This window comes from Hibiscus syriacus, unplaced genomic scaffold (genome assembly GCF_006381635.1).
Source record: "Hibiscus syriacus cultivar Baekdansim isolate YM2019G1 unplaced genomic scaffold, ASM638163v2 tig00110384_pilon, whole genome shotgun sequence".
Classification (NCBI taxonomy): domain Eukaryota; kingdom Viridiplantae; phylum Streptophyta; class Magnoliopsida; order Malvales; family Malvaceae; genus Hibiscus; species Hibiscus syriacus.
This window is the reverse complement of record NW_024062715.1, coordinates 2,930,532-3,061,903: the sequence shown is the minus strand read 5'-3', so window position 1 is coordinate 3,061,903 and position 131,372 is coordinate 2,930,532. Positions and strand designations below refer to the sequence as shown.

Here is a 131,372-nt window from a genome sequence, read left to right as displayed (position 1 = left end):
TACTTACACTCAGCATAAACATAACCATCGGCAGATTTGATGAAGGTGTAGTGCTCCCAAACTCAGATGAACATGTGGCATTCCTCTTAGAGGATTTATTGACATCAACTGCTTTAGACAATTGATCATTTACATCCCCTTAAAAAAACTTAGGGTTAGTATACCACACACATATAAAAATTAAAAAAAATATTCAAGGAATCAAATAGAAAGCTAATGATGCAATTTACCTCTTTCAGAATGTTCTTCATTATGATCTATTGGTGTTTCTCCTACAAAAAAAAAGAATTTATTAATTCAAATATTAAAATTAAAAATATGAAAATAAAAAAGGAATGAAAAAAAATACCTGGAAAGTTGAACTCATAAGATGAACTATCCATGAAACCGTAAAAAATAAAGGTTTCAAATAGAGAGGGGTAATAGTCTTGGTTAGATAAGATGAACAGAGATAGAAGTAGATAAATAGTCTCGATTCAAAATAGGGTTACAGAAAATGAACAAAGACAGAAGAAAAAGATGATAAACAGTATCGAATAGGATTATAGAATATGAACAGAATAAAGAGAAGAAGAAGAGGCTTGGTTAGGGTTTAAGGTTAGAGAAGATGAAGAAAGATAAAAGATGAAGAGTCTTAGTTAGGGTTTAGTGTTAGAGAAAATAAATAGATACAAAAGATAAAAAGGCTTAGTTAGGGTTTAGGCTTAGAAAATATGAACATATGAAGAATAAGAAGAAGATGCTTGATTAGGGTTTGGGGTTAGATAAGAAGAAGTTGAAATATGAACAGTATTGGGTTTGATCTAAAAAATAGTTTTGGTTTTGGGTGTTTGTAAGGATCAAACAAGGGATTGAGGGTGAATATAGATGAATAAGTATTGAGGGTTTGGGGCTTTATCAAAAAAAATATGTTGGACTTTGGTTTTGGGTGTTTGTAAGGATCAAAGAAGGGTTTGAGGATGAACACGAATGAACAAGAGATGAATTTGGGGTGTTTGATCGAAAAATAAGATAGGGTTTGGTTTTAGTGTTTGTGAAAATCAAAGGACGGTTTTTGGGATGAACATGGATGAATAAGGTATGGATTTAGGGTGTTGGATCGAAAAAAATCAAAAGATTTCTAGGTTTAAGGTGTTTTTCGATAAGTTTCTAGAGAGAAGTCAAAGAGTTTTGAGAGAATCGGAGTGTTAGAGAGAGAGAGAACAAAATCACAAAATGAGAAAAACACGAAAAATGATCGAAATTAGAAAATTTTGGTTTATATATTAGTCCAAATTTGGGTCTCTTGGCCCGCGTGTTTTTGAAGTTCAATTGACATTGTACATCGTCCCCATATTTTAAAATTTATTCAATTTAGTCCAAATTTAATGATAAAATTTAAGTTTTATATTTTTAATTCTTTCAATTTATCCCTATATATTTTTCAATTCTTTCAATTACTATTATATGTATAAACTATATACTTTATCTCAATAAACTATAAAATTAATATTAATAAACTATTGTTCATATAGTTTATACTAATGAACTATATAATATATATAGTTTATATTAATAAATTAATACATTTTTTATATTAATGAACTATATAATATATAGTTTATATAGTATATATATATATATATAGTTCATAAAGTTTATATTAATGAACATATATATAGTTTATATATATGGTTTATATAGAGTTTATATATGGTTCATATGTAAACTATATAGTATATATAGTTTATATATATAGATTATATATACAATTTACACATATAGTATATATATAGTTTATACACATATTTTATAATTTATATAGTATATATATTACATATAGTTTATATATAGAGTTTATATAAACTATATAGTTTAAATATGTAATTTATAAATATATAGTTTATATATATACATATAGTTTATACATATATAGTTATAGTGTATATAGTTTATACATATAGTTTATAGTAATAAACTATATAGTTTATATATTGTTCATATATACACTATATAGTTTATATATAGTATATAAATATAAAGTATATAGGTTATATGTATATCATATATACTTTATATATAGTTTATATATAAACTATAAAGTTTATATATATTATATTATTATATACTTTATATATATTATAATTGTTTTAATTTTTTTCAACTTTTAAAATGAATGCAATTTACTATATTTTCCATTTTTTCACATTTTACAATTATTTTGATTTCATCTTTTTATGTTCTTTAATTTATTTAAATTTTAATAAGCTCACTTTCATATTTATTCAATTTAATCCTTAAATTTATATTTGCATATGAATTTGACCCATTCTTATTTTTATTTATATTTTTGTAATTGACCCTTAACCTTTTAAATGGGCATAATTTAGTCATTTTTAATATTAATTTCAACCTCACATTTTAAAATTATTTCGATTTGGTCCCTCATCAATGTGTGTTGTTTAATTTGTTTAATTTTTTTATTTTAATTTTATATTTGTTCAATTTAGTCTTTAAATTTAAAAATAGATCTATGATTATTTATATTTTTAGTAATTTAATCTAAATCATATACAATTACAAATTGTAATTCAACGTTTACGGAATGAGAAAAATAATTAATCCAAAAATAAAAAATGACCCCACCTGAATTCAATCCGTATTCGGTCAAGATCCAACCTAAATTTTATTTGTCAATGATATATCCTGATCTGAACGAGATCCGACTAAAGTCCATCCGATCCGAACTGAAATTACTCGACCTGAATCTGGTGTCAAATCAACCTGAAATGCCCTGAACTTATTTGAACTGGACCCGACCTGATTCTGAACGAGATCCGACTAAAGTCCATCCTAACCTGAATTAACCCGGTGTTTAACTGCTACAGTCTTGAACTGTTTTGACCTGAACTGACATCGATCCGAACTGAAATTACTCGACCTGAATCTGGTGTCAAATCAACCTGAAAATGCCCTGAACTTATTTGAACTGGACCCGACCTGATCCGAGTCGAACTGTAACACCCATGGCTCGTATATTTCTCAAAATACGAGCTAAAGATGTCACACCAACTTAACAAACATTAGTTGAACATAAATACTTAAAAATATGTTCCTTTTTGAACATTTTCTATTTTAACTTTAAGCTTTTACCTTAACCGTATAAAATCATAAAATAACATTTAATCATTGAAACCAAATATGATTTCAAGCAGCGATTAGGCAGTTTGGTGTTGTTCATAAATTATATGAAAATGTCTAAACACTGCTTGATTTTGAAAACCGTTTAAACATAGTATTATATATAAACCATTTATTCATACATACGAACATAAATAAACAACCAAAAATAAAATGTCCTAGTTTACTATTACAAACTTTTTAAAAATAAATTCGATAAAGTAAACCAATTATATAATGAACATGCCACTAATAAGTCAAAGATATGATATCTTACTTATACTGTCGGTAGGTTTGATTTCCAAAAGATGCTCAGAAAGCTCCCCACTTCATTTCATTTTTCCTTATTTGAACATACACATGAAAATCATCACACGCTAAGTAAAACTTAGTGAAGCAACAACATAACTAAAGTGATATAAAACATAAATTTCGCAAAGTATTATAACATAAAACTGTAATTTTAATAAAAACTTTAAAACTTTAAAACCGAGCTATTCAAGCTGATTTCCCCTTGAAAACCTGAAAAATCATCCTCTCGTTATTTTATCAAAAATCATGTAAACCAACATCAAATATCATAAACAACTCATATTTATTTCATTCGTACATATTTCAGAACTTTCATTTCAGTTTCATGTTCTTTTCTTTCATATTCCTCTAATAACTTTCATATTTATTTGTTTATCCCAATGTATATGTAAGAGAATAAAATGTACGTGAGTAGAACATTAGGTGCGCATTGGGCACATCACGGTGTCAATCATAGCTGAAACATATAATGCTCTTTAAGTGCAATCATAAAATGAGCACCAACGATGCATATAACTGGAAACTGATAACTGGAAAGTACTAAACTTAATGGCATGCCAAATGTACCTATGACTCTCAAAACAACATTCAATGGGCTTATATTTCATAATATAATCATTTATTAGTCAACGTCTGAAAATCATAAATATTTAAAATTCTTTCTCGTAAAATCCGTACTTGGGCAATTTATACCCTAAATTATACATAAAACATTCATGCAAACATTATATAAATAATTCATATTTAAAATAGAAAACATACTTTTTACCGTAGTAACTCCGTCATTGGCTCATCGCAAGCCAATGTTTGTGTGATGACATAAATATAAATTAAATGTACTCATCTTTGCCTCCATATCGAACCTTCTCCCGATAATCTTCTCAATTCCACACTTTTTCCTTCAATTTCGATTTACTTGGATCACTAGATTTATCGTAGTCTGACAACATCGTATAATACATAAATTTTTTAAATTATATGTTAGTATAGAACTAACATAATTTAATCTTAAATATAAAGTTTGATAGAAATAAAATTGATACTTAAATCGATATAAAACCCATTCATACTTCCATTGTAATTTCAACCTTCTCAAAATATTCCTTAAATTCCATAAATATTTATTTCACATCAACCCTTCAGCTTTTGCTAAATACATAATTAAACCATTAATTTTGAATTCTTTCTAGAATTCACCTTAACTTTTCCATTAACTTTATAATAACCCTTCACTATTATGATCATGTCACATTAATTACATAAAATTTCCAGTACCTTAATAAAATATTCATCAACACTTAAACATTTAAAAACATACAATTTTATACTAAACGTTCTTAGACTTTTCAATTTCAACCTTTCACCTTACCAAACTTGCAAATCAATCCCAAAAATAATATTTAATTAAAAATCAACATACTAATAAAATTTCCAGCATTACACTATTTTACTCAAATGGTACTTTCATATTTAATAAAATTAAAATCAAGTCCCTATAATATTGAGTCTTCTCGAATTCCAGCCTCAACTTTACCAAACTTGCAATTTGATTCCAATCAACTTTCTATCATAAATTTCCAGCATTTAATCATTGTTATTCAACATTTAGTACCTCAAATTTCACATTTATACATTAATGTCCCAACATTCTCAAAACTAGTAAATTATTCCTTTTTCTAATTTAAGCTTCCAAATTGATCTCCATTTCACATAGAACACTTCTAATATCAATTCTAAACCATAGGAAAATTTTCGATATTTCCCCCCCCCCCAAATTTTCCCCATGGCCGAATACTAGAAGTTAAGGATTCCATGATTTCCTACTTTATTCAAGGATCAATTCAACCTCTAAACAACATTTCTAAACTTATAAAATCAAACCCCTAACATAATTAATCCAAATCAAATTTTATTCAAAACCCTAGGTCATGGTTGAATAGTCTTATACCCAATTTCAAGTGGTTTTAATCATCACACATGCCTTAGAATTATTCTCCAACATAAAAAACATAATAATCTTTCATCAATCTTTCAAAATCCCTAAACCCTACATAAACCCTAATTTCCAATTTCATGAAAGATACATGTTCACCACATAATTTTTATGCCAAATGAGAGAGAATTTCTTGTAGATTAATTCTATTTTTTATAACTTAGTCCAAAAAGCAATCATATGAGCTTAGAAATCAAAACAAAAATTCTTACCTTGTAGCTATGAAACTCACGACCAAGAGAGCTTGAAGATGAGAAACTCTTGATTTTTTCTACACTTAATTATCATAATACACATGGCTTAATAATATAAATGAATTTAAAATTCATTTAATTCTAGTTTACAATTTTGCCATTAATGAATTATGATAATTACCAAATGTCATTGCATTATCTTCCATTAAAATATTCCTTAGTTAAAGATGAACCAATTTGACTTTGACTTTCTACTTTGACCATACAATTTTCAAAAATTGTAATTTAGTCACTAAATTTTCCACTGTTTAGTCAAATTTGAAAAATTACACCGATCTGTGCTAAATTTATTTGATCTAAAATATTAAAATAATATTTCCAGCACTTATCTAGCATCCTTCAAATTTTTGTAAAATTTTGGTTTGATCCGATTATTCGATTTTGATATCAAACTTAATCGCTCTATAGCTTTTAACACAAATCTCATACCAAAAATATGATTTCCACGAAAATCATTGTTTTAGGCTAAACTTTTTATTACAGACTAATATATATACCTTTTCCAAAATTACATTTTTGGTCCTTGAAATTTTACAAAGTTTATACTTTAGTATCAAACTTTCAAAACTAAACAAAGTTTGGGGTATTATAATTCCTCCCCATTAAAGAAAATTCATCCTCAAATTTTCCATTCATATCTACATACCTGGAGCAAGAAGATGAGGAAACTATTTTTTCAAGTCTTCTTCTCATTCCTAAGTCACTTCCTCAACTTTATGGTTCCATCAAATAACTTTCACTAGTGGAATCGTCTTGTTCCTCAGTTCTTTAACTCCATGAGCTAAAATATTTATTGGATCTTCTTCGTACGATAAATCCTGTTGGATCTCAACTTCCTCTATTGTAATCACACGTGAAGGAGCCGATCGATATTTTCAAAGCATCGACACAGGGAACACATTATGAATCTTGTCCATTTCCAGAGATAATGCAAACTGATAATCCACTGGACCAACTCTCTTTATAATTTCATACGATTTAATGTATTTCGGACTTAACTTTTTCTTTCTACTCGAATCTCAGACTCTTTTATAATATGAAACTTTGAGAAATACTTTATCACCTCCTTAATATTCAAACCTTTTTTAATACTTTTAATTTTTCTTTAAATTCAATGCTTTATGAGTGTCAACACCGTTTTTCGTCCGGGCAGGGAAAATATCAATATCGACTCGGGGGTTTTCTTTTGAAAAGAATTTTGAAATGTGAGGAGTCGCCACCAATCATGTAAGGTGTGATTGAGACACCATAAAAACTTGGTGATTTTAATAAAACATTTTGTTTTTTTATATAAAAATACCAAGTTTTAATGTCTACAAAAATCCAGAAATCGGGTTCGGGAGTCAATTACGTGTAGGGAAGGATTAGCACCCCCACAAGTGCCCAACAATTGGTACCTAGTTGGTTACCCTATATTTAAAATAAAAAATTTTGAGTTCGATCTTTATTTAATTTGAAAATCATTACGGATGCAAAAAGTTGAAAAGGGTATTTGCTTATTAAAGTCGATAGCATTCGCCCTAGCATAAACGCGGGAGATCAACTATTGTGCTTGATAACTGAATATTGCCTTGATTTTAGAAAATCATGATGCGGTTTTGAAAAGGATGTCGATTTATTTCGGGAATCACCAGTAGCCACCCCCTGAGCATACTCGTGGGAGATATACTATTAATTCCCTAATAAGAGAACATTGCCTTAGGGTTAAAAATAAAATGCAATCAAACAAATTTTATTTATCCTAATTAAAATAAGAGTAAATTAAGGCTTTTTCTAGCTTAAAGTGTCAAAATTTGAAAATTAAAGGACCTAAAGGCACAAACCTAGAAGTGTAGGTTCTCATATTAACCCTATTTAATTTTTAAACCAATTAATGAATCGAATAACCGAGGTGGTCCCTTGAGCATTTACGTGAAGGCCGACTCAGATTATTCCCTAAATTAAGAGGACTACATTGAAATCTAGCTAAAAGTGGATGCTCTATTTAACCTATTTAATTATATCAACATTAAAGCTCTAATCAAAATTCAGGGACTAAAAAATCAAGATCTAAAAATATTGATTTCTAAATTATTAAAAAGTTTAAGGACCTAAATCTATAATTTCTAAAGTTGAGGACTAATAAACAACCAAAATTCTAAATATTATATAAATTATTAAACCTAAAGTATTTTTTTATAAAATACTAATTATTAATAAATTTTAAAAGCCGAGCAATTGATTTGAGTAATCGGGTATCTTATGTGAAAACTTGACTCGAATTGTTCCCCTATTAAACTAGAGTGTCGTCCTAATGTATAATCTTGATTTGAATGGTAACTTAATTTAAAGCTAAATTTAAGAATTTAAACTATGAAATATTGAAACATTAAATAAACCTAATTTAAAAATAAAATAACAAATAATAAAAAGTAAAAATTAAAAAATGTAAAACAATCAACATAGAATAAAAAAAACATAAAATGGGGACCTAATTGCATAAATGTGAAATTGATAAACTAAAAGGGGATAAATTAAACATAAAATAGGACTAAATTAAAACAAATTAAAATTCAAAGGCTAAATCGAACTAAAATAAAAATAACCAAATTAGTGACTAAAATACAAAACACGCGCGTGTTTAGGTTAGGTTACATAATCGATCCACATAGATTTCAAAAAATTAAATGGTTACTACACATGACTAAAATGAAAAACACGACTAACTTACAGGGACCAAACATAAATTTTGCCAAAATAAATAAAAATAGGCAAATAAAAGGGAAAATTATAGTTTTAAAGCGTATAGGACTAGAATGCAAAAAAAGCTCAAATAATAGGGACCAAAACATGAATAACCCAAAAAATAACGTATGCACAGAAAAGGTAAAATGGCAGTTTTGGCCATTGCAATGACCAAAAAAGCAAAAACACGCACACACTTCGGGGGTAAAATGGTGATTATGTGTAGTACCCATTTAATTTTTTAAAATCTATGTGGATCGATTATGTAATTTTCCCTTTTATTTAACCGGATTATTTTTTGGATCGATTTTTTACCAACTCTGGTTTTTTTAGTTGGGTTTTGGGGTTTTATTTGGGGTTAGGTTAGTTTGGGTTTTACTTGAGTTTTAGGCTTAGTTGAAAAATGGTGATTACAGCTGCCCCTCTTTGCTCATTGCTGTGAAATGAGAATGAAGCAAAGATAATAAAGCACCATTTTTCATCTTGGACTTTTCGTCAGGCTTTGAACTCTTTGCTGGGAATGTCAATTCATCTCTTTCTGTTAAATTGTCGAGTCCTTGCTGCAAATGATGTCATCTTTGCTTCGTTCTCTTAGTTGAGTCTTCATCTTCAATTATTCAAGCTACGAGTTCTTCTTATAATGATCTTTCCACTGGAAATGTTGATTCATCGATTGAGCGTTATTGATTTGAAGTGTTGTGAATCGAGCAAAGGAAATGTTAACCCCTATGGTGGAGCGTTACTGATTCAAAGTGTTGTAAATCAAGCAAAGGAAATGTTAACCCCTCTAGTGGGGCGTTGCTGATTTGAAGTGTTATGAATCGAGCAAAAGAAATGTTAACCCCTCTGGTGGTGTGTTACTGCTTCGAAGTGTTGTGAATCCAGCAAAGAAAATGTTAACCCTTCTGGTGGGGCGTTGTTGATTCGAAGTGTTGTGAATCAAGCAAAGGAAATGTTAATCCCTCTGATGGGGCATTGCTGATTCGAAGTATTGTGAATTGAGCAGAAGAAATATTAACCCCTTTGGTGGGGCATTATTGATTCGAAATGTTGTGAATCGAACATAAGAAATGTTAACCCCATTGGTGGTGCGTTGCTGATTCGAAGTGTTGTGAATCGAGCAAAAGAAATGTTAACCCCTCTGGTGGGGCGTAGTTTGTTTTAAGAAAAACAATCTCAAGTGAGATAAATCTTCTGTTTCGAGTGAAACTATCTCAAGCGAGATAAAATCTTTTTTTTCGAGAGAAACTATCTCAATCGAGATGAAATCTTCTATTTCGAGTGAAACTATCTCAAGAGAGATAAAATCTTCTGTTTCGAGTAAAACTATCTCAAGCGAGATAAATCTTCTGAGATGAAATTTGTTTTAAGAAAAAAGATCTCAAGTGAGATAAATCTTCTTATTAAATGAGATTGTCTCAAATGAAAATGTTGAATCTGAAGATGATTACTCCCTCTTACTGAGGACGTCTTGTTGTCTTTTAATCCTGAAAGATCTGTAAAATGTATCTGGATACAACTATCCTGAATGTCCTCATGAGAAGAGAAAATGTCCTTGAAAAAGACAGGATTTAAAGAGAAATTTTAATGGTACCCTCGTGAGAGGGGGAAATTAAAGTTTTTGTTGTACATGATGATAGATGTTTGATGCAAAGATGCAAAATCATGTATGTGTAATGCATGTTTTTTCTTTTTTTATTAATAGCAGTGAAGGGGTGCTCAAGAAATCTTGGTTCTCTTCTTGATCTGTTCGCCTTCATTCTCCTCCCACACCAAGGTGTGCCATCGCATTTCTTTTGAAAAAATATGCTTTCCTGGCTCCCTAATATTCCAATTCTTTTCCCTAATTTCTGATTCTGAGCTTCTAAGTCTGAGGGACCTTCGTCAATTTCCAATCTATCTCCAGAGAGATTGTCCTGTTTGGAAATGTTTACTTTCTTTTTATTTTCAAAATGTGGAAAGTTTGTTTATAAAAATGTCCTTATTTTAGACTTATAATTGGAGCAAATCATAGAAATGAGTTTACTAAATATCAAATGAATGAACAACTCTTTTAATCATTCAAAGTTATACCTCTTTGACAAGTTTCAAAATTGATGGGATGGTTTCAGGATAGCTCCTTAAAGTTTCTAAGCTTTCAGTCATCAAATATGTCATTTCGTTTTTGGTCCCTAGGTACCTTATGACATACCCCTCTTTTTTTGGCTTGGCATTTTAATCAGATGCGAACAAAATTACGCAACTAGCACAATCAATTACTAGACCTCTATAACACTTCTATTTTAGTTCTCTAAAATCTTTTATTTGTTCAAGCTTCATAGACTTCCTTTAAAAGAGGTAGTGCAGGGACATCAGTCTAAATATATGATTTCTGAGTGCTTGTGTGAAGTTTGTGTGAAGTTGACTATAACAGGTGTTCCTCAATTCCCTTAGTCCATTTTCATCGGAACTCATTATTGGATCAACTTGATTTAATTTTTCATTGTTTGGCTAGCTGAATTCAACTTTATTGTATATATCTTATAATCGCCTTCATTGGGCTAGCTGAAGTGTTCGTCTCATCACAAGATCTTTGACTTGACAATTGCAGTGGAGAAAACACTAAACTATCGAGTATCTGAGTAATATCATGGTTCGAATGAAATCTATTCATAAAGCCAGGGCTTTTGAGTTGCCTCTATAACTAATTGCTTTAGCGGAATAGCTCAGCTTTATTGTATAATCTATAGTAATAATTTATTAGCCTTTTGAGTATTCAGATTTAGAATTTCTTAAGCTCATCGAGAAGAACCTGTTATAGTCTGGGTGTCTTTGATGGTCAGGATATCCCACATTTAGAGTTTAGTTCCCAAACAACTTACCTAAATTAAATTCGTTTACTCCACCAATCCATTCATTGCGAAGATTAGAATTATCACTGAACGTCTTCAACAGAAGTGTAGTCTAGACAATTTTGCAATGTCATACACAAGATATGCCCCATGTTGTCCTCTTCTATTCATACCTTAATGCCAAGCCTATTGATCATTTCCTCATGATAGGAGAAGGCTATATTGGTCCCTGCAAGATAAGGGTATGGTGTTCGAGTGCGTCATCTATGGTAAGGTCAAGGGTCCTTGTTTTATCAATTTTCAATCTTGTCGTTTTGTTAAAGATCTATAACTCTTATTCTTAAAAGAGTTTTTAATTCAATTGATATTTAAAGAATTTCAAGTTTGAAAATAACTCATTGCTCTTAACCTCAGAAGGTATCATTTTATTTAAAATGTTCGATTTTCAAGTGGCTTACAAACCTTTTAACGAAAATATAAAGAAAATAAATTCAAACAAGACAATATGCGAGTGCATCAAAAGCTCCTAGTGACTGCAATGATTTTCTCAGTTTGCATCAGAATGCCCCGTCATTCATCGAATGTCCATGCCCCCGAATCAATTAAATTCTAGACCTTGCACTTCAATGCCCCATAATTCTTAGTGATGCGCTTTGAACTTCAGACGGTAATAACATCACGTCCATAGCTCTCAATCCCTTTTAGTACGAACGGGGTGACTTCATCTTACCTCAAAGCTTTTATCACAAAATTCTCCATGGGTTACTCTTGTGATCCATAATTAATGCACGTTGAGATGCAATGCATACCAGGTAATGTAATGTATATATACTAATGCAAAAATGCACATGCAAATGCGAAGATGCAAAAATGGGAGTACAAAATGCGAGATACAAATGAACCAAGGAATTGATCCCAAAAACAACTATTCCTTGAACAATTCTTGAAAAACTGACAATGTCTCGGTACACTGGGGAAGTGAAGATCTGGTCCATCTGTAAGTTGTGCAGCTCTTGCGAGCATCTGGGTACTACATCATCTTCAAAGCTTCTACTTCGCCTCCTACTTTCAGAAATCTTTCGAGCTGGTTTGTGATCTTCAACTGTTTAGCTTCAGCGTCAAATCGTCTCGAGTCCAACTTGTTACCTCAGTAGGCATTTGTCTGGCTTGTCTCCGTATTAGGTAGACTATCTCCTAATGCTACTCGATATAGGTAGAACATCTTCGAAATTCTTCCGATCCCAGAGAAAGGCATTGTTGTGGGCATTTTTTTTCAAGAACCTTCTAAATGATCAATTATTTAAGGGATCAATACCTTTGAATGATATGTCATGTTCATGAAAAAATACAATATGACCAAACAAAATGATATCAATGTTAGTAGAAACGAGACAAAAAGAATCAAGTTAGTTGAAATGTTTAGTCAAAGAAATGTAATCTTAGTAGAAATAATTAAATTCAGGTTATCCACATGGCTCTACGGGGTAGGTTTACTAAATTCTCTACATGAGGTTGGGTTCTAGCAAAGGGTTCCCAAATCATCTTCATAACCTGCTAAGGTTGACTCCAATTCTGGCCCATTACAGACTTACGAACCGGATTTGGCTCAGAGGATCACACCGCTAAAAGCGTGTCTCGGAACTGATATCCGGATAGGCAACTTAGGATGCTTTCCAGATATACTTTATCAGACCCACCCAAGAAAGCCCATGCTCCTCATGAGGTGTGATGTTTCTCCCTACTTAGGTAAATTGGGATTGAGATCGGGTTTAGAGCAATGATATGCAACAATCTTAAATAATTTCACGGAAGTGTAAGTAAAAAATCTTTTTTTATTTGAAATATCATAACAAACTGTAAATTTAACAAGATCGAACTTATAATTTCCAAAATTATAAATATAGGGTAACTAACTCGTGGCTCAACTCTCAAGTTGTTTTTAAAAAAAACTTCCCCAGCGGAGTCGCCAAGCCGTCGACACCGTTTTTCGCCCAAGCGTGGAAAAGATCGATACCGACTCGAGGATTTTCTTTTGAAAAGAATTTTGAAATGTGAGGAGTCGCCACCAATTATTTAAGGTGTGGTTGGGACACCATAAAAATCGGGTGATTTTAATAAAATATTTTGTTTTTATAAAAATACCAAGTTTTAAGGTATACAAAAATCCAGAAATTGGGTTCAGAAGTTAGTTACGCGTGAGGAAGGATTAGCACCCCCACAAGCGCTCAAAAATTGGTACCTAGTTGATTACCCTATATTTAAAATTAGAAATTTTGAGTTCGAACTTTATTTAATTTGAAAATCATTACGGATACAAAAAGTTGAAAAGGGTATTCGTTAATTAAAGCCGATAGCATTCGCCCCTAGCATAAACGCGGGAGATCAACTATTGTGCTTGATAATATTGCCTCGATCTTAGAAAATCATGATACGGTTTTGAATAGAATGTCAACTTATTTCGGGAATCACCAATAGTCACCCCCAGACCATACTTGCGGGAGATATACTATTAATTCACTAATAAGTGAACATTGCCTTAGGGTTAAAAATAAAATGCAATCAAACAAATTTTATTTATCCTAATTAAACTAAGAGTAAATTAAGGCTTTTTGTAGCTTAAATTGTCAAATTATGAAAACTAAAGGACCTAAAGGCACAAACCTAGAAGTGTAGGTTTTAATATTAAACCTATTTTATTTTTAAACCAATTATTGAATCGAATAACCAAGGTGGTCCCTTGAGCATTTACGCGAGGGTTGACTCGTATTATTCCCTAAATTAATAGGACTATATTGAAATCTAGCTAAAAGTGGAGGCTCTATTTAACATATTTAATTATGTCAATATTAAAGCTCTAATTGAAATTTGAGGACTAAAAAGTTAAGATCTAAAAATATCGATTTGTAAAAGATTGAAAAGTTTAAGGACCTAAATTGATAATTTCTAAAGTTGAGGACTAATTAATAGCCAAAATTCTAAATATTATCTAAATTATTAAACCTAAAGTATTTTTTATAAAATACTAATTATTAATAAAATTTAAAAGCTGAGCAATCTATTTGAGTAATCGGGCATCTTATGTTAAAACTGAACTCGAATTGCTCCCTATTAAACTAGAGTGTCGTCCTAATTTCTAAGCTTGATTCGAATGTTAACCTAATTTAAAGTTAAATTTAAGAATTTAAACTATGATATATTGAAACATTTAATAAACCTAATTTAAAACACAACTAAAAAATAAAAAAAGTAAAAAAAATAACATAAAATAAAAATAAAATAAACATAAAATAAGGACCTAATTGCATAAATGTGAAATTGCTATACTAAATGGGGATAAACTAAACATAAAATATGACTAAATTAAAACAAATTGAAATTCGAAGGTTGAATCTAAATAAAATAAAAATAAACAGATTAGTGACTAAAATACAAAACACGCACAATCTACAGGGACCTAAATATAATTATTCATTTTATTAAAGCCTAAAAATAATTTGGTTAGATAGAAGGGAAAATTACATATCGATCCACATAGATTTTAAACAAATTAAATGCTCAGTACACATGACTAAAATACAAAACACGACTAACTTACAAGGACCTAACATAAATTTTACCAAAATAATTAAAAATAGGCAAATAAAAGGGAAATTACAGTTTTAAGCCTACAGGACTAGAATGCAAAAACACGCTCAAATAACAGGGACCAAAATATGAATAACCCAAAAAATAATAACGTGTGCATAGAAAGGTAAAATGGCAGTTTTGGCTCTTTGAGGGACCAAACTGCAAAAACACTTGCAAACTTCGGGGGTTAAAAAAATTAAACTATACATTTTTCTTATATATACCAATCTTATTATTTTTTATTTCATTTTCAGCCAAACTTAGAAAAAAACAGGGAAAAAAACTTAGGCTCTCCCCTTCCCTCGACCGGCCGACCGGTAGATGTTTGGCCGCCGCAGCGACCGCTGTGTACGACGGTCAAAAACACCAAAACACACCCAAAATTTCACCGAACGTAGATCTAACTCCCTAAGACTATTTTAGGACTTAAAATTGCCGAAAACCCCCTAAAGTCACTAAAATATCGGCCAAAACCATTCGACTACCTCAGACTCTGGTGACCCTTTTCCGACTCAGGTAACAATTTGATTTACTCTCTTTTCATTTTTTTTGTTATTTACTGCAAAAATGGGTTCATTGGTATTATATTAGGTTATATTTGGGGAAAAAATAACTATTTTATTTTTATTCGAAACATGAAAAAGTTTTTTTTTAGAAAATCAGTGTAGATTTTTTCACGAAAATAGTAGATCATACAGGTTTTATTCGAACTGAAAAAAATTTACTACTGGTTTCGAAATGAGCAGAGCAAGAACACTAAAAAAGAGCTATTCGAATATAATAAAAACAAAAAAAAAAACAAAAAGGATGAATAACATTTAAAGTCGTTATTGCTTGAAAACATAGTATTATAGTAGTTTTTTGGGGAGGATTTCGAATCCTTTTTACAAATTTAATGTGTGGGTCTTATACCCATTTTTACAACTGAAAAATATCATTGCTATTTGTTTGCATGCGTTTTGTTTATGCAGGTTGCGTGGAGTGTTTGCTGCCGGCGTGCATGGATGATTGGGACAGAGCCAGGTGGTTGATGGTTGGAGCAGAGAAAGGTGCAAGTTGATTGGGGGAGTGGGCAGCTACCTAGCTAGGTTAGACCCGGGGCGGATCTGATTTTGGGCCCCGGGTATGGGTTTTTTTAGTTGGGTCTCGGTTGGGTTTTGGGGTTTTATTTGGGTTTAGGTTGGTTTGGGTTTTAATTGGGTTTTAGGCTTAGTTGAAAAATGGTGACTATAATGAGTTAACCGATACTCACTTTTTATAACTTATATAATATTGCTCATCATAAGCAGTGACACTAAATTTTGTTTTTAAAACAAGTACTATAGTTGCTAACTCCAAATCATATATCAGATAATTTCATTCGTGTGTCTTCAGCTGTCGTAAGGCATAAACTATCACTTTACCTTCTCGCATCAAAATACACCCCAAACCATTATGAGACACGTCACTGTAAATCATATAATCTTTACTTGATTTTGGTTGCACTAAAACTGATGCTTCTGTCAAAATATTTTTAAGCATATCGAAACTTTCTTGACACTTATCAGTCCAAATAAATGGCACATATTTTATGAGCAGCTTTGTAAAAGGAGAAGCAATCATCGAGAAATTTTTCACGAATATCTGGTAATAATCAGCTAGTCCCAAGAAGCTTCGAACTTCAGAAACATTCTTCGAAGTTTTCCACTCCACTATTGCTTGTACTTTCTTGGAATCTACACTGATTCCTTCTGCTGAAATCACGTGACCCAAAAAAGTGACCTCTGATAGCCAGAATTTCCATTTTGACATACAACTTTTATCCAGCAACATCAAAAGTACAGTGCAGAGATACACGTCATGTTCCTCTTTAGTCTTAGAGTATACTAAAATATCATCAATGAACACAACTAAAAACTTATCCAAGTACGGTTGAAACACCCGATTCATCAAATCCATTAAATTTTTTCATAGCATTGGTCAATCTAAATGGCATAAATACGAACTAATAGTGACCGTATGGGGTTCTAAAAGTCATTTCCGGAATATCTTACTCTTTAATCTTTTACTGGTGATACCCTGATCGAATATCAATCTTCGAAAACACTGAAGCACCTTTAAGCTGGTTAAACAAATCATCGATCCTTAGAAAAGTGTACTTATTCTTCACCATCACTTTATTCAGCTGAGACAAATTTATACATAATTGTATCAATCCATCTTTCTTTATAACAAATAGTATAGGTGCATCCCACAAAAATACACTTGGTCTAATGAAACTCAAATCAAGTAACTCATGTAATTATCCTTTTAGTTTTCTGAGTTTAGTCGGAGCCATTCGATACGGTGCCATTGAGATAGATACTATACCCAAAAATATCAATCTTTAATTCCACTTATCGATCAGGAGGTAATACGGTAACTCATCAGGAAAAACATCTGGGAATTCCCGAACTGTCAGAATATCCTCCAATCTAACTTCAGATGTTCGAGTATCAATTATATTTTCCAGGAAAGTTGTGCAACCTTTTTCCATCAATTTTGTTTCCTTTACTGTTGATATCTCATTGGAAAATGATTTTACTTTTTCTCCAATTACTACTATTTCAAAACCCTTCACATCTTTCAAAATAATCGTTTCCTGAGACAACCTACCCAATCATGATATAACCAATAAATTTCCATAATGATATCAAAATCATCAAATGATAATTCCATAAAATTCGATGGGAATATCATTCCTTAAATTTTATCAAGAAAATCCTACTTATTTGCTTTACTCTGACGCTAAGACTCAAAGGTTTCGTTACTATAAATAAGTTCTAAGAAAATGCTTGTTTAAGGCAATCTTTTATTAGCATAACTTATTCATAAATTCTATTCTCAATGGTAAATTACTACTCTATCACTTGAAGTCATTCTTCATATTGTTTCTCATTTCTATAATCTTACTCCAGTTACTATAATCTTGAAACTCTTCAAGTCCTTCATATAAACAACTATTCTTATTTTGAACTCATTTTAAATCCTTTTAAAAATAGCATAATTATCATTTGATTCACTAAAAAGTTAGCCTTTTTTAAACTTTTAGCAGATAATTTACTTAGATGTAAAAATCCCAGAATCATCATTAAATTCAGGAACCTCCGCGTCCTCTTAAAATCTCGATTTCTCTTGTATACTTTCTAAACTTTCTCATAGATTCCTCTAATTCAGTTACCTTATTAAACACTAGGGCATTTCTTCCATATAATAGAGGAAAATTCCTGACAACTCCAAACTTATTAAGGCAAGATACTAAAGTCTTCTTGGATCTGATTGATTTAATTTTAGTCTCGATTCTATTTCTAGTATTATCTATGTTCTTACCATGGTTCTGAAGTTTCGACGTCTAACACATATATTTCATGTTATGTTAGTAAGGAGAAACATCATCAATAAATCATAAAACCGTACCAGATCAGTTATTTTGACATCCTAGTGCCATGTACATATTTCTAACATAACAAAAGCTCATTTTAGGTCGAGAATCGACTAAACCTGCTACTATCATATCAATAAATGTAATACCCATTTCCCGTATATGTCTTAAAATACAAGCTAAAGATGTCACGTCAACTTAACAGAAATTTGTTGAACATAAATACTTAAAAATATGTTCATTTTTAAACATTTTATATTTCAACTTTAAACTTTTACCTTAATCTTATAAAATCATAAAAAAACATTTAAACATTGAAAACAAATATGATTTAAAACAACGATTAGGCACTTTGGTGTTGTTCATAAATTATATAAACTATTTAAACATTGCTTGATTTTGAAAAAGCATTTATAATATAGTATTATATATAAACTATTTAATAATAATTACGAACATAAATAAACTACCAAAAATAAAAAACATTCTTAGTTTACTATTATAGACCTTTTTAAAATAAATTCAATAAAGTAAACCAACTATATAATGTACATGCCACTAATAAGTCAAAGATAGAATATCTTACTGATAGTGTCAGTAGGTTTAATTTCCAAAAGATGCTCAAAAAGCCCCTCACGTCACGTCCTTTTTTTCTTTATTCAAACCTACGCATGTAAATCATCACGCTCTATGTAAAACTTTGTGAGGCAACAACATAACTAAAGTGATATAGAACATAAATTTTATAAAGTATTATAACATAAAACTGTAATTTTAATAAAAACTTTAAAACTGAGCTATTCAAGCTAATTTTCTTTTGAAAACCTGAAAATCATCCTCTCATGATTTTATCAAAAATCATGTAAATCAACATCAAATATCATAAGAAACTCATATTTCTTTCATTCATACATATTTCAGAACTTTGATTTCATTTTCATATTTTTTTTTTCATATTCTTGTCATAACTTTCATATTTATTTGTATAACCCAATGTATATGTAAAAGAATAAAAGGTGCGTGAGTAGAACATATAAGGTGCACATTGGGCACATCACGGTGCCAATCATAACTGAAACATATAATGCACTCCAAATGAAATCATAACATGAGCATCAACGGTGCATATAACATGAAACTGATAACTGATAACTAGAAAGTAATCAACTTAATGACATACCAAATGTACCTGCAACTCTCAATTCAACATGCAATGGGCTTATATTTCATAATATAATCATTTATTAGTTAACGTATGAAAATCATAAATATTTATAATTCTTTCTCATAAAATTCGTACTTGGTTAGTTCATACCCTAAATCATCCATAAAACATTTATGCAAACATTATATAAATAATTCATATTTAAAATAGAAAACATACTTTAAAAAAATACGATGTTGACTTATCACAAGTCGTCATCAATCAAATTAATTAAATAAACTAATTGTACATATTTTAAAACCTTGCTTATAAATCAAAATATAAGCCTCGCTAAGCTTTAGATTTAATCATTTGCTTTCAAATGCTTCAACTACGTAATTTATCGATATTTCATTTTCTGGCAGTTTGCACTACATTCAAAGAAATATTATTTTTTATTAATCTACATACTTAAAAAATTATTCTGTTAATACCAGTGAAAACTAGAATCAATTATGAATCTAACTTTATAAGGCACTTTCTCTAGTTCTACTTGTACGATTAATAGAGAATTTTCAAAGTTGACTGAAAGAAGTTGTTTCGAGCATAATCTATTGCTATGTTTTCTGGCCTATCATCGATTAAAAATTCATATCCTTTTGTATACACCTAGAAATCATTAGTCATTTGTTCTAAAAAAATAGACTGATATACAAATCCAATTGGTATAAAATTAATCCTCTAATCATTTCTGTGTAATGTATGGTGAATTTCTAAACTTATTGCTCGAATCATAATTTCAAGAAAACTTTACCTAATTAGCATCCTTAACTCAATTCCATTATTCTATAAGATTAATAAATGAACATATAGGCTAGAATCACAATTCACATAACATTAGGATTCACTTCTTACCGTAGTAACTCTGTCACTAGCTTATCACAAGCAAATGTTTGTGTGATGACATAAATATAAATTAAATGCACTCACCTTTGCCTCCCTATCGAACCTTCTCCTCGATAATCTTCTCAATTCCACACTTTTTCCTTCTCTTTCTAGTTACTTGGATCACTAGATTTATCGTGGTATGACAACGTCATATAATACATAAATTATTTAAACTATGTGTTAGCATAGAACTAACATAATCTAATCTTAAATATAAAGTTCGATAGAAATAAAATTGATACTTAAATCGATATAAAATCAAATTGTACTTCCATCGTAATTTCAAACTTCTCAAAATATTCCTTAAATTCCATAAATATTTATTTCATCATAAACCCTTCAACTTTTGCTAAAACATAATTAAACTACTAATTTTGAATTCTTTCTAGAATTCTCCTTAACTTTTACATTAACTTCATGATAGCCCTTCACTATTATGATCATGTCACATTAATCTAATAAAATTTTCAGCACCTTAATAAAATATTCAAATCAACACTTAAACATTTAAAAACTTACAATTTCATCTCCTTTAGCATGAACGAATTTATCTCAGTGGTTAAAGGAATTATTGTTATTCCTATAGGTCACGAGTTTGAGCACCAACGGAAGCGACTGCAGTGGGATAATTGAGTATTCATTGTTAAATAATTGAGAGTATTTAGAACATATACTACTTTGTAATCACGTTATCTTAATAAATAAAACAATTACCTCCTCTAAAAACACCTTCGACTCAACCGTTTTCATCTTTCCTTGCAAATACAACACCAAAGCTTTAATCAAATTCATATAATCACTCTTGTATTCAGTCACTTTATATATTTATATGTCTCTCAACAATGATCTCTTTATCATCCTCCCTTGTGTTCTTATCATCTCTAGACGCAATGGCCGTAAGAATAAATTTGAAGGTTTTGTTGGTAGGTTTGGTTCTACTACTCCCTATCTCTTTTTAATTTCTTCTTCTTGTTTTTGATGGGATTTTGTGTGTCAAAAAATACAAGTGAATATCATCTTGATCATTTAGTCACTTACGTTCAGTGGCGGACGTATATATGCTTGAGGGTGGGTAAATTAAAATTCATTTATTACATATTCAATTTTTCTATTCATGCCCACCGTGAAATCTATGTGTGCCCACCCTAATTCTTTTATACTTACTTCAATTCTTATTTGTGCCCGCCGTAATTTATTTGTGCCCAAAAAAAAATTTTAAAATATCCTTTATAAATAAACTTTTATTTTAATCTAAAATTTTATTCATTAGGCCTAAACCAAAGCTAAACTTAAAATTTCTTATTGAATCTAAAGGGTTTTCCCCATACCCATCAATTTTTAACCAGGTCAAGCGATTAACCCAAAAAATTCAAGCTGTAAAACTTATAAAGAAAGATTTAGATTAATTTAAAAATTATTACTGAATGTTAAAAAATTGGAAAAAAGGACAGATTTGAATGAAAATAAAGAAAAAAATAGAAAGAAAACTAGAAAAGAAAGCAAATACAAACGAAAATACCAAACTCGTTTTTGAGATTTCAGGCGAACGATACCTACATCCATCAGACGCAGTGGGCAAGGATATCTTGAGAGCACCTCCGTCCCCCATCAGACGACCAACGACGGATCCCCGAGCTTCAGACGGTATTGACTATGCCCACGAAATTTTAATTTAGATCTACACAATTGTAAATGTTTGTTTTTTTGAAAAACTAGCATCCAGTTAAAGTGCATCATAAAAAATGTATAAAAGGGGTGCCTTTTTTATTTCCCGACAGTCTCTAAAGGTTGTCGTCGGCGCTAGTGATTAGTGAACGGCAGAGCCTGAAAAAGAATAGTGTGCCTTTTTTAGGATTTAGGATAAAAAGAAAGGGTAAAGTATAGTAATGGTCATTGAACTTTTCTAAAACTTTCATTTAGGTCTTCCAACTTTTAAAACTTGCAATACAGTCCTCTAATATTTAGTCCGTTTGCAATATGGTCTCTGTCGTTAGTATGTTTGCAATATGATCACTGAAATTTTCAGACAGTTGTATTTAGGTCCCCCAACTTTTAAAACTTGCAACACAGTCCTCAATTTCATTCTAAACCCTAAATTCCTTTTCGATTTTGAATTTCCTTTTTCGTTTCTCTCTTCTCATTTCCAGCGTAATTTTTCAGTCAGGGATGCAAGGGAAATTCTAATCTAACTTTGAATTATGTGGAGGTGTTGAATTGAATAAAGGTCAATTGAGAGAAGACCTGACCAAGGGACTATCAGGACCATCAATGATTCAAGGTGTAATGTTAGATACATGTCATCTCAGGTGAAGTATAGATGTTTGATGAAATGCTTGTGAGAAAAAAATGGGGTTAGAAATGCAGAATTGACAAATACTACTAAGATGAACTAAGTATCATTGTTGAAAGTCACCAACAAAGCTGGAATTATTTTGTATAAATGGTATATAATAATTTCTTCGTTTAATCCTTTTGGTTAAAGATTTTCCAACAGATGATCAAACATAATGAAATCCCAAATAGAGCATTCACCTCTCAGTCTCTATCGCTCACATGCACTCTCGTTTGGTTTTTTTTTCTTCAATTTTTCGCCATGTAAAATTGTAAACCCAAGCAGTGCTCTGTCTTTCAGCTTTTTATTTACAAAGAAAAAATAGAGGAAGAATTGATGAAAAGCAACACCGATTACGTTTATTTCTTAGTCTCTCCCCTCCCTTGCCAGAAGGTATTTATTTTCTCTTTTGGGCTATCCGGAAGTAAGCTTTTCCTCTTCGTACTTTCCTATTTTGAGCTCGCATTGTGTGTGTGTTTTTTTGAAATTTTTATATTTATGGAGCTGCATGTCAATGATATGGGTATTCAGTGTTAGTTTTGAACCAAAACCATCTAATTTTCTTTCTTTCTTCTTTAATCAAAACTTTTAGTACTCCTTATGAAATATATTCAGTCTATCAAAATAGAAGTGAAAGAGGGTCTTAGGCTAAATTTTTTATCTTCTTATATGGTTTTCTTTAAATCAGGGAATTGGTTGTGAGTATCGACATAGTGAAATCGCCAGGCTCAATCAGAGAGACTATTGTACTAGTTTACTGGGAATTGTATTAATCCGACTTGTGGTTTTCGGTGTCCTGTGAGCTCGTATTCTTTTTAATAAGTTCATGTTGATTATGGGACTGATATATCGGGAACGAATTGGATTTTTTACATGTTTTGGAAATTTTACAATTGAATTGTATTGAATTATAACTTTAGAAGATAATTCTGCATGCACACAACTCGAAATGCATCATGACAAGGTAGTATTTTTGGAGCAGCTACTTGACCCTGTCATGATGCCTTTCGAGTTACGACAGAGATTGAAAGGTGAATGCGCTCTTTGGGATTTCATTATATTTGATCATTTGTTGGAAAATCTTTAACCACAAGGTTTAAATGAATAAATTATTATATGTCATTTATACAAAATAATTCCAGTTTTGTTGGTGACTTTCAACAATGATACTTAGTTCATCTTAGTAGTATTTGTCAACTATGTATTTCTAACCCCATTAGTTTCTCACAAACATTTCATCGAACATCTATGCTTCACCTGAGATGACTTGTATCTAACATTACACTTTGAATCGTTGATGGTCCTTATAGTCCCTTGGTCGGGTATTCTCTCAATGGACGCTTATTCAAGTCAACACCTCCACATAATTCAAAGTTAGATTAGAATTTCCCATGCATCCCCGACTAAAAAGTTACGATGGAAATGAGAAGAGAGAAGCGAAAAAGGAAATTTGATCTCGAAAAGGAATTTGAGGTTTAAAATGAAATTGAGGATTGTATTGCAAGTTTTAAAAGTTAGGGACCTAAATGCAAGCGCATGAAAAGTTCAATGGCCATATTGCAAACGTACTAACGACAGTGTAACGTCGGGGACCATATTGTAAATGGACTAAATGTTGAAGGATTGTATTGTAAGTTTTAAAAGTTGGAGGATCTAAATGAAAGCTTTAGAAAAGTTAAATGACGATTACTATACTTTACCCTAAAAATAAAGGAGAGCCTAAAAACTTAAAATATAAAAATTACATCAAAGCTTAAAAACAAAAATTCGGCTGTCCCATACTCCCATTCCCTATTTACTACTTTATTTTTTTCCTGGACTTTATTACTTAATTTTTTTCAGGACCATGAGACTTTATTACTTTATTGTTTACAATGGAAATTTATTGCTTTGTTTTTCTCCATGAAACTTTATTGATTTGTTGTTTTCCAAGTGTTATTATTTTTGGGTAAACTACATCGGTGGTCACTAATGTTTGAATAAATATTCATTGATGTTTAAAAAGTTACAAATCGGTTACTCACATTATTGTTTGTTACAAAATGATCACTCAACATTAACAGCGGTTAACAAATCTTTACTACAGTAATAGAATGTTGATGTGGCATGTTAAACCAATTGACTCAATATGTTTGACCGACCAATTGACTCTTCTTCTTTGGGGTCCATGTCATCAACTCCGAACAGAGCTGTGCCGCCTGCATCTCCGCAAAATTCAGGTAAAGACCACTTAGCTTTGAACATGGAGTTTTCAGAGAAGGAGCTCCAAATGAAAACAAGGAGAGAAATTGTGGCTCTTGGGGCTCAGTTGGGTAAAACAAGCATAGCTGCATGGGCTAGCAAGGAAGAGGAGAATAAGGATGTGTCCACCTCTCTGAAAACTGTAGCACAGAACAAACATCTAAAAGTGTCAATGGTACCCGTGCAGCAGCATGGGAGGAGGCAGAAAAAGCCAAAGATGAGGGAGCATCCTCATGATAAGGTCATGAATAAACTAGCCGCTGCAAGGCACAAGGCGGAAGAGAAACGTGTGGCAGCAGAAGCCAAGTGAAACCAACAAGCTGTGGAAACCGAGCAGCAAGCTTATTATATCCGAAGAACCGGCCGCGTCCCGTAGTTTCGTTGTTGGAGTTGGTGCTCCTGAAAAGATACAGATTTTATTTTTATTCACGTAGTCTCCTCTACCCACTATGACTATATTCATCACTTTGTTCACTAGCAAATTGAAAATATCACTCTGGATTTCCACTGTAAAGCTAAACTGTTGTAGTAAAAACCCAAACCATCTACCCAACAAAGTGGGGTAAAAGTAGCTGTTGGTAGAAGGTTTTGGTGATTGAAATTTTTTTAGGGTTTCATTGTATGAATTGTTTATTTGTTGGATCAACTATAACTTCCAAATGTTTTGGATGTTTAAGCTATATCTAAGTGATATTAAGTCCAGTACTTGCTTCTTCATTGAACCTGGTCTGGTTAATTCATTGATGATTATACATATATGTAACATGATGTTTAATTGCAAGGGAATTTACTCCATTGATGATTATTGTTGATAAGAAGTAAACAAGTAAAGAATTTAAGTATGGGATAACGAGTGTATGAGTTGCAATTGATAACAATGGAATGAAGTGAGGCGAAAAGCCTTTATAAACCCCATCTATATCAATGGATGACGACGGAGTGGGTGTATTACTATGATTGCTGAACGATCTAGACTACTTGTAAGTACCTTCATTCGCACGACCTCCCGACTCATCCATGTCGATAAATATGCTCATTGCATGCATCATTCATTAACATTAAACGAATATAGAAGAAGAAGAGTCAAACGGTCAATCAAATATGATGAGTCAGATGGTTTAACGTGCCATGTTAGCATTCCGTTACTATAGTAACGATTTGTTAACAGTTATTAACATTGAGTGACCATTTTGTACCAAACAATAACGTTAGTGACCATTTTGTATCAAACGATAACGTTAGTGACCATTTTATACCAAACGATAACGTTAGTGACTATTTTGTAACAAATAATAACGTTAGTGACCAATTTATGATTTTTCAAACATCAGTGGTGAAAACGAATATTTCTCAAACATTAGTGACCATTGTCGTAGACCCTTATTTCTTTATTTTGCAAACTGGATAAATGCAACTTAGTTTATTTGTTAGTTTCATTTCTTTAAAGTTTAATAATAACACCATTTCTTTTCTTGTTAAAAAATTTTAACATGATAATTTAAGAACTTTTTATGAACGAATAATATCGCACACAAGACATTTTTTTTTATATTCTACGTGTTTTTTTAATGTCACAATTGAACTAATTCTATTTCTTCTTTATTTAGGTATGGAAAAATATTTTAAAAGGAATACAACAACAGAAGATTCATGTTCGGGAAAAAAATTCACAAGTTGATTTAAAAAAAATCATGAAGAAATTTAAAGGACTTATTTGTTGAAAGGTCCTTACCAACCAAAAGAACACGAGTTTCCTAAGAAGAAGTATAATGATAAGTTACGAAGTTTCAATCTTAAGTGGTTCGAAGAACATAAAAGTTGGTTAAAATACAATGTGTCCAAATATGCAACATTTTGTTTACATTGTTACTTATGGGTGCTCTTGAAAATATGTTTGCAACTCATGAGTTATGTTTCTCAAGAATAAGAGGATAAGGTTTTGACGAAACAAGTAATATGCAAGGAGAATTTAATAGACTTAAGAATTTGGTTCTAAGAGATAATGAGTATGCTTTCTATGTTCATTGCCTTGCACATCAGCTTCAATTAGCACTTGTCGTTGCTAAAAAATAAGTTGAGGTTGCATTTCTTTTTAATTTGATTGCTAGTGTGGTTAATGTGGTTGGTGCTTCATGGAAGAGAAAAGAAATCCTTCAATTTAGTCAAATGATTAAGGTAAAAGAAGCATTACAAAGTGGTGAAATCTTCAGTGGACGCAGATTAAATCAAGAAACTGTTATAAAGAGAGTTGGAGACACTCGTTGGGGTTCACATTATAAAACTGTTGTTAACTTGATTGTCATGTTTTCTTCTGTGATGAATGTGCTTAAAATTATTGAGGAATATGAAACACACTAAAAAAAGAGTTGAAGCTTGTATATTGTTGAGCTCTTTACAGTTTTTCGAGTTTGTGTTTAATTTGCACTTGATGAAAAATATATTGAGTTACTAATGAACTATCTCAAGCATTGCAGCTAAGTGATCAAGATATTATGAATGCTATGCAGTTAGTCAATGTGTCCAATGAAAGATTACAAAAGATGAGAGATGTAGGACGACAATGTTTACTTGAAGAAGTTTCTTTGTTTTGTGATAAAAATAACATTGAGGTTCCAAAGATGAAAGATATATTTGTTGTTCTAGGGAGATCTAGGAGAAAAGTTTGTGAAGTTTCAAATTTGCATAATTTTCAGGTTTAATTATTTTATTAGGTAATTGATAGACAACTTTAAGACCTTAATAATCGTATTTTTTAGACAAGTACAAAGTTGCTTCTTTGTGCTGCTAACTTGAGTCCAAGAGACTTGTTTCTTTCTTTTTATAAGAAAAAGTTGATTTGTCTTGCTGAGTTTTATCCATATGAATTTTCTACAAGAGACATTATAATGTTCTATTATCAGCTTGAGAATTATGTTGTTCATGCTCGTTCAGATGAAAGATTTTATGATCTAAATTGACTTTGTGATTTATTATAAAAGATGGTTGAGACAATGAAAAATGTTGTGTACCCACTTGTGCACTTACTTTCAAAGCTAGCTTTGGTTTTAACGGTTGCAACTGCAATATTGGAAAGAACATTCTCTGCGATGCACTTTATAAAGAATCGACTACGCAATCATGTAGAAGATGAATGGTTGAATGATTTCTTAGTTACTTTTATTAAGAAAGATATATTTGATAACGTAGACAATAAAAAGATTATACAACGATATCAAAAAATGAGGTCGAGAAGGGAATAGTTGTAAAATTTATTTTTAGTTGTACATTTTTGTAAACTTTTTATTATAATTAAAATATTGTTAGTGTTTTTATCTTTACAAAATTTGTTATTAAATATATGATGCCCACTCTAAAAGAAATTCCTGGATTCGTCACTGCTTACGCTGCAGTTCCGATGATTGTGCTAGGAGTTGGTGGAATTTATATGTTATTAGATATTTTTGATCCAATCCATGGTGTTCTTTGTTAGGGCGAAGATATTGATCCATCCCAATACGAACCCGAAGCGTCAAGTCTTTTCACTCGAAGAAATAGAATAAATCAGAAGACTGCATGCAAGTGATACAACCATTGACAAAGAGAAAGATTCAATCGAGTTAAAACTAGCGACGCTTTGCCTAGAAAGGAACATTCCTTTTCTGGGAATTTGCAGGGGTTCACAGGTTTGAATCGTTGCATACGGAGGTACTCTTTATCAAGATATCGACACAGAACTGTCAAGAAAATTATTAGAAAATCAAATAGAAGTGCACGTGGATTATGACAACTACGATGATCATAGACATTTGGTGAAAGTGGTGGAGAATACTTCTTTGCAATCCGGGTTTAAAGATTCTCTTGAAGAAGATAAAACGGATATATTGCATGGTTATCACCATCAAGGTGTAAAGAGATTGGCAAAACAATTCGTGCCGATGGCTTTGGCACCGAATGGCTTGGTCAAAGGGTTCTGACTCTCATGCTTATAACCCAGAAGAGGATAAGTTTGAAATGGGATTTCAATTACATCCGGAAAGAATGAGACGACCTGATTTCGAAGAATTCAATATATAAGATGTCTATCAGCGTATCAGGTTTGTCGACAATTCATCCCTTGTTATTTCGAGTTTCTTCTGATTCAGGTGGCAATTTGTGATGGAACTAGTCAAGGCTGTGATTGTTTATCAGAAGAAACTCAATAGTTCAACATCTTTGTCAAAGCCGTTGAAGCTTTAAATAGAAATAGAGAACAAAAGGAGAATCATAGTCCGGAGCTTCTCACTTGCGAAGAATTTATACAAATCTGGAAGTGGGATGCGTCCTTGTAAAGAATCCAAACTCGAAGTTGGTGCAGAATTTCTCGAGGTACATAAGGAGTATTCAATTTACACGTTATAATTACCAAATATGGGTCGGTTAAATCATTCTTCGAGTTGAATACTTTCTTCTTATTGCAGTCAAACACAGGTCTTAGCGTACAACAAGCGAATAAGCTGAAGCAAATGGGAGCAACGGTGAGGAACTATGTTGCACTTATACGGGGACGGAAACGGTAATTTTTTAAATTACAAGGTACTAGAATGACAAAACTACGACATATAAACAAATTTAAATTTATAAATAGATTAAAAAATTATAAATAAAGTCAATATTTCATAGAAAATTGGTGTAACATCCTAATATAACCCTAACTAAAAATCCTAACATTTGGAAATTATTTTCTGAATCTATAAATTAATTTTGGCGGTCAATTTGGAAATACTGTAAACATTTTTCCATATTCCAAAGTCCTAGAAAGATCAAGGACCAATTGACAATTAGACCAAAAATTCTTTAAATCCTATTCTCACTTTTCTTCTCCTCCCCGCGGCCGCTTCCTGTTTGTTTTTCCTTTTATTTTTTCCTCCTTTTCACAAAACCTTGTATAGCCGACGATAGTCCCCGACCCTTTCTCTTTCTTTTCCCTTTGTCCGGCAATAGTCCCCGAAACGTCCCCAAATTCTAGTCAAAACGTCCACAATCTATACTGTCGTTCCTCGCCACCATGGCACATCCCCCAGCCGTCCTCGTGTTGTCCCCGTGCCAGGGACGTAACAGGTACTTGAAACGCCCTTCTTCTGCTGTCTCGTGCTTGTTATGTGAGGAACGAGAGCCATTACATTGAGAAGCTCAGAATGGAAAAAATGGCAAGAATGTTGGTGGAATTGTTGTCGCGTGTCATGCCGTTCTACCGCACCACATGATGGGTCAGATCTGCTCTGAAGTTTTAGAAAGGAAACAAAACGGCATCGTAAATGATAATGATCTCTAGTCGCCGTTGATTCTTCTGGTGAAGGTAGCTTATGTTTTCCTTGTCGAATACAAAGGATTTTTAGGAAACCTGAGCTTGTTATGTCTGGTATTCGTTGTCTTGTTTGTTTAATGACATGTAACTTCTTCATTTTAATTGTGAAATTTGTGATATATGATTATGAAATCAGATGATGTTAATAATGTCACGGACCGCGAGCCCACAACCTAGATCAGCACATGAGAAGTAGCCCAAGAATACTTAAGTGGCATTTTTGACCTTCCAAGACCCATGAAGACTGACCCATTCTATGGAGATGAAGAACCTTGCACGTTTATGGCAGGATAATCCTTGGTTTAATACAAAATCCTCATGATTCTTTCCATAAATTTTGTAATTTTGTATCTAAGGTAATATATAACTAGCTTGATAGAGTTTTCTTAGTTAAGAGAGATTTTGTAATCACAATCACATGATTAGCGGGATTTAGGAGATTGTATTCGATCTAGGTCGTCGATTGATAACCGTCGTTTTGCTATCAAAATAATTCATGGCTTCTTAATAAATAAAAGGAAAAGGTAGTATAGAGAAGCAGGGTCGATCCACAGGGACTATGGTGTTTCTGATTTAATAAAACTCTTTCTTGATTTTAAGAAAATATTGAATTACAGATGAAGTTGAAAAGATATATTAAAATAAAATAAATAAAAAAAGGAAAAAATAATATAATAATAAATAGTAATAGTAATAAATATAAAAGGGGGATTTTTAAAAGTTGTTTTTGAAATAAAAAATAAGAATTAAATAAAAGAAAAATATTTAAATAAACAAATTAAATAGATTAAGATAAAGAGAAACTTATTGTGAAAGCAGCCTCAGACTTCAGCTTTGTCTCAAATTCCTCGTATCATCGAAACAGATTTTTACTTCAAGATTCACCTCGGTTACTACAAGAACAATTCTTCGCTGCCAACTCGGATTGTGTTTTTTCAATAACAACTGACTCCGATCTCAGTTTCCTCTTAGCAAACAATTTTGCTAAGTGTGTTCTCTGGAAGTTGAATATGCTTAAATAAGCAAATCCTTCTTCAAACATTAACCATAACAATATCTGGACCAATGTCGAAATCGTTTTGATTTGAAAAGTAAGCTTAGAAAATAGAGAGAAAATCCGAAGCGATTTAAGTACCTTACAATTCTCACATTTAGAATTGAGTCTTCGCTTTAGCCTTTGGCTTGAAAGAAAATTAGCTAAGCATAACCAAAGTCATACTTAGCATAATAGAAAAGTATGCGAAAAATAGAGAGAAAGCTAGAGAGAAAAAGAAGATACAACCAAGAAAATTTAAAGTAAGCAAGATATCACAATTAATTGTCAACTTCAATGAAACATGACTCAATACCTCACAAAGATTCACACATATCCGCTCAAAGTGGTTGGGGTAAATGAAATCGCTCAAACCGAAACTAACCAAAATATTACCATAGGCTTGGAATCCAATCAAGTCTCCACTATGAAAAATGAACATAATGCAATAATCAAGGGGTCTTTAAACAAGGTGTAACGGAGCTTAGGTTAGGGTAGGGAAAAGGTCGAAAAGAAAGGTTTAAAATACCGAAACAAGAGATCAAAATAATTAAGAACAATCCACGAATTAACATGAAGCGCAATGAAGAACAAAACAAGGAAAAAGAATAGATGAAAGATAATTAAAGCGATCGATATTTCCTTCCTTTTTTTTGTTTTTTCTTCAAACAAAGGGTCTTTTTCTTCTTCTTTTTTGCTGTTCGAAACAGTGAACAACTTGTTTTTTTTTGAAACTTTGAATTTTTTTTTCGTGGAACAACAATGATATAAGATCTCAAGTATTGGTAAGGGTGTGAAAAGATAGGAAAAATAAAAAGAAAGGCTTCGGGTTTAATTATGAGGTGTAAAACAAAGAAAGTGAAATAGGCTCAAATATGGTTCACTAGTGGATATATAAATGGGTAGGCTTTTTGGGAAGAGTGAGTTTATCCTAGGTGCCCCTATCATATTAAAACATTACGTTCAACATGTAGTCTCAATATGCATTATGATTACAAGTTCTAAAATATCCTAATTAGATCGACACACACAAGTCAAACAATGAGCAAGAAAGAAAATGTATGCTCGTTAGGCTCAAATCTCACAAGAAAAGTTTATATGCATTGAGTCAAGTTCATCTCTATCGACAAAAGCATGAGATATCAATACTCAACAAAAATTCACTAGCTATATCAATCACCAATCATGTAAATTAAATTTGATCAAAAACATGGTCATAATCCAAAAACAAGTATGAGTATAAAGAGAAATTCAAGACTAGCAACCAACGATCCCAACATATCAACATCAGAATAACTCAATTTCAAACAATTAAACAAGTCAAGGAAAAATTTGACTCCTCCCCCCTCACTTATTCCGTTTTGTCTCAAAACGTATATCAAATTTACAATCAAAGAGATGGAAAAGGAATACTCCCCAATCTAGTGGCGATCGCGGCCATGGTCATGTCAAGATGAGCCCGGGCGAAGGTAAGAAATATTCGATCAGAATTCGGATCTGCTCAGAGAAAAGTAAAAAAAAACTCAAAATAAAATAAATAGAATGAAATAAAGTTTGCTAAAAAAATAAAATAAAAATAAAACAAAATAAAACGAAAATAAAATGAAAATAGAAACACAAAATATAAAGAAATGGGTTGTCTCCCATCAAGCGCTTTTGTTTAACGTTGTTAGCTCGACGACCTGATTTTTCAAAGCGTGGGTTCTTCTAAATTGATCTATTCGATTAGACCAACCAGAGCATTTTCATAATATGGCTTCAATCTTTGACCATTAACTTTAAATCGTACTCCTGAGTTATCTTCAATTTCAACAACACCGTGAGGAAATACTTGAGTAACTGTAAATGGTCCGAGCCATTATGATTTGAGTTTTCCTGCAAAAAGTTTAAATTTGGAGTTAAATAATAAAACCATTTGACCGACAAAAAAGTTTTAAAAGAAATTCTACTATCGTGAAATTCTTTTGTTTTTTCTTTATATATCCGAGCATTATCATAGCATTTCTTCAGATTTCCTCAAGTTCTTGAATGTGTAATTTTCGAGCTTCACCAATTGCATTCATGTCCATATTACATTGTTTAACGGCCCAATAACCCCGATGTTCTAACTCGACCGGTAAATGACATGGTTTACCGAAAACAAGTTGGTATGGTGACATCCCAATGGGACCTTTATAAGAAGTTCGATATGCCCAAAGTGCATCGGTTAATTTTAAACTCCAATCCTTTCGGTCCGGTTTAACAATTTTCTCAAGAATTGTTTTAATTTCTTGAGTTGATACTTCTTCCTGTCCATTTGTTTGTGGATGGTAAATGGTAGCAATTCTTTGAGTTACTCCAAATTTCTTCATTAGTGACTCGATTACTCGGTTGATGAAATGTGTTCCTCTGTCGCTTATTATAGCCTGTGGCGTGCCAAACCTGAAAAAAAAATTTCAAAAACTTAACTGTAGTTTTAGCATCATTATTTCGAGTGAATTTAGTTTCCACCCATTTAGAAACATAATTCACAGCTAAATAATATAAGTATTTCCAAATGACGAAGTAAAAGGACCCATATAGTCGATTCCACAAACATCAAAAAATTTACAAACTTGAATAGAATTAAGCGGCATTTCATTGCTTTGTAAACATCAAATTCAACGATCTCATCATCAAATTCCTTTGTTAGTATACCACTTCTAACATCGATCTTTGTATGTGCTGTGCTTAGGAAGGGTTGGACTAAGACTACCTCGGAATAAGAATCCGACCAATCATGTTCCATGTCAATGACATAGAAATCTGCATGAAAGAATAATACATCGACCTTTACCAAGACGTTTTCCATTACTCCCACTGGATAGATCACAGATCGATCAACCAACTATATGGTTATTCCTGTTTCCTTCAAAGGCTCGTTAGTAATCATTTTATATATAGAAAATGACATAACATTAATTGAAGCTCATAAGTCACACATTGCACGTTTAATTTTAAAATTACCTATTTTGCAAAGTATAGCGAACATATCTTTATCCTTCATCTTTGATGGGAGATTTCGTTAAAAAATTACAGAGATATGTTCTCCCAAATTTACCTTTTCGTGCCCCATTAATTTCCTCTTTGTAGTGAAAAGTTCTTTTAAGAATCGAGCATACCTTAGTACTTGTCGAATTACTTCAAGAAGAGGTATGTTGACTTGAACTTTTTGGAACACCTCTAAGATCTCATTTTCTTCAGCTCTTTTATCACGCTTCATCAACCTTGATAGGAAAGGTGGTGGCGTGATTTCATTAGAAGAAAGAGAATGATGTGACCCAGATGTACCTTGTATTTCTGAAGGTGGCGTGTCCTCTTGTTCTTCCTGATGTGCGATTTTTTCTGCTGGAACTTCGGGTGGGATAACTTTTCCACTTCAGAGTGTGATGGCACTAACATTTTTTCTCGGATTTAACTCTGTTTGAGAAAGTAGTCTTCCTTGTGATTCCAATTTTCCCATAGTTTGAGCTAGTCGGCTTACTTGGTTATCTAACTCTTGAAGATGTGTTTTGGTTTGGCTTTGGGATTTTTCCTGAGATGTAATGAACTTTTATTTTGAAATTGCTAACTTCCCCATGAGTTTCTCTAATGATGGTTTTTGTGTTTTTTGTTGAGGAGGATAAGTTGGTATTTGATTTGTCGCATAGCTAAAGTTTGGGTGGTCTCGTCATCCTCCTTCTTGTATCAACGGGCAACAATCTGTCAGATTATCTAGCTTTGTGCATATTCCACATGCTCTTGTTGCTCCATATTTTCCTGTAGCAAGTGAATTAACTACTTCAGTTAATTTATCTAACTTATTTCCAAGGGAAAATATACTTATCTCGTGAACCCGTCGACTGGGTTCACTTGAAAATTGTTGAGAGTTGGCTGTCATGGTTGAAATTAATTCCCTTTTTGTTGTTGGGGTCATGTTGATAAAACTCTTTCTTGATTTTAAGAAAAGATAGAATTTCAGATGAAATTGAAAAGACATATTAAAATAAAATAAATAATAAAAAGGAAAAATAATATAATAATAAATAGTAATAGTAATAAATATAAAAGGGGATTTTCAAAAGTTATTTTTAAAATAAAAAATAAGAATTAAATAAAAGAAAAATAATTAAATAAATAAATTAAAGAGATTAAGATAAAGATAAACTTATTGTGAAAGCAGCCTCAGACTTCAGCTTTATTTCAAATTCCTTGGATCATCGAAACATATTGTTGAAAACATTTTTGATGATTCGTTATAACAAATTAAGTTAAATGAATTTTAAGATTTCACAAAAGAGTTTCTAAGTATATTCGATTTAATTAATCGAATATCAAATTATTACTCCAAGTCTTTCAAGATCAAATTCAAACCTTACTAAAATATGTAAAATTGTGTTTTATACTTAAACTATTTTTGAAACAATTTTCATAAAGTATTTTGAACCAAAATCAAGCCTAAAATCAATTTATCAAAGTGATGCACCGATGCACCAATCCATGCATCGATGCACCATGAATTAAATTGAACATCAAATGCATTTCATGCATCGATGCACATACCATGCATCGATGCACTGAGGATTTTATGAAAACATCGAATGCATTTAATGCATCGATACACCAGCCATGCATCGATGCACTCTAGTAATTTTGAAACATCAAATGCACTTGATGCATCGATGCACTCTTAGTGCACCGATGCACTAAGGGTCCAACGGTCAAAATATTTGAATTTTACACCGATGCACTAATGCACCATGGGTATGCATCGATGCACTGACGCTCCCAACTGTTTTAATTAATTATTTTCATACTTAAACGGCTCTATTGACTACACTAAGCATCCCCAACGTTCATAATCATTTGAAGGTGTATTTAAACATGCTTAGAAGCTATTGATCAATAAAAAGAAACAACAAGCAACTAGAATCAAGAGAGAATCAAAGAGAAATCATCAAACTCATTGTTTGAGCCGGTCAAGCCTATTTTTCATTCAATATTCATTTTGCTTTCAAGAACACTACTTGTATTCAATTGTATTCATTCTTGAGTGTTCTTTTCTTTGTTCTAGAATTGTGCAAACAATCTACCTTGTGAGGTTTTCCTTGTAAGTTTGCAAATTTGTGTATTTCTCTTTAGGAGAGAGTGTGCTCAAGAATTTGGGGTATAATTCTTGAGGGATTTGTAAGGTTACTATTTTGTCCTCAAAAGAAAGAACAAATTAGTGAATTTGTTGGAAAATCCTTAGTGTGGATAGCTAAGGTAGTGGACGTAGACTTTGGTTGAGAAAGTCGAACCACTCTAAATCGTTGTGTAAATATTTTCAATTTTCTGCAAAAGCTTCCACCAAAATTTTTATTGCCAATTCACCCCCTCTGGGCCAATTCCATCGATCGATTAACTCAACAATTGGTATCAGAGCCTTACTCGTTTAAAGGTTTAATCACCTCTTAATTCGATTCGGGAAGAGTTACATCGATTTTCAAGTCATCAATGGTCGGCGCTTCAAACTCCGACTTCAGTCTCGATTCGATTCCCGTCAACAAGGCTCATTTCTTAAATGGAGCTAACTATGCCTATTGGAAGAATAGGATGATGTATTTCATTCAAGCAAGTGACATGGGAGCATGGAACGTTGTAGAAGACGGATATATCAAGCCTCTTACTCATCCAAGATTATGGAGTGAAGGAGAGACAAAAATGTTCCAGCTCAACTCCAAAGCCATTCATATCATATTTTGTGCTCTTGGACCAGATGAATATGGAAGAGTTTCATCTTGTACAACCGCCAAAGAAATATGGGATAAACTACAAGTTACTCATGGAGGCACCGACGAGGTAAAAGAATATAAAATTAGTCTTCTAACACATAGCTATGAAAATTTCATGATGAAACCAAATGAAGATATCAAAGCTATGACGGATAGATTCTCAGCGATTGTCAATGGTCTTAAATCATATAGAGTGATCATTCCAAATGAAAAGCTTGTGAGGAAGTTAGTTTACTCACTTCCAAAATTGTGGCAATCCAAGAAGACTACAATCATCGAGGTTAAGAACCTAAAGTCCTTAACTCTTGAAGAGCTAATCGATTCCCTCTTCACTCATGAAATGATGCTTGAAGATGAGGTGGACCTCGATAAGATTGACGAGACACCAAAGGAGAAGGAGAAGAAGAAAACATTGGAGTTGCTCTCAAATCCATAAAAGATGAGAGTGATTCGGATGAAGATGACGATGACGAGGAAATGGCATTGTTTGCCAAACGGTTCAAAAAAATGATGAGACCTTACCAAGGAAGAAAATTCAAACGAAATGAAGGTCTCAAAAATGAACCAAAAGAGAAGAACCTGATCATTTGCTATGAATGCAAAAAACTGGGGCATGCCAAATATGATTGCCCATAATTAAAGAGAAAGGGTCAATCAAAGAATAAGCACAAGGCTCATGTGGCTACATGGAGCGATGAAGAAGGTTCCGATGAAGAGGAACAAGAAGTAGCAAACTTGTGCTTGATGGCATTCGGGGAAGATTCTAAGATAACCTCTAACTCATCTGATTTTGATGATTTATCTTATGATGAGCTATTAGAGAAATATAATGGGTTGGCTTCGGACTATGAGTAGTTGTTTTTAAAATATAAAAATGATGTTTCAAAATTAAAAAATGAAAATAAACTCATATCCAAAACCAACAATGATCTTGAAAGTAAAATCAAATATTTGCAAATCAAACTAGAAGAGTTTGAAAAGAAAAATTTGGATTTGCAAAATTTACTTTCAAAGGTCAATGATGATCATTAAAAGAAAATTGATGATCTTAAAGCTTCTTTTGATAAAGTTGGAACAAAACGTTTTGAAAAGGAGAAAATTCAAAATCCAACTTTGTTAGAAAAAGTTTTAAAAACTACAATCATAGAGGTCCCCGAAGAACCTCTAATGGAAAAATCGTTAAGAGTATATGGGTTCCTAAAGAGCTCATTACTACTAAACATAAGGATATCCTACATAAATGGATACCTAAGGGGACTAGGATTTTGGAAACTAATGAATATGGACCCAAAAGAATTTGAGTACCAAAAATTAGAAATTAATCTATGTTTGTAGGAAAATGAGCATTGCTACAAGACATGGGAAACAAATTCAAACTCATGGTACCTTTATAGTGGATGCTCAAGACACATAACCGGAGACAAAATCCGGTTCATAGAGCTTAACGCCAAAAATAGAGGAGAAGTGACTTTTGGTGATAATTCAAAAGGTCACATCGAAGGTATAGGTACCATAGGTAATACCTCTTCCATACAAATTAAAAATGTTTTATATGTGAATGAATTAAAGCATAATCTCTTAAGTATTAGTCAATTATGTGATAAAGGATTCAATGTCATGTTTGAAACTAATGTTTGTAAAGTTATTGACATTGCATCTAATTGGATTATGCTTGTTGGTCAGAGAATAGGAAACATATACATGGTGCATTTAGACTCTATTGATATGACTAATTTATGCCTAGTTGCTAAGGATGAGCATGATAGTTGGTTATGGAATAGGAGACTAGGACATTCTAGTATGAGTATTTTACAACGGCTAATTCAAGGAAATTTAGTTCGAGGGTTGCCTAAGCTTAAATTTGATAATAATAAAATCTATGATGCTTGTGCTAAAGGAAATCAAAAGCGAATTTCTTTTAAATCCATTAGTGGTGTATCAACTAGTAGAGTATTACAATTGATCCATATAGATCTTTTTGGGCCAACTACGACTACTAGCTTGGGTGGAAAACAATATGCATTTGTCTTGGTAGATGACTATTCTAGATATACTTGGGTTATATTCTTAAGTACTAAAGATGAAGCATTAGAAAATTCATCACGTTTTCAAACGTAATCCAAAACAAAAAAGGTTACTCTATAACTAGTGCTAGGAGTGATCATGAAACTGAATTTGAAAATCTTTAATTTACTGATTTTTGTAATTCTAATGGTATTAGCCATAATTTTTAAGCACCTAGAACCCCTCAACAAAATGGAGTTGTTGAGAGGAAAAATCAAACTTTAGAAGAAATGGCTAGAACCATGCTTTGTGAAAACAATTTGCCAAAATATTTTTAGGCGGAAGCCACAAATACCGCTTGTTATGTTGTAAATTGAGTAATGATTAGGCCAATTTTAAAGAAAACTCCATATGAAATTTTCAAAAATAAAAAGCCTAACATTAGCTATTTTCATCCTTTTGGATGTAAATGTTTTGTTTTAAACAATGGTAAAGAAAACCTTTGCAAATTTGATGCTAAAAGTGATGAAGGAATTTTTCTGGGTTATTACTTAAATTGTAAAGCTTATCGAGTATTTAATAAAAGAACATTAGTTGTAGAAGAGTCTATACATGTTGTTTTTGATGATAATCCCTTTCTGAGGAATGATTCTTGTTTGAATGATGATATAGGTTTTATGAATATAAATGACGTTGAACATGACATTGGAGAACCATCATCAAAGGAAGAAACGAAATATGAGGAAACTCAAGATCCTATCGAGAATCCAACAATTGAAGAAAGGGAAGTATCTTACCCAAGAGAATACAACTATGTCAAGGATGGTAAGATTATAGGTGATCCATCCAAAGGGGTAACAACTCGATCTTCTCTTAGAAATATTTGTAATTATGTTGCATTTATCTCATGCATTGAGCCTAAGAATATTAAAGAAGCATTAAAAGATGAACATTGGATTATGGCTATGCAAGAAGAGTTAAATCAATTTGAGAGAAGTAAAGTATGGACATTAGTTGAAAGGCCTAGTAATAAATCTACTGTAGGTACTAGATGGGTATTTAGGAATAAGCTTGATGAGAGTGGTAATATAGTGAGAAACAAGGCTAGACTTGTTGCTCAAGGCTATACTCAAGAAGAAGGCATAGACTATGATGAAACATACGCTCCCGTAGCTAGGATGGAAGCAATTAGAATGTTATTAGCATTTGCATATTTTCATGAATTTAAATTATATCAAATGGATGTTAAAAGTGCATTTTTAAATGGTTTTATTAAAGAAGAAGTGTGTGTGGAACAACCTCCAGGTTTTGAAGATTCAAAATTTCTGGATCATGTTCTTAAATTGACAAAAGCATTTTATGGTTTAAAACAAGCTCCTAGAGCTTGGTATGAAAGATTGTCAAACTTTTAAATTGAAAAAGGTTTTTCAAAAGGGAAGGTTGACACTACATTGTTTTTAAAGCATAAAGGTACAAATTTATTAGTAGTTCAAATTTATTTTTATGATATAATATTTGGTTATACTAATAATGTTCTTTGTCAAGAATTTTCTAAGCTAATGCAAAGCGAATTCGAGATGAGCATGATGGGGGAGCTCTCATTTTTCTTGGGACTCCAAATCAAGCAAAGAAAATATGGAATCTTCATCAATCAAGCTAAATACGTCAAAGATATGCTCAAAAAGTTTGGACTGGAAAATGGGAAACCTCATGACACTCTAATGAGCTCTTTTACAAAGTTTGACTTAGATGAAGGAGGTAATGTGTGGATGTTAAATTATATAGATAAATGATTGGTTCTTTGCTCTATCTAACTGCAAGTAGACCGGAAATTATGTTTAGTGTTTGCTTATGTGCTAGATTTCAATCATGCCCTAAGGAATCACATTTACTAGCTGTTAAGAGAATCTTTAGATACCTTAAGAACACTCCTAGTTTAGGACTTTGGTATCCTAGAGACTCTAGCTTTAGCTTGCATGCCTTTTCCGATGCGGATTATGGAGGATGCAAATTAGATAGGAAAAGAACCTCTGGTACTTGCCAATTCCTTGGAAATATGCTGATTTCTTGGTTTTCAAAGAAACAAAATTGTGTTGCATTATCTACCACTGAAGTGGAATACATTTCAGCCTATAGTTGTTGTGCACAAGTTTTATGGATGAAACAACTTTTTTATTATAGAATTGAAGTAGGTACCATTCCTATCAAGTGTGACAGTACTAGTGCTATTTTTCTCACTAAAAATCCCATCCAACACTCTAGAACTAAGCATATTGAAATTAGACATCACTTCATTAGAGACCATGTCTCTAAGGAAGATGTAGTTCTAGAATTTGTTGATACTTTACACCAATTAGCGGATATCTTTACAAAACCTTTAGACAAGGAAAGATTTTGGACACTTAGGAAAGAATTAGGTTTAACTGGCCTATCTTCACTTAGTGTTTAAAATAATTTTATCACTTTTAAGTATAAATGAAAAATGCTTATAATAGTAATTTTTTATTGCATTCTTTGCTATTAGTTAGGGGGAGTTTATGTTGCTTGATGAAAATTAATTTTTTTGTTCAAAAGTAGTTTAAGGATTAATTTGATTGATTGAACATGATTAATTTTCAATATATGAGTTGTCAATACCACTAGAGCCAATTAATTTAGCATTTTGAGAGTTTTAAAACGGATTTTTGTCATTTCTGTGCTTAATGCATCGATACACTTAACAATGCATCGATGCATCCCTTTGAATGTGCATCGATTCATCATGTTGATGCACCGATGCACGCCTTGAATGTGCATCGATGCACAGGGCTATACATCGATGCATCCGTCGGGTTTTTAGGTATTAAAACCCTATTTTCTCAATTCTTTCAAATGTCTAAACCTCAAAACACCCCGTCATTCATCCCTCTCTCATTCAAAAATATCATTTTGCTCAAAATCATCGAAAATTTGTCGAAATCTTCGAGCTTTTCATCTCTATATCTTGCTACTATCATTAAATTGTGCAACACAACATCTCATTCCTCTCAAATCCGAAATTTTCAAGGTATTTCTCTAACTACCTCTATTTTATCATATTCTAATCTTAGGACTAGTTTTAATTAGTTCTAGGATGAACATTTTATCGGGCATTGATTGTTTGATGATTACAAACTAAATTTTACAACCAATTTCATCAAAAACTCACAAATTTTCAAAGAAATTTTTTGAAATAAAAAAATCAAAAATTTGAATTTAATTTTTAAATTTGATGTTTTTGATTTAATTATGTTGTTTTCATAAAAACTATACATATTATGATTTTACAAAAATTGTTTTCAAATAGTTTTCAAAACTATGCCCATTAGGATTCAATTTAGAGAACCTTGAATTATTACGGACTCAATTGAGTTTTGGGATTGATTAAATTGCATACATGTGTTTCAATTTGCAGGTTATATTCCTTTTTTCGACTCCTAAACCATGTCTAATCCCAAACACCCTAGAACTTCATCGAGTCGTTCTCGTTCAAACCAACCTCATAATCCCATTCCTCCTCCACCTACATCTCTACTTTTCAATCTTATAGAATTCGGGAAGAGCGTATTCCTTCTCTTCAAGCTATGATAGATATTGACTTTGAATACCTTCCGATTCTTAAAGCTTGGAAGTTTGATAAAATGTTTCAGCTCAAACCTATCATTTATCAATAGTTAGTCCGCATTTTCTATTCCAATACGGTATGTATTCAAAATGAAACTCAATGTGGGACTATAACTATTAGATCCTATGTTTTAGGCCAATATATTAATACTGACCTCGCGACTATAGCCTCACGCTTTGGGTTAGATGATGATGGGTTATATAATGAAAATGAAATTGTGGATTATCCCTACGTTCCAAACGCTAATGTTAGTACTTTACGATCTCATCATGATCGTTTTCTTCATTTGATGATCTCTTTGTGGTTTAGACCATCCAGAGGTAGGTACTCCACTCTTCGTGCTAGGGATTTATGGTGGATGTATTGTCTTAAGAACAAAATCAAAATAAATATGCCCCACATTATTTTTAGTCAACTAGTGAACATCATAAACATTGTTCCTTCAAAACATGTCGAAACATTAGTTTATGGATGTCTTCTTATAAACCTTTTTATCAAACTCGGTCTAGACTTCTCTCTTGACAATCTCATTCCTCTCCAAAACCCTATCAATCTAACCCCGTTGAAGAAAGCTGATTGGAAACAAGACGAGGTAACTGTTCTATGGGATTTTAGACCTGGTAAGTAAACCCCGGGATCTAGTTCTTCACAAGCTGCTCCTAGCTCTTCTCGTGCTCCTCCTCCTCCGGCTCAGGTTGCTGACGATGATCCTGAGTTTCAACAACTTATGCAAGATATCAACGATCACGTTCCTGATGATGAGCCTGCACCGGAACCGGCACGGAAAGAAGATCAAATGCCACCATATTTTATATCCTTCTTGGAGTCATTTGATCTGAGGTTTACCTCCATGGAGTCTCAGATTACTGAGTTTCAGCGGGAGATGCGTGAACGTATGGACGCGCTCACTCTTGAAGTTCGAGCTCATTATCCTCCTCCTCCCGACCCTCCGATTGATTAGACCTTTTCTCCATGCTTTCTTAGTATTTCAAACTTGGATTGTTTTTTATGTTTCTGGATTGTTTGTTTTGGATTGTTAAATGCTTGAATTTGTTATGGTTTGGATGATTGGATTTTGAACTTAATATATATATATATGGTTTGGTTGAATTTTCTTATTTTTGCATCATTAGATATATATGACCAATTATGCCATTTCACATTTGTTTATGAATATTGATTATGGAACTAATGGCTAATCACTCTTTTGATTGTGATCTTAGCAGCTTAAGCTATATATATATTTAAAATCAATTGGCTATGTTTTTCAAATCCTTGTTTAAAATTATTTTTGAGTCTTTTTGATTTAACAAAAAGGGGGAGAAATGTTAAAGTGTTTTAAAGGGGAGAAGTGTTAAAGTGTTAAAGTAAGGGGGAGTAATTTCAAAACTTGATTTCAAAATTTATTCTCGAATAAAAGCTTAAAATTACTCAAGTGTTTTGTTATATCAAAAAGGGGGAGATTGTTGAAAACATTTTTGATGTTTCGATATAACAAATTAAGTTAAATGAATTTTAAGATTTTACAAAAGAGTTTCTAAGTATGTTTGATTTAATTAATCGAATATCAAATTATTACTCCAAGTCTTTCAAGATCAAATTCAAACCTTACTAAATATGTAAAATTGTGTTTTATACTTAAACTATTTTTGAAACAATTTTCATAAAGTATTTTGAACCAAAATTAAGCCTAAAATCAATTTATCAAAGTGATGCACCGATGCACCGATCCATGCATCGATGCACCATTAATTAAATTGAACATCGAATGAATTTCATGCATCGATGCACTGAGGATTTTATGAAAAAATCGAATGCATTTGATGCATCGATGCACCAGCCATGCATCGATGCACTCTGGCTATTTTGAAACATCGAATGCACTTGATGCATCGATGCACTCTTAGTGCACCGATGCACTAAGGGTCCAACGGTCAAAATATTTGAATTTTACATTGATGCACCGATGTACCATGGGTATGCATTGATGCACTGATGCACCATGGGTATGCATCGATGCACTGACGCTCCCAACTGCATTAATTAATTGTTTTCACACTTAAACGGCTCTATTGACTCCACTAAGCATCCCTAACGTTCAGAATCATTTGAAGGTGTATTTAAACAAGCTTAGAAACCATTGATAAATAACAAGAAACAACAAGCAACTAGAATCAAGAGAGAATCAAAGAGAAAGCATCAAACTAATTGTTTGAGCACTTCAAGCCTATTTTTCATTCAATATTCATTTTGCTTTCAAGAAAACTACTTGTACTCAATTGTATTCATTCTTGAGTGTTCTTTTCTTTGTTTTAGCATTGTGCAAACAATCTACCTTGTGAGGTTTTCCTTGTAAGTTTGCAAATTTGTGTATTTCTCTTTGGGAGAGAGTGCTCAAGAATTTGGGGTATACTTCTTGAGGGATTTGTAAGGTTACTCTTTGTCCTCAAAAGAAAGAACAAATTAGTGAATTTGTTGGAAAATCCTTAGTGTGGATAGCTAAGGTAGTGGACGTAGACTTTGGGTGAGAAAGTCGAACCACTCTAAATCGTTGTGCAAATATTTTCAATTTTCTGCAAAAGCTTCCACCGAAATTTTTATTGCCAATTCACCCCCTCTTGGCCAATTCCATCGATCGATTAACTCAACACATATTTTTACTTCAAGATTTACGCTGGTTACTACAAGAACAATTCTTCGCTGCCAACTCGGATTGTGTTATTTCAATAACAACTGACTCCGATCTCAATTTCCTCTTAGCAAACAATTTTGCTAAGTGTGTTCTCGGTAAGTTGAATATACTTCAATAAGCAAATCCTTCTTCAAACGTTAACCATAACAATATCCAGACCTATGTCAAAAATCGTTTTGATTTGAAAAGTAAGCTTAGAAAACAGAGAGGAAATCTGAAGCGATTTAAGTACCTTATAATTCTCACGTTTGGAATTGAGCCTTCGCTTTAGCCTTCGGCTTGAAAGAAAATTAGCTAAGCATAACCAAAGTCATACTTAGCATAATAGAAAAGTATGCGAAAAATAGAGAGAAAGCTAGAGAGAAAAAGAAGATTTTATTCTCAAATGAGAGATATATGTTTCTAGGCTCACCCTTAGAGGGTGTTTATAGCCTTCAAATTCCTAAAAACAAGCTAAAACATCTTAAATCCTAATTAAAACACTTAAAACTATTTAAACTAAAATACCTAAAAAATATAATAAAATATTCTAAATCCTAATTAAAATACTAAAACCTATTTAAACTAAAATACCTAAAACAAAGATAAAATATAAAAATAATATCCTAAAACTTAATTAAAATACTAAAACCTATTTAAACTAAAATACAAAGATAAAATATAATGTTTAAAATATTATTCTAAACTTGAGTTTAATCCAAATCCGAATTCCGGCCAGCTTTGATTCTGAAAATAAAAAAATATGCAGAATTGTGCCCTTTTTGTGCAATTTCCAGAATCTTAAGTCCTGTACAGAAAATGAATTAAAATGAACAAATAAGCCACAAAAATCAATGATTAAAGAGTAATTTAAAAGTAAAATATTAACTAAATTAAGCATTTATCATCGATGTACTTAGATCTTAGTCGTTCATTAAGGGGAGCTTCAACTATAAATAGATGCCTCTCCTCCTCATTTGTACTTACTTCTTCATTTTAAGAAATCACAGAGCATTCTCTCAAAGTTCTCTTGTCTTGCTTTTGTGCTAGTTCTTTTTTCTTTACTTCCGTTAAGAATCTAAGCATCTTTGTTTGGGTTATTTTCAAGCTGACTTAGCCGCAATCACAAAGAATGCGACTAAGGCCTCATGTTCAAGGCTTTGAAGTTACAAGGGTGAGACAAGTGGTATTCGAGCTAGTTTTGCGAGAAATGGAACAACGAAACCATGATGAGGTCTCGACAACCATCGAAGTGATGAAGACTCGTGTTGTTGCGATGAAGAAGCTTTGAAGCTCGAAGGATGTCATGGCATCATTTGAGCAAAGAGTTGGTATGCTGGAAGACAGGTACAACAAATTTAAGGAGACTCATGATTCGGTTGAATCTCGCCTGGAGAAATTGGAGTCTGTGGAAGAAGGACTTGGCCAGGAAACTCAAGCACTCATCGACGAGATGGCAGAGAAGGTGGATGAGCATACCAGAGGCCACGAGAGCATGTACTTGGCCATGAGGGCCGAAATGATGTGGGAGGTGAAAGAGCTTAAGAGTGAGATGCTTGTCCACAAGGCTGCTGTGTTGAATGGGGTGACTGGAGAGTCACAAACACCTAGACCCAGGATCGACGTCCCTAAGATGAAGAACTTCAAGGGAAGTCGAACTACCCAAGATGTGGAGAATTTCATCTGAGGCATGGAGTAATTCTTTTGAGGCCTGGGTATCGAGGATGATACCACCAAGGTTAATGTTGCTTCAAATTATCTTACTGATGCTGCTATGTTATGGTGGTGACGTAGGTATTCTAAGAATGTGAATCCGATCGGGACATGGGAGGAGTTTGTGGGAGAACTCAAAGAGTATTTCTATCCGAAGAATGCTCCGCTCGAGGCTCGAGCAAAACTAAAGTAATTGAAACATGATTGTACCATCTTGGAGTATGTCAAGAACTTCACTAAGATCAAGATGCAAATTCCTGACTTCGGCGAGTCAGAAGGGTTCTTTGTATTCATGGACGGACTACAACGTTGGGCCAACTTGGAGATCTAGAGGAGGGGGAGTGACTGAACTCTCCAAGGCATTGGATGCATCCGAGGCCATTGCCCAGTTTGAAGTGAAGAAGACCGACTCTCTCAAATCAAAGCCAAAACCCAAAGGTAATGGTGGAGGAAAGAGGCCAAAGGAGGCTCCAACAAGCCATCAGGGGGTAATGGGAAGCATAATTATTGACCCAAGAAGCTCTTCAATCCTTGGGAGAATAAGGGTGACCTATCATGCTTCAATTATAGAGGAAATCACATGAAGAGGGATTGTCCTCATCTTGTGAAAGTTTCTACCATCAAGGAGAATGATGGGGAAGATAAGGATACCTTGAAGCTTGGTTCCATCATTAGCTCCATAGAGATCAAGAAGGGTCTGAGGTATGTAGACATCACTGTGGAGGGCCAAAATATGAGGTGTACTAGTGGACATAGGTGCCTCAGAGTTGTTATTGTCCGAACAAGCTGCCAAGAAACTTGATCTTCATGTGGAGAAGATAAGTGGATTTATTAAAACCATCAATTCCAAAGAAGTTTCAATTTTTTGTGAAGAAAAAAGAATCAATCTCAGCATTGGATGATGGACCGGGAAAGAGTCCATAAAGGTAATCCCACTCGATGATTTTGACTTTGTTATTGGGATTAGTTTCCTTGATCAGATTAATGGGTCCCCCTTGCCGTTTTCCGATTGCCTAGTAATTTGTTATCCAAAACACCAATACATTGTTCCGGTGTCAAGAGTCCAAAATCGATGCCAAGATATTGTATGCGATCCAGTTCTCAAAGGGGGTGCGTAGTGAAGAACTCGTCTTTGTGGCATCATATGTGGGAGATGAGCCCACGGTGACTAAGAAAGTATAGAATGAAGTGGGAAAAGTGTTGGCAGAGTTTAGGGATGTGATGCCAATCGAGTTATCAAAGTGTTTGCCACCGAAGAGAGGGGTGGACCACAAGATCAAGCTCATGTCGAATGCGGAGCCACCCACTAGGGCAACCTACCGTATGGCCCCACAGGAGTTAGAAGAGCTTCGTAGACAGTTGAAAGAGCTCCTAGATGTATATTTGATCGTTAAGGGCACCCTTTGGTGTACCGGTGCTATTCCAGAAGAAGCATGGTAGCTCCCTTTTGAATGTGCATCGACTATCGAGATTTGAACAATCTCATCATGAAGAACAAGTACCCGATCCCGTTGACTGTCGACTTGTTTAATCAACTTGGTGGTGTGAGGTGTTTCACCAAGTTGGATTTGCAGTCCGAATATTACCAATTCAGGATAGCCGAATGTGATGATCCGAATACTGCTTGTGTGACGCGCTACGGTTCGTATGAGTTTCTTGTGATGCCCTTTGGCCTCACAAATACCCCCTACCTTATGGACGTTGATGAATAAGGTATTACAACCCTTTATCGATTATTTCATTGTAGTTTACCTTGATGACATTGTGGTATATAGTAAGACCTTTGAGGAACATGTTGAGCACTTGAAAAGGGTGTTCCAAATCTTACGGGAGAACGAGCTCTATGTCAAAGAGGAAAAGTGCTCGTTTTCGCAGAAGGAGGTGTCGTTCATTGGCCATATCATTGGAGGAGGCAAGCTCCAGGTGGATTGGAACAAGATTCGGGCGATTGATAAGTGGAAGCCACCCACCAAGGCGACTGAGTTGAGAGCATTATTGGAATTAGCCAACTACTACCGACGGTTTGTGAAAGGCTATTCCAAGATTGCCACACCTTTGACTGAGTTGCTCAAGAAGGAAAAGTTGTGAGAGTGGATCACGGAGTGCCAGTAGTCTTTTGAAAAGATCAAGGAAGCCATGGTGAGTGAGTCAGTGTTGGTGTTGCCAGATTACACCAAGCCTTTTGTAGTTTTCATCGATGCATCCAATGTTGCCATTGGTGGAGTCCTTATGCAAGAGGGACATCTAGTTGCATATGAGAGCCGGAAGCTCAATGAGACCGAGAGGAGGTAATTGGTTCACGAGAAGGAGATGAATGTAGTGGTGTACTGTTTGAGCACTTGGCGTCATTATTTTCTTGGTTCTAAGTTTGTGGTTTTTACCGACAATGTTGCAAATAGTTATTTTCTCACCCAAAAGAAACTTTCTCTTAAGTAGGCTCATTGGCAAGAGTTTCTTACCAAGTTCGATTTTTCCATGGAGTACAAGCCAGGGAAGGTGAACTATGTTGCATATGGCTTAAGCTAGAGGTATGCCATCGAGACTGTGGAGGGTACTTTGCTCGAAGGGTTGCCCCATGACCCTGTGGCCGAAAGAATCATTGATAGAGTTAAGGAGGGGCGAACCAGGGAGTTTTGGCTCGAGGGGGAGTTGTTTTATTATCGAGGACATCATCTCTTTGTGCCTCGATATGGAAAGTTGCGTAAGGAGCTCATAAAGGAATGTCATGATTCCAAGTGGGCAGGACATCCGGGAGTTGATCGAACTTTGGCACTACTTTCATAGCAGTACTATTGGAGATTTACCTGAGGCACTATGTGAGTGCCAACCAACGTGACTGGTCAAAGTTGTTGGATGTGGCCCAGTTTTCCTACAACTTGCAACGGAGTGAGGCGACAAACCAGAGTCTGTTTGAGATCGTGACCGGGCAACAACTGGTTATACCCAACATGGTTGTTACCAAGTATGAGGGGCCAAATCAATCAGTACACAAGGTTGCCAAGGAGTGGCATGAGCAACATGACTTAGCCCGAGCTTGTTTTTGCAAGGCGAGGAAGCGGACCAAGAAGTGGGTCGATCGAAAGCATAGGTACGTGAACTTTGAAGTTGGCGATCTTGTCCATGCGAAATTGGCCAACATTTTGTGCAATGAAGATGTGCACAAGGGGCTTGTGCGAAGGTATGAGGGTCCGTTCTGACTCATGAAGCGGGTAGGAACCATGGCCTACAAATTGGAGTTACCTCCAACTATTCGAGCGCATCCCGTGATCCATGTTAGTCTACTCAAGTCGTACTACCAAGATACGAAGGATCCAAATCGAGGCAAGTCACACCGAGCGCCGGTCAGATTACAAGTCTACTATGACAAGGAGATTCAAGACATACAGACGAAGAGAGTTATTCGATGACCAAGACACCACCCGAGGCATAAGTACTTTGTTCTGTGGAAGGGACAACCCGAGTGTGAAGGGAATTAGGAGAATGCCGAGGGACTTTGGAAATTCAAAACCATAATAGACCAGTTTCATGCCAGACGAGTGACGAGGGCGTCACCGGAACCAGTGGAGGAGGGTGTCACGGACTGCGAGCCCACAACCGAGGTCAGCATAACAGAAGTAGCCCAAGAATACTTAAGTGGCATTTTAGACCTTCCTGGACCCATGAAGATTGGTCAATTCCATGGAGATGAAGAGCCTTGCACGTATATGGTAGGAGAATCCTTGGTTTAATGCAAAATCCTCATGATTCTTTCCATAAACTTTGTAATCTTTTATCTAAGGTAACATATAACTAGCTTGATAGAGTTTCCTTAGTTAAGGAGATTTTGTAATCACAATCCCTTGATTAGTGGGATTTAGGAGATTATATTTGATCTAGACCGTCGATGTACTTAGATCTTAGTTGTTCATTGAGGGGAGCTTTAACTATAAATAGAGGTCTCTCCTCCTTATTTGTACTCACTTCTTCATTTTGAGAAATCACAGAGCATTCTCTCAAATTTCTCTTGTCTTGCTTTTGTGCTAGTTCTCTTATTCTTTTCTTCCGTTGAGAATCTAAGCATCTTTGCTTGGGTTGTTTTAGGATGACTTAGCCGCAATCACAGAGAAAGTGACTAAGGCCACACGTTCGAGGAGTTGAAGTTCCAAGGGCGTGACAATAACATGAAGTATTTTGTGCAAATGTTCATAAAATATTAATAACCATTTTAACTTTTGTAAATATTTTTCTTATTTTTTTAAATGACAATAAAAACAATAAAAGTAAAAAAGAATACATTTTCCCATATTAAAAAATGACAATAAAAACAATCAAAATGAAAAGAAACTTTTTTCCTATCTTGAATTTGTGTACAATGAAAATAACGTGGATATTAAATATATTTTTTAATGAATTTTTTAATTTGTAATTCCCTAAACAATGCTAAGAGTTACAATTGAATCGGTGTAGCCACGTTGATTACAAAAATGATTTACAAATGAATTTTGTTTAAGAAATTATCTTAAAAACATTTACAATTTATGATATGAGGAATAAACTCATGCTATAATTTAAAAAGGTTAAAAATAAATATTTAACATCATACAATATGCATTCGAGACTACGCCTCTGATAGTCAAACCTATCCAACATCTATATAATCGGAAAATGAAATAAAAAAAAACAAAGTGAACTACAAGTTCAATGTGTCCTCTAGGTGTAATTAGATAATATTAAAAGGCAGAGTGAACTACAAAGTATAGTGTGTCCAATAATAAGATCCAAATATTTTACCAACAGTATACTGCAACAGAAGTTCACAGCATTATCTTTCATTTCGGTTTAATAGGATGGGAATGCTACCTTTCGAAGAGGAACTAGAAACCTCCAAAGATGTCCCAAAACAGAAAATAGAAATCAAGATGAAGATGTTACCCTCATAAGAGGAACTTGAGTTAACCTTTAAAAAGGAACTCAAAAGAAAACAGAAAACATGATGATAATGTTGTCCTCCGAAGAGGATCCCAAGTTAACCTTCAGAGATTTACTCAACATAAATCAGAAGACATGATGGAGATATTATCCTCCGAAGAGGATCCTGAGTTAACCTCCGAAGAGACACTCAAACAGAGATCATAAAACAAGATGAGGATGTTACCCTCCTAAAACGATTTCGAGTTAACCTTCAAATAGGAACTCAAAAAGAATTTTATATCAACCACTAGATCGTACACAATACAACATTAATTAGCATTCAGATATGCTTACACATATATATATATATATATATATATATATATATATATATATATATATATATATATCACAAAAGTACTCCCTTTGTCCCATTAAATCCGTTCACTATTGACTTTTTTTAGTTAAATTTTTAACTTTGACTCATTATTATTTAAAATTTATTATTAATAGAAGTATGAAAAAGATATTTTAAAAACTTTAAATCAAGTAGTTTTTAAATATATATTTTTATAAAATTTAAGTATTTAAATATTTAAAATATAAGGGTCAAAGTTTAATATTTTTGACATTTTAAAAGTCAATAATAGACACATTTAGTGTGACGGAAAGAGTAGTAGACATTATAGAAGTACTTTTTATTGGCATAAAATCTAACCTACTAACCAACTAAAGCTGTGCAGCAACTGATTAAGCAACTCCAAAACCTCCTTAGTAAACTGCTCACGCTATTTGCATGAGGTAGCCCACGTTGAACTACACATTCCGTTTGCATGAGATTCCATACGACACCTTAATACTAACATTCTCCCTACCGTGTCAAGCGCCAAAATCAGCACGAGCAACCATATTGAGTTTCTGTCCAAAAATAGGAAAGTATAACTTCAACGAAGACATTTTGAACCCGTCGGCAATTTGATACTGGCCGGGAACGTAATAGACACTCACTGAACCATTTGCAACCTTCTTCAGAACAAAATGAACATCAAGTTTAATATGTTTGTAAAGAGCATAGAACACATGATTGACACTCATGGAAACAACGCTCGTACTATCACTCTAAACAGCTGGAGTATCATAACAAACAATTCCCATATCAGCAAGAAGAGCATGCAATCATATAATTGCAGAGACCACCTCTGCTATTCAACGATACTTTGCCTCAGTTGTGGAGTGACAGACAGACTTCTATTTTCTCAAACATCGGGATATAAGATTGTCCCCAAGATAGATACAGTATCTAGACACTGACCGCCTATCTTCAGAATTGTTTACCCAATCCGCATTCGAAAAAGCTCGTATCTCAAGATTACTTGTAGAGGAATGAAATATCAACACATAATCTAGAGTCTCGCTCAAATAACAAAGAATATGTTCTAACCAATGCAACTCATAGGGGAGATGCATATATTGAGCAACACAACCAACGCTATAAGAAATACCCGGTAGTGTGACTAAGGTAAAGAAAACCACCGATAATACTCTGATAATGCTGAGTACCTTCAAGAGGATGCCCAACATCACGAGTAAGTTTAGGTGTGGAGAGCATTAGAGTAGAGGCCGACCGTGCTCCAACCATATCTACTCGCTCCAATAGCTCGCGAATATACTTGCGTTAACTCAACAACAATGCACCCTCACATCGCTCAAACTCAAGGCCAACAAAAAATGTCAATTTACCAAGATCTTTTAAAGAAAATTTAGATCTCAACATACGCACAACATCCTCAACTGAGTCATCACTACAACCAGAAATAACAATGTCATCAACAAAAACAAGAACAAACACACTATTACCCCCACTTTTTCGAATAAACAAAGACACATCAGCCTGCATTCCAACAAAATCGATACTAAGTAAGAAGGAACGAAGTTTAGAGTACCAGTTCCCGTGATCTTACTTTAACCCATATAGTGTCTTCTCCAACTTACACACCAACCGATCTCCATAAGCGGACTGCTGCTCAAACTCTGGTGGTTGCTCCATAAACACCTTCTCAACCAACTCACTATTAAGAAACACATTATTAACGTCCACCTGCCGAAGTTTCTAATTATTTTCGACAACCAAGCACTATATTTATCGTGGACGACAAGACTAAACGGGACTCGAAAATGTTGTCCTGTTACCTGAGACTACCTCTTCGCAACAAGTTTAACCTTATAGCGAACTACCGAACCATCAGAATTCTTCTTAACCCAAGAAGGCCATTTACATCCAATCACAGCCTGATCCTTGGGTAGAGAAACCAATGTCCCATACCATTATTAATGTGAGCCTCGTACTCGGTAAGCAAATCTTGCTTTCACTTGGTCGAAGCTAAAGCCTATCGTATTGTTGTCGGTTCATGATCATCATGAACCACCTCCATCGCATGGTATGATTTTGGCTTAAAAATCCCATGTTTACTACGGGTGACCATACTATGACTATTGGAAACCATCCGAGCAACATTCGTAGGATGATCATCTAGCTGGCCCAATGGTTCAAGAACAACATTATTTTTGGGTCTTTGCATTGGCACAGACGCACACTACTCATCACACAAACTAGGCCTTGTCATCGAACCTTTTTGTGACAGTGCCACGCCAATATCTCACAACGCATGAGGATTAGGATAAACCAAGCCCTTCTGACTACCCTCTATTGGATCTACTACAGGAGTACGTGAAGCCATATTCGGTTGACTGCAATCGACTGGTTCACTATGGGAGCACTTAGAACAATATCGGGCGAGCGATGCAAAGTAGGACCATTAATACAATCATTAATGCTGCTCTTAGACTCCATCCCAGTCAAACACGAACAAGAACCTTCATAATCACCACCAGATTGCACGACTTCTGAAGCCCCAGTAATAACAAACAAATCATCAGCAGAAAGATATGGTACCATCACAGTAACATATGTATTACAAGAAGCAAACAGAAAAACCAATTCATCAAATACAACATGCCGAGACACATACACCCATGCATCCTCTACCAAATAATAATAACCTTTATGTTATGGGCTATAAAAAAGAAACGTGCATGGCTTTGAACGAAAGTTGAACTTCTACGAGTGAAACAGTAGTATTCCAAACATGTCGAGAGTACACATCCACAAACGAAACATAGCATTTAAACCTATTGGACGAGACATGCGGAAGCCCCCCAAAGATCCATAAAAATTAATTGAAATTAAGCACTATACATTGACTGTGAATCCAAAAACGACAATCTATTATTTTTTCCCATTTGACAAGCAACACACGCGTTTATTCGATTCATTAGTAAGAGTGGTATTATATAAACTACTCACTTTTAGCAAAACATCACAAGACGGATGACCTAAACATTTATGCAACACATCATAATCCAGACTATTTACAGACACAACATTTGTTTCCATATGATAATCGTTCGAGCAACCACACAGAGAGTGAAACTCATTTAAGCCACCATTCTCTGTTCATTCAAGTAAAACAGTCCCAGAACCTTCATCAAGAACAAAGCATCAATGTGCATGAAACTCCAAGAACACCCCATTATCACTAGCAAGCTTAGACACCTAACCAAGATTTTTAATAATACTAGACAAATGAAGTAAATTATTTAATTGCAACACACGAGATGAAGTAAATAAGCTAGATCGATCAATACTACCAATACTTAGCCCATTACCAACAACTAGCTTACTCGCACCATGAAACGTACTGCCATCTTCAACAAGCGTCGCATCGACGGTAACATGATGTGTAGCCCCGGAATCAACACACTACTACGATTGTTGACCATCTCCCTTACAAGCTAAGCTGGGACCACGATCACATCCAAGAAGAGTAACCCCAGACTAATCACCACTCTTTGTGCACGTGCAAGAGTGACCCGAAGCAGTAGCAGTATATTTGAATACACTCACAGAAGGAGGCATGACCCCACCCTGAATTTCAGTCATATCCCTTGTAACTCCTAACCTAGGAAAAGTCTAGTCAAACGAGTACTAGTAACGGTCAACCAAGTGATCGAGCTTACCACACAACTGTCATTGAAACCTGCTACGACCACCACGCTCCCGTCCACCACGCGAGTTAAGAGAAGAACAACCCCGAACCATCTGGTGAGCATATTGAAACGGTTGGGTAGGAGTAACACGAATCAAACTAGAATCACCAAACGCACATCCAATCATCATTTTCGCCATGTTCATCATCAAACACCTCATCGGAGCAGAGACGACACTGTGAGAAGAATTTGTTATTTCCACAATTGGTAGTTCGACTCGTCAAAAGTAACACTTATCTCTTATTTGTGAACACGTTGTCAATAGTGAGCCCAGGGAATTGCGAACCGCTGCTCATACTACCAGTGACTGGTATAAACAGAGCAGCACCAACAAGGAAGAAAGAAGAACCCAGTGAGAAAAAACAAAGAACCCAAGACCCTAGCTATGACACCATGTTGATTTTAGCAACAACTAATCAAGAAAATGAACATTTTATTAGAAACCCCATTACATTATATAGGCATAAAATCCAACCAACTAACAAACTACAGTTGTGTACTAGCTGACTTAGCAGCTCCAAAACCTCATTAACAAATTGCTCACGCATTTGCATGAGGCAGCCCATGTTGAGCTACACAATCCATTTGCATAGGATTCCATACATTACCTTAATGGTAACACTACGGAATGGGTACACGCATCTCGAGTTGATATGAAGTCGAGCTAAACTAAGCGGATGTGATTTGGATCTACTAGAGAGCACGGAGATACGTGATCAATATTAAATTCATAAATTCCAGAATTTACATAACCGAAATGTAATAATGCAAAACGAGACTTTTGAGTCAGAATTTGGTAAAATAGAGTACGAAAATATTCTTAAGATGTCGAAATCATGAAATCAATTATCTACAGGGAAAATCAACGGTTTAACATTCAAACTGGTCAAACTAGATCAATGAGTCAAACTTGGTCATCAAGTTAAATAGGTCAAGTCAAATCCGATCAACAGTCTAATCCGGTTCAGGTTCAAATTATCAAACATAAAAAGGGTCGATGTTTCCACTAGGTTAACGATCAAGCCTTAGATTAGAATAAGTCGAATATGAAAGCAAGACAATGTGAATCTGGTTCGGTAAATTGGATAAACAAGTTATAGATTGTATCTTAAAACGCGAGTTAGACCAATAGACAACCCTACGGTCTAACATTTCCCAAACCTTAATGAGTCTTCCAAAATTCAAACTGAGTTAAGAACACAATCAACTGAGTCAAGAACATATAAAAGCAATACGATATTGTTTGCAATTATGTGAAATTAGTTTATGAATGATGACTCCTAGAAGAGGTGACACAAAATTAATGATTCAATTGACAAGGAGGGTAAAACACTAACGTTACACCCAAATATCAATAGCAATTCTTGTAGCATTTATGAAGACTAAAACCAATAAAATAACGTGAATATAATAATAAAACAATATAGAAAGAATGGTTTTCTCTTTTCGAAAAAGGAAAGTGAGATTATACCAAATAAAGAACAATATTGCGATCTCTCTATCGGCTAAAGAAAGTTGAGATTCCCCAGCTAAGACTATAAGATTTTATCTTTAGCCTTAACAAAGAGCTGAGATGTTACCGTTTCACTTATCATCCTGTCAGAACGTTGAGAATCTTTGAATGTATAAGCACCGAAACAGCTAAAGCTATGCTCGCAAATTCCTTGCCTAATTTCCAAAAAGTTTAGGAACAACAATATTTTCAACTAGTGATATTAAGATAAAGGCAAAATTATAAAAGAATGTTGAGTTCCTCCGCCACAGGTATAACTCGGAGACATCAATTTGCTGTAATTCAAAAGATAAAGCAGGAAAAGAATCAAAAAGTCACTAAATGGACATTCCCATATTCACGGAGTTATCACTTCCTTTACATAACTCTTGACAGGCATTTGGTTCACGAAAAAAAAATCATTATAAGGTAATAATTTATCACCAACAATAACATTTCTTATTGAAATGGTGGAAATGTGATGGCTTTAGGGTTAAACTCGTTGAAAATAACATATTTCACAAAGATAATTTGATAAAATATGCATTCAATTAATCTTATATTTCTCCAATTAAGCATTGTAATATTGCATTCATACTAAACAAACAAAATAAGATAATAGGAACAGATGCACTAAACCCCCTAAGAGAACAAGTACATCCTCATTATTTTAGAAAAATTGTAAAAATTAGTTTGATCTGTTAAAGGGTGGAGAAAAAAAATAAGAAAAGATCCCCAATATTAAAATTTTGGAACTTCTTTTTTTTTTAATTTTTGGATCTGCCACTATAAGGTAGTACAACATCTAAGAGTAATGTTACATTATAGTAATCTTATTCCTAAAGTAATCTTATACTATGTGAACCACCAAACGTCCCTTTATAAACCACATTTTCATGCATCTTGGAATCGGGTTCATCACTCTTTCTAATATCTTAGTATCTGCAGCATGTGTTACAGTACCATAGTTCTCTGAAATGCGATCCAGTTATGCTGAAGTTTCATGGTTGGTACCATCGCATTCTTTCTCCGATAGCTCAACTCGTGGTCGAAAAATTTTCACAAATTCAGAGATCCATATCTTTGAACAGCTCGTCGCAATTAAACTCTCACCAATGCTACCTGCAAAGAAAAGGAAGTTGATGTTAAAAAAGGCTGACCGATATAGGGAAGAAAAAAACGAATGAAAAACATTTTCTTGAACCTCCTCTAAGATATGAAACTGATCGTATAGAATTTTTCCCTAAAGCTGTCTCCAGCTTCCATGTAACAGACTGAAATTGGAAAGAAAAACTTTTGGCAGCTTCATCCTTAAGATTCAAGGAACTTCATATAGATTTAGCTAGAACATAACATGTGTGCGTATTATGCAGAATACAGTTCTCATATAATTAGCATTACAACATGTCGACATTAAAAAGGGGCCAAATTTTAAAGAATTAGTTCATCATTTCCAAAAACAAATAAATAATTAGTTCATCAAAAAAATAATGAATTATGAATTTTCATTTTAATCTAGATCGAGACAAGCTTTAATTATCAAAATGATCACACTTTGTAATATAATTTGGTGATAGTTATTCTTATGCCTATTGTAAGCACCATTTTTACCCGAGCAGCCCCTACACGTTGCAGTTCCAGCAGCTTCTAGCAAACGATGGCAGCCCCTCTATGTCCCCGTTCCAGCAGCTTCCAGCAAGCATATCAACCACACACGTTGCAACTCTATGGTGAGTCACCATCATAGTTTGGTGACTCACCGAAAGTCATCCTTAGGATCGGTCTAATAGCAACATCATTAAGGCTTATAAAAGCCATTATCTGTGAAAAAGATAAAAAAAAAGACCACGAACAGAGGAGGGGGCAGAAAGCACAACCAACAACACAAAAGAAATAAAGGAAAAGAAAGGAGAGAAGAACTTACCCTCGGAGAGCCCAAACGTCGTCGGGAACTGTCGATAACCGAAGGTAATCTTCGGTTTATTCTAGATCTGGAGCAATTAAGGAATTTTTAAGGGTAAATAAGGGTGGATTCGGTTTGAGGATCGAATAAGCTTCGATTTGGGGATTTTTTAAAATTTTCGACCACCACGTATGGTGGTCGGCGGCGATGCCGACGGCGGAGCAAGGTGGTCGGCCAGTCCCCAGGCTCCCTCCGGGCAGAGGCTTTAAGAGAGAGATGAGAGAAATTTTTTTCTCTCTTCTAGAGAGAGAAGAAAGTGAAAATGAGAAGAATGAAGGAGTTAGGGCTGGTTAAAGGGTATTTATACCCTCACCAGTCGTTTTGGTGAGGACCTCTATGTAATTTCCTGCATGGGAAAACCATACGCATTATCCCCTAATTTTGTAGACTTCTATTTTAGTCACTAAATTAAGTTTTTGAGCATTTTAATTTTGTTCCCGAATTTTATTTTATTATATTTTAGTCATTTCCCGTAATTATGTAATTTAGGGTAAATAATATATTTAGCCCCTGTAATTTTATTAATTTTTAATTCAGTCTCGAATAATTAATATAAGATAAATCATACTGTTAATACTTAGTTTTATAATATTTTTGAATTAGAGCTTTTAATTTTAATATGTTATAATTTAGTCCTTAATTTTAATACTTTCATTTATTTTACAAGTTTTATTACCTTTTATATTTTAATAATATAGTTTTAATTTTATTTATTTTAGTCATTGTTTATTTATTTTTATATGTTTATATATTTAATTATTATTATTATTATGTAGTTATATAAATATATATAATAAATAATATTTATTTACTTATTTTTTTATATTTTATATATATATTAAATAAAAATCCTATTTAAAAATTTAATTTTATATAAATTACTTTTAAGAAAAATAATCATTTTTTAATATTTATTTATTTTTTAATATTAAGAAATGGGTTGTCTTAAAGCACCTAGAAGTCCTTTTCTTATATTCTTAAATAAATAAATATCCTATTTTTATAAATTATATATATTAATTTATTTTAATTATTTTTAGAAAAATATTTTATTAATATTTATTTATTTTTTAATATTAAGAAATGGGCTGTCTTAAAGCACCTAAAAGTCTTTTTCTGATATTTCTAAATAAATAAATATCTTATTTATAATTTTAAGAAAATATATATATATTAATATATTTTCTTAAAATTATATTAATAAATAACAGGATTATGAATAAATATATTTTTTGAATTTCCAATAATAGAGACAATTTATAATTAATGAGTACCAATTTTGGGCGTTGTGGGGGTGCTAATCCTTCCCCAAACGTAATCGACCACGAATCCCTTTTTATTATTAAAAAGAACAAATTTTTGGTTAAAACGCAGACCAATTTATCTTTTAACTGATGTTTTCTTAAAAACTCTTTTAAAAGATAATTTTTAGGTATTCGACCTACCTAATCCAAAAGGTCGATGACGACTCCCAAAATATTTTAAAACCATTTATTCACATCACTTTTCCCCCCAAGTAAAAATTTGTGCCCGGGCGAAAACCGGTTAAGACAGCTTGGCGACTCCACTGGGGACCTGGTCAAGCTTTAAAATCAATTATAAATTGTCTCTATTAATTAGAAATTAAAAATTCATATATTTAATTTATAATTCTTTCTTTTCAAATTTTTTATATATATACTTATTATTTTCATAATATTTTATATATTCTTCTTTATTACTGTTTTTATTTTACTTTCAGGTATTAAATTTCATTGTTTATTTGTTTGTCAGAAGTTTGAATATTTCTCCTCACACAGAACACGAACATTGCATAACATAAGCTTTATAATCAAGCTTGTCCCTTTTAAGTGGGAGTGAAAGCGACGTCTTTGTGAGAATTTATTCTTTGTGTCAGACCTAGCAAGTAACTTTCATGGTTCATACATCCTATGTCTTCATGAGAATTTATTCTCCGTGTCAAGCATAGGGAAATGTGTCCCCTAAATTAAACTCGATCCGCTTAAGTCTATAATGGACTAGGATTGAGGGTTTGGTAGCCCAAGGGGGCACCAACAAGGACAGTTCGAGTACCTTTACTCCTAGAACTGAAAACCCTGCATATAATAAACCCTAAAAATTCTCCTGATCTAAGACAATACTGAAACCCTGTTCATAGGTGTACACAAAGGAGAAATAAGATTTAGCTTTCAATTTATTTGATTTTATTTTTTCTTCTAAATAAATGCCTGTGTACTAGTAATCATGCGGTTAGGTTTATTTTTCCAAACAAAGCATGGAACTAGAAAGCATGAGGTTAGGATTTATATACCATGATAGATAGAATCTTTTCTTTCCATTAATTGGTACTAACCAATTTATTTTTTCCTTTCTCATTTTTATTTTTTATATATTTTGTTTTGCTCTAACTTGTTTGTATTGATTTCTTTTGTTTGCATTGCATGATCATGACATAACCAGAAGGTGTTGACTTAAAAGATTTGTTCATCAAATTGGAAAGAATTCATAAATGAACAAAAAGTTTTATGATCAAACAAAATATGACGCAACCAAGGAAAGACATCCTGAGGAAACTCCAAGGATAGAAGCGAGCTATGCACACAAAGATTCTGTTATATTAATACCAAAAGTATTACACAAAGATCCTACCATATTGATACCAAAAACAGTCTATGGTAAGAGCATCAGTCGGGACATTCAGAATAAATGAGGATTTTATGAAGCTCAAGCATGTTATTTGAAGGACCAAAACAAGAAATTGAGCACAGAAGTGTAAACCATGCATGAAGATTTCCAGAAGATCAGTCAAGACTTTCAAAATGTTGGCATAGGAAACACCCCAGAATAGTGGATAACAGGGGTCACCAAACTGAAAAAGAACTGCAACATATATGAATATCTTGTCCAAGAACTTCTTGAACACAAAGGTTCTCTTACAAGGAAAAATAAGCAGCTCCGAGAATTGACACAGAAGATGAAGGAAAAAAATGTAACGGAAGAAGTTGCAGTCCAGACAAGCAATATGGCCCATAAGTTGATAGACTAACTTGGCTTTAGAGAAGAAAATGGGAAAGTATTTCCATATATGTAAAGTTTTGTTGAAGTTAGGAATGAAAGCTGTCCCCTACATGTAAAAGTTTTGTTTGATGCACGTAAACTTTTGTGTTTAATAAAATATGTTCTAAGATGATCACTCTTGAGTAACACCTTTTCGTACATGCATTTGCATTTTGCATCTTTGCATTTTCATTTTGTATTTGTTATTTGCTTTTATATTGCACAATTTGCATTCTTATTTTTATTTCTATATTCACATCTTTGCATTTGCATTTTCATTTGCATCTTTTCATTTTTTATGTTTGTATTTACATTTTCATTTTTGCATTTGCATCTTTGCATAGTTACATCTATATTTTCAAACTTACATCATACATTAAAACATTCATTCATTAAAATAAGGATTTCAACCAAAGTGATCTTGGTTCTTCCTTGTAGCAAAAACGCTTAACACAAGAAAAATGTCTAAAAAACGGAGGATAGGCTAACTAAATTTGAGATAGAGCAAAAAGAGAGACATGAAGAATTGAGGAGCAAGTTGGCACAAATTGAAACTAATACCGCAAATTCTCAGATCGATCTACTGAACAATATGAAAGAAATGATTGGGAAGCACCAGACTGCTAGAAAGAGTTTTGTTGAAAATCCCACAAATCCTTTGGGTGTTACACATGTTCACATTCTTGAACACACTTCTGTACATCAGGAAATCCAATCACCAGTTCACTTCACTGTTAAAAACCCCACAATATCAGGCTGGAGCATCGTTCCCCACTGATTGTCCTATTGCTTTTGGATTGAAGCTAGATGAATTGTGTACTGATAATGAGATCTCTGACCCAAATGAATTAGTTTAGAAGAAAACACTCATCCAACAACTGAAAAATGTAGAAGAGGTGATAAAATCTAAAGAGATGGTTGAGTCATTTTATGGGTTTGACGCCAAAGAGCTAAGTTTGGTCCCCGGCTTAGTTCTCCCCACCAAAATTCAAAGTTCCAGATTTTGAGAAGTATAATGGGACCACATGCCCTTCATATCATATCACTATGTACTGTCGTCGTATGAATGGCTATGTGGAGAACGAAAAGTTGTTGATCCACTATTTTCAATATAGTTTATCTGGGTCTGCATCCAAGTGGTATAATCAGCTAAAACGTACTCAAATACGTTCTTGGAAAGACTTAGCTCAAGCTTTTTTTGGTCAATACAAGCACATGGCTGATATGGCCCCTAATCGAACAATGTTGCAAAACATGAATATTAAGTGCAATGAAAGCTTTCGACAATATTCACAACGATGGAAGGATGTTGCTTCTCAAGTGATCCACCATTGACTGAAAATGAGTTCACTACTTTGATCATCAGTACATTAAAATTTCTCTATATTAATCACATGATAGGGGTTTCCCCTAATAATTTTTCTGACATTATCATGAGTGGAGAAATGATCGAGATAGCTATCAAGAATGGCAAGATAAGAGGCTCTGACAATACTGACGTAGAGAAAGAATCTGAGATTAATGCAGTGAGGTCTTGTTCAGTTAAACGTGGTAAAGTGATCAAGAAGAAAAAGAATGTGCAGGGTTTTCAATTTCCTTCCTTCTACTGTTCGAGTGAAAAATTGCATCCAAAATGCTCTCAGCCAGATTAACTACTCCACGACTTGTTCAGCCACAGTGGCCTCTAAATGAGAATTGGACCTATAGGGATGTTCCTTTGATAAACCAAACTGGAATTTCAAATTGTTCAGCTAAGGTTCCTGGTAACCTTGAGGGAAATTTCCAAGATCCTTTAGAGCAAGCAATTCAAAAATGCAAGGTAAAAGAAGGGGTTAAGGTTCAATACTCAGAAATCGTTGCCTCAACAGAGACTAATGTGACCAAATCCTGCGAAGAATATCGGGTGCAAGAAAATGGGAAAAGAAATCAAAAGGCTCCCATGTAGGTAATTCGAGATTGGCACATAGGTCTAAGAAAGAATGAGGCAGATATAACCCAGAAGACACCTCAGATACCTATATCAAATTTTCTGAAAACCAGTAAAGCAAGGGGTAACTTAAGGAGTCTGGTTAATACTACCCCAATTATAACTGAAATGACCATCCAGAACCCCCTCGATCACAGGAGAGCATTTAGTCGTTCAAAACGATCAAGGAAAGTGATAATCTCTCGAGCAAGAAAAACTCTAAAGGTGTTTCAAGAATCTATCTCAGATTTGTACCCTCATTTGGTTAAAGGCCAATACATTACACCAAGATTGGTGAAAGTGTCACCAAAGCGTTATGCCCATTGCTATGATCAAAATAGTTTCTGTAATTTTCACTTGGGAGTATTTGGGCATTCAACAGGGAATTGTTGGTCACTGTTAAAACAAATAGAGACGCTCATTGACAAGGGAGTCTTGACACAAGAAATGATCAAGAAATGGGGAGAAAATAAGGATGACAATCCTGGACCAAGTACACACCCGACATTCGAGGAATGATAGAGAAAATTAAATAAATAAGTGGAAGTTGTTATCTATCACTGTAGTACTTTCTACTTTCAGCATCTTGTTTGAACATGTTTTTGTTCTTTTCTCCGCTTTTTGTGCAATAAATAAATTTGTGTTGCTTTTATGGTTATGAGCAAGGAATTAAATTTTAATCTTGAAGTTTTTGAGTATCAAGTAGATTAAATATTCTTTTTCAAGAATTATAGATCTTTGGCAAGTGGAAAATTATACATTCCATATACAATGCCAATTACTTGACCCTTACTAAAATCAAATCTTGGCCATACATTTATCTGAGACTTTGAAGTCATGTCTCTACCTATTTTTGAGACACCAAATCCAGATGTTTACCTTCTCAGGTACTTGATTGGTTCATTACCTTCCACTTATACACGACTTCCAAGTCACACCTTTGTCCTTTCAAATACAAAACCATCATAAACCAAAAGACCTCAAAAGAACTAAACTTTCAAATTATCCGTCAATCTTCCTACAAGAAGAGACGAGATGAGGTATCATGATCAACTTATCGAAGATAATTTCGAGTAATTGAATACTCAAAGAATAAAGAAAAAAGATTGATTTAGATAAATATATCATGCATTAATTACATTGTTTTCATATAAATAAAGATTAATCTTGAATATTCATCCCCTAGGGATACCTCTTTTTACAAAAGCTTCTGTGTATGAGATGACGAACGGCATTGTTTCATTTATCCTTTCAAATATATATATCTCTTGTTGTCCCCTTTTGAGTCTATAATATTTTTTCCTGATTCAACCTTAACCAAGGATCACCCTCCACATTGGGGGGCAGGGTTAGGGGTGTTCATTCGGTTAAAACGGTAGCCGACCGAACCGAATTAACCATAACCGAATTAACCAAACTTTTTTTTTCTTTAACCATTAACCGAACCGAATTTTTTTTCGAACATATTAACCGAACCGAAAAATTTCGGTTAATTCGGTTAATTTCGAATTAACCGAATTTTTTAAAAATTTTCTAATTTATATAAAATTAAATATTTAAATTCAAAAAAAGTTTATAATTAATTTAAATATATAATTATAAAATAAAATTTTAGATAAATTTTTAATAATTAATATTGATTTAAGTTTAAAGTTATTGGATCTTAAATTATTAATTGGGTTTTAAATGGTTGGGCTTAGCCCATATGTTATATATAATATTTAATATTTTTTAATTAAAAACAGTTTACAAATAATTTAAATATATAATTATAAATAAAAAATTTATATAATTTTTAATTAATAATATTTTTAAGTTTAAAAGTTATGGATCTTAAATTATTAATTGAGTTTAAATGATTGGGTTGAGCCCATATGTTATATATATATTTAATATTAAAATTTATTTCGGTTAATTCGATTAATTCGGTTAATTAACCGAATTCGAACGAATTAACCGTTAACCGAATTCTAAAAATTTTCTTAACCGTTAACCGACCGAACTAATTCGGTAACCGAACCGAATTAACCGAACTAATTCGGTCGGTCGGTTAACGAATTAGTTCGGTTATTTGAACACCCTAGGCAAGGTGAAGGATTTTGCTCACAGGAAAAAATTGTCAATTACAAAGGCAAACGAATTAGTTCGGTTATTTGAACACCCCTAGGCAAGGTGAAGGATATTTGCTCACAGGAATAAAGATTGTCAATTACAAAGGCAAATCTTCATGAAATGAAAAGAGTTTTGAACTACAATGTAGGTCAAATACAAAGTGCTTGAAGATCAATCCAATCAAGAATAACGAAAGAATTTTTGAAATGCAAGAGGAAAAAGAGGTTCTCAAAGCAAATTAAGTCCTATATTCATTCATCATCAAAAAAAAGGAAATGAAAAAGAAAAAAAAGAAAAAAGAAAAAAAGGAAAAATTGAATCAAGATGGGTTACTCATTGAGCTCAAGCTACAAGGTTGATCAGTGCAATTAGTTCAAGATTCATATTCAACAAGAAGCGCAAGAAATACTGCAGATGATGAATATCATATGAAAGGATCCATAAAAGAAATGATGAAAGACGAGTAACAAAGCAGATCCAAGTCAAGCAATGCAAGATTTTTAAATAACATTTTGGAACCAAAGAGGATTTGAGTTGAAAACCTGAAAATATGGCTCGAATATCGAATGGTGCAACAATGACATAAGAGATGATCTTAAGCTCTTGATGAAGCACCGCATATCCCAAAGACGTTCCTAAGATTCTGGAACCAAGAAGTATCTCTATGAGATAAACATAACAACCATTTCTTCAAGTTAATGAAAGTTCAAAGATACATATATCCTAGACCAACCTGAAGAGTCCTTACTTTACCAGAATCAACCTACACCTTAAATCAGTCAATAATTTTAACACTTGCCTTAGGACTATGATTTTTTTTATTTAAAAGAGTAGTTGATTTATTTGATATTCATTAAACTCATGTTTTATGATTTGATTCTATTGTGAACTTGTAATGAACAATACTTTACAAAATTCTTTCATTCTTGGATAAAAAATGAGAAAAAAACATTTTCAAACAGGACAGTCTCAAATAAGGAAAGTCCTTGAAGCAAGTTGTTGTCTATTCTACCTCTATTGAAGAAAAAGAATGGACGAGGCCATAATGATGAAGCATTTAACTTTCTTGAAAGTAAGTGGTCCAAGAAGCCAGAAAGTCTGGAGAATTGAACTTGTAACGCTCTCCTGTGACATCATTAACAATCCATCAAGAAAGATTATCACTTATCTCATGCTGAGGGCGATAAGCATCACCAGAAAAACTATTTTCCCAGCTATCATCCATGTCTAGCAGATTCTCCATCACAGAGTTTAAGTCCCATTAAGGTGTATTATGGGAATGAACAAGTCACCACTTGCACTCTTGTTATACCATGATATTGGCTCAAGTCTTGATACATCATTACTACTTCTTCCATGTCGATCATTTTCCTTATCAGTATTATATTCATTATATCCTTCAGAAGATTGTTGAACTTGAAATTGAGAACTTATGGCACAGAATAAGACATTGGAACAGATTCTACACTTGTAGACCTTTCATATGGAGTAACGTTGGTTACAGGATTCCAAAAGTAAAGATAACCAGATTTACTATCAACTAAAACTTTCCATGGTTCGGTAAGAGTGGGATATATAGGTGTGTATCTTGAAGAAGCAGAAGAGGCAGACACTATAGCAGTCATTGCAAGAAAATGCACCAACAAAAATCTTCTAGTTCATCTCGATGATGTTTATTTCTTCTGGTAAGGTTGTTACACTAGATGCCACTGACAACAAGGTCGAATTCGCCAAATTTACTCATCGATTGCTTCAACTGATCATCATTCAGTTCTTGCACATTTTCTTTCAAATGTATGCTAAGCCGGTAAAGGACAACCTCTGCACCACCGATCCCAGAGAAAAGAGACAGGACATTGATACCATCGGGGATCATGTCTCTAGCAGATCCTCCTCCTTGTGTATGGTTTTTAGGGAAACCTAGAAGCATTTCCACCTCATCAGGTTCAAGTGGAAAAACTTTATTCCTTCCAACCCATACCAGATTCCATTTTCGGCACTTATCAAGAACATACTTCTGGACACTCGAAGATGGCTCATCGTCATAAGCTTCAAGAGCCTTACAGATCCTTTCTGACAATTTGGCACTTCTTGTACATGTTTGTAAATAATTTAACTTTGTTCTTGGATCCCAGGAAGGCCATCATTTTTTTGTCAATGGAAAAGCATTATGTATGGTGAGTGGAGGAAGTTGAATAAGAGGAAATATGTTCTCAATTGACAGATTATGAATATAGCCCCTTTTCCGTGCAGCAGCACAAAAATACTTCGAATCTACAAATTTTGGCTCTACATCGTATAAGTACCGTGACATTCCAAACACCAACTAGAGCAAGTGGCATGTTCTCGTAGTAGAAATAAGGATGCTCAATAGTATCTTCTGGAAGTATTCTTTGAGTTATCTAATATGATTCGGTAGGAACCCCAAAACCAATCATTGGATTTGGAAGATGAACTGCATGATTGTCTTCATTAAGAAGCTTCTTTTCAAGCTTCCTCTGCTTCTTCCTTTTCCAAAACAAATAATAGCCCGAGTTTCACCGTTTCTTGTAATTGGGGTCATTGCATAATGGCTTCCTATCTTCTACCGGAAGAAGTGCGTCAGCAGCCTTAGCCATTTGAACAGCGCATATAAAATTTGTCAACTCTGCAATTGATGAATTCGGACCACATCTCTCCATGGCTATTGAAGCCTCAGCCTCTGAGTACCCCATTTTTGTCAAGTATAACAGTTTATTCTCCTCATCAGAATTAGAATTCAGGATTTCCTCGGTATCAGAAGAACTATCAATATCTGTGAAATCATCCTGAAAGATCGCTTCATAATCAGAGAAAAATATATTCCAGAAACAACCTTCACTGAAAACAAGGTTCATTGTGTCAGCCTGGAATGAATTACCAAGCGAATTATATCACTCTGTCCGACTAGATCCCTCCAGATCCAAAAAAATGGGCACTTCATTCAGAAGAGGAACATATCTCAGACATTTCCGTCTGAATGATTGATTACTTCTTAAGTTTGTGACAACATGAAGAGAATTCCTCAAGTTACTTGACAACTGCTGTTTAGTGACACCAGAATGAGAGTATTCGAGATAAACAGATTTGGGGCACGAATAAAACCACAAGTACCCACAACAGTGCATTGTAAAAATTAGACCTCGTGGGGATCATAATATTCAAGTCAACAGACATTGAAGTAAATCAGAAGCAAAATATTGGGGCATCTCGAAAGCCCATTTCAAATATAAATGATTCATGTGGGGCATTCTGAAGGCCAACGTCAGCATGAATATTTGGCCATTTTTGAAAGCTCACATTAGCAAGAAGCAAATGTTGGGGCATGCTGAAAGCCCATTTCAATCATAATCATGAATGTTGACGCATTTTGAACGCTTGTATCAGCAAATGTTGGGGCATGCTGAAGGCTCATATCACGTGAAAAGATCATTGCTTTGAGCAAATATTTCCAATAAGACAGAAAGGTATGAAGAATGAAAATGGTGAATCAGTGACAGTCAAGCTGACTATACATAATTGCTTTGTTCATCATGTAGTTGTATTAGGGTCCTGGTGTTGAACAAATATTTACTCAGCAAGTATGGTTTCAAATACCCAATCTTCTTAACCATGTGTCACATGACAGCGTGTTTTTTGTTAAGCTGCATCACGGTTGCATGGATAAAGATGGTCCCCAGGCAGACCATTCGATCCAGACTTCAGTTCCTCAAGATCTCGGCTTTGAATTTGATCTTTTGTGTGTCAGTGATGATTAGAAATACTTCTTTGAGATTTCTAGCAGTTAGTTTCAATCATATTATTGGGGTTACGAAGCCGTTTTTCACAAAAATTTTTGCCTACTTGTGGACATTGAAGAGGAAGGCTCGAGATTATGTATATTACCCTTATTCCCATTGTTACTGGGGTTATCATTGTCAGTCGAGGTGAACTGAGTTTTCATCTATTTGGTTTATCATGTGCGTTTCATCTACAGCAGCAATAATCCCAGGGACCTTCTTCTGTACATGGATCCTATAGCTGATGTGTTTCTACTTCATACAACACTCATTATGGAAGAAAACGTGATTGTCATCACACTTTGCCCTTGCCCGAGATGATATCAAGATCAATTGGTATCTCTTTTTCAATTCAGCACTAGCATATTTTGTGAATTTGACCAACATTTTGGTCATGAAACACACCAACATCTCACTTCTATTCCCACTGAGTTTTTTTCTCAAGTGGTCTTGTGGCATCATACAAAAGCTTTGAATACTGTGCAAAGAGCTTCATTGATCAGAAATATGTGCAGAAACCACAAAAAAGGATTAATGTGTTGTCAAATACTTTACGAACATCTGGCCAGAAGCCACAAGAAATGATGAATGTGTTATCAAAAGCTTTACGAAAATCTGGGCAGAAGCCACGAGAAAATATGAATGTATTGTCACATGTTTTACGAACCAGTGATTATGGTGTTGAACCAATGTTGTGATCATATGGTATTTCCATTTGTTGATCCAAGATAAAGCCTATCTTCTTCAACCCCAAGGTTAGAAGTGAGATATGATGAAGATTTCTTTCCACAGAAGGAAAGTTGAAAATTTTAACAACAAGAAACTAGTGGAGTCAACTAATGTTGAACGATAGGTATTTGTTAAACATATCGACATGATATGGTCCAAGTTGCCTTGTTCGAGATCTGATTAGATGTGAAGACATTAAAGGAATTAGGATAAATCCTCCTTATGATGTGTTTCTAGAGTCAAATCAGAACAGATTCTACTCTCCTAATTAAGTTGCTGAGTCAGGCATATCTACATCTACATTCTTCAAATATGATAGATTTTCTCTTCAAATATGATAGTTTCTCTTTTCAAATATGAAAGCTTTATTGGATTTTTACACAAGTTCGGATGAAGAAAGCTGATTTTATCAAAGACAAAATAGGGCATCAAAGTCATAGTTCTGACTACGACAAGAGTTCCATAAATGAAACATTTTTTCTGAGACTTTCATGAAGCAAAGAAGACACAAAGATTGATCTTCCAAATCAGAAATGCCAGCTTGAAATGACATTTTGACCAAGTAAAGGAAGACCAAATTTGCCACTTTAGAGTAAAAAATACACTCAACATTCATGCATCATATTTAGGCATTTGCAAAAATATGGGCATTTTCATTCATTTTATCCAGTTGAATATTTGACAGGAATTTCAAAGATTTTAGCAATGATTTGAATCCATCACTTAATGGATCAACATGCCAGGTAGAGTTCATAATGAGAAGAACTCATCTGAAGAAGGAAGAATAAGTTCATAATGAGAAGAATTTATTCAACCTTTTGCTCGAATTCATCACTTGATGGATCAGCATTGCCAGGTAGAGTTCATAATGAGAAGAACTCATCTGAAGAAGAATGAAGAAATTCATAATGAGAAGAATTTGTTCAACCTTTTGCTCGAATTCATCACTTGATGGATCAGCATTGCCAGGTAGAGTTCATAATGAGAAGAACTCATCTGAAGAAGAATGAAGAAATTCATAATGAGAAGAATTTGTTCAACCTTTTGCTTGAATTCATCACTCGATGGATCAACTTTTCCAGAGGAAGTTCATAATAAGAAGAACTCATCTAAAGATAAAGAAAAGTTCATAATGAGAAGAACTTGTTCAACCTTTTGCTCGACTCTATCGTAGAAAGAGATAGATCAACATCAATATTTCCAAAAGGATTTCATAATAAGAAGAACTCATCTGAAGAAGAAGAGGAAGTTCACAATGAGAAGAACTGGTTCAACCTTAGTTCAATTCATCACATATGGAGTTGAATCAACAACACCTCACTCGAGGGATCAACATTTCCAGTGGAGAGTTCATAATGAGAAGAACTCATCCGATGAGGGAGGAGAAGTTCATAATGAGAAGAACTTGTTCGACCTTTTTCTTGATTCTATCATATAGGAAGAGATATCAACATTGACATTGTCATTCTTAATTAAATCCATTGCAGAAGGAGGATGATCATCATTCCCAGTGGAAGAGTTCATAATAAGAACTCGTCCGAAGTGAGCAAAAAGTTCATAATGAGAAGAACTTATAGCTCAAAAGTTTGAACAATTCAAGTTAAAAATGATGCTTTATGTTTTTACTCCATTCCTGTTCCACAACAATGAGCAAAGAGCGGCAACTGTAAGCACCATTTTTACCCGAGCAGCCCCTACACGTTGTAGTTCCAGCAGCTTCCAGCAAACGATGGCAGCCCCTCTACGTCCCCGTTACAGCAGCTTCCAGCAAGCATATCAAGCACACACGTTGCAGCTCTATGGTGAGTCACCACCATAGTTTGGTGACTCACCGAAAGCCATCCTTAGGACCGGTCTAAGAGCAACATCATTAAGGCTTATAAAAGTCATTATCTGTGAAAAAGAGAAAAAAAAAGACCACGAACAGAGGAGGGGGCAGAAAGCACAACCAACAACACAATAGAAATAAAAGAAAAGAAATGAGAGAAGAACTTACCCTCGGAGAGCCCAAACGTCACCGGGAACTGTCGGTAACCGAAGGTAATCTTCGGTTTATTATAGATCTGGAGCTATTAAGGGATTTTTAGGGGTAAATAAGGGTGGATTCGATTTAAGGATCGAATAAGCTTCGATTTGGGGATTTTTTAAAATTTCCGGCCAACGCGTACGGTGGCTGGCGGTGGAGCAAGGTGGTCGGCCGGTCCACAGGCTCTTTCCGAGCGGAGGCTTTAAGAGAGAGATGAGAGAAATTTTTTTCTCATCTAGAGAGAGAGAAAAAAGTGAAAAATGAGAAGAATGAAGGAGTTAAGGCTGGTTAAAGGGTATTTATGTCGTTTTGGTGAGGGCCTCTGTGTTTCCCGCATGGGAAAACCATACGCATTATCCCCCTGATTTTGTAGACTTCTATTTTAGTCACTAAATTAAGTTTTTGAGCATTTTAATTTTGTTCCTGAATTTTATTTTAATATATTTTAGTCATTTCCCGTAATTATGTAATTTAGGGTAAATAATATATTTAGCCCCTGTAATTTTATTAATTTTTAATTCAGTCCCGAATAATTAATATAAGATAAATCATATTGGTAATACTTAGTTTTATAATATTTTGAATTAGAGCTTTTAATTTTAATATGTTATAATTTAGTCCTTAATTTTAATACTTTCATTTATTTTACAAGTTTTATTACCTTTTATATTTTAATAATATAGTTTTAATTTTATTTATTTTAGTCATTATTTATTTATTTTTATATGTTTATATATTTAATTATTATTGTTATTATTATGTAGTCATATAAATATATATAATAAATAATATTTATTTACTTATTTTTATTTTTTATATATATATTAAATAAAAATCCTATTTAAAAATTAATTTTATATAAATTACTTTTAAGAAAAATAATCATATTTAATATTTATTTATTTTTTAATATTAAGAAATGGGCTGTCTTAAAGCACCGAGAAGTCATTTTCTTATATTCTTAAATAAATAAATATCATATTTTTATAAATTATATATATTAATATATTTTAATTATTTTTAGAAAAATGTTTTATTAATATTTATTTATTTTTTAATATTAAGAAATGGGCTATCTTAAAGCACCGAGAAGTCATTTTCTGATATTTCTAAGTAAATAAATATCTTATTTATAATTTTAAGAAAATATATATATATTAATATATTTTCTTAAAATTATATTAATAAATAACAAGATTATGAATTAAATATATTTTTGAAATTTTTAATTTCTAATAATAGAAACAATTTATAATTAATAAGTATTAATTTTGGGTATTGTGAAGGTGTTAATCCTTCTCCAAACGTAATCGGCCACGAATCCCTTTTTATTATTAAAAAGAACGAATTTTTTGGTTAAAACGCAGACTAATTTATCTTTTAACTGATGTTTTCTTAAAAACTCTTTTAAAAAATAATTTTTAGGTATTCGACCTACCTAATCCTAAAGGTCAATGACGACTCCCAAAATATTTTAAAACCATTTATTCTCATCACTTTTTCCACCAAATAAAAATTCGTGCGCGGACGAAAACCAGTTACGACACCTATGATGTGTATTGTAATTTTATTTCTAGTTATGAACTTTTAAAAAATTAACACATACTAGACGAGATTTTATTTAGTAGCATCCATTTAATAGGATTGAGCTATAGTCTGATATGCAGGTACTCATGATCTATTAGAAGCGTTCGTGGATTAATCCGGGTTGAGTTCGGAGATCTAGATAAGGAATATATCTTGCCAAAACAAAAATTATGAAAAGAAAAATCTGCACAAGAAAAACTCTTGTTTAAGAATAAAGAGACTACAAATGTTGAATCCCGAACCCGAACCCGAACCCAAACATGGTAGTACGAAGGAATGTCAACTTTTATAAATAGATTATAAAAACTATTGGGATAACAAAATGAGGTTTTGGGTTGGGTTGGGCCATGCCCGGATTGAACCTAAGCAAAGGAAAAAATTTATTATTAGGGGCACCAACTTACTAGTTTTATTTTCCAGCAGTGTTCCATCCCAAAGGGGGATCAGAAGGCAGAACATTGTATTCTAAACTCCACTGATGCTTTAAAAAATTGTGAGCTTCTGAATCAAATTTTGCATTTGTTCGTCTACTTCAACTTTAGACCTGCAAACCAATCACCATGCCTTCAGTCAAACCTCAAGCATCAAGGCACATCTATATATATATATATATATTCAACATAAGCATGTTATATATTCCCTTAAGGCCTAACCAAAGAGAGAAATCAAAGGAACAAAAACTTTCTCCGTTGTTTCACAATGAATGATGAATTCATTAATATGTTGCCTCTTCAGTTTTCTTGGAAGATTTCCCGTACCTTTAACAATTATATGATGGATAAGGCTGTTGAAATTACAAAGCCATTAGCCTGAACAACAGACGAGTGGCAAATATTACGAATTCTGTTTCTACGAAGAGAATTCGGGCCAATTCCTGCCTTATGAGCTGCAATTACACCAACGGCTTCCCAATAGTTTTTAACCTTAATCTGCACAAAAGATAGCACTGCATTCAAGTGTTTACACTTTCGGTTTTAATGCCAAGTATGATTCTACTGCCTCAAATTACTGCACGTCATTTTCATCCAAACGATGATCACAACAAACTAAGAGTTCAAGGAAAAATATCTTCAATATAAGTATTAAATTCTGATAAGCACTGAAACTACGTAGCCTGCTTTAACAAAATAAAAATTCTGCACACAACAGGACGGACAAGCATCTTTCCTTAAAAGACCAATGGCAGATAATCTTGCTTTCATCAGTGTATCTAGAATAATAAACAAATGACTATGAGGTCGGAGTCAATGAAACTGACGGGGATAATTAAACCGTGCTAATGAAACACATTAGATTTTCCCTCTTTTTCCCTTCCATTTTTTGGTTCTGTGAAATATTTACTTGTGAATCTTGCAATAACGTCAGATTCGTTACTCTTGTCTATCTCACTCATTGTAGCGCAATCACTCTCTACTGTTAAATTTTTTTTTTGAAGGGAGACCAAATGTGTAAACAATACTACAAGAGGCATAGAGAAGACAGAATAAACATGTGCTTCACAACGGATTCTAGAGAATATTATTATACAACCATTACGCGTCATTGGTGATATATAAACTATAGAGTGAATAGAAAGAAACTGAACAAAAAATTAAGCCAAAAATGAGATGCCATACCACTTTGATCCCAAGTTTATCTGCAGTGTCATTTAGAACTGTTTCATTTTCCTCCACACAAATTATTAGAGGCTGTAAACAGAAAAAAAAAGGGGGTGGGGTTAAGGAGAGAAGAAAGGAATGTCAATATATAGAATTTGCAGCAAATTAAAGTTACTAATGGTTAACACTTAACAATCTTAACATTATAAGATGTTTTTGGTCAACCAAGAAAGTATGGAGTTAAAATGCTAGTAACCACATTTGCCTTCAGTTGGTAGAAATGAAAGGAAAGGAAAAGTTTTAATCTAATGGTTGAACTACAAATTACACATATTTTATGAATCTAAATCATTAGATTAAAATTTTTTCCTTTTTTACCATAAAAGGAAAAGCATAGATAATTTGCCAACAAATTTGTACCTTACTTCTCTTGCTTCTTGCAAAAGCAAGAGCACCTTCTCCTCCACAAGCATCTATTTGAAGAATAACACTGTCAACATCACTTGCCATGATACAACCCTTTGCTGAGGCCTCCGGGTTTCTAACCAAGTGCTGTGGTGCATTACTAAGTCCCGCAAGGACACATAAAACTATTTGAAAACAAATTAAATTCAGAAGTGGCTTAGGCAGCATCCAACATCCCTTCTGAATTAAAGATGAAAACCAAATTGGTAATCAAATGAAACATAAAAAGAGAAATCATATGCAAAATTTATCCATGGAGGGATGAAGGCAAGCTATTGAAATTTTTAGAATTAAACTATGAAGGCAAGCTATTGAAATAGAATTAAACTATTATGGGTTTAATTGTAATTTTAATGTAAATTTAGGATATTTTAGATAACTTAGGTTATTTATTAGTTAATATTTTGATTAATTCTCAAGTACTAGGGTTTTAGGGTGACTAGCTATTGTGTTTTTATTAGTGTTAGGGTTTAACTTATGAACGCCTATGCTTTTAGTTTCAAGGAGGATTTATTTTTGACACATGGATTTTGATAATTTTTTAGGATTTCAGAATATCAATGGAGTGCTATAGTTTGAAAGTACTCCTTAGGCTGTTATACACCAATAATTTTCAACTTAATATAGTCCATAACGGCAGCAGATCATCAGTTCTCATAAATTTAGGGACTTATCAAAGCTTATGTTATTTCAATGTCCGCTAGGTTTTGGTTTATGAGATACTGATATTTGAACAATAAGGTTTAAGAATTCATGAGACTATGGTGATTTGGGTCAAGATTTACAGACTAGTACTTGAGGCTATTATTATTATCTGAGAGTACTTGTTCTATGTCAATAAAGCTCATGTATCTTAATAAAGCTTGGAAATGCAAGGGAAGTTATAGCCATGGCTCAAGCAGTTCTCATCAGTACAGAGCCAATTTAAAATCAATTTTAATGGAAATTTTAAATTAATACAAATCACCAACAAGAGAACAGAAGGCTGTGCACAGGAAAAAGGAAAGGGAAGAAAGTGTGGCATTATTAGCATCTATTATTAATCTATGATATTCAAAAGCCAACAATTGCAAAACTAATTAGAGGACTTCTTCTAACCATGTCAATAGTCATGTAATTTGAATAAACATCTAATTAGAATACTTTCCGAAACGGTAACATAATAATTTTTGCATTTTACTCAAAAAGTCAAGGAGGAGATATGATTGCCTTACCACTTCATCTGGAAAGCACCCAACAACTGCAACAGCATCCACTTGTGATCGTTCGACTAAATTCTCAACAGCCTGCAGTAAAGAATCAGGGTGTTTATCCAACCTGTTGATTGACCAGTTGTTGGATTGATCCACTTTTCTACCTGCGAAACTTGTTTTAGTTTACAGAGAATCAGGTAATTCTCTTCCTTGGCTTTTATAAAGTCAAATTTTCTCATTAACAAAGATCAAGAACAACAATATTAAGCAGTGACATGCCAGCTCCAACCTTAAAAGTTACTCCCTAAAACATGAAAGCAATAGTGCAGTTTGATGCAAGGAGATGCAATTTATAATACACTGTAATTTGGTGTTTATCTTTTCTAGCCGGTAGAGTACCAGAAAAAACTATAAAATTCTATTGCGTGTAATATTTTTCAGTTTGTGTTAAGTGTTCAGAGCTTTAAATATCTTTTCTCAACTAAAGCAAATTGGTACCTCTAATGGGGTGTCAGTGACAGCATATTCAACAACTGGCAATCCAAGGGAAGCCTTTGTGGAATCAGCCACTTGCAAATGGCGGATTCAAAGATGCTCTTCTATGCCAGCATCAAGAACCAATCCCACCTAAATCGAGTCAAAATCTCGGAAAGGTTAAATGATAGAAACCTAAAACAACCAACTATAAAACTCTAATATTGTAATAATGCATATCACGTGCCAACTCAAACCGAATATCCATCATTTTTTTTCAAATGCATCAAAATCCTGCTGATTTCCTTTTTGTTTCCTCTCCTTTAACCCTTAAAACTCTTATTTTTTCGACATTATGATTTTTTATTAACTTGCAGCATTACAAATCATAAAAGAGTTCAACATTTATCAACAAAGACTAAATCATTGAAACTCAAACCTAAAAACAAATTTTCAAACGAAAAAGGAAAAAGGAAAAAGGAAAAAGGAAATGAGAAATTAAGAATAGACAAAACCTTGTTTTGATGAACAGGTTCAAGAGCCCATAAGCCGTGGGCGAATCTGTCCAGAGCATAAACCTTTGATATACATTACATTAGGCATGGGCCAATATAACATTGCTGCATTTAAAACCTGAAAAATTGTAACAGTATTAATTCCATCCCATAAAATTTAATTTATTTGAAACCTTAACGTAGAACGGCAAAAAAAAGGCTTAGAAGCTTAGATTAGGATTTGAAATAAGACAATCAACAACGGAGGATAAGGCGCGAACAACAGGCAAAGCATCACCGGTAAATCCCCCGATGCTGGCCCTCACACCCGTCGGCATTAACATTACGCTTGTGTACTCCCTCTTACACTGAATCCGCTCCCGAAAAAAATTATATGAATGTTCTACAATCAAAAAATAAAAAGGTTGAGAGAATCGAGTCACTGACTTTGTTAGCGGAGTGAGGAGCGTAGCAGGTGATAGGAGGCCGGATGGACGATCGTGATTTGATGACGAATTGATTACGATTCGGAAGCGATTGCCACGGACGGCATAGATTGAGCGATGCCGTTGCCGCCATTGTTTGGCGGGAGAAAAAAAAATTAAAATGATATAGTAGCTGTTTTGGCTGGACTACCTTAGAATTTTAACTTTTGGATGACCAAAAGAAAGAAATGATGGATAACGCAAGCAGCAAAGCCTTCGAACTCTCTCCAATTTTGTATTGAATTGACGATATTGACCCTATTCTTATACTTGGCCCGGGTGATCTATCAGGTCCGAGTCCGATGTGGACAATAAATTTTATGGTAAATTACGAGTTTAGTACCTAAACTATCAATTTGGTCTGCCTAAACTTTCAATTTTTTTAAAATCATACCTATAATTTAGTTTTTTTCATTTTAGCACTATTTTTTAAAATTTAACGTTAAGTTTTGAAAAAATTGAAAGTGTAAGTACTAAAACAGACTAAAATTGATAGTTTAAGTACTAACGCGATAAGTTTTTAACAGTGGGGCTACTAAAATGAAACAAAAACTCAACGTTAGGTATGATATTGAAAAAGTTAAAAGTTTAGATACTAAAATGGCCAAGACTAATAGTTTAGGTATTAAATGTGTAGTTTATCTTAAATTTTATTATGTCGTTTGATCGATCAAAATATAATTTTAAATTTAATCTTATAATTGTATAAAAATAATATAAAATGAGATGGATTCTACTTATATAATGTAAAATTAATAAGTTTTACACTAATTTGTATCTATTAAATTTAAATAAATAAATAAATGGTTTAGATTTAATTAAAATGTATAGTTCATAATTAAATATTTCCTTTAATTCACAATAAAATAATATTTTTATCCACAAACCTCAAAACCTAAACCCTACATCATTAATTGTAAAACCCTAAATCCTAAACTCCAAATCCTAGACTCTAAACCTAAAATGAAAAAATATTGTTTTAAGAAATATCCATTTATGAATTATAGATTTTAGTTAAATTTAAGTCATTTATTTATTTAAATTTAATGGTTATAAATTAATGTAAAACTTATTTATTTTATATAGTGTAAGTGGATCTTAATTTATATTTTTTAAATAAGAAATTAAGTAATTTACATTGATCAAGTAGAGCTTGATTCGATTTTTTTCCTTTCTAAATCGACCTTGTTCGCTCCATTAACATTTCCCCTCATTAAATTTTATGGGAATAATATCAATCTAAAAATTAATTATGAGAATAGCATAAAAATATTTAAAGAGATAATATTTTTTACCACGTAGGATAAAAACAAGCTTAGTTATTGTGCATTATCAAAGGCATTCCCAGTTGAACACACTTTTATTTTATGTGGCACGATGAGTCTAGACACCGAGTTTTTTAAAAAATTAGTTTAATAACAATACACATCTTATCGATACAATTATTTAAATCTAAATTTTAATATTTATTTTTGTTCTACCAATAACTCATGAATAATATAAATGCATATTTATTTATTTTGAAAAAAAGGTGAATTTTGTTTTTGATAAATCTGAAATAAATTCAAATTGATTGTCTCTTTACCCATAATTCAGTTGAAAAAATAGCATTTATTTAAACTTTGAGCATAAGGAAAAACAAATTTTAGAACATTGTTTATTGTTTTGTCCCTTAGAACAAATGAAATGGGCCTTTTCTTACCCAAAAAAATCATTCTAGCCCGAACATTATTCTCTAGCCTTTCATCTTGTTACCTTCTATTTCAAGCCATCGGTTTTTGGAGGAAGCAAAGTTATCATGATTAGGGATGGGGATGGAATTTGGACCCGATAGGTTTTGATTTGACTTGACTTCGAGTTTTATATATAAAAAGTTCATATTTGGATTAGAGTCGGGTTTAAGATTAAAATAATTTTATCTGACCCGACTCGGATACTTTAAAATTAAAGCAATAATTTCCCTTCGTTAGTAAAACTCTTGATTTGTTACAGTTAGATGTCTATGATATATATATATATATATATATATATATGAAAAGGGGGTTTTGTATGATTTTATTGGATAAAACAGGACATCGATAAGGGCCTCGTTAAAAATCCTCCCTAAACCTATATGAAAGAAAAAGAGTGCATCAAATCGATTTCATACAAAATCGATTCTTACTCAAACATCACACATCCAAAAGCTATCTTACATAGACCAATAGCACAGTCGTATGGCAATTAGCATAACACAACACCACATTACCCACATCTACTCTATCAAGGCACCAAATTTATAAAATAGAATGGCAATTAGCACAACACAACACCACCTTACCCACACCTACTATATCAAAGCACCAAATTTAAAAAATAGAATCATTGCACACACCAAAAAGTAACAACAACAATTCCACCCTCTAGACCTATTAGAGACTTGTAGCCATCTATAGCAGAATATCTACTGATAATAGATCCACTAATACAAGCCAACTTGAAGTTACGCTCAGTCAAGTCGGCACAAAAACAAGCTAAAGGGAATCCAAAATAGGATTGGAGATAAAAAATAAATGCATCCTCTCAACTGCCATGACAAAAAACTGTCTGCACCAGACGACCATCATCTAGCAATTTTCAAGTAAGCAGCACTCAAGATCAGGTGACATTCAACTCAAGTCAAACCACACAAAACATCCAACCTCGTCACTTCTAAAATAAAATTATCTCTTTGCATCAACTCTACTAATTAAAAGTGCAACAGTCTTTTGCTCACATAATGGATGAAAATGAACCACGTTTTGGGGGGCCCTATCTACTACATCAGAACAAATGTTTTCAAGCTTCTAGAAACAACAATGATGAAAAATCAACAAACATTTACATTTATAGAAAATATAATCAAATTACAGTCAAAACTTATGCACCTTCAAACTAGCTTAATGATCAACCATCATTTTGTGTATCACCACGTCAAACTATAATCAAGAACTTATTATACGTGTAATGCCCTGAAAAGTAGTTTCGGTTAACACGAAACCCATAAGTCAAGCCAGTTATACCTCTTAAGATAGTTGGACTGGTTTAAAATGGGTATTGGGCTTAGGTTGGCCAAATAGTTAAAGGATAGTGATGTTTTTAAAAATGAGTTAAAGAGAGAATGACTAAAAATATAGTTTACATGTAGCTTGTTTTAAAAGTTAAAAAGCCCCTTATCTCTCTAATTTTTCACGTAGGTCATTCCCCAAAAATATATTCCCATTTTCTTCTTCTTCATTTCTTCTACTTAGCTAAGATTAACCTCTAAGGAAACCTAAGCTTAGATTGAAGCAATCAAGGTAAGAAATTTATTCTTCATCTTCTAAACTTCCATTAAAGCCCTTAATTTCAAGGTTTGGCTTAGTTTTTCAAAACTGGGTTTTTATGTGTTTTAGAAATCAAGTGTTTTAAGCTATTTTACGAGATTGTTTGAGTTGTAGGGAGTGTATTTAAGCTTTATCCAATACCTAGTTAAGTAAGTAATCCATTTCTATACCTTGATTAATTAAAGAGGTTGAAGAGAGAGTTTAAGCCAAGGGAAAAGGAAGAGTGAATCCTTAGTTGATTCAAGAAGTGTTCTAGCATCCAAAGAATCCAGGTAACACTATTAGCTTTTCCATACCAGTTATAAAATCATTTGAAAGAGGCTTAGCTTGAAAGTTTAGTTTAAGTATATTTAGTAGATTTTCATGGTAGATTTATGTTTTATGTTTTTAGTATATATTAAAGTCTTATTTATGCTCCTATAATATCAAATAAGACTTTAAGAACGTTTTGGGACCACACTAGGGTCTTTGGGTTTGAAAAATAGATGTTTTTGTGCTTGTTTTATAGCTTTTGTAGGTAAAGTATCGATACTATAGGGATAGTATCGATACTTGTTTTTCGTTTTGGAGTAAAAATGAGTTTTCTGGGTAGGACTATCGAAACGCTTACAATAGTATCGAAAGTTTGGGTCATAGTTTCGAAACTCCTAGAAAGTATCAAAACTAGGTAGAACAGAATGTTTAAAAGTATCGGTACTTTTATAAAGTATCGAAACTTTTGCCTAGGCAATTTTTTCTTGGACAACAAGTATAGCTCTATAATTCACGACCAGGCAAGCTGAAATCTAGATAGTCAAGACTGTTCATCGTACGTCAAGCCCATAGCCACGACGCAGTAGAAATTAAGAACATGTATGATGGGTCAACCTTTAAGATGAATGGTCAACGACTGAAGGCATATAATGGACCACCCATCATGCGTGATAAATTAGCGTCGTTACTTCACGATGCCCAAGAGTTTGCCTTTCTTTCCTGAACAAATTTTGTTACCTAGGCAACAAAAATTTGCATTCTATACATAAATAATCCATTTTTATTTTATTTTACACGATTTGCATACTTTTATTTTATTCTCTATTTTTATTTCTTTTTGCAGAAATGATATATGTGGCAACTTAGGGTTTGTGCTCATGCATGGAAAGAGGAGAAACCCTAGAATATTGGTTATGGAGGCACTTTTGAGAGGGAAAAACTTTTTCTTTATTATATTACTTTTAGTCAAATCAAATATCTTCCTTATTAATACAATATCTCTTTTCCCCTTATTGATTTACTGTTTTACCCCCAAGAAACCACTCATTACCCAAATTTTTCTCCAAAATCGCCTATTTTCCCTTTCTCCTCACCGTTCACTCCTTTTCAACTCCTTCTTCTTCTTCAACTTTTCTTTCCTTCGATTTTACACCTTTCACAAAAACCCTCCATTACTACCGTGAAAATCCTTTGTTCTTTCCCTAAATTTTCATAACAAACACCATGGCCCGATCCAAGAACAATCCAGGCGCCACTACATCCTCTGTAGCGGCTACACATTTTGAGCGCTTCCAAACCATCGCTGCTGAGGTAAAGTTCAAGGTTCTGCAGAAACGACAAGTTTACTTAGAGGATAACTTTGTCTTCCCTGAGGCTAGCGAAGAACCGTTTAGGTCGGAAGTAATAGACATCATCCTAAAGCATAAGTGGGAGAAATTTATCCGACACCCAAAGGAGATGGCACCGACAATGGTCTGAGAGTTTTACGACCACCTAGGCGACCCATCCCAGTACACTTTATACGTTAGAGAGAAATCCATCCGGTTCACTCCCTCGACCTTAAATCACTATTTTAAACTCGGCAAGGTGGAGGATCAACATAAAAATTTCTTACCAAGACATATCAAGAAACATACGATGGCGTGCTGAAGGATTTGTGTTTTGGCTGGGTGAAGTTTGAAGAGAATGCGCCCAATCGAAAATGTGCGGATCGTTGAGTCCTTAAGCTAGTAACCAAACTGTGAAACCATTTTTTGAAAGGCAAGTTGATGCCTACCTCGCACAACACGACATTATTGGTGCAACGCTTAATGTTACTCCACTCAATCATCTACGGGCACGCGATCGATGTGGGCAAGATAATTTTTGAATAGATCCACGAGTGTGTAAAGAGGACCCAAGGTAATATACTTTTTCCCAATTTAATCATCGCTTTGTGCAGGAAGAATAAGGTCCCTAAGGAACCTTTCGAGGACTTTATCAAGTCGAAGTAATGTATCACCAAAAGGAAGGTGCCCGAGCTAATGAGATTTGATGATAACGCTCCGAAAGAGGGCTTGGAAAGAGGAACCAAATCGATTGTCGCAGCAAGAATGACAGTCGTGGTCACATCCACTAGGGAGACGCGAGAGTGGTTGCAGCGTCTGAAAGGTCACATGCAGACATTCTTCAATATATCACGGCTCGAAATACCTAGATGAATGCTTTCTTCAAGGAACTACTTCCAGTTACCAAGGAGGACCTGCCACATTTTCCCGATGTAATCCTGCGCCAATCGATCCCCACAAGCGACAGTACATGTTTTTTGATGTGATCCCAATCAACCCTAACTTTCTTCTTGATCTAATTAAATCATTAAAGTTCACCAAGGCTGATTCAAAGGGAGTTCTACCTTACTTGATCCTATATCTGCTCATTTATGCACTATATTTTATCATATGTTTGTATTTACCTCTTAGGATATGTTTATCATATGATATCTTTCATTGCATGAATTTGTAGGAGTTTTATTAGTTGCATGACATTCATTGCATTTAATAAATGTGTTGTTCATTTAAGTATACATTGCATTTAAAACATTTAGTTCATTTAGGGAAGTAGTTCATTTATGCATATTTAGATCATTTAGTACACTATTTTATTCATACATCTAGTTCATTGAATAAAGTTCACCTTTGTGTCTAGGTGCATGAGAGAAGTTGAACGGTTTCAATAGATACAAGAATATCAGTCAGAATGTATTCTAATTATGGATGCAATACAGACTTTTTTGGGTCCAGAAATCAATTGGACATTATTCCTCTATCTCTTAGATTTCCAACACCTTTGTAATCACCTCAATCAGATATCGGGAGCTTGAGATATGTTCCATTTACTGAAGACGATGCAGATTGGAATTTTCATTACGGGAATTTTATACAAGGATGATTTGGATGAGTTTGAGCTAAGGAAGAGTCCTTTCATCTTCTACCAATAGAAAAACAATTTATGGACATCTTAATTCACTAATTCAAGGAATTCATGGTTGATATTATCACCCATTGAAGGCCATTCATGTTCAAGCAATGGGGACATGTAATAACCAGCATTCAAAACTTAGCATTCAAGACCTTTATCATCTTTTGAAGGCTGATCATATTCTACAAGGGAAAAGCAATGAAGGTTGATTTTATTTCATTTAACCGCCAAATTAAGTGATAAAATCATCAAGGAATTTCAAGAGACAAGCTGATTTGGACATATAGGATGTCCACATTCATCCTATGACTTCATTTATCCTCTTTTCTTCCATTTGCAAGCAAAACAAGGCAGCCCAAGAGTCACCCCTCCTTTTTGGACGAATTTAAGGCTAGAATTATCTCAAATTAAATCTTAATTCATCAATTTTCAATCTACATGGCCAATCATCAAAGGATAAGAAGAATGACAAGTCATTTAATTGAATTCAATTGCATTTAGGTGATTATTTTCGTAAAAACTCTTCATGTGGTGCCTATCAACACTATAAATAAGCACCTCCATTGTATTTGTAGATAGAACTTTTTGCATAATAAACTCTTTGAAAGGTTGCTTTTATTTAGTTCTTGGATTAGAACTCTATCAGTTTCTTGTCAGTCTTGAAGCCTTCCTCCATTTCATTTTTTTATAACGTTGGTTCCTAGCTCACATATAGCTAGTGAGTCACGTTCCACCCTCTATCACTTCGATTCCATCATTTTATATTGTTGGTTCCTAGCTCCATATAGCGCTAGCGGGTCACAATCCATATTTTTTTATTTCATCATTCATCTCCCACGCCATAACATCTTTTACCTTCACCATACTTCCATTCTTTCCACACTATAAATTATTATCACCACTACATTTTCCCCACTTTCCTTCATTTCATTAAACCACAACAACCATCACTCTTCCATCACCTTCAAACCACTTTATCATAACCTACAACCTTTTATTTTCAATTTACTTATATCAATTTCTTTCTTGTAACGTTGTTTGTGCATTTTCAGTCTTCAATCAAAGCACTATGAAGTTATTACTAGAATCACGATCGGGAAACATCGTATATGACTCGAAAAACATAATCAATATCATATCATTTGGTATCAGAGCTAGCCGATTCAGTAAGATTGTAGTTTTCTCTCTCTCGGGTTAGTAAAAAAAGTAAAAAAATTGAAAAAAAAAGAAAAATTTAAAGAGGGCGGGAAAAATTCTTTTTATCTTTAAAAAAATTAATTAAGAAGGTTTGGTATTCGTTTCATCATTTCTTTCATTATCTTTATGATTTCATTACCTATTCTCATCTTCGTTCTTTCTTGTAGCCATTTCTTTCTTTACTCACATTATTCTCCAACCAAGCCACAATTTTAGCCGAAGTCTATGAGATGCCTTGTAAACCTAGAGGGAGTTCCACAAGAACTTTAAAGGAAAGCAATAGCGGTAAAAGGCAAGAGTGAACATCAAGGGTAAAAGCCATCCCGAGTGAAACATGAGTGGAGTGATATTAATTTTTTCTTTGGAGTGTATTGGTGAGGTTTTTTGTTGGTGAGGTCTATTTTTCATTTTTTATTACTAATAATGTCTCGTACTTCTAGAGATAATTCTCATATTTCAGAAGGTGACGACCAAAATGATGGTGGTGCACCAAACTTGCTAATGCAAGCCATAACACTAGAAATAATGAGTTTGTTTCAAAGCATCTCGACCAATCTCAAAGAAATTGGAGCGAATGATTGAACGACCTTCTTGTTCACAAATACGTCCATCGAAGATCAAAACACAACTAAAAAGGAGAGATGATACTCGATCCTTTTCTAGTTCGACACCTAATTACAGAAGAAGATCTTACAAGGAGGACCCCAATTTTCTAACAAGCAGTAATGTCAAAAGTTCAACGCGAAGTGAGCCAAGGAATTTTGCATCTTTCAGTCTAGAAAGTCTAGCTTGTCTTCAAGTGTGTTTTGACAATTTTGTCAAAGAAACACAATTTCAAGAACAACTAGAAAAAGGAAATATTTGAAACAAAGAAAGAGACATAAAAGTTGAAAAAGACATTGAGAGCGGAGAAAAAGAATTTTGTGAAAAAGAGGGGAAAAAGGAGATTTTCGAAGAAAAAGAGAAAAAGAGTGACATTGAAAAAGAAATTCAAAAAGAAGATGAGAATGAAAATGATGAGTTTGAAAAAGAAATTGTTTGTGAAAAAAAGAGTGTGTGTCAAATTTCATTTTGCACTAACAACCTTAACCATTCTTCTTCTATTCTTGAATTTTCATTGCTGTAGGATAATGAGAATATCACTTCAAGAGACATTTCAAACACATTGCCAATCCTAAAGATGATCGAATATCGTCCATGCTTTAATCATGTTTCAAATGAGGATCCAATGAAGTTTTCTATCACCAAGGAACCGGTGCCCAATAAGATCATCAAGCATCTTCCATGGTTTGATTTTTCCATTTCTTTTGCTATTGAATTATTTACTTCTAACTTTGATTTACGATTCAGATGGATGATTCAAAAATAAGGAATTGATGTTTTGAGTTGTGAGGATAAGTTTCTTTGCAATCTTGAAATGAAATTACCACTCTCCATTTTGCAAACAGATTATTTGAAGCAAAGGTTATCCACCCACTCAAGGACCATCATATGGAAGGGAAAGAATATTAAATTTGGCATGATTTACCTACTTGAAGGAATCCAAGAGAATTGTGCACATTCAAACCCAAACAATTTATTCAATGAAGGTTTTCATGACCTTCTTGCATTAACTAATTGGCATGATGATTCCAAGGGACACCATGAAGAAAGATCGCATGAACCAATGCATATTTCCATAAAGAACCTCAATAATCGACCACTATCTCTGAATATTCTTGGGTTTGTTTTCCCTATCTCTTTAAATCTGATTTCCTTTTCTACTAATCTAGTTTTGATTGTAGGAAATGAAATGAGACATTCTTTTGAAAGAGAACGACACCGAAAGATGAGAGGATTTGATGAGAAACGTTCTTTAATCAAAACTCGTAACCTTTTAGACCAAGGAATGATTCAAAGGACAAGTTCTTTCATCAATGGAAGTGACGTTTTGAATCAAGGAAATGCTCAAAAGACAACTCTCATTGCCAAAGAATATGATGTTTCAAAAAGAGAGATCCAAATTACATGTCTATATTCGAGTAAACCATATGAAAATAAAGTTTACAAGCTCTCAAAGAATGGGTTTTGTGTAAATCAAAAGTGAAGAAGTTCCCCGCCCAAAGGAAATCAAAATTGTTCTCGTTCGTAGCAAGCGTTGATTTTGGGGACAAATCGCATTAAAGAGGAAGGGAATGATGTGATCCCAGTCAGCCCTAACTTTCTTCTTGATCTAATTAAATTATTGAAGTTCACCAAGGCTGATTCAAAGGGAGTTCTACCTAACTTCATCCTATATCTGCTCATTTATGCACTATATTTTATCATATTTTTGTATTTAACTCTTAAAGATATGCTTATGATATCTTTCATTGCATGATTTTTATTAGTTGCATGACATTCATTGCATTTAATAAGTTTGTTGTTCATTTAAGCATGCTTTGTATTTAAAACATCTAGTTCATTTAGGGAATTAGTTCATTTATTCATATTTAGATCATTTAGTATAATATTTCATTCATGCATCTAGTTCATTGAATAAAGTTCACCTTTGTGTCTTGGTGCATGAGAGAAGTTGAACGGTTTCAACAGATGCAAGAATATCAGTCAGAATGTCTTCTAATTCTAGATGCAATAAAGATGTTTTTGGGTCCATAAATCAATTGGACATTATTCCTCTATCACTTAGCTTTCCAACGCCTTTGTAATCACCTCAATATGATATCAGGAGCTTGAGATATGATCCATTTACTGAAGACAGTGTAGGCTTGAATTTTCATTATGGGAATTTTATACAATGATGATTTGGATGAGTTTGAGCTAAGGAAGAGTCCTTTCATCTTTTACCAATAGAAAACAATTTATGGCCATCTTAATTCACCAATTCAAGGTTGATATTATCACCCATTGAAGGCAATTCATGTTCAAGCAAGGGGACATGCAATAACCAGCATTCAAAACTTAGCATTCAAGACCTTTATCATCTTTTGAAGGCTGAACATATTCAACAAGGGAACAAGCAATGAATGTTGATTTTATTTCATTTAACTGCCAAATTAAGTGATAAAACCAACAAGGAATTTCAAGAGACAAGCTGATCTGGACATGTAGGATGCCCACATTCATCCTATGACTTCATTTATCCTCTTTTCTTCCATTTGCAAGCAAAGCAAGGCAGCCCAAGAGTCTCCCCTCTTTTTTGGATGAATTTAAGGCTAGAATTATCTCAAATTAAAGCTTAATTCATCCAGTTTCAATCTACATGGCCAGTCATCAAAGGATAAGAAGAATGACAAGTTATTTAATTGAATTCAATTGCATTGGTGATTGTTTTTTGTAAAAACTCTTCATATGGTGCCTATCAACACTATAAATAGACACCCCCATTGCATTTGTAGATAGAACTTTTTGCATAATAAACTCTTTGAAAGGTTTCTTTCATTTTAGTTCTTGGATTAGAACTCTATCGGTTTCTTGTCAGTCTTGAAGCCTTCCTCCATTTCATTTTTTATAACGTTGGTTCCTAGCTCACATATAACTAGTGGGTCAAGTTCCACCCTCTATCACTTCGATTCCATCATTGCATATTGTTGGTTTCTAGCTCCATATAGCTAGTGGGTCACAATCCATATTTTTTATTTAATCATTCATCTCTCACGCCATAACATCTTTTACCTTCATCATACTTCCATTCTTTCCACACTATAAATTATTATCACCACCCCACTTTCCTTCATTTCATTAAACCACAACAACGATCACCTTCAAACCACTTTATCATAACCTACAACCTTTCATTTTCAATTTACTTATATCAAATTCTTTCTTGTATCGTTGTTTGTGCATTTTCAGTCTTCAATCAAAGCACTGTGAAGTTCTTACTATAATCACGATCGGGCAACATCGTATATGACTCGGAACACATAATCGAGATCATATCATTTTGCCTCGGCACAAAATGTTCCACCCGAGTCGCCAATAGATGTCACTCCTCTTTCCACGCATGTCTCCCTCATAGATGAAGAATGTCACGTCCAAACATATGATTATCTCAGCTCTTCATCCTCTTCTTTCGAGAACACTCGAGAAATCCCACTAGATTTCTTTGATGATAATGATTTTATCCCAATCACTGACCATCCTACTACTGAACAAGTATCTGAACAGGCCCTGAATCTCAATATTGAACCATCTCTTGACCCTGTAGCAAGCCATCCTCAAGACAGCCCTGCTAAGCCCTCGCACACCGAGAAGATGCCATCACCGGCTAGTCCCCCGAGTACGCGGTGTCTCCTCAAGCGCACAGCTGGTCGTCTTGATATGTCATCTCCTTCTTCGCTTCCTTCAGGAGATACTGGATCTGAAAGCCCCATCCTCTCAAACAACGCAGAACTCGTGCGTTCAGTTGAGCCTCTCCACCACAATTAGGTAATCTTTCTTTCATTTGCATTTTCATTAGTATTTTAGAGTAACTTTCATTACATTCATATTCATGTATTGAGGACAATGCATCCCTCAAGTTTGGGGGAGGTGTTGTACTCCATACTTAGTTTTTGCATTTTTATAATAATTGGTTAAACTATTTGTGTCATGGCATGCGTTTAATTAGGATAGTTGTTGGAAAAAGTTGATGATGCTCGATGATGAAAGAAAATTTTATTGCCTGGGTCAGAATTATTTTACATGATTGTTGAAGGCTAGAACTGACCTTAGTACTTGATTCTTTGTGACTCTTTGAACACAATTGTATGCTTTCTCTGCTTAAGGTGCATAAAAAATTTTTAGGAAAGAACTTTTTGCGTGTCGTGGCATTAAATGTTTGAAAGGCTAAATTGAACTCCTTAATGTTTTGAATTGTGTTGAATTACAAAAAAATGCCTCGACATAACTGTAGAGGGACACTCCTCTATGTGTTGGCATAATCTGGAAAACTTCATAAATAAATGGTTGTCTTAGTATATGAGTGAATAAAAGTAGTAACGGGATGACTATACTTGACTAGCTCGAGCGTGGAAGGTATGCTCCCTTTCACCTAGAGTGTGGGATTGTAGTTGTGATTAGCTAACTCCCCTTGAAGTATGCTTAAAAAAATAAAGTTGAAGTTACATGTAGAATAAATAGGAGTGAAACTATGCTTGATGAATAATTTAATGCCTTGGCAAAACAGAAGCACTTACTTATGAGTTTTCTAACTACGTTAAAGCATAGACTGCTATAGAATTATGCACACACACCGACAAAGAATCCTAACCTATAAAAGGTACTTGATTTCTCGTACAGTCTACCATGTTGAGGTTAAACTTTTTGCTGAAGGAAGAAATTTTAAACCACATGATTGTCCTAATTTTTTGTTTTGCCATGACAATTTATTTCTCTACTGCTTATTATCGATTGCTTGAGGATAATCAATAGATTAAGTTTGGGGTTGTGATAACTCTATAAAAAGATTATATTTTAAGTCTTTTTACTTAAGTTATTATGTATATAAGTCGTTGTCATAGCATTTTAGTTGCATTTAGGTCATATTTGCATTTGGTGGATAAGTTTTGCCTAAGCAAGATTTATTTGGCTTAATTGATGTTGTTGAGGAGGAAGGTTCTTTGTTGGCTATGTTGATGCAAGAAATAACTAAGGAAGAATTTATTTACTGAGATAAATCAATTTCCCAAGGCTAGAGGAACATAAGAAGACACCATTGAGGAACAAATATTTCTTGTCGAGGTAGGATTTATCATGCAAATCTGACATGGCTCAACAACTGCTAACGTCATTTTCCCAGCTTCATCCTCACGTGCAATCATGCCCTCATCAAGGAAATTGATCGCTTCTAGCTGTTATATCATTCAGAAAATGGGTAAGTCAATGAGGGTATTTAGGCAATTTCCAAGGACACAAAACCTTAGAAATTATCACTATAAATACCTCATTATAGCTCTCCAAAAAGAGAGACAATCAAGGAGATGATATACCCTAGGCATGGAGTAAGCGGCTACAGCACCTTATTTTCCACCGGTCCCCCACTCGATCGTCCTTGGTGCCCTCTATAGTCGGGCTTTATCGAAGCAGCGTTCAAGCCCTCGAGAGAGGTTGGTCACTGTAGCAGGCATGGTAGTGGTCAGAATGTCACGAGAGAGCTCTATTTGGGAGTGTTTTTTTTCCTTTGTTCTTAATTTCCATTTCCCATAAAGGGCTTGTACTGAATGTTTAACTTTTGGATGATATTTTCCATACCACAAACTATTTTACTTGGTGTTGGTTATTATTATGATGAAACGTAATTTGAATGTTAATGAATGATGAAGTTTTATTATACTTAATGTTGTTTTCTTCATTGTTTTAATATTTTAACTTTACACTGTAAGAGCTTTTGAGAGATTGTCTGGTGCCTTGGCAAAACATTCCTAGACTTTGTAAGAGCTTTCGAGAGATTGCCATTTTCTAGGAATAGATGCCTAATATCGAGATAGTTAGGATAGATCTACGTGAACAACAGAACTAATCCAGGATGGTGAGGTTCTAATATGCCTTAGAGATAAGGAGAGGGTTTTATTCGACTAAAATGGGTAGATACTTGAGTAAGATAGGCAAAGATTGCAGTTTACGCTGAGGGGTATTGCCACAACAACAGTTTGACAAACCAAGGGTTGTAGTTCACGCCGAGTAGTATTGCCGTAGCAACCGTCCTTGAATACTCTAGTAATCATGTCAAACAACCTAAGCATAGCGCAATAAACCATCCTTAGCGTGAAATAACTTATCGCCATAACAAAACCAACCTAAGTGCTCTGTAAGAAGTATGATTGTGTGAGGTTTTTCTGAATCTATTGAACTCAACATTTTTATTTGCTTCGATAACTTTTATTTGTTTACTTTTTCATTATTCTCTTGCCTCAACCAAACTTTTCTGCACACCATACTTTACATTAATTATTGCCTCAGTAATACTTTTCCATCTATCTAAACCATTTATTCCAGTTTACTTTCCTCTTTGACAAGAACTGTAATCCTAGCTTGTGACACATAGTTCTAGATGTAGCAAAACATCAAAAATTCCCACCAATCCTTGTGGAGACGATACTCAACTTTCTACTATATTACTTATATCGATTGTGTACACTTGCACAGATTTGCTTACCTTAGCATATATATTTACAAGCGATCAGCATCAAAAACTCAAGAATTGATTAGCCCAATACACATAATAATCATCATTTTTGAAGTGGGCATGTTACCTAACTAATGTGTTTTTTTAGAAACTAAGTCTGATTTTCAGAGGTTTCCTGACAGGGTATTTTTAAATTAGTTTTCAAAAAAGCTAAGTCTACTTTTCAGAGGTTTCTGGATATGATAGTTTTTTTGAAAAACTAAGCTTGATTTGCAAAAGTTTCCAAAATTGGTAAGTCTTTCGAGCCATCAGTAAGTCTTTCGAGCATGATGCTTAAATCCTTCGGGTCATCCGTAAGTCTTTCGAGCAAAATGATAAGTCATTCCTGCCATCCATAAGACCTTGGGTAGTATGTTTTCACATGCTTTTCGAAAAATGATAAAAGTGTATCATTTAAATCTGAAAATTGAATATTCTTTTAAAAGTAAGAAAAGTTTCTTACCTAGTAAACTATTCCCAAATTTGTTAAGTCCTTCAGGCCATCAGTAAGTCTTCCGACAATGATGCTTAAATCCTTCGGGTCATTTATAAACCTTTCAAACAAGATGATAAGTCCTTCAGTCCATGTATAAGTTATTCGGGTAGGATGTTTTCGCATGATTTTCTGTAAAAAAAATGAGAAAACAATTTCCAAAGTTTCTCATTTAAATCTCTTCTGAAAAATGAAATTTTTCAAAAAGTAACCAATTCAAAGTCCCAAAAAGCGAAAGATTCAACTGACACTCAAGTCGAGACAGACTCCCGTATTTGGTGGTTGCGAGACAATGTTCCACAAGAAAATCATTTTCCGAAGATTATCCTCCCAAGACTTTCAGGTATGATGTTTTCGAATTCTCAAACACATACTAACAAGGGTTAATGTTTAATTTTCAGAGTTGATATGCTTGAAGACAAGAGAAGCAAATCAAACTCGATTCAATCTTCCCTGAGTAACAGTGGAATGAATCAACACCCCCATATATGATTTTCCCTTAGGAAGAAGCGGAACAAACCCCTTTATTTCGATATTTGATATTCCCTGAGTAAAGTGGAACAAATCGAACTCGATTCAATATTCCTTGAAGAATAGTGGAATTAATCAATGTTTCCAGATCTTTTCAAAATTTGATATTCCCTGAGTAACAGTGGAACAAGTTTACCTCGATTTAATCTTCCCTAAAGAATAGTGGAATGAATCAGCATCCCTATATCCGATTTTCCCTCAAGAAAAAGAGGAACATATCCCTCTCTTTCAAGATTTGATGTTCCCTGAGTAACAGCGGAACAAGTCTGCCTTGATTCAATCTTCCCTGAAGAACAGTGGAAAAAATCAACATTTCCAGATCTGATTCTCCCTCAAGTAGTAGAAGAGAACCCTCTCTTTCAAGATTTGATATTATCTTAGTAACATTAGAACAAGTCAACCTCGATTCAATCTTCCATGAAGACCAGTGGAATAAATCAACGTCCCCAGATCTGATTTTCCCTCAAGAAAAAGCATAACAAGTGTACCTCGATTCATTCTTCCCTAAAGAACAGTAGAATGAATCAATGTTTCTCGATCTGATCTACCCTGAAGAAATAGTGGAGCAGATCCAATATCAGATTTCAAAGCACAGTTTCGACCAGACGAAAACTAGTCGTCTCTTTGTCTTTGTCCTATTCTTGTTAACACAAGAACGGGTAAAGAGTAGCTATCGACACCCATTTTCGTCCGAAGACCCTTTATTATTATTATTATTATTATTATTATTATTATTATTATTATTATTATTATTATTATTATTATTATTATTATTATTATTATTATTATTATTATTATTTTACATTTTGTTTGGCAGTCCCATTATTACCATATTAAAGCCCAATAGCAAAATCAACCCAAAACCCAACAAAGCCCAACATACAAGGCCCACCAGGCGCAGAAGGGAGCAATCCCACTTGCAGACCCATAATAGATTAGGGTTTTCACCCTAAGGCTCTATAGCCGTCGCGGCCATCAGTAGAAGATGGACCCTTCGTCGCGTGTGGTACATACACCTGACCCTTTTATCTCCCCGACGCGTGAGCCGCCGCTCTTGAGCCTCTAGTTGTCGTCGATGAGCCGAGTCACCCCCTATTTCGAATCATATCAAAAGTCACTAAAATCCAAAATTATTTCAAATCTCAACATATCCCGGAAAATCTGGGAACTATTCCCAAAAAATCTGGGATCTCAACAGTGAACCCAACAGAGCCATCATCATGTCCTATCACCATAACTTAACCAAAAGCAAGCAACCTTTTTTTCTTTAATAACAAGTTAGAAAAAATAGAATAAAGGTGAGTGTAGATTTGAATCGGGGAACAGAAAAAAAAAAGATCCAAAAACCGAGAGAGGATTGGAACAAAATAGAGAAAAATGAACAAGATTAAAAAAATAACAAAAAAGAAAAAAAAGGGAAGAAAAAGATTTACCTTCGACCGAGTCACTCGTCGGTGCTCGGAGAGTCATCTCGTAGATCCGATCGGTGAAAAGGTATGCATTGGTGAGGGGAGTAGCATATTTCTGTTTGGGCTTCATCTAACGGCGAATGACAAAGGATCGGAGTCAAGAAATTTGAATGTTTTCGACTATTTTGTGTGTTTCAAAGCCACTCCCGATAGTTTGGACCCCAGATCTGAACTCCCCTCGTCGAGACGAGGCCACCAGTGTAATCGGGGCTTGAAAAGCGTCAGGGTACGACGACGGCCGGGGGTCGCTGGCGACGGAGCCATTCGCCGGAGACGCACTGTCACTTCTCTCTCTACCCAAAAAGGAAAAAGAAAAAGAAATGAAATTAAGGAAAAATGGTGGTCTTTAAACTTTGTGCATGTTTCATTTTAATCCATTTATGCTTGTTTTCTTATTTTTAGGATTATTTTAATTTGAGTGCCTTACTTTAATAATTTTCATTTTGGTCCTGAATGATTGAAGTTGATTTATTTACGATTGCAGTGCCTAGTTTGTAAAATATTTGTAATGGTTGCCTTGATTTCTTGTTGGTTGTATAATTTAATCCCTAAAGTCACTATCTTTGTTAGTTTGATCCATCATTTACACATTTGTTAATTTCTTGCTAGTTGTAATATTTTCAAATATTATTTTACATGAGGAATTTATAGAAACGCGCCTTAATTGACAAGGACTGTATTTCCAAGAATTGTTCGAACAAAATAATACATTTTATATTCGAATGAATTTTTTTAATATATTTAATATATTTATTTTATCTAAAAATTAGGGCAATATTATTTTGTATGCGGAATCCATGAAAATGCCCCTTAACTGACAAGGAAAGTATTTTCGAGAATTGTTCGTGCAAAATAATACCCCTTATATTTTTTTCTAAAAAGGATCATAATTTAAATGTATATTTGAATTTGCAAATTTTAATATTTAGATGACGTATAATCGTTTAGGTATCGATTTCGGGCAATGTAGGAGTTTTAATCCTTCCCCACGCGTAATTGTTTCTCGAACCCTTTTCAAAATGAGTTTCTGGTTAAACGCATATCACTTTTTATATTTTAAAATTATTTTTCTTAAAATGATTTTAAAAGATATTTTTAGGTATTCGACCTACCTAACCCAAAGGTCGATGACAACTCTAAATCTATTTATTTGTTCTTTATTTTAAAACTCAATCTTTTCCAAAATTTAGTTGGATCGCTTCCCTCCATAGCCCAAAAAACTTAAGGACCGTTCCGACAACGCTTACACAAATCATGTCGGAACAAAGCAACACTAGAAGTGAAAACGATACCAACAAAGAGTTATTTACTCACCGTATTAAGATTTCAGGACGATGGCGTTGAAGCGTTCCCACTGAGAATGGAGGGAAGCACCGTAATCCTCCTTGCGTCAAATTCCATCTATAAATCCTAACTTGTTCTTTTTCAGAAGAGCGATTGACATGGATCAACTCCAGATGATGTAGTTTTTCAGACCGGTGAGTTGATTAAATTAAATTTGACTTGATTAACGAATAATAATAAATTCGACGGGATGAACCCATTATCCACAATAAACAGCTTTGAGGGGTGACAACAAACCCCAATCGTAGTAACCCATTTGGCAGTGGATATGTGAACAAACAAAAGCTTATACTAATAATTTCATCTTAATCCAAATGCACACGACAGTCAATTGAAGATGGGAAACCATACGAAACCATTAACTAGATTAAAAGTAGCCGTCAAAAAGTTATCTAATTCATTAGTCCACAAAATAAACAAATGTTAAATAGGTAGGAGCCACTTTAATTTATTAATTATGAATATCACTTCAGTAACTTCGAAGCATTGAGACAAAAGCACATGGCAAACATCCAAAAGGATTGGAGGTTCGGATACATGTCAGTGTCAAAGTTCCTTCGATTATCTTCTTCATGATCACCGTCCTCTCTTTTTTGGGATAAAGATTATCCAATTAAGCTTTTTACTTAAATGATGATTTTGACATAATCTTACATTTCACAAAAGGAAAATCACATTTGTAGAACGTTGATTTGAACCCAATAAATTCATCTTTAAAAGATTGTGCTACTTCGGCCCCTTCTTCTTCATTCATGCTTACATCATCTTAGTGTAAAAAAAAACTTAATACCAAAATAAGTGCAAAAATTATACTTTTATTCTCAAATATGTGCCTAAAATATTTTTTAACTCATCCAGGTGTTTAATGTTACAAACGTTATCACTTTAGATGTCTGGGTCATAACCGCCATTATAAAACCTCGTTAAGTGACATGTCACAATTATAAAACCTCGTTAAGTGACATGTCACAATCTTAAATTTTGAAATTTTAATTTTTCTTTAAAAAAATCTTTAAAAAATCTTAAAATATCTTATTCTAGTCTCATTTACTCCAACCGTCGATTATCTCCGGTCACCCAGTCGCCAGCGACCGGCCACCCATATGTCGCCGACCACCTAATGGCCGGTCACAACTCTTACCATCATCTTAAAATCCCAAATTCACAAATTCCTAAATTTCAATCTCTAATATCTAAATCTCAATACTCTTAATCCTTTAAATTTGATCGTGATAATCGGCCGTTTAGCCAACTGTTGTAGCCAACCATTTAATCAATCATTTGGCCATTAGCTATGGATGCAGTAAGTAAGGGGAGGAGAAGGGGAAAGGTTTTTTTTTTAATTTTTTAATAATATTTTTATTTTTTAAGAAAAATAAAAATTTCAAAATTTTGAGATTGTGACACGTGTCACTTAACGTGATTTTATAACGGCAATTACGACCGATGCACCTAAAATGATAACTTTTGTAATGTTAGGCACCTGGATAAGTAAAAAAAATAATTTAGGAACCTATTTATAAATAAAGGTATAATTTGGACACTTATTTTAGTATTAAGCCTAAAAAATGCATACATCTTTGAAACCAACGAAACATATATTTTGTCACACGTAAAAATATATAAAATTATTTATAAAAGTATATAATTAAAAAAAAGTAATTTAATATTTGCCAACTAAATTATTATCTGATTAATTTTAACATCAAATTCAGTCAAAACTTTATTGAAATAAAATTTTATAATACGAGACACTGCAAAAATTAGTCATCAAACTAATATCGTTTTTCTATTTTATTTAAATTATTTTTTAATAAAATCATTATTAAGATTATATGATTTTATTGATAAAATCAAGAAAAATATATTGTCGTTGGGGAGGGAAATCAAACCTTATGATCCCTTGTACACCAACACTTAGCCATTGAACTAAGTTGTTAATAATTATACCAAAACTAATATTTAAGCTAAATTGTGTTAGCGGGGAACGTCGAACCTGAGATCCCTTATTGGTGAGCATATTTATTAAAAGAATCACACACAAACTATCGATATGGAAAAAGAAAATGATATAAAAAAAAGCACATGATTTAGTCGGTTAAACCTTCAATTTTTTTGTTCTCAATATTTCAATCTCTGATTACATGTAATCAGTTGAACTGATTAAGTCACTAATTGAACTGATTTTTAATCAGGTGATTCGATCCATTCTAATATCACGACAAAGGAAAAAAGTATATAATACATGCTACGTACGGATGAGAAGAGCATATTCATTTATAATTACATAAAAAAACCTAAGTAGATTAATTGAATACAATGAAATCCGAACGCATCACATCATTAAAACCAAAAATTGAAAGAAAAAAAAAAGGAAATCCATTCACACAGACATAAAATACCAAAACTCAACCTGTCCTAATTCCTAAACAACCAAGTTCAAGCTCTTGGCCGTCAAAATTGGTTACATGATGGAACATGCGTTGGGGTTTTCATCGCTAAAGAGAGTGACGAACTTCTCATCGACGGCGTTCGGATTCGGCAGTGCTTGCTCGGTCTTTCTGACGTACCCCGACGGCGCTTTCTTGTCGTAAGCTTGAGCGACGTAAGGGTACGCCACTAAGTTGTAAGGGACGTAAGGCCAAAACTCTGCTCTTTTCCCGGTTCTTTTCACTTTCTTTAGCACCTTGCTCGGCTCAACGTATCCGGTAACTGTCACTCGGCTTTGCTTCCGGTTCACGTCCACCGATTTCGCGCCTAAACAAGATAAAAGTAAAAAATTACTATGGATAATTTTAATGGATGACTTGAGGCGAAGGGTGTACTTGGTTTTTGAGAATCAGTATTGCATTTATTAGGGTAAAAGGACTTTTAAATTTGAACGTCTGAAAAGACTAACATGTTTATTGGTAAATTCAAGATTTTTGCAGTACGGGAAGAACAATACAAGGAAGATGTCAGAGCTACCATCCTCTCCTTTGACTTAATTATTTAATGGGAAGAACAAGGTTTTTGATAAAATAGAGCTTTGAAATTGCACCTTTCATGGAGGAAACAGCGTTCTTGACTCTCCTTTCACAACCATCACAGTCCATCTTAACCTTGATCTCAACAGTCTGCAAATCAAAAACACAAAATCCACAAGCTTTAAACATGGTTTAAAAAAAACAAAGCACAAGCCGAAAAGCCACGATGAAATGATGAAATAACATACCTGCATGACTTTACGCTTCTTCTTCTTCTTTCTATGAACAGTTATTAGATCAGAAATATAGTCAGAAAGAGAGTCCAAAGCACCCATTTTTTCTGATACAGAGATTTTTTTTTCTTTGAATAGTGATACAGAGATCTTAGGAGGAGATAAATGGGGGGTGTCAAAGTGTTTTTCTCTTTGGGCATGGAACAAAATACGTGATACGGGTGGGGGTATTTATAGGAAGGGAAATGATTATTTTGACATATAAAGGAGAATAACTTAATAATATTATTTTAGAACCAAGTGGCGGTTGGAGTTTACATAGAACATAAATAATGATAATGACTCGGGTCCCTTAATCATCCCAAATCTCTCCGAATTATCATGGCACTACAACTCCATCTTCTGCTTTTTGCCGTTTTATGTGACCAATTAATCAGTATTTATAAACATTAATCACTTAATTAATTATCAGTATCTATTATTTACTTATTTTTATTTTTTTAATTATATGGAGCTGTCGTCTATCTGTTTCCTTTGGCGAGAAGAAAGTGAAAAAACAATATTTGTTGTAAAGCAGCTGAATGTCCACGTTGATTTCCTGTACTGTGGCCTACGTACAGTTGTTTCTCGCTAACCTTGTGATGCAAGTAACAATTGGGTTAGGCTAAAGTTCAAGGCGTTATTATATTAAAAATCTCATTAATTATTTTTTTAGAATTAACCCTCAAACCGATTAGTTAAAAAAATATATGTGGGTAGGATTATCTCGCATCTTATAAAATGTGTTTAATGGACATTGCGTTTAACAAGGCACGAGAGTCATAAACTTTTTCAGATAAATTCATTTAATTTTAGATAAAGACAACCATAAATACACGAAACTCATTTTTTGTAAAACACAAGATCTGACTTTGCTTTTTAGAGAACGCGAGTTCATCTTACGTGAATAATTTACGAGTAATTTTCTAATTAATCTAGTTTGGGGTTATTTCTAAAAAAAATAATTAATGGTTTTTTTAATATTATAACACCATTTTAATTACTAATGTTCTGTTTGAAGCATTAAATGTGATGGGTGACACGATTTGAGAGTCAATAGGTCAATCTTCCACAAAATAATTTGTAAATTATTTGTCCCCAAGCCCCCACCTCCTATTGTGGAGAGATTGCTAGCCATGTTTTTATTTTTATTTTTATTGCGTTGAATAATTGCTTCAGATGGAGAAAGCAGCTACTTTCACATATAATGAGGAGAAAAATGGAAACGGCGTTTTAATATAACTAAAATTAATAGTGAGATGAAGAATTAGATTTTTTAAACTGATTTATCATTTCATGTTATTTTTCTTGCCCAATTTCACTTACGAAATCTCTTCATTCGATTGGCCCTGCTTCAATTGTATTAGAGGAAATATTTAAATAAGGCTGCCTTGCATTAGGTTTCATCATGTCCTAGTTTTTATATTTTTTTCTTCAAAATTTTGAAAAATTTAGAATTTTGCTATTATTTTCACAAATTATATCCTATTTTATATGATTTAAAAATTAGTTATACAATTAAAATATGATCATAAATACATATTAAAGTTTAACATAAATCAATTAACTGTGTTACTAATTGAATTTGCGAATTCCCAAAAATAAAACAAAGAGACTTGATTATCAAAGTTTGATAGAGTGGTAGAGCAAGAAGGGTTTAGTATGAGTAGAGTGTTCGTCTTAAAATTTGAATTTCTTTCAATTAATTAATTATTTTATTAATTTTATCTATCTTAATATTTTATTTTTATATGCTCAAAAATAAAAAATTATATTATTAATATATATGTATTCATTTAAAAAAAATTAGGTCTGTGTTGATCTACAATGCATGAATTGAGGCATAACTAGACCCTTACTTAGGTTATGTTAACACAAGACTAACAGATATCACACATATAACCATATAAAACGTCATTGGAAACTATCACTAAATGTAAGCTATTGTCGTGTATCATTAGGTTTCCAAACTTTTCTACATTAAAACTGCAAAATCATATTATTTAAGAAAACTACTAATCCATCTTTTAATGGCAGACTTTTAAGGAAAGAAAAAATATAACTGATGAAATGTCTTTCCTCTTAAATTTAGCAAAAATAATAAAGCATAATAACAAATCATTAACCCGGAGAAAAGTGCGTGCATGGTCAAGTTTTATCATGTCATGTTTAGGGTGTTTATGGTAAAAAGGGAAATGTGTTAGACTTTCATACTTATCAATATCCTGATCATGAGCCAACATGAAGTCTAGAAAGAATGAGTATGTTACAATAATGTTCAACAAAAACAGAAAAGGAAGAAGAAAAAAATAATAATTTTCGCCATTTGCATAAATATGGGGTAGTGTACCTTGTCACAACTACAAGGCAGGCTTTTAACCATCGCTTCGAGATGATTTTCATGTCTCTATTTTCATTTTTCTGTTATATTTATATTATTAATGATTGACTAGAATAGTGTTTCATGTTAATAAATAGTAAAAAAATCATGAGATATTTAAAATTTAAAGTCTAAAATCTAAACAAGGGAAAATATGGGTTTGCATGTAATTTGGCCGTTCATATTAAAATAGAAGTATTAAGGTTTCACTTAAAGTCCGATCAGAGAGAGACTACAGAAGGGCTTACACACGAAGATTTGAGACGAACAAGTAATGAAGGTCATGGTCGGTCTGGCTGAGATGGGCAACAGTCGCAGATGGTTCATGATAGGGCTGTAAACGAGCCGAGTCGAGCTCAAGTACTGTGAGCTAGGCTCGACTTGAAAGCTCTAAATTAAAGCTTGGCTCGGTTTAAAAACTCATGAGCCTAAAAATTTCAACCTCGAATCAAGCTTAAAGTCATGAATTGAAGCTCGTAAAAGTTTGAAATAAAAAAAATTAAATTGAAGCTCAAACTCATACTCGAACCTGAACCTTGAAAACCTGATACTACATTTAAAAAAAATAAACTCATAAAGTTAATATTATAATTTATTTTTAAAATATAAAATCTTAATATTATATTTTGAGTTGTTCGTGAGCTTAAAGTCATGTATGAAGTAGCTCGTTTCAATTAGTTCAGGGATGGAGCCAAGATTCCAGCTTGGGGGACAAAGTATACAAAATTATAGAATCTAATAAAATAAAATTATAGACAATCATTTTCATCCGGAGTTGAATTTCATTTTTATCTCGTTATTATCCTATTATTACTTATTATTATTTAATATTATTATCATAATTATTTTATATATTATAGTTATTCTAATAGATTTATTATTATTATATATTAGTTTATATTATTGTTATATATTTACTGATATCATTATTATTATTTATTACATATTAATATTTATAGTTATTATATATTTACTAGTATAATTTTATCATCATTTTTATTACTTTGTTATTATTTAGTATTTATCATTTTATATATATAATAATTAGTAATTACTTTAATATTAGATGAATAATGATAAAATTTATTTATTTTGCGGTCCAATCCATTACAAAATCAACCCCCAGCTTTTTTGGCATAGTACTGAGGGCTCAAAAATTATTTGGCACAGTAGGGCACTCCAGATTTTATTTTGTAATCTACGGTAAATGCTACATTATAGAGGTGACGAGTATCGTTGGGTATATTATAATGGTCTAGTTAAGTGGGCCTTATGTGGGCCACTATTTTAATATATTAACGGGACTCTTCATCTTGACGTGATGAGTCCCTTAAGAAATATTTTTTAAAACTAATTTAAATAATTTTAAAAAAGAAAAATGATAAAACTTGTCACCTCAACGTGACGAGTCCCTTGAATTCAAAACTAGCCGTTTAGAATTGTTAGGCATGAGAACTATAACAGTCAATTGCCAACGGTTACCATGAAACTCATCACCTCGAGTGTAACACCCCAAATTTCAGGCTAGTAGTTTCATGTTTAACAAAGAGGTATGTGAACCTCGTGGAATTTATAATTTAAGTTGTTGGGCAGAGTTGGGCTTAATTGGGTCGGTCTATAGCCCAATTAGCCATAAAGAGAGGGTTTTTGAATAGTAGAAAGATGAGAAATGACCAAAAACATAATTCTCCATTTTGCAAATATGAAGCCTTGTATCTCTTTCATCTTTTCGTCCTCTCCATTTATTCATCTTCCTTCTTCTTCTTACTCTTCAATGACCAAAACCAAAGCTCTTTTTTTTTGCTTTTATCAAGCTTCATTTGTTAGAGTATTCCCAAAGATCAATCATATGATGATTGAAATAATACATTTATTTACCGATTTTATTGAATAAAGCCATTATCGCTATTATTTTTAGTTATATATATGTGTTTAACATAAACTGAAAGATTATAAAGTCCATATAATAACATTATTGTTATTATTAAAAGATCCTTAGTCAAATATATTATGGACATGGACAATAATAATACGCTTAAGACTAACATGTTATTGATTGATGACAACGAGTTGTCATTGACATAGAGATGTCAAAATTGATACATGATTATATTGTAGAGACAATGTATTGGATTGACCTACCATGAGCATATGTCTTGGATTATTATGTGACAGTCATAACATTGCTCATGGTGAAGACTATATGTATTATCCTTACTTGAGATTAATATCCCAACATATATGTTGTATTTTTGATGCAGTTAAACAAGCTTCGTAACTGGTTGCTCTATAAGACTGTTATTGAATATATCTCAATATATGTAGTGGGTGTGTATAATTAAGACAGGATTTGTCCTTCCTACATAATAGGAGATATATCACAGACCACTTAATTGAGTGAGACTAGAAACACATGGCCATGCTCGAATAAGTTGATATGAGATATCACAAACTATTCGTTAATTAAAGTCTACTCTAAATACACATGGCCATTAACCGTTGTTGTCCTTGATGTTTTTCAAGGAACCCATTATAAGTATTTTCATCATTTCCTCCCGATTTCGGTTTATCGTACTTGGATCGCTAGTGAGACCGTTGAATTTTTGTTTCCGCTGCGCAATGGGGTGAGCCGACAGTCCAAACAGTTTTCGTTCATAATCCCTCCAGCAACATCTTTTTAATGATTCAAGTCTTGGTTTGTTCCTAGCTAAAGAAAAGGTGGGGGTTCTCATCCAAATCATAAAAAAAGAAGTATGGCTAAGCAAAGAGCTTCATTTCGGGATTTAAACATCAAGGTAGTGCATTTCTATTCTTTTGGAGTGTTAAGGCTTTCTTAAATGTAAAGATTTGCTAAGATTTGTGTAGTTGAACATATTTGAGTTTAAATTTGATTTCAAGAGTAAATGACATTTTAGATGTAAATAATGTGTTTTTATGTCACCTTAAAACCCTAAATAACCTTCTAAATCTTCATTACAAGATTGGGAACCAAACCAAGTCATTTATGATGATTTTTGGGTGTTTTTCTAGCCTAAACAAGTAATTTCTGGGTTTGAGTATCGATACTGGATAAACAGTATCGATACTGGTTGAATTGGGGTAAAAAGTAGGGTTTTCAGGTAGGGAGTATTGATATTGCTAGGGATAGTATCAATATTGCCCCTACAGTATCGATACTCAGGGTGACAGTATCGATACTGAGCTTATTTGTCAGCAACAAAATGCATTTTTGTTATTGATACTTGACCCTATGGTATCGATATACAAGTAGAGTATCGATACTACTCACATTGGATGGTTAGATTTGACCTATTTAAGGCCCGTAAGAGCTAAGGATGATCCGTAATAGTAAGACTTAGTCCGTGGGGGATACAAATAACCAAACATACCTAGAAACACTCGTAGGAGTGAGTTAAAAAAGATGCAACCATGCTTAGCGTAATACATCGAAATATCTTCAGTCAAGCACACATATGGATAGTTGAGAATGAGGATCAATGAAGGCGTGGTACCGACAAGTGATATGATGAGTAAGTCATATTTAGTAATATCGAAAAGTATGGGCTTTGAGAACATCACTGAACCTAGGAAGGGTAAGACATCCCTTCAATTCAAGGGTATTGAAGGGAAGTTTGGTAAGAGCGATCCGAGTGTCGTTACCCAGTGATAAACCTGAGTCAGGTATCAAGTTAGCTAGTGTTACAGCCAATGAGCAACAAACACATAAATCGTCGTAAAACCCCAAAATACATAGAGACTCACTAGAGGCAGAGAATGACTAAAACACCCTTAAGTGATGAAATACCATAATAGAGCAATTTAATAAATAACATCAATAAAAGACTAATAAGCCTTCGCTTAACATTCTAGATGAGAGATCAAGCAAGATAACTGCTAGTGAAATGACAACCTCACTTTAGTGAGTCTAACTAAGCTAGGGTATATCCATGTTACCTTAGTTGCCTTAGTGGGGAATTGTCATTTCGCGAGACACTTCAGGGCTAATTGGGGCGTGAGGCTTGAGCACACACGAGGAGTGGGTTAGCGATGTCAATGTTGTGTGGCCTTTGGGCCTTAGACATGTAAGTATAATTGCATCAGTCTAGTACAACAAATATCTTAAAGCTTGGCTTGAAGGTTATGTAAGACAGCCAATGCTTCAGTTGAATGAATTGTACTCATGCCATGTGACATCAGGTTCCCCCATGATCTACCTAATGGCTATGTGAGGACCAGGAGATCATTCAACAGATTAGTGGAAATTGCACCGATGCTATCTGACACCAGGTTCCCTTACTAACAAGTGCCTAATGGCTATATGAGACCAAATACTAGTCAGGGTGCATTTTATGCATAGTATAGTCAGGTTGCATTTGGATAATGCACAGTACAATCAGGTTTAAAGCGACAACTAATGTTAGTTGCAGTCGATGTGCCACATAATGAACATAATAAGTATAGGGACATATACTTGGAATCAAAGCATGAAAGTTATTCCACTCACATCTCATATTACTTGCACCATAATATCCTTGTCCTTAAATATTTTGAACATTAAAATTATATTGAGAAAGGGAAAAATATATCATTCTTCAATGTAGAAGCAACAATTTTTTTAACATGAATAAGCTCAAAAAATATTTTTGCACATATCTATTCTTATCAAAAATCATTAAACAATAGACATTTGCTCTCTTTTAGCATGATTTCGAGCTTCAACTATTATACAAAACTTTACATCACCAAAATTTTCACGAATTACATTTTTTACTTTATTTGAGAGAACATGCAAGATTTCCTTTTGGATTTGCAGTGAAGTGTATGTAACATTTATCTAAGCTTTCTTTATAGTTGTTGCTACCCAATCAATCATTGTAAGATGTTACTAAATGAAGCAGCTGAAGAAAATTTCCTGACCTTTGTGATGTTGTAATTTCAACATCACCTCTAAAAGCATATAATTGAAATGTAAGTCATCTATCTAATCAATTGAAGTTTTTAATCGAACTTTATTCTCGACAGTTTGTTGAGATGAAAATTGTTCAATTTTTTTCTTGGGACATGTGAAATTGATTAATTTGGTCTGCACATGTTTTCTCAGCATTATAATGAGGAGAACTATAATATTTCCCAATATATGCTAAAAATGAACAATTTTTATCATCTCTTACTTTTTTTCAATTTCGAAATCCGTCAACAATAAAATCATTTTAACCAGAAAGACTATTTTCCTTGTGAAAAAGAAAATACAAAACAAAAAATGCTACATTTTTACTTGAAGAATATTTCAGCCATAATGGGAATAGCTTAAACCATGATGCTTGAAAGCTTCTTCGAGAAACTTTCTAAGATTTTAGATACTTATAAGAGTGGCTTGATATGAACCACTTTAATATAACTCGTCGAATTTCATTTTGCATGTTAACAGGATACTGTCATAGATGCTTTCGTAATCTCAAATCATGCTCTAATAAATTGATATCAAAATTTTCATTAACCTCAATTCTTTTCAGCTTTAGTGGGATTGGAATCAGAAATCGAAGGATTGAGACTTGTACACTATTTGAATGCACAATTGAACATGATGTTTCCACATTCTTTCTTTTGAAAAAAAACTTCCATTGTAGATTTTTCATCTATAACAAATATATATTGAGAAATGAAGAGATTAGAAAAAATAAAGCAACCAAGTAGAAATGAGAAAAGATAAAAGAATAGAAAACATAATATAAGACAATTCTTTTATAGAATTGTAACTTAAAAGGTTAAATTATGTTTTAATCTATTAAAATAAAAAAATATTAAATCTATTGTAATTAAATGTTTATTTTCTATTAATAATACCTAATTAATTATAAAGTTAAACCAATGAAGAATACAATGAATTAAGTAGTCTTTTTCCTTTTTAAGTATACATAGGAATTAAATAAGTTAGACTAAATTCCAAGGCTCTACAACAAACTCACATAATCAAATAGGCAAACAACATTCACAAAATCATGTTAATGATACTTATTATTCCATTAATTAAATACTATGCACTAAATTAGATTTTTTTTTAAATTTTGGTTAGAGGAAATAATATATAAATTTTAAAAAAGAAAAATATAATTTATTAAATTTGAGAGGTGGGGGCCACAACAAATAAAGTAGTTCCGTCCCTGGCAAAATGTTGCATCTTTACTTGAAGAATATTCCAACTATGATGGAAATAGTTTAAACCATGATACTTGAAAGCTTCTTCGATGAACTTTTTAGATTTTGGATGCTCTGTAAGAGAGGCTTGATATGAACCAACTTTATTATAAGCTCGTCGAATTTCATCTTACATGTTAACAAGATATTGTCATGTCTACTTTCATAATCCCGAATCACGCTCTAATAAATTGATATCGAAATTTTCATTGACCTTAATTCTTTGAGCTTTAGTAGGATTGACATCAGAAATCAGAGAATTGAGACTTGTACACATATTAAACTCCTCAGTTGAGCATGATGTTTTTTCACATTCTTTCTTTTTAAAAACATCAATTGTAGATTTTTTTCATATATAAAATATATATGAGAAATAAAGAGATTAGAAATAATAATAAAGCAGCCAAGTATAAATGAAAAAGATAAAAGAATAGAAAACATAATATAAGCAATGGTTGTATAGTTGAAACTTGAAAGGTTAAATTATGTTTTAGTCTATTAAAATAAAAAATATTAAATCTATTATAATTAAATGTTTATTTATATAATAATACCTAATTAATTGTAAAGTTAAACCAATGAATAATACAATGAACTAAGTTGTCTTTTTTTAGTATACATGAACGAAATAAGTTAGACTAGATCCCAAGGTTTTGCCACACTCACGGAACCAAATAGGCAAAATAACATTCACAAAACCATGTTTGATATTTATTGATACAATTTAAATACTATACACTAAAGCATTCTTTTGAATTCTGATGGGATGGCAATAAAATATATATAAGATATTGGGGACAATCTCATTTATTATAAATATGGAAAAGAAAAATATAATTTATTAAATTTAGGGGTGGAGGCAGCAGTCTCCAACTAATAAAGTAGTTCCTCCATGATAAAATGATGCATCTTTACTTGGAGAATATTCCAAACATAATGAGAATAGCTTAAACCACACGCTTGAAAGCTTCTTCAAGGAACTTTTTCAGATTTTAGATAATTTGTATGAATGATTTGATATGAACCAACTTTATTATAAGCTCGTCGAATTTCATCTTGCATGCTAACATGATACTGCCTTATCTACTTTCGTAATTGATATCAAAATTTTCATTGACCTCAATTCTTTGAGCTTTAGTAGGATTGACATCATAAATCGAAGAATTGAGACTTGTACACATATTTAACTGCCCAGTTAAATATGATGTTTTTACATTCTTTCTTTGAGAAAGCATCAATTGTAGATTTTTTTCATTTATAGAAATATATATTGAGAAATGAAGAGACTAGGAAAAATAAAGCAACCAAGTAGAAATGATAAAAGATAAAATAATAAAAACATAATATAAGACAATATCTTTATAGTTGAAACTTGAAAGGATAAATTATTTTTAGTCTATTAAAATAAAATTATTAAATATTATAATTAAATGTTTATTTTTATTTAATAATACCTAATTAATTGTAAAGTTAACCAATGAATAATACATGAATTAAGTTGTCTACGTATGAATTATGTCATACCCCAAATTTTGGGGGTTAAATTGAATTGAATAGGAATTTTTAGAACTTTTGTAAGTTTTCAAAAGTTAAGGGAATAGTTTTATAATTTACCTAAAAGTTTAAGTTGGTTTAAAAACCATCTCATTTCTTTCCCACTTTCTTCCCTGTTTGTGCCAAAAAACCAGAAACATTTTCCCTCTCTCCACTATTTCGATTTTTCTTCAATTCATCGCTAACCGTATGGTGGTGTTCGACACCTATGGCACCATTTTGTTTCCCTCGTTGACCTCGTTCATCCGATGTTCTTGGTTTATCATTCTCTCTCATTGTTTACAATCAGTGAAGGTTTGAATATTCAGGTTTCGTTAAAACCCCATCTTTGTCGATCTTTTCAGAAAACCGACATTTGTAAGTAACTCCTCGTGCCTTAAAAATAACTTTAAGAATTTTTCCATAACTTTTTTCCCACTAGAGGAGGCCTCATGAATCCCACACGCCGTTATGCACGAGTGGGTTTTGTTATGTCTGTTCAGACATTAAATTAGTTTGACTAGACAAGTCTGACTAAATCGATGTGACCCTGAACTAGTTTGACTAAACCACTGGTCGAATCAGACCGTTAACTATTAATCACTGACTGTTAACTGTTGACTTTGACTTTGACATTGGCCGATTGACTTTTGAAAACTCATAACTTAATGTTTTTCAACGTCCTAAGTTCTTTCTGCCAAATTCTAACCCCAAAGGCCACGTTTTACGTCATTTATCGCGTAAAGTCTTAATTATGTTAAGTAAAATGTGAGATTTTGGACTCAATTTTTGGTGTTATTTTCTGAATGTGCTCTCATGTCTCTGAATAAATCTCTAGTAGACACCAATCACTCCCGTTTCACTCAGCTCGATTTCACTCACTCGTCTCGAGCGTAAGTTTTATGTAGTGACTTTATAGTTTTTTTAGATGTTTGACATCTATATTCATATAGTAGTTTTATTTTTAGGCCCATTTCCATAGTACCTAGTGCGACGATCATGGGAAGCATAAGGCTTAGCCGGTGTTGATTAGCTACTATAGGTGTGTCCCTTTGACTTGTTTGATACATTTGATGTGTTGTGCTGTTATGTTATATGTTACTATCTGTAAGCAGGTTCATAATCTGATTGTATTTATCTATGATATGTCTGATTACTGAATAATGGTGCATCACTTATAATATGTATATTGATGCATTTCTGATTCTGTATGGGATTATATCCCCTTCCTGACTCTATATAGGATTATATCTCCATCTTGACTCTACATGAAATTGTATCCCTGTCCTGACTCTGCATGGGATTATATCTCAGTATTGACTCTACATGGTATTGTATACATGTCCCGACTCTGCATGTGATTATATCCCCGTCCTGATTCTACATGGGATTATATCACCGTCCTACTCTGTATGGGATTATATTCCCGTCCTGTTTCCGTTTGAGATCCTCTTTGGAGGGAATGACCCTATCCTATTAAACGCGGCAAAAGGTAAAGTTGTAAGAGTTTTCTGTTATAACCTTCCTATAATGGTCAATTGATTTATTTCTATCTGAATTCAAATTGCATCTTTATAATATGTTTATTTATTTATGGTATGTCACTGATACATGTTTTACTTTAGAGAACACACTGAGCTTTGTAGTTCATTCTATTTTTGTTTTTTTCTTCAGATTATCTAGTTATAGGACCAATTTGGCTATCGGATGTGTAATCTCAATTGTATACTATATGAGGTTTAAAATTTAGTTTTGATCTCTTTAAATGTGACATGAGTTAATTCTGATATCACATTAGGTAAATGTTTTTTTAAATGACTTATTAAAAATATTTCATCTGTGAATCATTTATGTGATTAACATGGTCACCCTGATTCAATTACAACTCCTAGGATGGGTCTAGGGGTTACAAATTAAATAAGTTGGACTAGATTCTAAGGCTTTGCAATACATTCATTGAACCACACAGATAAACAACATTCACAAAATCATATTAATGATATTTATTGATCCATTAATTAAATATTATCTACTAAATCATTTTCTTTTTTAATTTTGGTGTGGGTAAATAAAATAAAAATAAAATATGTGATAATCTCATTTATTAAATACATTTATTATAAATTTTGGAAAAGAAATACATAATTTATTAAATTTTGGGGGGGCGGCAGCGCCCCAACCAATAGTGTAGTCTCATTCTTGGGCTTGTTAAGAACTTGAGTTGAGCTCGAGTCGAGTCTATTTGAGTTTAGTATTTATCGAGTTTTAACCGATTTGATCTCGAGTAGCTCACAGTCTATTTCGTCTCATTTACATCCCTAGTTCACGATTTTCAATCAATCTATAGACATGTTAAAAACAAGGGAAAACGACTAGTGGTACTCGACGCAAACGACAACAAGAGCATGCGACGATCATATATAAGGTGACAACGAATTGGGCGAAGTTTATCGAAAAGAAAGAATAGATTCTTCTTGATTTAGGTCAACAATGACATAAAATACTTAGAAGATCGATTTTTCAACAAGAAATGATCTCCAGCGATAGGTTTAATATAATCGGGGATGGAAGGCAAAAGTTTTATAGGTTTATTATTCTAATATAAAACAAAATTGGTCAACGAGTATGGCACAAGTAATTGAGATTCAAGAATTTGAGTTTATAAGGTCAAGTTCGAATCTTACCACCGCTGGACTAGAGAAGTCACCCTGACCTAAACTCTTTGTAACAAAAAAAATATAAAACAAAATTAATTCTTATATTCATTATTTTTTAAAAAAATACATATCATAATTATACTCCTATTGCAATGGCGAATCTAGAAAATGTTTTAAGGGTGAACACATATTAATAATATAAATTTTTTATATCTAGATGAATAAGATAAAATTTTAGAATGAGCACACATATTAATAAAAAAATTCAAATTTCAAAGAAAAAAATTAGAATTTCAGAAAACTTCAAGATGTGTACATACCCACCCTAACATCAAGTACATCCACCATTGTCCACAATTAAAATTGAACTTTTATAAAGGATTAATTATAGAAAGGTCTTTCTAATTTTTAATATTCTATTTATAAGAAAAAATAATTTAACAATATATTTCCATATATCAAAATATATTGTTTTCTAACAAGACCTCTAGCAAATATCTAGTTTTGTATCCATCTAATCAATAAAATCATACAAAACGTTACTTTAAAAATAACATTTATATATAAATATATTTTATTTGATATTTTGACATTGACAGTCAAACATTAATTACTTGGGAGAGAGTTAAAAAGATTGCCAAAAAAATCATCCTCTGGGACACGCAAAATAGACAGAATCGTGGCAGAGAAATAGGTAGGCCAGCTTGGAAGAGTTGGTAAAAGATTAAGTAAACGTCTTAATTCCATGGTATCATTTTTGCTTCTAACGTCAATCGTATTATTTGCCAAATGAATGTTCAAAACATTACTAATTTAATTAAATAAATAATTTGTGGCGTTCGTGCAGTTGTCTGTTTGGACCTTCAGCCGCTCAACCCCATTCAAACACCGTGGTGGTAGCCTCCATTCCTTTTTTTTTAATACAAAAACTCTAGTTCAAGGTCAATGTATACTTGAGACCCAATTATGATTTATATAAGAATTTATAAAATTTTCACTAAGATTAACTGTAATAAAATTTAAATTTGATATTACAAGTTCAAATTCTTGAATGTTAACACTAGTCGGCAGCATCCATGCTTTTATTAAACCTGCTACAATTATAACCCAATTTAAAGCCTTGATTTCGCCTCCCAATATATGCTTCTATGACTTGCTTGCTTATGATTTGTATATTTAAATTTCTAACACTTAAAGAAATTTCAAAAGATATAAAAAATACCATATGAAAGTATATCATATCTAAAATATAAAATATTCTTATAATAAAAAAATTAGTTGACCCTTATTCCCATATGTAATGGGTAAAGGGAGGTATGATAGTAGGTTGTCCCAACGCCAGGTTGAGAGTAGCTTCCGTAGGAGACCTCCGAATTATTAAATACCCTCCGTGAGACTCGATCCCACGACCCAAGGTTAAAAGTCTTGTGCTCTACTTATAATAACAATATCATTTAAAAGAAAATGCATTTAATTTTTTTCAACTAAATTTGTTTATCAAAGAGTTGAATCTATGAGATATATATCGTCTGTTAGAGGAATAAATATACGGATCCTTTAATGGATCTAATTCAAAATCAACATGACACCTTTATAATATTAGATAAACCTTCGGCTAGTCTTCTTCCCTTGTTTGATGTTGATGCTATAGTGAAGAAGGTATTTTGAGGTTGTAATTTTATTTATTTTATTATTATTGTTATTGTTATTATTATGTAATAAAAATTAAATTCACGTGTAATTGACCCTATTTTATACAAGTTTAAGAATGTTGAATAAGTAAAAACATATGACTAAAATTGACTCTTTATTTTTTTCTCCGGTAAATATCTTTATATTTCCTATTTTTAATCATCTGTTTTTCACTTATCCAACGGTCCTAAATCTATATAAAACTAAAAGAAGTTTTATATTGTATAAGAGGTATATATATATTCAATAAAAATCAAATCTGAAGTGATAAAAAATTATATATAATTTTTACAAAATATTTGTTTCAACTTTAATTTTATAAATTTTAATTATTTTATTTAAAAATTATATAAAATAAGAAATAAAAATATAATACTAGTATATAAAATCTATTAAAATATTTTTTAACCGAATGATGGTCGAAGAAGGATTGAATGACGGTGGAGTTTATAGATTAGGATTTTTTATTTAATTGAATAAAATATAATAAAATGCTTTGTTGATCAACTTTAAATGCTAAAATGAATAATAATACTACGAAACCAAGTCTAAGGGATTGTTTATTTACCTCTTAATAGAATCATTCAGCATTGAATGTTGAACCGTTCAGCATTCAACGTGTTTGTTTCGTACCTCAGAATGATTTAGTGCTGACTGATTCAACGAAACAGTGCTAAATGATTTTAACACAAAAGTACATTCTGAATGATTCAAAGCTATTATCAAACAATATTTCACATTCAGAATCAATTCATACAGAACTTCTGAATCATTCAATATTTGAATTATTCGACGTTTAATCATTTTGAAATAAACAAACAACCCCTAATAATCCAATTAAATCACTTATGGGCCAGCTCACTATGAGCCCAATAAATTAATTATCCAACATTAAAAAATAACAAATCTGTAAACACTCGTTTTTAACCGGACTTAAAAATTATTATAAATATTAATTATATATTATTATTATTAATACAAATTATATTATTTTATGTAGGCCTGAAGCTCAAGTCCACTACGACAAAAGCAATCCTGCACCCTCGCGCTTCACCCAGGCCTCTCATGTTAACCAAGTACTGCATATGTCGTACCCCAATAGAGATTCCAACAGCTAATTGATTAAACTGCATTGGTCTTGCCAATTCCTACACCCCCACGAGTGAATCCAAACCCGATTACAAGATCTGACCCGCCAGTCACCATAGATGCATGTTTGATTCAGTGCTGTCCACATCCATGCGTGAAACCTGCCACAATTACATTGCCAAATATCATCTCCAAAGTCAAAGAATCAATCCACCGAAAAGCAACCAACCTAATCCCGAAAATTTCGAGATTTCACTTGACCAGCTCCAATCAAAATCTCACCAAAGGAGATTCGGTGAAGAAGAAGAAATAATCAGGGGGCTCTCGCACAGAAAAATCAGCAAGGAACGAAGGGGGAGATCAACCATTAGCAAGAGCAAAGAACAAGCATTAACCAGGGGCAAGCATTGACGACCAAAAAAGAAAGCAAAAAGAGATTCACGAACAGAAAAAAAGAGAATTCGTTGTAAGGAAGAAAACAGTGTGTGAAAGGGATTCGGCCCTCTTTTCTGAAAGGAATAGAAGCAAGTTTCGTTTTATTTTACTCCCCAAACCGAAAATCAATTTTGACAAAGGGCAGTAGCATTTTCCAGCAAAAAAAACACAGAGCATTAATCAAGAACAATCCAGAAAAAGGGAAAGTATTAAGAGGTATTTCTCTCATTTTATTTACTTTCCAGTAGGTGTTCATGGTTGGTGTGTGTGTGTGTTTGATTTCGAGATAAACTAGGTAAATATGAAGAGAGGGGTCGGAGTTACCTTAGAGTTAGCCTTTCTCGGCTTTAGGGACTTCATCGGAGTCCGTTGAAACGTTGGAGGTCGCGGTGGCCCCGTGGTTTAGCAATGAGGTTGGGTTCGTTTTAGTCCTTCGGTTTTGGTTTCTGTTGTAAGATATTTGGTTTGGCTTAGTCTCGGCCTTGGTGGCTGTCGTGAGTGATGGCTTGAGGAGAAAGCTGCGACGCGAAGAAGGGGGAGACACATTTCAAAAAATATACAGACAGCAAAGAGGGGAAAGGGGGCAGGCCAAGAACACCGAAAAAAACAGAGAGCATATACGGAGGTCACGAACAGTTGGGAACGACAGGGGGATTTTAAACGAAAATCAAAGGAGGAATTCATCAACAAAGAAAAGAAACGGGAATCAATAGAAAGAACAGTAAAAAATTTCCTCATCAGTGTAAATCCTCTCCCGATTCGAAAGCTCGAAGAACATTTGTAAGAGGAAACCCAACCCTCATTGTGCCGAGAAGAAATAGAAGGAAAATAACATTTTTTGGTATCTTCTATATTTCTTTTGATTTCCAGTTTAATCCATGTATGTCTTTATTTTGAAACAGTTAGAAATTCCAACAACATACACTAATAAAACACAATTACAAGAGAACAAAGTAGAAGAGAGGAAGAGGGTCGTTTTACCTTAGGCGTATGGTGTATTGTTCTGTCTTTGGTCTCCGGGGTCGAGCGTTTGAGAGGGATGAGAGAGTAAAGAGAAACGGCGGGGGAGAGTTTTAGAAGCTGGGTAAAAATGAATTTTAGGGTTAATTTTTAACCTAAAATTATATGTATAATAGCTTAATGAAGCGGCAGCGTTTTGTTGGCCCGTGGCAAGTGAATGGGTTAATGACGTGCGATGTCCATCAGTTTTAGGAATGTTTCATTTTAGTCCTTAAGTCGGGTCTGTTGTGTTTATAATTTGATCTTTGTATTTCGGTCTTATTTGATTTTAGTCATAAAACTGATTATTTTGTTTTTGTCATTTAGACATTAGAGCTCCAAGTTTTTGCATGTTTCGTTTTGGTCCTAGGTGTATTTAGGGTTTACTATAATTTTAGTCCCTTATGGTGATGACTGGTTTCATTTTGGTTTCATTGTTTATTGTATGCAGTATGCTATTCATGATCATTTCAATTGGCATTTTGTTTGTATCCTAGATAGTAAAATTATGTTTAATATAATTTAGTTAATGGTTTAATATGTATGGCTTTCTTTTATAGTTTGGTAGATTATGTTTTTATCTTTGCATTTAAGTCGTATTTGTGAATTACATATTAATATATAAATAGGTCGTAATGTATATTTATAAAATGTGGAATTTTTTTTTGACATTAAAATATTATTGCATGATAATTCTTCATATATTATCTATTATTTGTTAATCGTTTTTTGAGTTAATTCGTATGTTACCTTCAAGTGCACAACTCGACTCTTATTATATAATTTGATTAAGGGTAATACTCTTTTAATTTAAAATTGTCGGAATGACTTTTTTCTTAACTCACTAGATAGTTGTTTTCGACGATTTTAAATTAAAAGAGTATCCTGTTATTGACACTTTAAAAAATAGTTTGTCACCTTAAAATTTAGGAACGAAAGAAAAAAGAATATTCGACTATTTAAATTTGTTGAGAAAAGATCGTTAGAACTCACCTAAAGGTCTGGTCTCAATATTTGTAAATAATCGAATATTCTTTATCTTTCTAATGATTTGATAGTTTTAATATTTTTTATCTTTCTAATGATTTGATAGTTTTAATTAAATCTATTTCGTTGCTTTTGAATTTTATAAAATTTGCATTGTTGTTTTAAGGGATCGTAAATCAAATTAAACTCGAACTTGTGAAATTTGTTGCAAAGACATTAATTAACCGACTAGGTACCGATTTAGGGCGTTGTGGGAGTGTTAATCCTTCCCCACACGTAACCGACTCCCGAACTCGAATTTTGGTAACGTAGACCGTAAATTTGTCATTTTATTTTATAAAATTACAACGTTTTTGGTGTCCAATCACACCCCAATCAAAGATTGGTGGCGACTCTTCGAACCATATAATTTTATCGTAAAGGAATTTCCAAATTTTCGAAATGAGAAGTTTTTTAAAATCGCATTGTTTTTAATTAAAACTCAATCCTAATTAAAAATAACGCGGCTTTCAAAATCTCGAACAAAAACGTAAAAATTGTTTCGATAAAATTAGGGTAAATTACGCGTTTAGTATCTATATTATCAATTTTGGTCCGTTCTAGTACCTAAATTTTCATTTTTTTTCTTTCAAAATCATATCTAACGTTTAGTTTTTTTTTTGTTTTAGTACCTTGCCGTTAAACTTAACGGGTGATTTGCACATGGCACTTTTTTATGGGTAAATTGCATCGTTCATTAGTCAACTATCTTCTCACTCTATTTTGGTCACTGAAGTTTAATTTTTTAAATTCAATTACTTAATTTTCAAATTACTCCTAATTTAATCACTCTAAATTTTAAATTTATTTTTTATTTTAATTATATATTAATAAGATAATAATAAAAATGTCATGTCACAAAAATTATTAATAAAATAAATTAGAGTGAGTAAAATAGGAGCAATTTGAATGTTGAGTTGTTAAATTGAAAATTTTTAAACTTTAGTACTAAAATAGAAGTGAGAAGATAGTTGAGGGATGAATAATGTAATTTACCCATAAAAACCATTAAGTTTTTAACCGAGAGGTACTAAAATGAAACAAAAAATAAACGTTAGGTATGATTTTGAAAAAATTGAAAGTTTAGGTACTAAAACGAACCACAATTGATAGTTTAAGTACTAAATGTGTAATTTTCTCTTCAATTTAGTTACATTCTAACATTCATCATATGTTTTTTCTTCCTTTCTATTTAATGGAGCACCTATCTTTTCTTGATATTCGTCTTATTATTTCATTCTCGTACTTCATTCTTCAATTAAAGCAACAAAACCATATCCATAAAAGAATGACGGTTCTCAAGTTGCAGCTTTTGAGAAGAGTGGCAGTGCACGGTGTATTACAATGTCTGAAGCATTCAAAGAGGCTATCAAGGATTAATCAACTGTAGTTAGAGCCTTAAGCACAAGGATTAGTAGGTATGTTTCTTTCTTGATTGAATGCCAATGCAAATAAGTGAGAAGATCATTGTCATTGTTGCAGTGAAGGTGATGCTGAAACATTTTGTTACGAAGATTTGAGATGGTGATGTCCACGGTAGTATCGGAAATAACTTCCGACGAAGAGCAACACAATCACCAATGAAGGAAATGACTTCTGAGAATTTGCAGATACGAGTTAATAAGAAAAACAATTGCCGGCTAATTTGAGTAGTGGATTCAGATCTGATATCCGTAATGTAGATGAAATTGGCAACTGATTCAGCGGGTAATCGACTTAGAAGTAGATTGTAGACATCAACAGGGTACGGTCAAAAATGTCTTTAAGATCAACGACATTCATAGATGAAGAAAACAGCGGCAAGAAAGTGACATCAGGATCGTCGACGAACCATACCGTGTGGGAAAGGGGATATTGGTGGTCTGAGGGTCAAAGAAAGGTTGAACAGCGGTAGAGTTTCACACTGCATTCATATCGTATGCAGTAATGTGGAATGCCGTGTGAGAGAAGGAACAATGGTATCAATACATCAAGAGGATTCTCAGTGAATGAATTTGTCTTCTAACATCTGCGTGCTAAATAAAATGTGTATAGAACGTACAATAGCATCATGCAAAATGGCAGCTCAAAAGGGAGGCCCTCTTTCCTCATTGAAGAGTCTTCTGCTGTGGCTTTTCACCATTAAATACTATAACCCCTTAACCTACCAACACAATTCACTTGCTTTAAAATCATAGCTTGTGGATCAAGGAACCCTAAAAAATTGACTTATGGACCGCCCAAGAATGAGTCTCATTCTATGGTATACTTTCAAACCTTCGATGACATTCAGAAGCAACAAGAATGGAACCGAGTCTCCGAAATATTCCCCTTTCAGTTCACAGTTTCAGACACCACCTTCACGAGCATTGACTAGACTGTGAACTCTAATCATCGAGAAGGTTTGTCATGGTTTCTTCTAACTTCTTCGCCTGAGGTCCAGGCTTTAGGACATTTACATCGTCCGATTGCCTGCAGGGATCTGACCACCAGCTAATCCGGCCGGTGCACCACGCACCCGGGGCAACTTGGTTTCGTCTGCTGCGCTTGAGGATCTTTCTGTCAACCATGTCCAACAGAGGTTCGTCTTTTTTGAACTGTCTTGCGAATGCTACTCCACTTTGAGCCATTTGATCATAATCCGAAACATTGAGGAAGTGAGGTTCCATCTTTGGAGGATTGTCCCAGATCATATATCTTAAATCGCTATTTACAGTGGTGTTCTTGAACTCTGGTGAATTGCAAATAACGGAATGGAAATAGCTTTCTTCGGATAACATAACGTTGTTGAAATACATCAGAAGGGTCCGAGGTAGATTGTCCCACCCGAGAATGCAAAATTCCAGGAAGGATCTGCTTAAGATGACCCATGGGGAACCTGAATTCAATACCAAAATGTAAATGAGAAGCATTTCCAAAGAAAACAACAGTCGTAATAACTTTTTTATATCACAAACAACAACAGACAACGATATTGATAGTAAATTTTGCCTAAGAATATCTTAAAAGCATCTGGTATTGGTCGTTTCTCGGTAGCATGAAAAATTTCAGTCCTAGCTAGATAAATCGCTGGATCAACTACAATAGGTTGGAACCGTTGACCTCTGCAATCAAAAGTAAACCGATACGAATCAGATTTCTATTACAACTTCCACCGGAAGAAAATATATGATTCATGATAAGGGCTTTGCCTACCCTTTCCATCCAAGGTCACTACGATGATCAAGGAAATTGAGCTCCCGCCTAACCGAGAAGAATACGTGAGACAAATCTGAGAAAAAAAAAAGAGTCGATACAACTACGAATAAAAGTATGCTAGGCAAAAGAACAGCTGAAATTAACGAGATTCATCATGAAGGGAAAAGAGGAATATGTCATGCGTAAGGTGTTCTCATTATCAAACCCAAATCGAAACATTCAAAGAGCTGGACCATTCATAAATAATCTAGCGACACTATGGATGTCAACCATCCTCTCATCACATACTTTCAAGCATCCAGTTTCTCAATACCATACCCTTAGTTCCATGTATGTATAATGTTCAGTAGATACAGCATGTTTACTAAATGTTTTTGGATTTAATCGATTCTCATGACCCGATTATGACAATTCTCCTCTGGTCGAATAGTTAACAGTTTCGCTACTTCATTTAAAAACTGCCCCAAAATATACAATCCCAGAACCCATATGCTTTATTCAGCAGTAAATCCTACATTCAAGCAAATCAAACAAGAAGTAATAACACAAAACTCTTGGAATCATGATAATGTAAATGATACTACAAACTGGCCAGAATTTCCCTTGAATCATGTAAAACATTCGAAATTGTTGCCAGTTGTTGCAATGTTTCACCAAACTTTGGCAGAACGAATCTAACCATAAGAGCAACTCAAATAAAACTCACTTTACAGGCCCACTATTAATACTGCAACCCAAATCCTATACAGAATCTTAAACCAATCCAATTGATCTTAAAGAATACTTAAATCATAAACTCTTGAATCCCATTTCTTATAAAATCAATGCAAATTAATCCAAATTTCAACTAAGGCGTGAAACTTTTCTCAAAAACTCAATTCTCCAACAACTCCATACAAAAGAGAACAACATAAATCCAAAAAGAAAAATCAAGACGTAGAAACGGATTACCATCTTGAGTAACCAAGGGGTAATCCAAAGCACTCAAAGCAATAAACCAATCCCAGCCAGGATCAACCTTCATCAAAACAGAAGCAGAGTGCAACGTGGCAGCAATATGCGTAGAACCCATGTAAGAAAACCGATCAGGCTTCCCTATGACATCCACATTCCCAAAGCTCCTAATAGCAGGTACGGATTTCAAAGCCAGGGTCAACCTATACCTTTCCTCATCAGAAGCCTCAGCTCCAAGTTGCAACACATACCGATTCCTGGGATGATACACAGCAAGCAGTAACCTAAAGATCCGATCTTTATCACCTTTTCCACCAAATATATAGTACCCAAATGCCGGTGGACAATGAGGACCGCGTTGGACGAGTGAGAAGAAAGGTCTAGGAGAGCTGAAAGCTGATATCGAGTAAAGCAAGAGGAGGCGAAGGGAGAGAAATGTTGTGGAGAAGAAAGTGAAAAAACACTTCTTTTCAGCTCCCATAGCAACAGTGTTTCAAGCTATTCGAAACGGTTTCAAAGATTGAATTTTGAGCATATGGGTTCATTGTTGATCACAGGAGGAAAATTTCGGCTAGATTTTGGATTTTGAAGATGTTCTGGGAAATGGGCATTTGAGGACCTTTGGTTTCAGAAGAATGAACATAGAATCTAGATCAGCACAGTGCTTTCATGAACTCTATCTGTGTAAGGTCAATTGAAAATGATTTAAATTTTGTTGTTGTATTTGTACAAATTTTAAATTTTTTTTTGATGGTGAAATGAAATGTTTGCCACTTTGCCTCGGTGGAGTTGAAGGGTTAAATAGGGTTAGGGTTTACTTTATTCTTTTCTTCCAATTGAGGTTAGATTTGTTTTTCGTGGAGAGGGCGAAGGAGAAAGAAGATTCAGAACTTCAATATCCTAATCTTTGCAATCTCTGTAATAATCCTACATATAATATGAATATATCATTGAATTACTAGTTTACTTCCGTGCATGAATTAATTTTATGTATAATTCATTTTTAAGTTAACACTTATTTAATTTTTATAAAATAAAATATATAATGCTGATCTAAGTTTTATTCATTCTAGGTAATATACTTACGTCATTTTTAGAGGAATTCTTATATTATAAATAACTACTTTGGGCATATTATCTTTTTATTTAAGTATTTAATTTTTTAAAATAAATATTTAAATCTATTTTTAGTTTAAATTGGTACTTAAAATATTCAATCATTTTTATCTAAATTAAAAAAATTGACATATAAAATTATTTAAATGATACTTTAAGTATTTGGATGAAAAAATTAAATATTTTATGTACTTATTTTAACAAAAAAATATTTTACGTACTCATTTTGACCAAAAAAGTAATTTTTGTACTTATTTTGATTAAAAAATATTTTAAATACTTAAAAGAAAAAATTGTTTACTTTTTATACTTATTTATGCTATATATCTTATAGGATTAATGTTTATTTTGAAAAAAAATGGAAATTGTTACACCCTAAACTAGTACGACACACAGTCGCCCGATTAGAAAGCCACACAGAACCACCAGAGTGACTAACCAAAATTTTTCCTTTTCTTTTGATAATTAAAACAACCATTTTAAACCATTTTGAATAAAAAAAATCCATCCATTAATATAAATAAAGTTTTACATCGAGAAGCTCCCAAAATAAATATATCAACATATACTGACCAACGTTTTAAAAAAAAGTTATGACTCTAATATACAAAAAGGGTCTTTAAATTATACATGCCCTCTAAAGGATAACTCGAGATGTACTCTGTTGCACTCGTTCTGGATCTCGACTGCTCAAAAAGGCTCCTCGAATGCTCCTCCTATGAATCTACGTAAGGAAACAAATTCCAAAGGCTAAGCTCACTGGCCCAGTGTCACACTAACAACTAAATCATACTAAAAGTGTTCAATAACTATCAAGTCTAATGCATTAGTGAGTATACTCGTATATCCACTCTCTACTCTATGGTTGGCATCATTGTGAGACTGATGGTTCTGTATCCCACGCACCCCTCTAGTCTACCGAGGATGAGACCCAAAACTCTACATCGGACACAACACCCTCGACTAACCACCTTCTATTGAAATTGCCCACAAAATTGATAGACTCCTGATTTTCTGGGCATTCACTTTCATGATGGTTGTCATGGTAAAAACTGCATGCTGAGTTGGTTACCTTAACTTCCTTCACCTTGTTGGAGCGCTGCAAATTTTTCAACATATTTGTTATGGCAGAAAGTTGGGCAGACACTGAATCCTTGGCATCAAGTTCAAATGCCCCAAACATTTTCTTTCCGGTTTCAAGCCTTGTAGACGGGAATTGATAATCGTTTTTGGTTATCATATCAAGGATATCAAAGGCTTCCTCGGGTGATTTGTCAAGCAAAGTATCATTCGCCGAGGCATCCAACATTATGTGAGTGGGTGCGTTGACTCCATTGTAGAACATCACAACTTGAGTCCAGTCATGGAATCCATGATTGGTGCACTTGCGAAGCAAACTTTTGTATCGGTCCCAACACTCATACATAGACTCTTCATCGTCTTGGCAAAAAGATGCTATGGCGTTCCTAAGATGGTCGTTCATATTGGGTGGACTATGCTATAACAAAAAATTGTTTGCACAAGTCTACCCAGGACCTTATCGAACCAGAAGGTAGTCCATTAAGCCATGCCCTGGCATGATCTTTCAAAGAATATGGAAATAATTTCAATTTCAACATATCTTCATGCATACCTTATTGTTGAAAAGAGTCACAGACCTCCAAAAAGGCTAGAACATGTTTTCTTGCATCCTCATGAGGAGCACCACCAAATTGTCCAATCAAGTCCAACATGTCGAACATCACCGGTTTGAGCTTGAAGTTGTTTGCCTGAATCTTGGGAGCTATAATAGCAGGCTTTAGGTCATCCAAAGTGGGAGCTAAGTGATCTCTAATAGTTCGTGGTCTTGCAGCATTCTTTGCATTTTTATTTTTCATGGCATTTAATTCTTCAAGTTCCTCCACTTCATTTTGAACTTCGTATATAGCTTTTTGAGCTCCTTGAACAAATCTTCTTTGACATAAATTTTTTTCGATCTTAGGTTAAAAATGACATAATGGTTCCTTGGGACTTCTACAAGTCATGCAACCGCACAACACCTGAAAATGGTAAACAAAAATAGCGAATAAATCCATAAAAATAAAATTAAAAATACAATAATAAAGAAACAAGATAGCGCTATAACAAAACTTTTAAAAACACCATTGTCAATCCCCGACAACGGCGCCAAAAACTTAATCGAGTGTAAATGTGTGTGTTGTGGCACACGAATTTGTGCAAGTATACACAATCGATGCAAGTAATATAGTAGTGAGTGAGTATCATCTCCACATGGATTGGAGGGCATTTAAAAGATTGCTACAACTAGGAATAGGTATCACTAACTAATCCTAAGTATCTAAGTCTAATGATATAAATAAGGAAAATATGCAGTGGAAAATGGTATGAACATATGGAAAAAAGTATGGCCGAGGCAAGAAAAATTGTAAAGTGAAGTGAGTAGAAAAGTTTTGTCGAGGCAAGAAAAATATGCAAAAGTAAACAAATAAAAGTTGTTAAGGCTAAAGTTGTCAAAACCTTGGTTTGTCAAACTGTTGCTTCTCGCTTATCCTACTCAAGTGTTTATCCTTTTTAGTCGAATGAACCCTCTCCTTATCTCCAAGGCAGATTAGAACCTTACCATCCCAAATTAGTTCCCTTGTTCATGTAGATCTAACCTAACTCTCTCTCGATATTAGATATCAACTCCTAGAAAAATGACAATCTCTCAAAAGCTCTTACAAAGACTAGGAATGTTTTATCGAGACACCAAGCAATATCTCAAAAGCTCTTATAGTGTCAAGGCAAAAGATTAAAATTGTGAACAAAACAACATTCAACAAAAACATACTTTAATCATTCATTAACATTAAAATACAATATCTTCCAAGCATCTCCAACACTAAATAAAACAGTTTATGATGTGGTTAACATCATCCCAAAAACTATTCATTAAGTACAATCCCTTAGAAAAATAAAACATAAAGAACAAGGGAATAAAAACTCCCAAAATATAGCTATGTTGTGACATCAGACCACCACCAAGACTGCTCCAGCGCACCAGCCTCTCTCGAGGGCCTGGCCGTTGCTCCGACGAAGATTGGCTATGGAGGGCACTAAGGATACAAGAGTGGGGAACGAAGGAAAAAATGACACCCCGACCGCCTTTTTTCAAGCCTAGGGTATTTTCTCTATATGATTCTGAACATTTTATAAAGAGTTATAATTGGATATTTATAGTAGGAATTTCTAGGGTTTAGTGCCCTTGGGAATTCCCTAAATACCCTTGAAGTTGAACCCTTTTTGTGAATAACATAATAGTTTGCGGTGGTCTCAAATTCCTTGATGAGGGCATGATTGCACGTGAGATATATTGGATAGTTGGCCATGTGACGTCAGTAATTTTGTCTCGTAATATGTCAGACTAGCTAGATAAACTCGTCTTTACAAGAAAATTTGTTCCTCACTATTATCGTCTTTTGTTCCACTGGCCCTAGCAAATTAATTTGTCTCGACAAATATATTATTTTTCAGTCATTTCCTCTATAATCACAATCAACAAACAACCTTTCTCATCAGCAGATCAGTTTAATCAAATAAACTTTCCCTCGGCAAAACTTATCCACCACATGAAAATATGTCCTAAATGCAACTATATACAGCTAAAATGCTATGTCAATAGATTTTATACACTCAATAACTTAAGTAAAAAACCCTAAAATATAGTCTTTTTACGGAGTTAATAATGAGCACATGGACGATGTTGGCGAGGAGTCCAAGATAACGCCTCATGTTGACCCGACACCTCATGCGGATTTCTTTCAAGGGTTTAAAGAGAGGATATTTCAGTCGATTGATTCTCTCTAAGCTCATTTCAATTACTGACTTGGTGAGATAGTGCATCGTCAGGATGCTACGACCGAGGAGATTCAATCTATTTAGTTTCAGATTGACAGATTTTCTTTCCGTCCTTCGTCACCATCTTAGGCCATGCTTATCATATCGTTGTTATTGCATTTTTAGATTTTGATGCATTTTTAGATTTTGCTACATTTATGTTATTTGGATCTTTGATGTTTATTTGGTATTTGGTACTTGAATGTTTTATTTGGTTATTTGAATTTTTGTTATTACTTTGGTACTTTATGCCTTATATGGATTCATCTATTTATGTTAAAGTACCTTGATGCGTCATATATATAATTCTCCATTTGTCTCTAATTGTTTCTAGCTTTATTTTAATTACTTTATCTCTATTGTTATATGCTACTAACATTGTTGAATTATTTTTGATATAACAAAAAGGAGGAGAAGTAAGTATAAAATGAAAAATGATTTTTCAAAATTAAAATTGGAGGTTAAAATTTTTCACAAATTCTTAAATTGTTTTATTATTTTTCAAAGGAGGAGCATTTTTCAAAAACAATTTTTCAAAGAGTTTTGTTATATCAAAAAGGATGAGATTGTTGAATTAATATTTCGATATAACATTAAATTGCAAAATTTATTTTGGACATAATTGAATTTGTCAAAAATTTATCAAAAATAATTCAAAGTCCAAATTAACTTGAAAAATATGTTTTAAATGTTTTCCAACTTAGTCGAACCTTTTCAAAAACAAAATTGATCATTTTCGTGCTTTAAAGTTAAGTTTCCAAGGATTTTTGGCTCAAAGGATCGATCCCCTAGCAAAATGTTCGATCCCCTAGCAAATGATCGATCCCTTATACCAAAGGATCGATCCTTGGATAACAATGAATTTGGGATCTAACCCTTAACCAAAAATATCGATCCTTTTGTTACAACGATCAAAATTTTTGAAAAAAAATCGACCCATTTCAATAAAGGATCGATTCCTTGTGCATTAAATGTTGTTTTTGGTTATAGGTAATAGCTACAATGATTCACAATGGCTCCAAACGGCTAGAATTAATGGAGAATGTATAAATTGAAGGTCAAAGCTTCCCAAGGTAAAAAAGAATGATATTGAACAATCTACCAACATCAAAGCTTAGTTTTGTGCTTAATTTTTAAAATTATTTGTTGTAAATACACTTGTGAGCTACATTGTTTATTTTTCTCAAGTGTGATTTAGGTGAGAGCTTAATTAGTAGAAACTTATTTTCCTTTGTGAGGTTTTTCTTTAGTTTGCTAAATTTGTAATTATTCTTTGGGAGAGAGTGTATTCAAGGTTTTGGGGTATAAACCTTGAAGTGTTTGTAAGGTTACACTTGTCCTTAAAGATAAGCAAATCTAGTGGATTTGAGAAATCTAGTGTAAATGCTAAGGTTGTGGATGTAGACTTGGTTTAAAATTCGAACAACTCTAGATCGTTGTGCAAAAAAGTTCTATTTTTTTATTGCTTCCACCAAACATTTTAAAAGGTTAATTTACCCCCTTCTTTGCATCTTCGGTTGTTCATACGAGCTCAACAAACTTTTTTAGACCTTGAGGGACTTTTTCACATGGTATGACAACTTAAAGGGTAATGTGCACTTATTGAGAATTTAAGGTCCTATGCTGAATTTAGTATTAGAACAGTAAATTGGACTGATTTGGAAGAGTTTATAAGTCTAGGAATCTATTTGTAAGTTGAAGGAAGTTTGGTGGTGGAATAGTGAAAGTACAAAATTAGGGGAGAGAAATTAGTTTGAATATGTATCGATTGTTTTTTTAGAAATTATTTGAGTATATGATTATAATATTAGTTAAAGTACTAATTTGGGTTCAAAATTGTATATGTTAAGAAATCGACATCGTGTAGATCATGATAAAAAACAAATACAAAGAAAACTAAAAGAAAAGGATTAAGTTCGAGAGTGCATCGAAAATAACATTGAAGCGTAGCGAGGCAACAGGTGAGTGCAAATAACTTTTCAACAGAATAATACGATAAAGTATTAATTGAGTATATATTTTATTAAATTGTTTTATTTTATAATGTATGATTGTTTTGGGTATGAAATGCCTAATACAATGTTTACGATATTTTATTTGAATTGAATATATGATTAGATTACATGCAAAATAGCATATGATTTTTAGTAAGCCCATTGTATGTAAATGAGAGTTAATGGTACAATTAGCATGTCAAGAGATGGGGTGAACAAGTACAAGCTTACGAGTTGCACCAGTATAGATTGCTCATACGACTGGTGTACCTTAGTGGTGCTTAGGGCTGTTCATTCAGTTAATTCGATGGCTGAACCGACCGAACTACCATTAATCGAATTAACCAAACTTTTTTTTCTTTAATCGTTAACCGAACTGAACTTTTTTTTCGAAAATATTAACCGAACCGAATAAATTTCGGATTAACCGAATTTTTTTAAAATTTTCTAATTTACATAAAAATTAAATATTTTATAATTAAATAAACAGTTTATAATTAATTTAAATAATATATAATTATAAAATATAAATTTTATATAAATTTTTTAATTAATTAATATTGATTTAGGTTTAAAAGTTATTGGAACTTAATTTATTAATTGGGTTTTAAATAGTTTGGGCTGAGCCCATATGTTATATATATTATATTTAATATTTTTTAATTCAGAAAAACAATTTACAATTAATTTAAATAATATATAATTATAAAATAAAAATTTTATATAAACTTTTTAATTAATT

General features: G+C 33.3%; 2 protein-coding genes, 1 long non-coding RNA gene and 3 pseudogenes across 3 annotated transcripts; 2 read left to right on the top strand and 4 right to left on the bottom strand.

The window, feature by feature from the left end:
* Nucleotides 1–21,221: 21,221 nt before the first annotated feature.
* LOC120122038 lies at nucleotides 21,222–30,264 on the top strand (annotated as a pseudogene).
* Nucleotides 30,265–48,610: 18,346 nt separating this feature from the next.
* On the top strand, nucleotides 48,611–49,211 carry LOC120122175 (uncharacterized mitochondrial protein AtMg00860-like). The gene is made up of 2 exons (XM_039141392.1): nucleotides 48,611–48,764; nucleotides 48,871–49,211. Exons 1-2 carry the CDS (start codon nucleotides 48,611–48,613, stop codon nucleotides 49,209–49,211), a joined length of 495 nt encoding a protein of 164 aa, XP_038997323.1.
* A 26,108-nt stretch (nucleotides 49,212–75,319) lies between these two features.
* On the bottom strand, nucleotides 75,320–79,664 carry LOC120122105 (annotated as a pseudogene).
* Nucleotides 79,665–100,625: 20,961 nt separating this feature from the next.
* Nucleotides 100,626–101,653, bottom strand: LOC120122080 (heavy metal-associated isoprenylated plant protein 20-like). Its single transcript, XM_039141321.1, has 3 exons — nucleotides 101,484–101,653; nucleotides 101,310–101,385; nucleotides 100,626–101,026 (listed from the first exon to the last, which is right to left on the bottom strand). The coding sequence occupies exons 1-3, from the start codon at nucleotides 101,568–101,570 to the stop codon at nucleotides 100,734–100,736; spliced, it is 456 nt and encodes a 151-aa protein (XP_038997252.1). The 5' UTR covers nucleotides 101,571–101,653; the 3' UTR covers nucleotides 100,626–100,733.
* A 15,170-nt stretch (nucleotides 101,654–116,823) lies between these two features.
* LOC120122114 lies at nucleotides 116,824–118,573 on the bottom strand. The gene is made up of 3 exons (XR_005516044.1): nucleotides 118,470–118,573; nucleotides 117,813–118,006; nucleotides 116,824–117,214 (listed from the first exon to the last, which is right to left on the bottom strand). It is a non-coding gene; the product is annotated as an uncharacterized LOC120122114 (long non-coding RNA).
* Nucleotides 118,574–121,852: 3,279 nt separating this feature from the next.
* LOC120122174 lies at nucleotides 121,853–124,125 on the bottom strand (annotated as a pseudogene).
* Nucleotides 124,126–131,372: the final 7,247 nt, after the last annotated feature.

Bases quoted from the DNA above. Each gene is read 5' to 3' on its own strand.
- LOC120122175 (XM_039141392.1), top strand. From the start codon at position 48,611: ATGAAGAACAAGTACCCGATCCCGTTGACTGTCGACTTGTTTAATCAA. The intron at 48,765-48,870 runs GTTCGTATGAGT...ATTTCATTGTAG, and splicing joins TGCTTGTGTGACGCGCTACG to TTTACCTTGATGACATTGTG.
- LOC120122080 (XM_039141321.1), bottom strand. From the start codon at position 101,570: ATGGGTGCTTTGGACTCTCTTTCTGACTATATTTCTGATCTAATAACT. The intron at 101,386-101,483 runs GTATGTTATTTC...TTTGATTTGCAG, and splicing joins AGAAGCGTAAAGTCATGCAG to ACTGTTGAGATCAAGGTTAA. The intron at 101,027-101,309 runs GTGCAATTTCAA...TATCTTGTTTAG, and splicing joins CGCTGTTTCCTCCATGAAAG to GCGCGAAATCGGTGGACGTG.